The sequence below is a fragment of the Odontesthes bonariensis genome, chromosome 17 (assembly GCF_027942865.1).
Source record: "Odontesthes bonariensis isolate fOdoBon6 chromosome 17, fOdoBon6.hap1, whole genome shotgun sequence".
In the NCBI taxonomy this organism is placed as follows: Eukaryota; Metazoa; Chordata; class Actinopteri; order Atheriniformes; family Atherinopsidae; genus Odontesthes; species Odontesthes bonariensis.
Window position 1 is genome coordinate 18,794,487 of NC_134522.1, and position 144,179 is coordinate 18,938,665.

Below are 144,179 nucleotides of genomic sequence, written 5' to 3' on the forward strand. Positions count from 1 at the left end.
GGGGGAGGCGGGGGAGACAGACAGCTATTAAACACAACAGAGGAAGGCCCATCAGGATGTGTCTTTTATAGCTGGCTGGTACTTGAAGGCATCAAACGTCACTCTCATAGATGAGAGGCAGGCGGTCCAGTGAACAGATGAATCCTGTAAGGGTGGAAATGATGGGGTCAGGGTTTTTACAAGGTCAGAATGGAGTCAGTAAAGGGTCAGGGAATCTATCCTTTTCAGTTTATTTTTTTTCATTGGAATTGTTTTACCTGTTTAGCACCCTCAGAGTGGCTCTAACCGTGCGTCAGGAGCAGATGACACATTTAAGTCTCTCAAAAACATGTTTTCTTACTTTAAGAATAGTTCAATCCTCATGTAAACTTTGCCCAAAACATTTTTCAAGTTGACTTACGTTCATAAATAGGCATACATACTTACCCATCATTATACTCTCCAGATGACCCCCATATCTCCTACCCCATGTCCCCACCTCCTACCTTCTAACCCTTCCACCCTTCAGCTATCCAACCTCTCTTCTCTAACACTGTTTCATTTTCATTACAACCCTCCTGCTGGGACTTGAACTTGTTGCCCCATCTGAACTGGGGTGACAGCTCACTAAATCACGACTTTTTAGTGGAGCCACCCCCTTTTTTATTCACTTTAATCACCAGACTCCAGTAACCAGGAATATTGGGCCCAGAGTGTGGAATTCACCTCATAAACGAAAAGGCACTGGCCACTGATGTGCTTCTCATGGCAGAATTGCTGCTAGTATTCATCTTGTTCTTGCTGAGAAGGTAGTTGTTGAAGGTGGGGGGGTACGAGCGACAATCAATTGCTCAGGATCAACAGGTTTTAGGCCATAAACTTGAGGTCATCTCCTATTTATCTGACAGTTTTTCATGTGGGGATGGTGGTGGGAGGCCTTGGATTTTGTTTGTTATTTATGGTTAGTCACAGCTTTAAGAATGGTTCTGAATGATCGGAGGCTATCTTTTACACACAGCCTGTCACGGCTTTAAAGTGGTTAACCCCCTATGTACACTCTGTGGCTGTGAAGAGTAGAAAAACAGAAAAATATGGTAACATCTCAAGACATTTATTTTCACATTCATTCCTCTGTAAGATGACTCCACAATTCTTATGCCAAGTAGTACTTTTTCTCTCGTTCATCTCCTTCTCTTCTTGTCCTGTCCGTATATTTGTGGCTTGCTTTGATCAGTTCCTTTGTGCTCTTCCCTCCTGCTCTTCTCCTCTTATTTCATCTCCAACCAAACATTAATCCTTATCCTCCCCGAGGAAGCCCACTTCGTGCAGCAGTGAGGGTATTTAGAGCCAGTGTTGACATTGGACAGCCAGTTAGACAAATATCCCTGACTCAAAACCACGAGACAAATGGCAGACCTGAACTCGCAGTGTTCTGGCAGTGAATTTGCTGGTCTGGCTTAGCTTTGGCCAGCTATTCAGCACAGGTGACGTCTTACTGCAAGAAAAAAAAAAAAAAACTGACCACCGGAGAATCTGGATCAATGAAAAAGAATGTGGGGACAGAGTAAAAACATGGATGAGAATGGAAGGAAACAATACATTTGACTTAGTTGGAGAAACTTTTTAACAATAAGATGTGAGGGGAAACGGGAAAAAAATGTTTCAGGATGATAATGTCACATTATGAATTAAGAAAGTTATAAGAAGAGCAATGACACTTTGTGATAATGAAATTAAGAAAAATATCTAAATTGCTCGTCTTCAATGACTCTGCGAATTGGTTTGAAAAAAACAGCAACTCCCACTGACAACCAGGTGGTGGCTTTGATTAGGGGTGAGCATGACATCATCACAAGGTGGAAACAAACTCACATACCCACACGCAAACAGCCCTCACAGGCAGACAGGGCGTCAGAACCATGACAAGCTATCTACCCACTCTCAACACATAGCCACATGCATACACACGGGCAGCACACTGTGCTACACACACACACACACTCTTCAGAGATATGGGGCCCATTCTGACAACCGCCAACTTGACTTGGCATTGGTCGGACTGGAGAGATCCAAGAAAAGCAAAGCAGACCCACGAGAGGGCTGGGGCTTTTGTGTTTGTGGAGTGTCACACTTCATCACGAGGGAAACCCATAACAGGCCCAGGAAGACCTTTGAAGCTATGGGAGGGGTGTGTGGGAATCGCCTCTGTGGCTACCCCTGATGTCAACTTCAATATTCTGATTGCAGGCTATTTCCTGGATTAGGATTGTCTTTGTCGGCCGAGAGGGAAACCGTCCAAGGATTGTATATCAGAGCACAGACGAGCTAAATACAGCAACCCTACCAGACAATTACAGTTTCTAAAGTATTTAACTAACACTAGCCATTGTAATGCCTATGTCTGTATTTCCTAGTATAATCAATGCAAAGCCAGGCTTCATTCTTTCAGTACCATAACATGTAAGATGAGAAGAAAGAAAAACAATCAATCACCTCTGATATTTTTTTTTAAATTAACATTAAACATAATATTTTTTATTTTTATAGATCCTGTGCCTTCCTGATGGTTCAGTATGTTGGGGTTTGTAATAATGGACCCACCATAGAGACAGGCAGACATGGGTCTTTTTCTTTTAAGGATATATTTCTAGCTAATGGTGGATTTGGATAGCACAACAAAGTAGCTAGATGTCCAGTGGTTTGGATTTCAAAGAAGGTCCTGTCACTGTAAATCATTAGAGATTGCATACGTAGAACTGAGTCGGGCAGCTGGGCCAGGTGATAGCAGTGCGTGCAGTTTGCTTTGGCTGCCTCATAATTAACGGAATGGTGGCGCACTTTAATGGACCACATCCTTTTGGCTGGAGCTTCATAAGCCTCAACCACTGAAGCCATAATTTGATTCTACAGGATAGCCAACTAAGAGCAGGGCATGACAATTTAAAATCAAGGAGAAATATCCAGGAAATTGCATTTGTACTCAAGAGATGGTTGGCTGACTTGGCTGTTGGAAAGTTCCTGTTTCTGTGGCGCTGTGTGGGTCAGAGAGTAGTGTTTTTTTAATTTATTTTGAAAGTCTTGATTAGTGCCAACATCCTCGACCAACATTACTAAATTGTAATATATGTTTTTTATGCAGCTTATAGAGGAGCGATAGCTAAATGTGGAGGTTTATCTGAAAAAGCTGCGTTTTCAGGAGTCACTTCTAATTTTTCAAACATGTTAAAATTAGCTTAGCTCTCTGTTCAAAGCTGTACAAGTATGGTGAGCAAAGTGGCTTAACATTATACCAACTAATCATGGCTCTAGATGGTCTATAATGTCTTGTTTAATACTGTGACTGTTGGACTTTGGTTGAACTCTCTGCAGTTAGCTACAAAACCTAGTTTGTTGCTATAAAATCATACTAAATACAAGCAACAAAGGTCCTATAGAAAGTGCTACGATTAATTACCATATCACTTTACATTTGTTGTTAAAGATGTGAAAAATGTCAAGACAAAAAAGCTGCCAGATGCACTTAGGTTGGATAAAAAAAAAAAAAAAGTGAGATAAACAAAAGACACATTTATTCAGTTTCTGTTTAAAATTACTCTTGTCTAAGCTATCATAGCAAGCAGTTTGATTATCAAATAATAGTAAGGCCATCAGTTAAATTATCTCAGAGCTATAGGGCAGCAGCCTATAAAGGAAAACATTTTTCATCCATTTTAATGCTTCTCTGTTGTCTCAAAGCCAGTCAAAGCAAGGGTAAAAGCCAGATTTTCATTGGGGAGCTTTAGAGAGAGAAAAAAAAAACTCAATTACTGTTTGCAGACTGGGGCTGTTGTTAAGGACAATGTCATGATCAAACACAATTTGGATCAAACCACGTCTTTATTTCACATTCTCTCACATTTCCAATCAAGGACCGATTAGCCTCAGACATTAATGAGCCTACTAATCCATTTGGGCCCCTCATGATAACAGTTAATTGTCTGTAAAAATGTGTACAGATCCCCGTTTGGGTTGTTTACTAACTGATTTGGATGTGGTTGGGCCCTAAAGAGGTATCATTATGCTGATAGTTCTTTGGAAAATGAGCCCCTGATGGAGGCAACACCAGTGTAGAGTAGAGTTAAGAATACACAGAGCTGATTTCAACCATCACTCACTTGAGTGCAAATTTATCACTACTTCAACATAACATTTGGCTGTCATCAGGGCTCATTTAGCTTCATCTATGATTAACTCTACCCACTACGCTATAAAGAAGGAAGTTAAGGAAAGCATTTTTTTTTCTCTGTAAATCTCTGATAATTGGATAGTTGTTAATTCCCAATGAAAGGGTTGAGGAAATGCTAAGTAACTGGACAGTCAGAGGTTCCCTGCTTAATTTGGTCTCACAACTTCCTTGTCCCTTGCTCTGTATTTGTGACTGAGTTGAAACATAATTGTAAATTGCAGTAACATTCAAATCCAATTTGGGTTCTGCACTAAGTCATGATAGAACTGTTGCAGTAGCTTGACTTGTAGTAAAACATTCTCTGAGTCTGAGAATGTGTTATTAAATTAGACCAGTGGTGTCAAAAGTACACACATTTGTTACTTAAGTAGAAGTATAGATACTGCAGTTTAAAAACACTCTGGTAAAAGTTGAAGTATCAACTTGACCTCTTTACTCAAGTAAAAGTGAAAAAGTATGTGCTCCAAAACCTACTTAAAGTATAAAAGTATAAAGTAACTTTTAAATAAAAAATAAATAAAAAATAATTTTTTAAAAACCCACACAAAAAGGTAGATGCCACTATATGAATTGCAAGCTTAATTTGAAAACTGATTAGTTCTACACGTGGGTCTTGGGTGTGCAGAGTTTGCATTGCATTTTCCACGAGTCATTTTTGCACCCGACTATTTAGAAAAATTCTTTGAGATAGGGCCAAGGATGAGGAAGGTCTTGTTGGTCTCCGTCTCCATCTCCCGATACGCTCTCGCCTGTGTCCGACCTTTCAGACATTTAGCCATCTTTTTCTGAATCCCACATTGTGGCGTGGCACACACTTCGCGCAGCTTCGCGTTTGCAGTTTGTAGAACACCTGCTTGCTTCTGACGAATGACGATTTCCTTGTGTGTCAGCACAAATTTGACAAATAGCCTAACCGATGAGTGTTTGCGTTATATGATCCATCCAATTACACTCGTTCTCACTAGGTGTGGATGGTGCCACTGATCTGTATTGGATGGCGCACATGACGTGAAATACATAAACATTAAACTGAAGCCAAGAGTTAGAAAAAAAAAAAAACTGAAGCCAAGAGTAACGAGGCTGTTTGTTTTGAAAATGTAAGGAATAGAAAGTACAGATACTTGTGTGAAAATGTAATGAGTAGAAGTCAGAAGTAGGCAGAAAAACAAGTAATGGAGTAAAGTACAGATACCTAAAAACTGTACTTAAGTACAGTAACGAAGTATTTGTACTTCGTTACTTGACACCTCTGAATTAGACCCAGGTATTCAAAATGGTTTGGCTGCATTGAGGCCTAAATCTTGCAAGCTAGGCAAACTGCTCATCCCTGGTTTGATTCGAATGAGCTCTAAGAATTGGCCCAACTATGGCTCCTCCTAAGGGATTAAACTAAATCAGATCTGTGTTTTGTACATATTCAGTTCACCACACACCACACACTCAGACTGGACTAAATTCATATAGCCAAAACCTGACCAGCTCTGATGACCGTTACTTGGGCCAGGGCAACTTTGTAAAGTTACTGCCAGCAGACGGCTGAATGTCCTGACACCTGACCTCCGTTGGCCTAAATCGAATGGCCACATGTGAAGGAACTATATGACAGAGTTTGGCATTGCTAACAATCTTCTTTAGAATTTTATGTCTGGTAAGGACACTGACAGATTCCAATTTTGTTTAAATATTGTTTGAAACTTATTGGTATATGCTTCATCATTTGAATATTCTCTGTCCAAAAATATAGTAACAATCTACATTCCATTACTGTATATCGAACAGTAAAGTGTTGTCAACGATAAAGCTTCTGTAATATATTTATATGACAGGTAATCCATGGCATTTGTATACAACAAGAATGGATTTCTTTTGTACATACGTGGGTTCACAGGCAATAAATCTATTTTACATTAATTCCCAACATGAATGGCGTTTAAATGACATGAAATTGACAATATTTTTGTGTTACATTGGACTTGGACATATATATTCATCAAGCAATAAGAATAACAAGACAAAAAAGATTAATATCCACAGGCCAACTAAAACTTTGCCAACATTTATGATGTGCGTTTTGTTGTTCTTAAGGACATTTATTGCTGGGATAATTTTCTCCTCTATATTTCTTTTTATGATTTGTTATAGCGCATGCACACAATCACTTGTGTAATTAATGATGTAAAAAAATATATTTATTATTATGAACCTTGTTACTTTGCAGGATGTATTTGCTTTGTCATTTTGTTGAAGATACTGCAAGTGTGTATGTGTGTTTGTATATTCTGGCCACTCAGCCTGCAACCTTGGCTGGCCTGTTCTGACACTCAATTTATTGTCTTGTGATTTGAGGCCTTAGTTTCTCATTACCCCCAAAGTTTTTGTGTCCTTGTGCGGCAAAAATTAGCTTGTGTGTCCGTGTAAATCACCTGTCATATGCACATGCTCCTTTAAGAAAAGGCCAAGGGTGCCATTTGATTCCTTCTGCCTTGCTTTCATATTTATGCGTCTCATATTCACGTCCATTGGCTGTGTCTCGGTTGGGCTATCCATCAACACTTTTTATCCCCATCAAACCAACAATACGAACATAAAATGCTCTTTTACGTCGGCAAAGGGCTGTCACAAATAAACACACTTCTTTATTTGTTTAGGTAATAAACGACATAAATTAAAAGTGATAAGTGACTAAATTTGCATCAGTCATGTCCTATGGGCTTGGGCTTTAATGGAAATTAGCAGCAGGGAGAGAGGCTGTAATATAAAGTATAACCCACAAAATTGGAAAACATAGGTGATATATTAATGAGTTTACAAAACTGAAGGACAACCAGACCCAGGGGGATGTCTGCTGCTTTCTCCAGGGCAGGGCCATTTTTCAAACAAATATGTCAAAGGAACATTTTGAAAACTATATCACTCATCCTGTCACATGAAATTTCTAGCGGTGAAATGATAATTTCCCAAATTTATCTGCAGTTGTTTGTTATTGTAATGCAGAAGTAGCATTTTGGATCAACTGTCCAGGGAATGAGGGTGACTATTACCCTTCCAGCTCCAACTCTGTATCTCAATAAGCTAAATCAAGTTTCATAGAACCATAGAAGTTTTCTTTGTAACCACGCTATAAAATAGAGAAATGTTTCTATGAAGTCTTAGTGCATTAGTTTAGAAAATAAAAGAGGACAAAACTAAGGGAAAGGAAATAAAAGGTAGAGGTTTATGTAATAACATTTGGTATAAAACTGAGAAAATATCAATAAAAACACAGTTAAGTCAATGCATAATTGTATACTAGATCAACAGCATATTCATCCATTAGAAAAGGGATGCCAGTATTCAGACTGCACTGCTGTTATCCCAAATTATGTACATCTGCTGTGTAGATTTAGCCATTTATTCAGGATGAATAAAAGAGAAACAAAACAAAAACAAAAAAGGGAACCTAGTTAAAAGTGATGGGATGAAGAGACGTCTTTCTCAATTTTGTATTCACAGACAGAATCAGTTGCCTTTGGCCTGCTTAGGGGTAGAAGGTGAGAGAAGCACACAAAAGCAGTGCAATTATTCTACTCTGGCACAACAACAGAGAGCAAAAGGAGCATCAAAGGCTTTCCTCTGAGCAAAACAGGTCTCCCTCAGAGGAAAAGTACAACCGGTGTGTGAACACCAGTGTATGGACTTGTGGTCCTCTCTTGAGACAGAAGAGGCAAAGGATGAGTGTGTGTAGAGTTGGAGTGCCTATCCACTTTGATTACGTTATAATGGAACATTCACTGGTTTTGGTGTTGGAAAAAAAAATGTAAAGGACCGTAAATGTGTTACATATTAAAAATTTTTCCCCAATGTAAAATATGACAAAACATTTTACATGTGACTTCAAAGACTTTACCCCACACTCCCTTTTTTTTAATTACATGTAAAACAAGTGCCTATCTGATGATGTCTTACATTTTAGCAACAAATAGAATGCAAGAAATGTACTTCATTGGAGATAAATTTACTTCACTGTCCATCAGGCCAGCCCAGATAGTTAGTTCTATGCACTGTTATGGCTGTGAAAGAGACATGTTTTCATTTATCTGGCTCTATATTCATTTAAATTGACCATTATTACAGTTTGTTTATTTGCTGAAATTAATATGATATTGTTATTCTATTGTATTTTATTAATATTCAACACTGTATATATGTATATATTTAAAAAAAGGGATGATCAAAACTTGTAACTGAATCTGTAATTTGATAAAACAGAAACAGAAGAGGGACGAATTTTCTATCAGGCAATATCAAAGGGCACCTCCTTTTAAATGTTGGGTCTTTCTTCATCCCGGAAGAATTGCAGAGTTGCTCTCACATGTTGTTGTGTACGTTCATCGGTTGCTAAGCGCAGTTATCACATTGAGGACCATCATAGTCGATACTCGTGTTGTTATTTCACTCCTTGACAGAATATAACAAGATGAAAGTTGTTGCGTTGATAAGGTAATAGCGCCTCTTTTCTTGAGCCGACTCATACTGCTGTCACTGATGTTTTGTGCTAGCAGAGCAGCAACCAGAACACCAGTTTTTTCCACACTCATACTGTATGTAAAATAACGCACAATAGACAGAGGTACAGCTGCAAATCCGCTTTTCAACACTGTCGCAACCCATTCCCAGTTCACTGTTAACATGCACATCCATCCTCATGTCTACTTCTACATGTTAATGATTTAAACTGCCCTTACCCCTTTAAACTGCCATTACCCCTGTGCCTGTTTCTCATGTTCCGGTCCAGTGGGGGTAAAGACAGCTGCTACAACATGATGCAGTGTGTCGCTGCTGGGCATCGGATCGTGGCTCTGGCCAACCTACGCCCAGCTAACACAGGTGAGGAGAGTGCGCTGATGTAAGCTTAGCTATGATCCGCAGGGGCTGTGTTTTGTGGGTCAGCCAGCTGCACTTCTGTGGATGTACTGTACTGTGTCACAGATGTATAGGTTTTGGATGATTTTCACAGTAATTACATGAGCATGGATACTACTTTTTTTGATTGTTGGGAAAGTCTGACCTTGATTTTGGTCAGAAATTCAAATTTTACACATGTACTTTCATGCATCTCTGTAGTTTTTTGTTTCTGTTTTTTTTTGTAGTCTCTGATGATATAATATCAGCCAATGCTTTAATCCTTTATATAAGGCTTGACCCTTACATGTAATTAGTGACAATTTTAATCACATTCAGTGGAATTTTGCTCTTTACTGTACAATTCTGTAAGTTAACTGAGGTGAGTAAATGAGTAATTGTGCTTGCTGATCAATTCATTTCTGTTCTGCTGGTTAATTTTTTTTTCAATTCATGATTTTTAACTCAAGCCTGATATAGCCTTTCTGTGAGTCGTTTTCGGTCTGTGGACAGATGTATGTGTGAGGAACCAGCCCTCCTGTAAGCAGGCACGGCCACTGATACACTGTTAAACATATTCACACCTGGAGGCTGCGTATTACAATCCTGAACCAGTTGCTCAAGGTTATATATTTACATGACACTAGAAAAAAACAAATTATTGTCTCAGTCCAACCAATATCATACAAAATCAAGCTTCTGAAAGCCAGACCAACACATCCACATCATGCATTTGGGCATCGGATCACTCTGCTCCAATATGTTTAGCGAGAATCAAGCGGGCCTAGTTGCTCTGTTCTATCTGTTTGAATCTTTTTTTTTAAAAAACAGTAAAACATAAGCATATATAAATACATCCAAATTTCCAAGAAATCTGCTTTCTTTCACATATTTCTTTGTTTCTTTTGTCAGATGAAAAGATCGGCCCATTAAGACTGCTTGGTCCCAACTTTTGCTCACTTAAAGCATTCCTGCCTGCAGGTCCGCTTTAATGAAATCCTGATTCTATAACGGCAGCTTCATCAGACAGAATCATCATTTAAGTAACTGAAAGACAACGTCTCTGTGGTAAATTCAGCTGACTTGTACGATGATCTCCCACAGAGAAAGTTTGAAGTGGCAGAATGCCTCGAATGTTTTCTCACACAGTCCACAGTGTCACATACATCAGTCAGTAACTTGATTTCTCTCCCTTGCATGTATTGAGGGATAAGAAAGGGGGTCGAGTTAAATGGTCAAGTTGAGCTGTAACTAGCTTAAATCGACGTGCTGAGTGGCTGCTGAACAGCTCCACTCGGGCAGTTCAAGGGCCTTCTGTGGAATTTGTCCAAGTAGTGTTCATGAGAAAAGGCCACGTCTTTAACTTTAACCATGCAGATTTAATGTTTCTGCACGGTGGTGTGGTGGTTAGCACCGTCACTCCAGGATCCCTGGTTCGAATCCTGGTCAGGGCGTTTCTCTCTGGGTGCTCCGGCTTCCTCCGACCATCCATGCATATGTTAGGTTGATTGGTGATTCTTAATGGCCTTAGTGTGAGCGTGTGGGATTTGTCTCTGACCTAGGTTTGTACGTCGCTCCGGGGTGTGCCTTACTTCTTGCCCAGTGGCAGCTGGGATAGGCACCAGCCCTCACCCCCCCCCCACGACCCTACATTGGATTAAGCGGGTATAGAAAATGGATGGATGGACGTGTTTAAATCACCATTCTAAAATCATACCTGTGATTTAAAAAAACTTAACAACTGATTAAAACATTTAACTCCAGATGTGAGCCTTTTTAGGTTTTGATCAGTGATGCTTTCACAGTGACAGAGGGATGTCATTTTTTTTTTTTTAATGAATTATTTTTCCTGTATTTTTCCCATGATCTTGTTGTCATTTTATTTACAAATGCATGAATAATGTGTTGTTGTTAGACAGAGGTTTAACATATTTGCCTTCATGCCACAGATGAGTTGGACAGCTACATGTACCAAACAGTAGGCCACCAGGCAATAGAGCTGTATGCTGATGCCATGGACTTGCCTCTGTATAGACGCACCATTCAGGGTTCCAGCCTGGACACAAGCAGAAACTACAGGAAGACAGAGGGGGATGAGGTGGAGGACCTGTATCAGTTGCTGCACCTTGTCAAGGTAGGCCTGTCAATAAAAGGAAACTTTTTAAAACATTTTTACAGAGTTGCTGCCTGACTCGTGGGTGTCAAATCCATGTTCTCTGGCCAGAAGGCCTACCAAAGGATCGCTGGCCTGTAACTACTTTATTTATCCACATTCAACGGCAATGCTTCATGACTCATCAAAAACTGTAGGATGCAGCATCACTGTGGGAATCTGCAGCATTAATCCAATAAAAAACTAAAACAAGCAAAAACTGTTGTATATTTATCTAAAACTAGAACAAGAAAAAGTGTTGATAAACCTCCCTATACCCTCTAAAATGGAAGCAGATTTTACAACCTGTATGCTTTATAAAGATTGGGTTTGTGCTGTAAGACAGGCCTGCCTGGCTCTTTCATTGAGTTGTTGCAAAGATTTAAAACGAATACGTTTGCAACATTTCTTGTATAACACAGACATCCTTGCATGTTTTACCCACCTGTATCACCAAAGCAAGTTCTGCCATTCCTATCCCCGGGCTGAAATAGAACAAGATTAAATCAAATCCATGTGTTCTTCATGTGTGGTATAAAACTGGCTCAGTAAACGGCTAAACAGACTCCGTACGCTGGGGCCAGTGTGGCTTCATCTTGTCAAACCTCAGCACCTCCCGGTCACCCAAAAAAAATATTCTCTACCAGTGTCATCAGACGCATCAGGGTTTACTTTGTGACTGTTAAGGTTAAAGGATTATTTTTATATTCATGAAATTTGTGAGTCAGGTCCAGCAATGTGCAATAAAGTAGATTTATTGACAAACTATTAAAATCTAGAAAAAACTTGCAACCAATTGATTGAGTGTTAAGTTGAATAACTCCTGCATGCATGCTTTCTGATAGAGCCAAGCTGGCTCAGGAGCTCTGGGCTTGCTCCACGAGGAAGAAGCCGGGTAACAACAAAGAACGGCCACAGGGGACAGTGTGCATCTTTTTGTGAAAACAGTAATGTGTTGATGTATATTGAAATGGCAGAATACCTAATAAAGCTGCTCTCATTCACATTTTTTTCTGTCACTTTTGTCTGACGTCTAATCATGTCAGAAGTTGCTATGGAAAAGCAGTCTGTTAAAACCACGTATCAACTCGCGTTCACTTACGGCATTGTCAGACCGTCGCTCTGCTCAAAAAAAAATAATAAAAATCCCGATTTTATAACCGCCGCGTCTTCTGACTAAACCACCAGGCAGATAACTTAAAGACAACGTCTGTGCATTAAATTTGGCTACACTTACACGTGTCTGATAATCTGTCGCAGAGAAAATGACAAGCGGCAGAACGCGTTGACCCATGTTCTGAGACAGTTCACGGTGTCATGGCATTGGATGGAAATGAGTTAATAGGTACATTTTCCTCTTGTGCATATATACTGGGACGGAGAAACTGGCATTCTCAAAGAAGACCCCCACTTAGCAAGTAGCACTAGCTGACCTGCTTTACACTTCTTTGGCATCTATTGTGTCACGCAACCAAGTTGTTTGGGAGAGTAAAAAATCATGTTCGTGCTTTCAGTCTGTCTCATTTAGTACGTTTCAACTTTACTTCCGCAGTAAATTAGTGTAAGTTTTCTTTTTCACCCTCCCCTGTAACAATGGTGTGCTGGTTGTATTAGTTAAAGTTTTATGTGCCAAGTTGGAGAGAGGTGCCCTTCAACAGTAGGTTCACAGGAAAAATTCAATTTTTTCTTTCTTTTTTTTTTTTTTTTATCTCACTTGACAGAAGATCAGATGCAAAAATTAATCACTGAATTAATATTTCATCAAACACCGCTTTTCCAGGACACTGGGAAAATATTCATTTGATGCCAAATTATGTATGAGACCTCGGTGGTCCGATGTTGTACAGGTGGCTGACTGACAGGTTGGAGATAACTGTGTGTGTGTTCAACACACCGCTGGCACCGCCTGCCTATCTGACCGCCTGCAGCCGTGAGGAGGCTACCTGAACGGAAACTTCCAACAGCAGCCAGAACTCTCCCTGCTGTCAGCTCAAACGGGGGGCGGGGATTGATCCCATGAAACACTTTATCCCCTCTGCAACCCCTACACAAGCTCTTATTTTAGCTCGAAGCATCAAAATTTAGGAGCCTCTTATGGAATAGTGGACAGGAGTTTGTTGTTGAGATGGGAGCTGGCTCGATGTGGTGGAAAGAAGGGGAATCTGGGTTTGCATGGTCCTTTTTGATGGTCTGCGTGGAGACACGCTTGTCTGGAGTGTGGGACTGCTTCAGGGCTTCGGCATGTCCACACATACAGCCTCAGTGGCAAGGGCCAGTCAGCCTGCCTGAGGGTAATTCGCGCCCTCTGCCTGTCATATTTTGCCATCTTCTGTATAAAAATTGCCAGCTTTACACATTCAGCCACATGTGAAAGATCCTGATTTAATCCTTTTTTGCGAGTATACACACTCGGCCGGGTCGGCCCCCTTTTCTGTTTTTCTGGCCTCTCGTGATGATTCACAGTTGAACAGCAAACATGTCTGTTGTATGTGATGCAATACCGTCTCTGCCTGTGGTCATGGCTCTAATTGCAAAAGCCTGCTAATTTCCCATTTCCAGGGCTTCTCTGGTCTGACCTCACCCGTCAGACAGGCCATAGATCAGGGCAGTTGGACTCCCACGGGGCCCTCGCAGGCTTGCAGACCTCCAGTTGTGTCCCCGTTTACCCTTCTCACCGTCATCAACAATCCTGCACCATAAACAACAGGCTTCCTCTATTGCTTAATGAGTGATGGCAACCATAAGAATACAACTTGATATCTCAGATTTCAGTTCTCACAACCGCTCTCGAAGGCTGTTTTTTTTTTTTGTACTCTCACTCATCAGTAAGTTTGACTAACTCGCTCTACATATGCATAGGTGGTCACTTTTTTATTTGTTCATTATTTAAATGAGCTTAGTTTTTCAAAGCTTAGAATTATGTCATTGAATCTCAGATATTTGCTTAAAGTCATAGCTCATGGCCACTTTTAGTCAAGTTGAACCCTTTTCCCTGGTTTAGTATTTTGTTTGTAGAAGAATAGAACAAAAATGGAATTGCGTTCATAAAGTTTCCGGTGTTGTCAGGTTGTGAAGGAAGTGATGAGGAAGCGAGAAAAAAAAAACACTTTCTTTATTTAATTACGAGTTGTTAAATCACCATTGCTGGAAACGAAGAGTTTTAGCATGAAAAAGCGTGTTCTGTTTGGAAAGTGTGATGCTTTGAAAGATATTCACTAGCAGTTTGAATTAATTAGAAGTTACATGATTATATTTGGCGAATGACACTCGAGTGTAGATGAAACATTTTTTTTTTTCTCAGATCCAAAGTTGACGAGTTTTAAGTGGACTTTCTGCCCTCCTCCTCCTCCTCCTTTGCAACGCCGGCACCAAACTTGTAGCATGAGCCAACAGTGCCATCTATGGATCATTCCCGTTAGCTTCAAAACCAAACGTGTCTCTGAGAATGTTTGGAGCCATTCAGAAGATTCAAAGGAAGAGATCATATTCTTCAGAACCATTGTTAATAGAGATGGGGAAAAAAGCCTAATTATGATAGGAAAAAAAAAGGAGCTATCCTTTCCCTGGCAGTGGTTATAATGGCAGGATGACAATGTGGCTCTTTCCTTGGCCCCTTTGCTCTCATCGCTGGCTGTGCATGGCAGTGTTTCTTTGAAGTTTGTAACCTGATAGACACGCAAGCCTCACCGTACCCCGTCCCATCCCGCTAGGTGCTGGTCTTTGAATCAGCGCTTTGTGGGGGAGAAAGAACAGTTTTGGCGAGGCACTTTTTTTCAGTTAAGTCTGCATTTTCATAGAATAAATTGCATGTCGTGTCATCTGCTGGGCTTCGGAGCTAAATTAGGAATTTAACAATCACGTGCGAGAGTTTGAATGTTTCTTCTTTATAAATGATCGCATGGCGTTTTGAAAAGACATTTCGTGAGGTGTTTGTCCATACTTTGTTGTGCAGTTGGTTTTTTTGCTTTCTTCTGTATGATCAGCTCTCATGTGTGATACAGATCAACAGTGTCAGTCACCCCTGGCTGTAACTCCAGTCCCCTCCCCGCCGCTCCCCCCCCCGTCGCTGCCCAAAGCCTGCAAAACCCCTCATATTAGTCATATCACATCCCTCAAGTCCTTTATCCTTCTTTCTGTGCTCTGTGATCTGACACAGTGGCTCTTTATGCCCTGTGACCCTGCTTGTGTGTGTGTGTGTGTGTGTGTGTGTGTGTGCTTGCATGCAAGCTCCTGTGTTCAAGGTCAGGTCAAACTGGGCCTCTGTTACATGATAACAGGTCTATCTCTGTTCTCCTTACACACCTCTGTCTTTCTTCTTTCCTCCGGTTCACCTTCTTTCATCATTCCCGGTTGGACAGAGGTGCTCTTACTGCTCTCATCCATACGTGCGCGCTTCAAGCAGATGAATGTGAATTATTAGATTTGAGTTACATTTTTTTCAAGAAGTGCTTCTGTTTTTCGGTATTTGCTGTAGTAGAAAAAAGAACCCGACACGGCAGCGAGCTTTGGAAAAATGCATTCGCATCCTCAGTCGCTTGCTGGGATATTAAATAAGATATATGAAAAGAAAACAACTCCATCTCCTCAGCAACCTTTGAGCTGATGAATAAAGACAAAGACATTTAAGCTCATTAGAGTGATGAGGAACAATAGATGATATCCACGCACATGTTCTATTCCGCCAGCTCTAATTAGCAGTGCTGTAACATCTCTGTCATACTTAGGCCCAGCTTGGAGAACGATGGAAATGTTACTTTCAAATCTAATTTCCCATCCTGTAATGCATTTGACTTATCAGAAACACGCCGCTTTTTAAAAAGCTCTTTTATTTTGTCGCATAAGCAGTATCGCAGGTCAGTTAACATCTAACATCCCTTTATTTAGTTTGTCTTTTTCTCTCTTTGTTTTTTGAGACATATCTGGGAAAAGTCCTGGAGAGATGCACTGAGACCTTTGGCCTTTGTAGATGAAACGTTCCCCTCCTCTGGTGTGTTTTAAAACATCTTGTGCTTAGTGAGATAATCCTTCTCTTAAACTCGCACACACTCTTCCCCTTTTCCCTGTTTCTTCTGACCTTTATTAAATACAACCCCCTTTCTTCCTGAGCCACTACCACTGCTCCATTATCGACATCTGCACACAAGAGTGGAGCCCTCTGAGATCACAGAGGCAGTCTGTCCACAGGTCCAAACATTCTTTTTAATACTTCCCATCTCCTTTCTTTAACGCGCACCTCGTTCTCCGTTGTATTGTCGTCGCACTTTCATCCGGACCCTTCAGAAGAACAGTCTTGTTCTGATGGAGGTGCGTCCTGCTGTGAGGAAAGAAGGGAGAAGAACCGAAGGGAGAGGAGAAAGAAAAGAGCAGTGAGGAGAAGGAGGAGGAGGGCAGGCAGGCAGGCGGAGGAATCTCTAGTCGAACCAGGAGCTCTGTAGTATTGATTAGGCAGCTGAGGTGTTGTGAGACAAGATGTTAAGGAGGGGTGTGAACCATGAAAGGGGAGGTGCGCGGGGGGGGGGGTCAAAATCAAACACCCAGCCCTTCTCTGATTACCGGCATGGTGCCGCATTAGACGTACATTGGGGGCTCAACAGGAAAATGGATTTCTTTAAAAAGCTGCTTAATACATAAATCATGACCTCTGGGGTCACAGTGAAGGTTTAGAAGATCAGATCAATAACAAAGCTAATGCAGGCTTGTTGTAGCTGGTTTGTGGTGAAGACAGAGCTCTAAACGGTGTTTTACAAGCAGTTTAGGGCCAACCGAGAGTCATTTGTGTAAACTTTTTTTATTACAAACAATCGCCCTAACTTTAGATTGCTTTACTCGAGGATATATTACAGCAGAAGCAAGTATATATTCCTTCAAAGAGCGGCCTCCCTGTGTTGCCTCCCTGTGTGATAGCCGTTGTTATCTTTTCCTTTTGTCTGAGATTCTTGTATTTTTGTTGGTCGACACACTGGCAGTGGGGTTGAGATTGCAGGCTTGTTTTGCACATGAGGAAGGATAGCATTAGTGCTGAGATAATGGCACTGTGTATTGTTCGCTGGCCGTGTGGAAGTGGTGGGACAGGATCTATTAGATGCAGGCCCATTTCCCACCAACTGACGCTAGCAGTCCCCACAAACATTAGATAAAGAGTCAAGCCTCAAGCCTTTGTAATTTGTTTGTATTTTTCTGCTTAATGTACTTTGCTCAATCTTGTTTAGCGATGATGGAAGCTGATAGCCTTATCTTGCCTTGCCAAGGGCATGAGCCACTACAAACCGCTTGGTTGAACATTGTCCCCAAGAAGAACGTGTGTTTTCATGGTCTTTTCTTCTGGTTTTATTTTGATGCTGAATGAGTTTTAGCTATATTCAGAGGTTATTTACATTTGAGCGATTGGCTAATACTGTATCTTCTGATCTGATTTGGAGTTAATACAGGATTGAGGAAAATCTATTGTCATCATTACTCTGTTTTGATATATTGGTCTTTTTCAGGGAAATCTGTGATCATTTCGTATAACTAAACAAACTAGTTTTACAATTTGTTTTCCTTTTTCTGGTCACATGTTCGTCGTGTTTTATTCACAATGCCTTTGGAGGACTTTTTCAAAACAACTTTTGATCATCAAAGCTCTATTGTTTCATTTTCAATGCATTGTGCCATTCTTTAAAAAGTCCCTTTTCAGCTTCGTCTGAAGATAGAATAGATTTGCAAGCATTGCAAAGGGTAATGCACTGCTCATGCCAGCTAGGTTTTAGTCTTCAGCCATCAACAAATGTGGAGAGATAATCGGCCATTTAAGAAAGGCACTATAATGTAGGAAATTGGGCATCAAACCTTTTAGATTTAACTGGTATGAACAGCTGGCCGGGCCAGCTTAATATTGTCTGCCTCATAACAGGCAGCTAATGAACAGTGTTAAGTCTTTCAACTCCCTGCCATTTATCTACTCAGAATTAAGAGGACTTTTATGTTTTGTTTTGTGAACCATTCCCCTCAAGAAATATTTGTGGTAGGCCCCATCACCTCCCGCAGTTAAAGTCATAACCATCAGTAGAAAAACACTGTCTGGAGTCTGGAGAGTCGGTCAAACCAGCGTTACTGCTATATTTTCCTCTAGCCTCTCTCTGGGGAAATGGAGGGAGGGGGTGGACATGATGTCTGTTGGAGCTGTGGAGGATGGAGGACAGGAGAGCCACGATGCCAAGAGCCTGGAACCTGACCTCACCAGAAAAACATTTACATTTTTGGAGTGTGTGTTTGTGTGTGTGCATTGGCCAGTGCGTCTATGTGTGTAAACATGGGCATCAGTACATGTGCGTGCATGCACCCTGTGGACTAGGTGCTTGTTCTGGACCATAAAAAACAACTGACATGGTTTACTTCTCTGTGGCATGAGTCTTGCTTTTTGATTCTGTCCCTCTCGCTTTCTGGAGGCAGCTTCCTGTTTGAGATGCTCAAACAAAACTCTTACCCAAGCCAAGTGGGAACGTTGCTATATCAGAGTTGGGATTATGACTTAGTTTCACCCCCTTTAGAAGACTGTTGCTTGCACTTATTTGTAGGAACGTCTTATCCTTCTCTCGGTGAGAGGCGAGGCATTGAAGTTTGGAAGAAGTTACATGATTTCTTGTTTGATTTATGTAGAATATTGTGTTTTTAAGACCGAGTAACGACTGAGCTTATTTGCGTGAATCGAAAGTATTCATGAACATCAATAAACAACCTCATGTCTCTCCTCCACTTCCCTGCATTTAGTTTTCCATTCGTGTTGATATGGAAAGCCTCCTTGTCCTTGGCCTGCTGAAACTGGGGCTTTGTGCTTTCTTTGGCTTCGGCCCTCTCCCTCCCTGCCTGACAACTGGCTGGGCCTGTGTTTACGTAACCATATATATCTTAGAGGAAACCCGTGAAACGTTAATCTCTCTACGTTTTTAACCCTGATGAATTTCTACATTTTCCAGCTGTGCGGCATGGCATATTTATGCTCGGGCTCTATTGCTGAAAACAGTTCTGTCATTGTAAATGAATCACCATGGAGGACTGTGTATGTGTGCGTAAACTTCAGGCTAGGAAACTGGACAAACACAAACTCGGCCATGAATTGCTTGTGTAGCACCTCCACAGATAAAAATCTGCCTTTTCCCCTCCTTTGTCGGACGCCAATCACTGCACACTTGCCAGTCACTCGTCACATTTCTGTGGGTTGAGCTCGCGTCCCTCACTCATCGCCTTGTAGAGACTACGTGTCATGTCATATCCTCTGTTGTCTGGCCACACCTGCACAGTGGCCTCGGCAGAGGATAATGCTCTCCCCTTGTCTGCTTCCTCTCTCCCTTTCTTATGACTCGGACCTGCATCATCTCAGGAACCGTTTGAGGCATTTAGACTCACGAGCAGCTGGCTTAGAGAGAACTTTGTTTGTCTTGTTTCAGCGCTGTATGTGGCTGAGGACTGACATGTGTTGAGTCATCTTGCCAGCCTGTCCACGAGCACAAAGGAAGAGCCCATCTTTCAACGGCTGCTTCAAACACACGCCATCGCCAAATTACCAAAGAGAGTTTTTCTCAAAGACTTTAAGAACAAGAATTCTCCCGACGTTTGTTTTACAAAGACATTTGCCATGCCCACATGCCTATTTGTTATTTTGTCATGACGTATCGGACACACTTCATCGTGCTTTATCCTCATTAGATATTCTGTTGTCAAGCTACAGTGGCTGTAATTTATGCCATTATAAACAATATCCTGTGTATAATTTCTTTAGCAACTCTGGTTGTCAGCTTAGACCATACAGAATGGTAATGAGGAACAAATAAGCAGTCTCCTCCGACTTACCTCACACTAAGCTTCCTGTCAGTTTGGCATGTCTGAGCTGTTAGGACACCCCATCTCGCCCCGGGACTATGTCAGCATTACATTAAACACTCGCGCTTGACCCAAGCCGGCCCTATCCCCTGTACCGCATCTACTTTATCTGCGACAACAACCCCCTCTCGATGTTACCACCTTGTCTTTGAACAAGGGAGAACAATCCCATTACATTACTACAGGCCCAGAGCTGATCTGATGAGGAGAACATTAAAACCATGTCACATCCAGTCACTTACTTGATGGGTCCAGGAAGGGAGGGATGCAGAGGAGGAGAGAGTGAGAGCAATGCTGAAGAGAAGGAAGTGCAGGGTTGAAAGGCTGTGGGGTCGGACACCGTGATGTTGTGATTGCAGCAGCAGAGAGTATGGGATTGTACCCCGGTGCCCTTGAGCAAACTGTCATTCAACTCATTTTGATTGATTTCCTCACCTTGTCCACTTTCACACTCCCCTGTCATCCCAGACGAGCACACTACACACAGGAAGCAATGATATAATACAATGTACATGTCAACAACTTTGGAGTTGATAGGAAGAGGATTCTTTCACGGACATTTGTGTCTTTGTGTCTGTAATGGCTAAGACCTGGTTGCTCAAGGCTCCCAGTTGTCAGAGCAGACTGAAGCAGGCATTTTAGAAACCCACCATTTTGCAAATTGGAGCTTTGTATTGTTAGGGTGTATAATTAAGACCTCATTGTGACAGCCATTGAGAGCGAGTTAATGAGGGTTCTGCTGTATTCCATATGAATATGAATATTGAATTTTAAATATTTTATGGCTTTCTAATTGCCTTGGTTGCTGTTAATGGTTTCTACTGTGAATATGTGGCATGGGTAAGTATCTTTTAAGGCTCAGAGATGATAAAAATAGCTGCATTTTCAAGTTAAATTTTTTTCTTCGGGATCTGTCAGTACATCTTTAGGACAGATAGATTTCTTGACTGAAGGCATGTCTGTGACTGTGAATACATTGGAACCAGTCTTTTACTCCCTTACAAAGATGAATGTATATATAATTAGAAAGTATATCACGCACGCTACCTTGATATAGAGTTTAATGGCCGTATCGTTTCTTTGTGGAGCATGTCTGCTGGCCTTAATCTTCTCCACAGCTGACATCTTAATAACTCAGCCCTCTCCATCCATTTCCACAGGAGACATCCGGATGTGGGGGAAGGATTAGTTTAATGAATTTGACAATTAGTAACAGAAGTTAATGACTGCATGGGGCTAAGTGCCCTGATGGACATGGCTGGGGGGACTAAGGACTTCCATTGCTCTGGGCCATACATCCTCATTAATAGCTTCTCTGCCTGCTGGAGAGGACAGGGGAAAGCGGGGCATGCCTTTGTTTAGTCTGCCTCTGACAGAGCTGTGGAGGGGTTTTGCACTGTTGCACAATATCGTGCCAGAAGTAGTCCCTCTCAGGGCAAAAGGTGATGTAGGGCCTTGGGTTCTGGATCAGGTGATGTTTCCTTTAAAGAATAAGGCTAGGGGGGGGGGGGTTCATGTAAGGACAGCAAGCTCTCTCCTCAGATCTTATGCCAGCAGTCCAAAATGAATAGTGTTTTTTGAGGTCAAAGGCCTTGTGAAGACCTCTGCCTTGATTTAACGTCACGCTATCCAGATTTCACCTCCTACGCAGCCAAAACATAGTTTCGCCGGATAGTTCCCATAATGATTTTGTTGTTATTGGTGTTATGAGTAACCTTTTTGCTTTGTCAAATAAATCGTTTTAGCCGCTATAAAATCAAAGTCTGAAATTCCCAAATTATCTATCAGTGCAGATGTATATAAATACCTCTACTTTACAGTAATTCATCATACGTTCTCCCACAGAGGATGAGAAAGAATGGCTAGAATTTGTAACAACACATCCCAAGCAGCATTAACTGCCCCCTCATTTTTGCCTGTCTCCTGGTGATAGCTATAATAGCGACAAAAACATAGCCACATCCAAAAATAATCATTTCCCAAAGCATTTGCTAAACGGTCTAGTGGTGAGAGCCTCCATTGCAAACAGAAGGATTGTGAGAAATTTGTCTTGTGTTATCATTCGGTGCGAGTAGGCTGTGTGATGCGATGCAATGAGAGCCAGAAAAAAAGAGGATCCATTTAATTAGACAAGGCAGAGTTGAACCTCACAGGTCCAAGTACCCACAATAGTCTGCCTCCGGAGAGAAGGGCGGGAGAGGGAGACGGAGACGAAAATACACAAAGAAGCTGCTGTTTGTTGTTGCTCCGACGCTCTGATATTCTGTCAGGTCCTGCCAAGTTTAAAGCCAAGGGACTACATTAGTTTTGATGTTGCACACTCCTTCAACACTCCCATTTGTAAATTTTCTCTGCTTTCTCTCCGACTTTCCTTATTCCACTCCGTACCTCATCATTTGCCTCTTTAGGGAGTGACAGTTGCATTTAGGGAAAAGGTTATCATTGTATTTGAATAGAGTGTTGGCCTTGAGGCTTACCTAGAATTACATGACACTGCCTGCAGCCAACTCTCCCCCTGCGCTGGGTTGAAATGTTATCAGTCTGACTTAATTACTGTCATTGGGTAGTGGAATTGACTATAAGATACATTCCACTCTTGGACACATTGAAGAGATATGAAAACTTGAGTAAAATCCCTTCTTTAGATGGTGTTTAACTTAGGTCAAAGAGTTAATATCTAGCTTCATATTTGTCTATATGTGTTTGGCCTTATACCTAACATCCTCTGCTGCACAGTGAGCACCACACACAAATATATGGCCACACCCGCACAGAGCACATCCTTTATCTGATTAGCCGGCCCGCCTACGTGGAGTTGTTTGTGTGTGTGTGTTTGCGTGTGTGAAGAACGGTGCGTTTTAGCCCAGCATCAGGCCCCAGGCAGGGCATGGATTTCATTTAGGAAAGTATCAAAGGTTTACACGCTGTTCGCTTTAATCAGCATGTTTACCAGGCAGAGAAAAATTGCAGGAAGGGACCACAGGGAGAGGGAGGGGCAGGGGGTTATCTTAAGGACCAGTAGCCAGGAAAATTGATAATGGCTACAAGGTAATTTACTGTAGACTTGTGCATCCCTCCACTGCTTCTACCCTTGCCTCTTATTCTAATTACAGCCCATGAAATGTTCTAATGAATCTGCAGGTGTGTGCGGGTACTTCTATGTATTTATGTGTGTCAGCATGAAGCCCTTGCCGGCTCGCGTGTGCGGTTGTTTGTGTGTGTCACTCTAGATCAAGCCTGTTTTTGTCACAAGATTGAACGCTTCTCAAGGCTGTGCCAGTATCTCACGAGAACGCAGTTGTCCCGCTGTTTCTGAGAAATGAATATGATATGAAAAGCAATTAGATTAGCCTTTAGCAATATTAAAGATACGTGCCACTCACAGACACAAAGTTCAGTTGATACATCAAGTTGTCACTGGGGCTTCATCTTTCGGCTAGGTGTGCAGGGTATGGAAGCCGCGGCCAGACGCACTCATCTCCTGCTTACTCCAGACTGCTGATAAGGTCCAGAAAGTGCCTTTGGCGGTGCTCGTGCCTCCAGACACACACACGTGGACTCAGCAACACACACGATCTCTCTCGTAGCCATGTGCGCAAATCTCCAGGGAATATGTGCTGGACCGTAGGGGCCTTGAGTGTAAACATACCCACAGGATTTCGGTCCAATGAAAGGCATGAAGAAATTTTTTTTCTTTGTCTTCTTCATGATGTGTGAATGTTTTCACGAGTTTGTATGGTTTTGTTTCAAAGATGCTTTCGGATACCAGCGCAGGTTGAGAAAGACATTTCTCAAGGATGCTGTCCTTACCATATAATGGATTATTAATCCATTAAGTTTAGCTTAATCATTCAGTTTACTGTGTTTTATGTTCTTCCCCACAGGAAAAGGAGGGTGTCGATGCAGTATCGGTTGGGGCCATACTGTCCGATTACCAGAGGGTCCGTGTGGAGAATGTGTAAGTCGAAATTCTCAAGGTTCAGAACAAGTTTTCTGTCTGAAGTGAACACGCAGACAAACACACACATTCTGTGGTCCACTGAAGGGAAAGATCCTTTGCAGTCCTACCTCACTGTGTGTTCTAAGCTTTGACTGAGTTTTGTTTACACATACACACACGCACATATACACACATTTTGTTTTGTTTATGCCATTTTATTTAGGCTTGTTTTGATTTTATGGTGCGGGTGTTATTTTTTTTTTTTTTCATGTAGCAATTATTTAAAGAAGAGGAATTAAAGAGTTTTCAGGAGATTTGTTGGATTTGGAAAAAGGGCTTTCCCATTAGGAGTGAGTCCCAACTTTTTTTCTCAGAGAGACGGGATAGTTTCCTTGTGATGTGGATGCCCACTCGCTTGCCTCGTCCCTGTTCTTGTTTTATTCCCCCACTCTTGTTTCCATTTATTCTAAACAAGGTGAGGCTGCGTTTCAGTTTTATGCTCCTAAAATCTGGAACAGTCTTCCAGAAGATGTGAGACAGGCCTCAACTCTGACAATGTTTAAATCCAGGCTGAAAACAGTTCTATTTAGCTGTGCATATGACACCTGAAAGTATTTTATCTGCACTCTTCACTTTTAAATTAATTAATTAATGATTATTTTTAATGGGTTTTTTATTTCTTTTTTTTAATTTCTTTTTAATGATTTTATTGCCTTCTTGTGATTTTATGTAGCTGTAAAGCACTTTGAATTACCTTGTGTACGAATTGTGCTCTATAAATAAAATTGCCTTGCCTTGCCTTGCCTATTCTACTTAGTTTTGTGCTGAATTAAATTGAACGATCCAAAGCGAAATGATGTTGTTGCAGGATAAATTATTGAGGAAAAATGACTAATGAAGTAAACCATAAAATACAATGGAAAAAAAAAAGAAATTCGTTGACAAACTGACAGTTGTTCTAACCTTTTATAGAATTCACACAGTGCATTTCCTCTTATTAAAAAAAGTACTGCCGTCAGTAAACTGTCGTCTCCCCATACGTGCTCTGGAGACACTCATACACGTAAACATTTTTTGAACAGCAGACAGTTGCGCACAGTTTGGCTCCAGTTACCTGCTGTGATTATGTCTTTTTCACACAAGTTTACTCTATGTGACAAAGAAGCCACAGCTGAGGATGGAGTCTTTTTGGGCTCGTCTTCTTGAATGAAGCCGCCGGCTGCGGTGGCAGGCGGGAGCATGTGCTCTGGCCCTATCGGGGTGTCAGCCTTCCTGTAAATGGAGAAGGTGCCCAGCGAAGCTGGCTTTGAAGTTTTTTCTGAAGTTGCCAAATATTCACTATGAACCACTTTGCATCCCTTTCACCTCTTCCACAGATGTTTGCGGCTTGGTTTGCAGCCCTTGGCCTACCTGTGGCGCCGAGACCAAGAATCCCTGCTCTCCGAGATGATATCATCTGACCTACATGCTATCCTCATCAAAGTTGCCGCCTTCGGTGAATTTGTGTTTCTTCTTTTGTGTGTCTGAGCCAGCTGGTGAGCAGTCTGACGTCCCCTCACATGTTGTCAGCCTTTTCATTTTCTTCTTTACTTCCTCTCACGATGCCATGTTCGTTGAGTTGTATTTTGCATTGGAATAGAAGGGACAAATTTGGATAAGTGAAAGATAGCTGGGGAAATGGGGGTATGTAACTGGAGAGAAAAAGCGAGACAGGCAGAGTAATGCCCTAATCATTAATCTGTGGCTTAGCAGTGGTGTTAAGACTTGCGCCAGCGGCAAAGGTATTGAAGCAGAGAACAATATGAAAAGATAAGAAGCGCAGAGGGAGGAGGTTTGAGGAAAGTGTGCCGCGGTGTCGGGGGGGGGGGGTGTCAGCAGTTGAGAAATAATCACAGGTGATCGTGCCGCACATTAATGCAACCTGCCAATAAGCGATGCGCGTCCCCATTGTGTATGAGAAACACTGCTTTCTCTGCTTATGCATAGCTCCGACTACATGGTCCGTGAAGTGAAGATTAAAATCTGGTATCTCTCATTTACGATTTTCAACTGCTTCAGCGCAGAGGGAAGAGGTTAATGTGGTGTCACATGCTCTCTACTTGCCTGTTTTCGGAGCCCGAGGACAAGAATATCAGATTACTGAATGAAAAGAAGAGACACAAAGGGAAAAAAAAAAAAGTTTTCTTTTATTCTTATTTCAAGTACATGATGTTTAGATCCCTACCTGTATCTACCGGATAGTGCAGCTGGATCCTCCTTGAATGTGCCAGTGATAAATGATAATTATGGATACAAATGGTTCTTTTTACTCTCAAACTACTCATGGGGATAGATCATCACATAGACACTGTTTACGTGCTCTAAAGTGCTTGTTGTCACCTTTGGAAGCAATCAGTCAAAAAGGGGTCCACGGCTGACTGATGACCTGTGGAGCTGAGTAGCATGTGAGGGATATTCTACATATCTTTCAACACTGCTCAAATAACCTCTTATGAATGCACTAGCTAAGCCATTTATCTTTGGTACTTTGGTTGCTGGTGCCATTTCTCATTTTTAATGGCTTTGATGAAGGACATTTTAGTAGTAAATAATGTAACTTGTCATATGCCCATCAGAGGAGGGATGATATCAGTATTATTGTTCTCCAGATGTTTTAATTTCCATGAGAATATAGTTATTGTTTTAACTATTCTAACAAAAGTCAAAAGTCTTTGTGTTTTTTTTAAGGTCTCTGTTACGTATGTAAGTAAAGTAGATCAAAGGAGGTCAGCGTTTAACGTAAGTGAATCAATCATAATGCCCAATTATCCCTCTGGAAAAGTATGCTTCAAAAGAAAACACCCCAACTAAAACATCTCAGTCACCCTGTAACCCTGCTATCTCCACCAAGCTTTCTGATCTAAACACAACTTTGTCTAAAAGCGAATTCTCTGCATTTTTTGAAAGATTATAATTAGAAAGGAAAACCACCTCTGGTGCCTTTCAGTGTGTGTCTTGGCGTCCCCACTGTAGATGTTTGTGTGAGCATGTGTACATGTGTGTTTTGGCTACAGGTAAAAGGAGCAGATCGTATCAGCCGTGACTTCTCACCTGTCCCAGGGCAGTAGTAATTAGAAAGGAGAGAACTGAATAGGGGGGCGTGCGCCCAAGGCATTTTAGGCAGCACTCATATAATTGCAGCTTTGGTGGGAGCAGGTCTGAGCAGTGAGGTGTGCTGTTTAGGGGAGATTGGGTGACAGAAGGCGGGCGTACCTGCTGGGCTTTGGTGTTTTTCTGTGTGTGTGTGTTTGTGTGTGAGAGAGCAAGTGAAAGAGATTTGGAGGGGTTTACCTGTGCAGACCACACGAGCAGGAAAAAACTTTCACAGGGCAAAGGTTAAGTCTGCATATGAGCTGACAACCACAGCAGTTTGTGATATTCTGTGGCAGTTGGAAATGGAAAAAATTCTTTCTTTCTTTCTTTCTTTCTTTCTTTCTTACTTTCCTAGGTGACAATTCCCTGTGGTGAAAAGGCAGCTGTCCCAATGCTGGATGATCATCTAAGTCATTTTGCGAGCATTTATTTATGCGCTTATGGCAGGAAAAACCAAAAAAAAAAATTGGGGAAAGGGAGGGAGGAAAAAAAAAAAAGAAAGACGCCAAATCTCAAGGAAGGAAATAAATTTAGCTGTGTAAGTCTCCACTAATGAATGTCAAAAAAATGCTTGTAATTAAAGGAAAAAGCATTCTGTTGTTGGGGAAACTGTCTTTCCAAACGCAGCACCTCTTTAGCTAACGCTGCTAATTGGCATCTCCAAAAGCGAGTTTTAAATATTCATGTAATTAGATAATTGATTGATTAGTGCAGGTGTGTATCAGGGCACAGGTTCAGCAGTTAATTGGTTCTGAGCTCCAGAGATAATTGGCATATGTGAAATCAAGGTCCGTCTGCCTGAACTTTTACCCCTCACATGAACATAGCCTTTGAGCCTAAAATAATTAAATCTACATCACCTCAACTCTTAAGGCATACATTTTGTTTATACTCAAAGGACAATTTACAGAATTCTTTTTTCCTTCTGTTATACATACATATATATATATACTTATGATATGTTACATATTTTTAGCAGATTACTTACAATCAAGTTTAACTGTTGGTAAGTTCAGAAATTTGTCGAAGATAAAGTGGCAGTTGGATAATAAAAAAAGTACAGAGAATCTTTTCTTGTTACCCTCAAAATTACCTATAAAAAGCTAAAGGACATAAAGAATTCATGTCTTTGTCTCATGGAGCCTATCGCTTTGCGTTTGCCACGCAGAGAGAAAGGGAATTTGTCCAAATTTAGATTAAAATGACAGTTGCTAATTTCTGTGTTTTAATCATCTGACAAGTACATGAAGTCTTTCTGTTTGTTTTAACACTAATGTGAAATAAACAGTTAAGTTTTTTCACATCGTCAAGAGGTGACATAATTTTTTTTTTAAATCTCTTGCCACACATTAGTTTGCGACCCTTTTTAAAGCCGAAGAGTTTGCAATTCATATGAATTTAGTTCTGGAAAGTTAGTTCTGGCCTCTTCAGTGAGGTTGGAATTATCCCAGTTTCTTTTTCTTTTTTTTTTATGATTTGTTTTTCTGAAAAAAATGTAATCTTGACGCGATTGCTACACATCTTACGCTGCCTATTATTCTACTCATTGACGCTGAATTTCAGATAAGAGCTTGAGAAATTTCACATATAACCTTAATCTTATCGTCCTTTGTAGCATGACTCATCCCTCCCCTGCCTTCTTCCTTTCTGCTCTGTATTCATCTGCCTGTCTTGCAAAGATTAGGTGATAGTGAGCAGCTTTTGTTTTGGCTTGGATCTTTCAGAACGTTGTTTAAAGGCTGATGCAGCTCACCTACCAGGGACGAGATGCTTATTTCACCCATTTAAAGGCTAAAATGTTACACATCATGAATCCAATTTTCCCTGCCTTTTTCTCTCTGAAGGCATGGATTAAAGCTGTCAGCTGGCACGCCAGATCTTAAGGCAACCTGCGGATGTCTGCGATACTGCGCTCGGCTCAGCTCAGCTCAGCTCAGACAGTATCTAGAATCTCCCAGCTTTTAATTTGGCATTAGGCTTAGTAAGCAAAATCACAAGCAGTTTCAATTAAATAGGTAACTCGGGGCTGTCAGTTAACAAAATCATTCTCTTCAAGATGAGAAAGCTGATCATGGTTGTTAAAAGTGGAGCAAATTTATGCTCTGGAGACAATTGACTTTGACTTCTGGAAGGATAGAAAAGAGAGATGCACTTACTACCGAGGAAAGTTATGTTGATTACGACATTGAACGGTTTTTATTAGAAGAAATTTGAACGATTATAGAATTTTAGCAACAAAGAGTGGCTAAAATGTCACAGCATTTTATCTGTATGGATCATTTCTGTTGTGTGTTAAACACAGATCAGCCATAGCATCAAACCCACCTGCTTGATAATGTGAAGGTCATTTTGCTGCCTAAACAGGTCTTTACTGTTATGGTGTTCAGAATGGGGGTGTTTGAAGTGGATCTTTTTGGTCCTTAGAGTTGTAGGGTCAATGTGGATTGGACTTGTTCCGGGACATCCCACAATTGTGCATTTATATTTAGACATTGTAAATTTTAAGGCCCGGTTAGCTGCTCTGGGTTTTTTTTTTTCGTTAGCAGCTGAACAGTTTCTGAAGTGTGTCGGGGTGACGTTTTCCTGCTGGTGAACTCTCCCCGGCTGAGGGTACCAATCCCAAATGCTTAGTCTACAACAATATTTGGGCGGATAGCAGGTGCCGAAGTAATGTACACTTGAATGCCAGACCCCCAAATTTCTGAGGAGAATGTTTCATTTCAACAAAAGGATAAATGTTATTCACTTCACAGATATTTTTTTCCCCTTTTAGGTGTAAAAACTAGCTCTCTGGGTTTGCTGGTAAACATTGTCTTCCTCCTTAATTTCAACCCCCTAAATGCAAACGGTGCTTTTTAAGAAATGCACTCTCATTACTGGACTCCCCGGTTTTAAAGTTCACTGAATTTAATTGGAATTTTATGGGATAATACAAGGTAAAAAGCCCTTTTAAAGGATAACCATTCCTCTCAGTCTCTCCTAGGGAAGCTTCTCTCTCTCCAAAGTGCGGCCCTACTGTCTCTGGCGGCAGACTAATGGCATCTTCTAGTGGGCTTATTTGGGTTTAATGTGGCATAATGAGGTTAGGTAATTGGGTTTAGGTCAAGTTGTAAAACAGGTTCAGAGGAGACAGAAATGTGAAGATCATGTAAATGAGTGGTGCTAGATCGCCGAAGGCTCACACCAGTGGCTACTCGGACTTTGCAAAGCATGCATTGAACAAGTGCACACTCATCCCACCTACCTTTATGACCAAATGGTTTGAGTAACCTTCATTAAGACAGGAACATTAATTAAGAAAACACTCATACAAGTGCTAAGTGGTCTTTATAGATATATTTTCACATTAATGCCATCTTTGTATTATTTTATCACTCACTCCTGTCGTCCTAGGTTTCTGTCGTCCCCTTCCCCGCCTTGTAAATATCAAATCGTGTGTCATATATTATTTAAGAGCTGGGAAGTTAATGAACATATTAAAAAAGAAGGGTAAAAAAAACGCCGCATCCCCTCAGCAATTTGGAGCCAATTATTAAAATTAGTTAAAAGGCATGACTAATTAAAGAGGATATTTAAATTGGATTGAATTTTAATGCCTTTTTTTCACCCTTCTTATTACCGTTGTGGCAGGGTTAAGATGAGAGGATGTTGAGATTAGATATTCTCACACTAATTAAGACCACAGATCCCCTGGGAAGTGAATAAGGGCCTGCTCATTCTCTCTCTCCACACCCTGTCTACCCTCCTTCTCACCCTCCTTCCCACTGCTGTGGCCCTCCGTCTCTCCCCCGTAGAGCTGGACCATGGGGGCCCGGAGGATAGACTCTTCTGGGATTAAGATGAACCCGGGATGGGATGCGACATCCCTCCTTCACATCTCCTCTCCATTCTTTCTCATCTCCCATCCATTGCTCCCCATGGGGCCACAGATGACACATTAACCTTTGAGGTTGTCAGGCCATGAGAGAAGAGAGATTCTCACATTAGGATTAACTCTGTTCCTCTAATTAAACACATGAACATGCCGATGAACTGGACCACGTGATGTCTGGGAGTAGAAGAGCTATATTGGATTTTCAGAAAAATTATTAGGCCAATTCAGCAACTTTTTTTTTTTTTTTTTTTCATTGCGATGGCATCACTGTCACAACTACCCATCAGACCGTATAGGTCATCAGTTGCTCATTAAAGATTATGTCAGTCACTTAATAGGCAGTCACAGGAAAAGCAAATGGAAAATGTTGAAGAATTGAGGCTAGCCTTCACCAGTGACCAACAGGATACACTTGTTTGGTTCGAATAACTTTGCCCTCATACTTTAAGATAACAATCAGTTGTTTTATGCTAAACGTGGTGGTGAAAGCAAATAAGTACATGGTTTGGAATTTCCTCAGATTTAGCATTTTACATTCATGTCCTGTTATGTTTTGATTGTTCTATTCTTTCTAGAGAGCACCTGGTACTCGGGCTTTTTTCGGAATGGTGAAAAATGTGCAGTAGGAAGTTGTAGGCTGTACTTTCTCCGTGAAAGGGGTAACAGGGTGAGGTGGAGTTCAGTATGGTGGCCTGAAACATGGGCGTGGACAGGACACAATCAGGACTTAGCGTCAGAAAGGTGTAAAACCCCCTCAATGCTTAACAAACTTAGTAAAGTGGTTTTGTTCCTTATTAAAAGGCAGGGAGAGTGTGTTTTTTTTCTATTTTTTCTCTTTTTTCCAGACTTCTACTTGGTTAGTTTGCTTTTCTTGTTTTTGTTTTGTTTTTTTTTGTCTTGGGAGTGGGAACCAATGACGCTGTATTTTGGGAGTGTGGCACCACTGGGTAAGCATAGAAAACCTCACGCCACCCTTCTCTTCCCCTTCTTCTTTTCTCTTTTCTCTCCTATGAGTCACTTCCATGCACCATTTCAGGGGAAGGGGAGGAAAAAGACAAATAAACAAGATCTCTTTCCAGAGTTTATGTTCTCAAAGGGAACTAGATATGAGGCGGGGGGTTTGATGGTTAAGGGTGTGTAAGGGGGGTCTGTGGTCAGCAGTTGAAAACTGTTGCCCTTACCCAGAGAGATCTGTGTACACTACTTGCAGAGTCAAACAAATAGATCCAGGGTGCAGGTTTACATGTCTGTGCGACTGCCCGTAAACCTGCCTGCCTGTCATCTTCAATCACTTTTCTCGGTTGCTGATCAGACCTTTTTCTCTCTCTCTCTCTCTCTCTCTGTACATTTGTCTGTGTGCAATGGTGTTTGGTTCTGTGTTTTTTTTCTTTGTGGTGCGTTGTGTATGTCTGTATGTGTTTTCCACGCGGATGCCAGGCCTGGATCCCGAGAAGCACTTAGGAAAATCCCTGGCTGACGTGGAGCCCTATTTGAAACAGGTCATGGACTGGTAGATACTGTGTTTAACTCTTGACTTCAGCGCTTTGATAAATTTGATTTTGTACATTATGTTCATGTTCAAGGCTGTGAATGGTTGTAAAACAATTGTAGGTTATCTCAATTCAAGCTTTGACCCTTTGTATTTCAGTCATAGTTTTCTAACTGCCTTGTGTTCTATTGTAAGAAAATATCTCCGCCACCCAATTCAATTTATTATACATTGAATGATTTAATCTCTGTGTAGCAATTGGTTAAAGCTGTAAAGCTTTGTAGGATGTAATGACATCTGCCTGCACAAATTACAAATAGCAACCACCCTCGAACTCCAGGGGCTGTGAAAAATGCAAAAGGGCCACTATAGCCAGTATCTGGCTTGTTCCTTCTGGGCTACTTAATTAACTTGGCAGAGGGGTGAGAAGGGTTATTGGTCGTATTGTAAATTGATTTAGTTTAAGATGGATTGATTATATACACACCGATGATTTCTAAAAAAAAGCCCATCTCCTATTTCTTACATAACTTTTGTTCAGTAAACATTCTTTCATTTAGAGTAAGATAGACCGTAAGGCAGCATATGTGACCTTGTGATCGGCAAGTTTGGTTCTCAGTTCATTAGGCTGCTGTGTCCCTCGCTTGTATTGTCTGATTTAAAAAAAAAAAAAAAAAAAAAAAAAAAAAAAGAGATGGTCCAAATACTGTCAACCAGCTGACATCTTACCAGCCGTGCCCATCTTGTATTAGGGACACTGTGATTGAAAATATTGATAAAAATAAATCCTTTCAACGGACGTTTTAACTGAGTGACAGATTTTTAAAAATGCATTCTATTATTCTATAGTATGCTCTTAAAACGAGGTGTTTTCTTTTCCCTGCGTAGCTCTCCCAGAAGTACGGAGTCCATATCTGTGGCGAAGGAGGTGAATATGAGACCTCCACCCTGGATTGTCCTCTCTTCAAAAAGAAGATAGTCATGTGAGGAAAGCAGAATAACTTAGTTGCACTTCTTTTTCAGCATGGCTGCAAAAATGCTGAAAAAGTAATGTGTTTTTTTTCCCCCAAGAATTGATGGAATTTAGTTTTTTTTGTGCATTTCTACAGTGATTTAGCAGAGACGGTGATCCACTCAGCAGATGCCTTTGCTCCAGTTGGCTACCTGCGCTTCACCAACATGCACACAGAGAACAAAGACAGCGTGAGTCAAACTTCCATCAGTAACTCCTCACAAATTAGATCAATGCTATTCAATTCTCCATCAATAATTTCACAAGCAAAAGTTTGAGCTGCTTTGGGGTTGATTACTTTAAACCTGCTCTTGGGGCAAAACAAATATGAGAACAAAACCCTTTGGTGTCTGATAATTTTGTCGAAGAGAGGAGAAACGCAGCACTGCAGGGCAGGGTTCAGATCGACCTCCAGAGGGCCTTTGGAACTCACTCACACAGTCTTGCTCTTGGTCTTTCCCTTCATCCCTCTCTCATGCTCCTCTAGCCCCACATGGCCTACTTTGACGTTTGCAATATTCGCTGCAGCCTGAAACAAGGCCCAGCTTAATAAACATGTCTGCTCACATTAAGGCGCTTTGCATTCAGGTAGCTGGCTAAGCGGACACAAGCAATGGTTGCAGGGAGCGAGTAGGAATCGGCTTTTGGTAAATTGGAGGCTGAATTGAGCCTCGCAGACGAGAAGCCTGACAAACATTTTATTTTCCTTGTAAGAGCAGATGACTTGAGAATCTTTGAACTATTGTAAGAAAGCTTGCGTGGACACAATTGACTTTTTAAAGTTTGCTTTTAATTAGTCTCTAATTGTCTGGTTTAATAAGTATCGTACTTGCAGATCAGTGTGCCTGCTGACAGCAAGTGCTCCATGTATTAGTTTCTAGAAGTTGGGGGGGGTAAGGGTTACAATAGGGATCAACATGTCTCTAGGGCAGAGTGTGGGATTTGCACTTGTGTTTCTTTGCACATCACACAATAATATGCACATGTGCTTTTTTGTTTATGTGCAGAGAGCCTGATGTAAGTACTGTAGATCTTCATGTTAGATGGGGGATGGGTGTGTTATGGACAGTAAACATACCCCCATCCTCTGTGACCCTGCAGCCTCACTCCCTACAGCTATATATTTTTTTCTGCTCCCCATCATACAAACACACACACTCATGCAAACACACACACAAACTCCCTCTAGCCCCCCTTAGGTTGCTGGGGGAAGAGCAGGGAGAACCAGAGCCTGCAAGAGAAGGGAAGGGGAGGGGAGAGGGGGGGCAACCAGGGGAGAACCTGCCCTGGTTCAGCCTTCTGAAGCTCTTCTCGTCAGGGTGACAGATCCGCGGTGACACCAGCACTAGAGGAAACTGCATCGAGCTCAGGGGGTGGGGATGGACCACCATCATTTGCCCTCCGTTAATGCTAGTCAAGCTATTTTTCATGCTGGCCAGGAGAGAGGGGCTGAAGTATAATTAATTTGATTATCATATGGCCTAATGCGGCTGACAGCAGACGAGGGGGGTGACTGAGTGTTGGGCAGAGTGAGGCTTGCGTTGAGGAAATATGAAATATGCATTTAAATGCGTGACGGCCCAGCAAGATTTGGCAGGTAATATGTTTGCCTCGGAGAATGGTAATGATTTGTTATTTAAAGTAGTAGCAGTGTAAGTAAACACATGAGATGGGGGGGGGGGGGGAAGGTGAAATCCAAAACATGTCTCATACGTCTCGTCATGGGTTTTGACTGACAGCCAGCATGATTGAATCTACAGTATCAGAAAACACCACTCCCTGTTCGCCTGAACAACGAATATGTTAGCATGTTGTTTCATATTCATTCACCTTGAAGTTATGTGTGTCTGGGTCCTTGTCATGGAAGACTGACACACACACACACACACACACACACACACACACCCACACAGCCTGCTTGGTGGGTTATTTGGAAAGGTTGGCTAATTATACAGCGTTTTGTCTGTCTTTGCAAAAGGCTCTGTGCTCCTTGGTGGGCATTTGGCCTGATGTATTCCCTGTGGTGCTATATTGCAGGATGTGGCGGCGAGAGCTTTGCCCCATGGTAGTTGTCCTTGCCAGAGCGCCATTGACAAGATGACTGAGGAGGTGAAATATGCTGATCAAGTCGAAGACAACCAGCACAAATTTACATCAAATTGTGACCTTAGTTGTCAGTGGGGCCACGGTGAGATTCATTTGTTGTGATACACACACATACTGACATGCATGCATGAGTGTGTATTTATGTCTATGTGTGTCAGATGTTATCTTTGTTTGGCGTGTGCTCCTTGGATCTGTGTCATATGCATCCAGCATCATGATTCTAGTGTCTCTGAATGACTGTTTGACAAGAGCTGTCATTTTAAGCAGTCTCTGAATTAATCGTTCTGCTGACATAAATCACTTGTGCTTTACTTTTTAAACAGCATGTGATTATAAATGAAGTAAAATGCACACTTACATTCAACTGATTCATGATACTTAAGATGACCATTTCTGGTGCTACTCAAACTACTTTCCACATGTGGAAATTCAAACTTGTAAACACTTTTTTTCTCTTCACGGTATTGTGTCTCTTCCTGCAGACATCCCTCCATCCTGCTCCTCACGAAGCTCCAGAGGTTATCAGTGGATCTCCGGCATCAATGGGCTTCAGAGTCAAGACCCTGGGATTGAGAGCCAGACATTGGCAGCATTCACACTGCTGCAAAGTAAGAGAAGGTGTCTAAAAGAGTCTGTGTGAGAGAAGAGAGCGAAAACTTTCAAACCATGGTCTGCCAGATATGCTTAAACATCTTCATGCTAGAAACACAAGGGTTGGGTATTTGAAAAATGACTGAAACAAAAGGGACATAAAAAGGATATAAAAACTCACATAATTAGGTTAACCATTAAAAGTTTCTTTTTTTCTTGACTCAACAAAAAGTCACATCTTTGATATAATTTGAGCAGGTTCCTGCTCCTTTACTGTAAGGAAGAAAATGAAAGTAATGGTGAACACTCTGCCAGGTTTTCTGTCTCATGGGCGTCTTTCTTTCTCCTCGCTGTTTTAGCGAGGCACTCACGAGGATAAGCAGCAGAGCTTGAGAACTTGTTCCTCTCTCAGAAGTGCTTGTCAACTCAGCGGGCAAACCCTGTGTGCCAAAGACTGTCTGCCAAAAAGAATAGGATACCGAGCTGTCCACCAAACAAGGACAAGAATTTCAAATTAATCCGAAACCAAGACTTTTTGAGCACTTACACGCACGCGCACACAGCGCAGGCGCGTTGGGGCGAGTTATCGCTTTTGCCCCGCAGAAGTTTAAAAAAAAAAAAGTCTTTTTTTTTCTCTTTCTCTCTTTTTGATGGAGATGGAAGAGCAAAAGATGAAAAGCATCTTTAATGTTTATGGTGGTGCTTGGCTGAGCAGCTTTCACAGTGCAGAGACAATATTAAACAAGTTAATATTTAATGAACAGCCTCTTTGTATGAGGGCAAAGTAGTCTGAGACGCTGGTGTTGGCAAAGGAAAAACAAACTTGAAGCTCTCTCAGATGATTGTGGGGAGAGAGGCTTTGCTTTGAGCCCTTGTGCCTGCGTTTGCAACTAAAGCCTACGGTGTGCACACATACTGTGCTAGACTGCTCTTGATAGATGGGGGTCACAATTACCATGTTGAAACAATAGATTTCAATGTCAGGCAAAGGTTCTATGGCGTCCATCTTCTAAATAAAACAGTAACAGCACTCAAATGACTGCATAGTTGGGTGATTATTGTTTATAAACTAAAATAGGACATTGACACACTGCTGTTAAAAGTCGGTTATTTGTTCTCACTGTTTCAAAGAAATTTGCTCCCTGTCTCCAGATGAATTGGAAAGCAGGAGTTGGAAGATGAAGGACATCATCTTGGTTCATCTGTATGTAAGGAACATGGAGGACTTTGTGTCTCTCAATGCAGTCTACAAGAAACACTTTGACATAAACCCTCCGGCCAGGTAAAGTTGGAAACAGTCATGCAGGAATTTTCACTCTGATTTTTCTTCATAATGTTCCACACACACTTTTTGTGTCGCGTTTTCACGTAGGGTGTGTGTCCAAGCGCCTCTGCCAGCCGGTCAGCTGCTGCAGATGGACTGCCTGCTCCACGGCTGGACCGAGCCCCTGGAGGAAGGCTGCTTCAAGCAGAGAGAAGCCCTGCATGTCCAAAGCTTGTCCCACTGGGCCCCAGCTAACATCGGACCGTACAGCCAGGCCCTCAGGGTAAGGCTGAAAAACCTCCATCGGGGAAACTGGGATGCTGATGGGCAGCAGCGCTGACAGGTTAAATTTGGTGGCAGCTACAAGGAGAGTGGATGCAGAAGAAAGTCTAATATTTTAAGTAGGGCTTTAGTTAGATGTACCTTTCATTGTCACTGTCTTGAGGTTACGTATTTGGTTGTCAGTGGAGAAAAATTTATTTGATTTATAGTCATGAATAGACAAACCCATTTAGTGTTTTAAGATATTTACTAAAATACTAAATGTTATTCAGAAGATCACTTTATGTTTATGAATAACCCTGATGGGACACCTTCAGGACAGGATGGGACATCATTTTATTAATAATTTCTTTCCCCTCTCTCAGTTCTGTTTTTCTAGTAAATGATTTGTTTACTGGTCAAGAGCACTAAAAATAAGTTACATTTATGAGACTTGAGAAGTTTTAGTGGTGGCTTAGTGAGGGAGGGACGAGGATTTACCTTCTGAAATGTCAGACTCGCTTTGGATCTTTCTCTTGCTTTGTCATGGTTTGCTTTTACAAGGGAAATGCAGTGTCTCAGCTTACATGCAGCGCTTGGTTGTGGATTTCTTTTAGTCTCTTACAGATATCTTTTACACATGGATGAATGTGTGTGGAGGCATCTGATGGTTGTTTTGAGCCATACACTGTTTCCGTTAATGCTTTGACTATACATGTATATATGTATCACTTTCATAGTGGGCAGTGTGTATCTACTTTTGCACTTGTTTGTAAAGCTGCATTTCGAACATCTTTAGTATTGTTTCCGACCCAGAAAGAATGTAGAATTCAAAGGCAGAGCAGAGGAAGTGTGGGCCGCGGTTGCACGGTTGGCTTGGTGTTGTGTTTACCCAGTGTGTATTATATAGGATTACACTTGTCAAGGTACTGTCAACAAGGATAGTGTCCATCTCCTCCACACTGTCCTTGATCCTGCAGCCAAATCCGCCTATGAGTGAGAACATGTGTGGATTAGCCATTCGTTCAGAGCTCGACGGCATATCTCAGCAGTGTGTCACTGAAGTTCAGTTTGGATTCCTGAGATGTATCCTACGGAGTCAGGTTTGCTTTTAACATGCCAGCAGTGTTTGATTTCCTCAATGGAGTCTCATTGAGACATGAAATTGAAGTCAGCTGTGTGCATGCACTGTTGCCTCTGGAAAACAGTCTAATCTCTCATTCCTCTAATTATCATTCATATTCATAGCAATTTGAGAAAACAATGAGAGCAGTTTGCTTGCTCAGAGCTGTGCATGGCACTTTGTACGACCCCTGCATGGTCTCTCAATGTGTCTGCGCCTCCTCCACGCTACAATGACTTAATTTGATCAAAAATGTATTAACAACTCCTCAGTGCAGCTAGAGAGTTTTACATATTGATACAATTACCCCCTTGCTGTGAGCAAGCATGCATTCTTTGCTCATCTCTCACCAGTACCACGTCGTCTCCATCTAAACGACAGTTTTGCTTGGTGACTGTTGCCGTGTAACATCACAGCGACAGGGATCTGGCAAGCAGAAAGAGATGGAAAAAGAAAATGTCGTTTGAGACCAAATAGCACTGTAACGGTCCATATTCATTTTCTGTGGAATTAGTAAATACAAGATCAATACAGCTTAAGAATCAATCTGTGATCTTAAGAAAGTATAAAGAATGCACTCCATTGTATGTAACAGAAGTCCTTTCGTGATGAGGGCTATGACGATCCAGCAACTTAATCTCACTTGCCTTTGTTCAACAATTCTAGTTACTTCATTGTTTTTCGATCAGACACTGTTTAGTAATGCTCACCATTTGAATGCAGTTTAGTCAAATGGGGCTATAAACAAATCAATGTAATGCTCACAGTCCAGCTACATTGAAACCAGCTTATTCTTGTGTCTGCTGCTTTGAGAGGCAGCACATGGCAGGTGACAGAACATAGCCCTGCAGAACTTAATTGCAGTGGGGTCTCTACATCGAGATTTGCTCCTGTTGGAGGTAAGGAGAACTGGGTTACAGGCTGGCATGTGATGGATGCTGGACTTTCAAACTCCATCCATCTATTCATCTGTCTGCTTGGCTTGTCATGTCGCTCAGCGTCAGCTCTCGGAAATGGCAAGCTGACTGAATGTCGACTTGGCCTGGCAAGCTGACAGATTCAGATTTGATGTGATTTAAAGAATTAGTTAACCTTTATAATGTCAAAGCTGGGGGGCTCTTGGTGTATTGCATGTTGATATATAATACTGCCTCGGTTTAGTTTAAAGCCGCAGGCTACAGATACGAAAACTGTAATTTAATTTATGCTCTGTTTTTACACTGCTTCATATTGTTCTGTGCCTGACTGACACATGTTTAGAGGCTGCACCATATTATTTATTGTCGGGTAATTATATAACATTATTTGTGAGTGTGGAAGCTTTAAAGTTGTAGCTACGAGCTGATTGTTTTGTTGTCTTATGTATGAGGCGTATACAGCACTGTTGTCGGTTGTTTTTTGTAGCGGGAATATTTGTACACTTTTACTTAAATTATAAGCAATATCGCTCTTTTGTTACACCGCTCAATTTGTTAGAAAAAACAAAAGGGTTGTCTTTTTTTGGACATCCACTTTTGTAGCAAAGTATCAAAGTTAATTCTATCAGTGGAGCAAAAGCCAAGTAATGGCATGCTTTTAGAGGAAATAAAAGCTATTGCGGCAATTTCTGTCAGTAACGAGAGGGAGCATTCGAAACAATTCTTTTGCATTAACATAACAGGAAAAATCGTATGGGTCAGTTTTTTGGTTTTTTTTCAGCCATCAGTTTACTACATTTTTCAAAAGAAATGCATCTGCACTAATGACAGAGGATTATGCCAATAAGCTGGCAGACAAATTGAATTGGTCTATCATCTTGTAAGGTCGGTGTCAGCATCAGGGGTCTCAAACAGCGTGATTTATTAAATTTTTTTTCCACATCTATTTGAATTAATGCTGCCTATTTGGTTACATTCCCATTGGAGGCGCATTTATAGAGGTAAACACAAGAGCCAAAGCAGGTCTGAGCAGAAGGACCATCAGTTGAACGGTTGTTAAACATCTCCTCTTTCCTGTTAAGGTAAGTGGCTCACCCCTGGGATATTTACAGGGAAATTATACTCACTGATCAGATTCTGCGGGGTGTGTTTAGGGAGCTGACTGCACCAGCCTCGGGTGGCCATTGAGCACCAACCCCTTGCTTCAGCCCCCTAATTGTGAGTGACAGTCAATATTGTGGGAGATTGTCTTGCACAAGTCTGCGATAGGATTTGCAGTGGATTTTGAAAATTGCCAAAGTGGACGGTGAGGCATCAGGTGGGAAATGGATTTGACGCCGCCTGTTAACACGAAAGGGAGGAGCGTGTATCGGTGGATGGTAGAGTTTGGATAATCTTCTAACAGGAGTCGAGATATCTAAAAACAATGGGCTGAACATTGTCCGGCCCTTTAACGAGAAGTTGAGAGTTCAGGTGGAGTTGGAGTGAGGTGGGCCACCCGCGTTGTACAAAATAGAGAGTTTCTTTTCTAATATTATTGACACTTAAGAGCAACAGAAAGCAGAATATGAGAGAAATGGGGCCGAAATGTGATAACGGTCTAACTCTAACTTGGGCACAGACATTGTGGTAATACAACAACAGCTGAATCTGCAGGCTCACAAAAGCGTCTCATTGACAATACATACCAATCATTTTCCTTCTGTGTTTTATGTGCAGCGTGCTGATGCATTACATCATTTTTAGTTTGAAATGTAAGCAAAAAAAAGAGTGATGAATAGCAGAAATTAAGGTAAGTGCTTTAGTTTTACAGTTTGTTGTCACTTGCGCTGCTTCACTGCTGTAAAAAAGCCAGCAAGCAAGATTCAGCAACCTTTCATCCGCCACTAGAACAGATATCCCCCCCCCCCACCTGCCCAAACTTACTCAGCCTACATCTAGAAACTACATCTACTCCAATTACAATGGAAGAGCAATTAGCTAAAAAACAGTGTGTGCTCATGCATCCGCGTTCAGGGAGGTATTCATGCAGCACGGAGAGATTAATTAGGACATTTAACTTCATTTCAAATACAACAAAATTAATCCCATAAAATACGAGAGATCTCGGAGGAGGTGCCTGTCAGGATCTGACGCCTCTCCCCTGTTTGCCATAATCTATTAAAACCCTGCTTTTATCTCACCTCTCCCCTGTCATACTTTAAGGATTTTTTCATAAACATTGCCCATACTTCACAAATGTCTCAATTTTCTAGTCTATTAACATTACTTCAAAGGCGCTTGATAAAAGAGGAGGGCATGCGTGAAATAATGCACCAATAATATGAAATGCTGGAGGCTAGAACAGTAGGGGCGGTTCTCCAGCATGCACGCTCAGACAATGCAAGGGATGTTTTCAACTTTAATAAAAGAACAAATGATCACTTCCAACTAAGCACGGGGTGGGAGGGTGGGGGGGGGAGTAGGGCAAGGAGGGAGGGGTTGGGCCAGGAGGAGAACAGTTGTCGAGTAATTGAGCTGATGAAAAATGAGGTCTTGAAGGCTCAGCGGTTTGAGCAGTTGTGAGATGGAAGGCTACTCAAAGCGGCTGTTTTTTAGCACATGTAGTTGCTTGCTTCTTGTTTCTAGCAGAGGATGTTAACACAGATTTGTTTTTCCTTTTCATTTCACCGAAGGCACGAGCAGAATGGGCTCGTTGTTTCTTTTCCCGAATGCCCGAATTGTGTGCAATGAGTTGAACCTTTTGTCTGAGGATAGTCAGAGGTTTTGACTGACAGTCGAGCTTCACCTTAGAGCCTTTCCCCAGCGGTCACCGATTCAACTCCTATCTCTGCAAATCACCTGAGTCTATCTCCGTAGGCTTGTTCCCAAACACCAGGGTCAACTGTCTTCACTTGAATTGGACACATAGGGTACGCACTGATCAAACCCAGTAAGACCTGACCATAGAGGCGCTTCTGCTGTACGCCCTGAGGCCAAGTCTTACAGAGACACACATATACGTACACCTGTATGTTCTTTGTGATGGGCTCTGACTGTGTGACAAGGTGGGCTGGTTTTGTCGTTAAAAAGGGTCACGGGTGAGTCACTGTAATACACTCATGAATGACAGGAAGGCCATGAGTCATTCATTTGACAGTCGCGTGGAAATAAACAAAATAGGCAGCAAAATCTCATTTGTACCTAAATATTTGCTCGCGGCTGTTGTTAATTTTTCATTTTTTTTCCCCTTGTCTGCCTGCATCGTTTACACATGCCAGAGTGCAACAACAACAGGACTTCCTACCTCCTCTTCTAACACGGCTCCACATCCCAAGAAATAAATCTGCTTTGACACATGGTCCATGCTTCGTCTTGGGACAGTGCTGGAATTGCTGGATGGGGGATGGGAACTTGCGTCAAAATCACGCCACCTTTTTAATCTGATGAGGGGGCAGTTTTAGGGGAAGTGGTAGACAGCAACATGGGTAATTATGTTGCTTCCAGCCCATCCCTCCCAGGCCCTTGTCTTCACTCTCTCTCGGTTGCTGTGACGGCGTGGAGGCTGACCTGTCATGGCGGTACTCATTTTCAGAAGGGATAGCGTCCTTTGCTGTAGTAGCCTGTGCTGCAGCACCACGTGGGCAGAGGCTGGTATCAGCTTGTACCAGGCGAGGACAGGGGAAGGACTGGATCTGTCAGAGTCTATCGCCTCTAAGGCAGTCGCATTCGCCTGCACTGTGCCTCTGCCTTAGCTCCTGCCACACTCCCACTCATTAATGGGCGCAGCCCTGACAACTGATCCTAATTGTCTTTGAACAGCTCTTCATGTATTATTGGTGCCTGACTGCATTGGTTCATGTCAACAAACCATGGAGAGCCGGGACAGGATAGCCGCAGCCATCGTCCCCCTCTTTCATTCACGTACATGCACGCTGTTTACAATACACACAAAACAAACATGTGCAGATACACATCGAAGTATTTATACATAGTATGTGTGTGTACGCACAGGCAGTTTTACTACTACAGTCATCTTTGGGGGTCCTGAGGTCCCACAAAAAAGGGGGTCTGTGGTGAACAGATCCCCTACATAAGTCAGTAGCCTCTGCAGATTTAGAAATAAATAGACTTTGTGTAAAAAGCTTTATGTTGTTATGTAGGGAATGTTCCAGAACATTTAACGACATTTAAATTGATGTAATCAGTTATAGTTGTTGAACATCATTACATTTGATCGATCTCATGTACTGCTTTTTTAATTTGAGAGAGCCACAAGCTACGTTGGTGTGTATGTGTGTTTATATGAGAGCTTCCTTGTTTGCTTCTCACTTTGTCACAGCTGATGAGCAGTGGAGGGGTGAATGGTTCAGAGACATCAAGAAGGCATCTGAAAAGCGTCATGTAAAGATCCCACCACCGCAGACATCTGCCAAGACATTCGCGCTATTACAATTGCAATCACAAACACTCAGTCAAAACACATCAATTATTTGTTGTCCCATGTGTGAATTATTACCCCATATCCAACTATTTACTTCCCATTTCACCCCTCTATTTAAATAAAGAAAAGGGAGAGGTGGAATGCCTTGGCTTTTTGTTTGTGGAATGAAATTACTGAATACCAAATGCATAGATAAAAAGCATAGCGGCGTGTCCTGTCCACTCCCATCACTGTCTAAGAGAGAAAAGATGTATGACCATCCCATTACTATGGTAACTAGCCACTATATTCAGAGCTGCCCGGGTGTGTTTTTTTCCCCCTACAGTGACGAGGAGGCATAGCTGACAGGGCCAGCGCACACGGTTGACACACACACACAGCCAAACACATAGATAGGGAGGATCTACAAAAGGTTTCTTGTGAAATCTACACGTGTGGTAAAGATAGATGGAACAAAACAGGGCCACCACCCACACATAGCATTCTGCTGACATACAGACAATAATGAAGAGGAGCTTTTTTTTTTCTTTTTTTTAAATGTAACCCGCTACCTGAACGACATTTTATTTTTGGGTGATAAAGTGAATTGAAAATCTGGTATTTTTCGCAGAGTATAGAAATAAAGGGAAATCGTGACCGATCGTGCTGACAGACACAAGATTTCTAATATTCTAAAACCAACAGAAACTCACAGGTTAGAAATGGCCTGCGGTGCTGCAGGTGACTCTTCTGAACGGCACTTTGCTGCAGTCAGCGCATTTTAGAAAACTGTTGCTTCAAATGACTTTTGCAATTACTGTACCTTTGTTTCTACGATTCCACACATTAAAGTGGCAGTCATCGACTGGTCAGAAATTATTACCACCTCCACATGCAACAGGGCGGTAGCATCACCACTGTGTCTACATGTATTAAGGTATTTATTTAGCAGTACTACAGATGACTCGGGAGAGGGTTTGTGTTGATATTTCATTTAGTTCTGACCTAGTTTCATGTGGAACGACTCTTCAAAGTCTGAACTTCTAACCTTGGTCGTTCAGTTCTCAAACGCTATTGTCATCAAAGTGTGCTTTACTGCTTTAGTGAAAACTGCTGCAGATAAATAACATGCAGCCTCCTTTTTTTCTCTTTGGATATGTCAGCACGTTCAATGCTGATATGTATTTATTATTGATACTGTAGATTCGTAATGTAAGGGAATGTCTGCCCTGCAAGTATAGGCAATCTAATGAAGTGGAGATGTTCAGGGTAAGAGTACATTCAATATGATATGGACTACACAATATTTACTTCATGTCAAAATTGATTGACTTCGAAGTGATACACAGACACAAATGTTAATATTTACTATATTTCTCATCTAGGATTCAGCACATTTTATCAACACCATACATTATCAGTGCGCTGTATTGCAAATATTATTATCTCTGGGTATATATATATATATATATATATATATATATATATATATATATACAGTATTTTTTTTTTCTATAACAGGCTACTTGTAAACATGCATAATGACTAGTTTTTCTTTTCCGATTGAATTTTTTCCAGTCTTTATATTATTTCGAACACTTTTCTTCTTTGATGAAATTTTTTGTTTTTAGTGTATAAATCCATTTTTAAATAAAAAAACACTTCAGATATTGAGATAGAATCCTTAAATACTACATAATTTTTTCGACAATTTTGCCTTTAATTTCCCTTGTCACTTGTTGGGAATATTTTTGAAAAAGTAAAGATACTTCTCATGCCGCCAGGCAAGCCTTGTCCACGCTTTGAGTGGAGCTGTACACCATTGCTGATGATCCGTTAACCTTTTGTAATGCAGCCATACTGCCATCTCTTGAAAAGAAGCGGTACTGCGTTTCTTTTGCTCGTCTATCCTCCTGTGCCATATTTTGCCACTCTGCTACACATTTTTAGTTAGTGTGCTGTTTGTCTTTTATTTGTTGATACTAAAACTGCCCACTGTGTCAAGTGCAAGAGATAAAGGATCAACAAGGCAGGGATGAGAGTGTGTTGTCTCTGTCTCAGTGTCCTCTGGATGTGGACACAGGATCCATCCCATTCGACCAGGAGCTTAATGTTGCTGAATAGTTATGAACATTCACACTGTCTCATGCCGACTAGATATTTCACTCTGTGGTCTGATCTTGCATATAGACACACATAGACACACACACACACACACACATACATATATAAATATATATATATATATATACACAGACTGATTTGACTTCACCCCTGTTGGCATTTTAATGATCAGTCTATCTGTGTTTTTACTTTTGACATTATTCTTTTGTGCCCAGGTTAGGTCGGTGCTTCTCATAACAGCCAAACTAAGAGATGTCGCCTCACAAAAAGGATAAGAAAATATGAAAAGACAGAAGAGACGAGATGGTCACAGCTGGGAAGGGAGACGGAATGGGGGGATGAGGGTTGCAGTTTCAGCATCATTCAGTCAGACAACATGCCCCTCAGCTGAAACAGCGAGACCCTCCCCGATTCTCTCGAATTAGGGAGATTAACAGGAAAGCACATAATGCAGGATGATGGAATTTGTCATAATTTGCATTGTCCTGGAAAGATTCGGCTTGATAGAGCGATGCATGGAGGGTCTTGTCATGTCCCACGGGCAGGTCATAGAGGAAGCTTGGCAGAAATGATTTTTGCGATATGTGCATCAGTCGTAAAAGCCTCACAACCAATTTGTCAAAAAATGTGAGGTCGGGACGGTTGAAGGCAGCAGGGCATTTTGCCTAACGCAATGAACAACCATGCCCTTCCATCACTCTTCATCCACTGCCCGACTCTGGTGTGGCACAGTATTCCAGTGCAGCAGAGGATTTCATTACATCAGCTTTGGGTATTTGTTATGTTTTATTTGATCATATTTCTTGACTTTTAACGTCATTTTTGCAACTGTAAATTCACCCAAAAAAACACAAAACATATCAATTTGGATTTAAAGTACTTGTATTTTATTGCATTTCTTTATTATTAAGTTGGAAAGATTCATTCCTTTGCTTATGAATGCCTGTTGACTTTGATATACATTTCCCTTAGCATTCGGCAGTCAGGCTCCCCTGACCTTGGTTATAATACTGACGGGCAGCTCCGTAACGTAAAGATGACCAGAGCTGGAACGGCACTTTTACTGCTCCACACAGTTCAGCGTCTGTGGAGATAACATGTCCAGGACAGACATAACGGGCAGAGAAGAAAGATATTAACAAGCTTAGAAGAAGTTGGGGGTTGGGGAATCGTTGGTGTCTCCCAGACTGACCACACGTTGCCTCAAAATTAACTCATTTTAGTTTTGTGATTTTTATGGATTTATTTTTATTTTTTTATTCTTGTAAACTAATTAACATACACGTATGGTTTGTTTTCTGGATATACATCTATATATGTTCATATATCTATATGTATATATATATAGATGTATACAGTTTTAGAACTGAGATAATGCATTTGGAAATGCCTTATACTTGCCTTTTCCTCGTGCACTTCATATGGCTATTTATGTCGCAGTTTAAGTAACACTGATGTTGTGTGACAGTTGAGCATGCAGGGGTTAGGCTCAAACTGGAGCACAAAAAGAAAGAAAAAGAAAAGAGAGATTGTGGGGGGAAAAAGAAGGAGCGAATAAAGGAAAAAGGGAAATATCTCTCCCCATTCCTGTGAAGCCTTAAATGAGAGGGCAAACAAAGTGAAAGGTTCTGTAGGAGAGAGAGGGAGAAGGTTGTGGCTCTCCTGAAAGGTTTGCATTTGTAGAAATGAGGTGTCAGAAGAAGGCAGGATTTCCTCAGGGCGCAGCACAACATGAGCCCATTTCTTATCATTCCCATTCCCAGACGTGATCTGCTTTGAATTCACTAATGCTGAAAGAACCCCACAGACTTGCAGCCAGTTCGAGATGAAATCACAGCAACGTCCCTGACAAACTGCCATCGACCACACAAGGATTAAGCAGTCCTTGCATATCAAATCCCTGCCAAAAAAAAAGCTGGAGCAGTGTATGCACTTAAATACATACAACAAAACTTCCTCCTCTGTTTTTGATCCCAGCTCTTTGAATTGTTTTGAACTATTTGCCAACCCTAAAATATTCAAGAAGAGCGGAAAATTACTAAAATTTAAAAAAAAAATCACGTTAGAAATGTTTTCTGAGTAAAGAAAAATAAAATAAGAAAAACTTCAGATAGTATATAATATGTAAGTTTAAAACCCTCTGGATCGGCTTTAGTTCGCTGAAAACGACTCTCAAAACTTTTGGGAAATTTTAAATGCATTTTTAGGTCACAAGTATTTAATACATTTAATGCTTAATTACCCCTTTTCCTTTTTTCTTGCTGTCATTACGCCTCTAGCTTAGTTTCATGGCCCACTGCATAAGGGAAAAGTTACACCATATTAATCTAACCTGTTTTACACATTTTGCACGATCATTTTGCTGTTTAAATTATGTATGTGGTCCAAATGGGGGAGAAATGCGGCTATTAGCATATCCGCTAGGAGTGGTGCAGAAGTTTTCCACCTCTCTCCGTCCTTGGAACCAGGCAGAAAAACCTGACTGTTCGTCAATACCAGGTCATTTTATCCAGGCCAGCCTAGTTCATCTACACCATTCCAAAGCTCTGCTAATGATACTTGGAGACATCCTCAACATGATGGCGGACCCAGAGGGCTCCAACGCCAATGTGAATATAGTCTCGCACTGTCTGGTCTTCTCTGAAAGCCCTTTGACAAAAACTGCAATTAGAAACACCTCAGACACACCAATCTGAAATGAGACACTGTTAAGGGTTGAAAGTAGACACCCCCGGGCGCTCGCTGAGTACATTTACTTATGATACTGTCTACACCTCACAGAGATGGTAGGGGGGAGAACAAAATGTCTGTGAGGTTGGTGACCTTTGGACATGATACAAGGTTCAATAGAAAAAAATCATGGCATCTAAAGGTAGATAAAGTGCAAAAACAGAAATACGTCTCAGTCACTAATTTCAGAAAAGATGGAAAGAGATGTTGCTATCTGTTGCTCAGCTAATCAGAAGCTTGTTTTTCTTCACCACTGAAGAAAAGTGGTTGTGCAGTTTGCTTCAAAGTCGATATCAAATTTTTCCGGGCGTGAAAATGTCGTATTTTTGTTGGAGTTGCACGGTGACATCATTCCTTTGCATATTTCTGAGGATGAGACGATGTGTGTTCATGTTGGAACTTCTTTTTTTTTTCTGAAACATGGGGCAAAGAAAAAGTTAAACGTAGACTATTCTTAAATAATCGTTCAAGCACCTCTCGGAATTACGGCAGCAAACGTCAAATATCGTTAAGAAACCGAAAAAAACAGAAGTAAGCCGACATAAACATGTTGCATTAACTTACTGTACCCACTGGAAGACTGCACATTATCCCTTTTCTCTGTGGGCCATTTAGACGGCTAAGGCTAGCATTTGAAATATACTTACCTTGTTAAAGAAAGTTTAATGTCATATGCAATTGTTTGACCCTTATGAATATTAAAGGTTTCCATCTCTGGCCTATTAAAAATGCATGTGGCATTGTGGTTGTTGATCACATTTAGAACGCCCATGCAAATTGGACTGTCTTCCCTGTCAAGGCCTTAGATGAATAATGTAGTTGTGTTGTATATTCAGGGACACACCATTGACAGTCAATTAACAAGTTTGATTGGTGTGTGAACTCATTCTTTTGAACTGTTAATTTTATGTAAATAGTATTCGCTCTCCCTTCGCCTCCATTGCTCCCCCATCCAGGATCAACACGGAAACCAGAAAACCCCAGATCCCTGATTCCACCTCCCACTAAGAGTAACCAGAGTGGGATCCTTAATAATTGATCATCACACACCTGCCTGCTAGACGCTTTGGGAGTCTGCCTTTAACAGTCAAGGGGCCTCGTGCTTGCGCCTTTTGATATTCAAATTGACAAATGGTGTTTATGAATTCACAACACAGTGAGCTCATATCATGCGGACGAGCTTGTTAAAAGATTGCGGCCACCCGTCCAACCTGATGGAGCTCTTCTCCGTTGGAGTGGATCTGATGGCATTTGATGGCTCATAAATGGAATGCCAATGACAATTTGTTGTTGATACGTGGGAATCTGGCTTTTATTTTTTTCAGCAGTCACACTAATGCAGGCTCCTGGGCAGATCGTGCTAGCAGGTAAACGATCCGGTGATTGATCCAAATGGTTGAAAGCAGTGAGGGCCTTATCTCCCTCCTCTGCCCTCCATCACTCGCGCTCCTCTAACGCGTCTCTCCTCCATCTCTTGTCTCGCATACTGTCCCAGTAATTTGCAGCAGCAGAGATTGAAGCTGAAGCTTCATCAAAGCTGACAAGTGAACCCAGGAGCTCGGGATCACGGCAAACCCATTCGATTATGGAAATAGCAATGGCAATGTCTGCCCTCTAGCTAAATAGTTGTGTGGCTGACATCTTGTTCCGCGAGTCTTCAATGCAGAACAGATTAAACTGGGGAAACGGTAAATATTCTGTTATAAATTTTTCACCAAGTATGTAATGGCCTACCACCATATGTGGGGAACAAAAGAGTTGTTTGAAATGAGTAAGAGAAGATGTTTGGTTTAGGGGGTGCTAAGTCTTCAGTAAAAACCTTTTGTTCACGCTAACCCTGCTAATCTCACATGAAAAGCGATACCCCTGGCCATGTCTTTACTAATCAGTAAAGGACCATGTTCATGTATCAATTGATCCTCCCTGGAGATTTGCATATGCACATAGGTCTCTGCAATTCTTAACATGGCACAAGCATCTGTTCGCATTGACCAGCAGCTAGTGTCCAGCGGCGACACCGTCCAACCTCAAACACCGCTGAGGTGCTCGGTCTCTAAAGGCCTGACCTCCTTAATGCCACGTCTCATCCCTGCTCGTCTCTACGCATTAAGCAGATAGATTTTTTTTTACTGCTTTCATTATTCAAGGAGCTTATTTCTAACACGGGTATTTAACAGAGAATTTAGCTTATTATCACATGGTTAATTGTGCTTATGAATAACACTGGTGCCAGTAGGACATATTGGCAGGCATCTCACAGAATACCTGCTTCTTTTAAAAGTGTGAAACACGAGCTGTTGGTGATAAGATGCTGAAAATGGGAGAGATGGAACTTGTTAATTAATGTACTGCTAATCAAACAAAGGCTTACAGTTGATGTTAATTTGAACATAGCACCTCACTGAAGTGTGTACTTTTGTGTTTTTTTTTCTTTTTTTCTTCTGTACTTTTCTGTTTTTGTTTGTTTGCTTTCTAGTTAATTGATTAAATATCTAATATATATTTAAGTTTTTTCCTTATAACTTAATAGGTGCTTCGGTGTTAGCATGTATTTTACTAAAAACTGATGAGCAAAGTCATTCCCAATACATTGCATATATTTAATTAGAAAAAAATTGTTTATATTGATTCAGTATCCTTGATTCAAATTGACTTGTCTTTCACTTTAATTGTCAAAGCTTCCCTTACTTTCGTTTGGCATCACCGTCCAACACTACTCCCACAAACTAATCTTTTACAGTGTGCGATATGAATGAGTTTAAGCTTTGACTTTTGGTAATGGCAACACCCAGCTTGTAGAAATGTTCTTAGCCACACTTGTGGCTTGACTTAAGTGATAACAAGCGGTCAGGTCATTGCTTTGGTCCAAACTGAACGTTTCTAACACGTATTTTATCGATTGTCTGGATATTTTATAAGCGTTCTCGGTAAATACGGGTTATCCTCTCTCAAAATTATGCTCAGAAACTGCTCCCTTTAAGAAAATAACTTGGAATTGAATTTAAAATCCTGCTTGTCGCATAGAAAACTCTAAAAGGCCTAGCTTCATCATATCTAAAAGACCTTATCCCCTACAACCTCACAGGAAAGACTTTGCTCTTAGAGTCCAGCTTTACGTGGGGTTCCTAGCATTTTAAGAGCCAGAATAAGAGGAGCATTTACCCTCCCTCTGACACCATCTCCCAGTCTGGGTATGGAAGGCTCTGCCTTCAAAAGGAAGCTTTTTGGAAGAGCTTTTATTGAACTCAGATCTTTGTTTTGACATACTGGCTGTCTTTCTATAATGCAAGTCTTTTTGTTTCTGTTGCTGTTTTGTAAAATAAAGTTGTTGTTTTTTTTCTTTTAATCCATGTCATTTTGTTCGTAATTTGAACGTCACATGTAATCTTTCTTCTTATTTGTCCTCCTCTCTCAGGTAGACGAGGTGGTGTTCTGTGCTGGCCAAATTGCTTTGGTCCCCTGCACCATGGAGCTGGTGAAGGCTGGCACCTGCACACAGGCCCAGCTGTCCTTCAGCCACGTGCAGAAAGTTCTGGAGGCCGTGATCAGTGGCTTGACTTTGGCTCATGTTGTCCAAGCTCACTGTTACACGACAAGACGCCAGGACATCGGGATGATCAGAGCTGTCTGGGAGAGCATGCTGAGGGCCACAGGGGAAGAGAAGGTCAGCCACTGTGGAGGGGGATTTTTGTTTATGAAATGTATAACAGTGGTTAAGTAGAAGATTAACGTCTGGCATTTTTATTATAGATGCGGTGGAAATATTGATCATACTTCTACAGGCACATAGGATGAGCACATATTTAATGGATTATGAGACAGAGGGATCAATGAATAAGTAAAAGAATGGAAACTTGCCCTGGAATTCAGTTTTTTTTGTCAGAGGCATTTCAGAATTGTGTTTCATGGTTGTAAAATAAGAGAATGTTTCGCACCCCTCTGTGTCCCCCAGAGACCCAAGCCGCTGCTACTGATATTTACCAGTGAGTGAACTCATGAAAAGTTGATGATGTGGGAAACACTGGTGTCTTTGATAATGCGGAGCTTGGCACAGAAGCAGATGTCTTCCTCAGAGCCTCCCTAATCCTTTGCCCCCACACACCATTTTGGAGCGCCGTTCAACTCTCAGAGCAGCTTATCTCCCTCTTCACTCCTCTTCCCTGCCACCACCCTCCACCCTTCCCTCCATCCTGCCGCCCTGGCTTACAACCCCCGTTCCGTACATCTAATGGGGGCTGCAGTCTCCCTTAGCAGCCCCTCTCCTCCCACAGTAATCTGTCTAACCATGGGAATAGAGCCTCGGGGAGAATGCTGGAGCCCACCTCCAACATGTGGCTTGGTGTAAGTGGTGAACAGCGTTATAGACAGTGGAGAGAATGTCAACTCTATGTCAGTTTACAGCACAGTACTAGAAGTAAATGTAAAATTCTAATCATATCTAATATTCAGTAATCATATGTACGTACAGCTTTAATGTGTTTGATAGGATATTTTAAATTCCAAAACATATTCAATGCACATAAGAGCTGCTGTCTCTAGTTCATTTGACACATTTTGCCTTGCTGAAGCACACAGTGGAATAAAAATCTTGAAAGCCTTGGCAGTGCAGTGCCAATTTAGCATCATGACCGAGTCACTGGGATAACAAGGCTAACTCAGGGCTAAGCTTTGGGAGATGGGAGGACAAGGTTTATGTCTGAGGTTACTGAAGATGGACAACACTGTCCATCTGTTTTGCCTCCTTGCAGCCTGTCATGACTATCAAACATATTCATTTCACTGACCCAGGATTCCTACCAGGAGACCATGCTTTAAGATGATTTACAGGTTAAGCAGCTCTAATTGACAGCTCAGGATCTCACCTGTAAACAGGTTTTAGAACAGAGCTGGTTTAGGTGCCGGGTTGCTAACCTGATATCGCCTTATCTATGACAGATAATATTCCCAGCTTGGCTTAACACTTTGCCCTCCCTTCTAATTCAAGCGCAGATTTGGGAAGCACTGCAGAGGAAATCAAGGGAGAGCAGCTTTGGAGATAGCTAGTTTTTCACCAAACTTTGTAAAAAAAAAAAGAAAATTTAATTAAATTTTTTTTTTTTATTTAAAGTTCGGGATTTCTTTTAAGTACAGTAATACAACTTTTTAACTCAAAAATACTTGCGCAAATACTTGGTCAAACATACTTGCGCGCCTCTTTCAGACAACATAAACGAGGAGAGGCTTTATTTACATGAGGTGGAGTCTTAGCTCAAACATAAAGATGCTACATAATAAGCCTAATAAACTCATTTCTGTCAAAGCGAAGATATGTTCGCATAAAGACGATGAAAAACAGAAGAGACAGATAAGACAATATATAAATACACGGACTTGTATGCATAATAGGACCATCAGCACCGCATGCATTGGTCGCTCCATTATTATTACCAACTGAAATCCAGCTGTAAAATTCTGGGTGATGTCTTACACCATCATAGACAAAGATACATGGGGTCCACTTTACAGACAACAGCCCTGTGAAGTGCATATTTATGACAGAAATGCGTTGCGTTTCTGTGAACCCACAGGGCCCCGTAGTTGTTGTGCGTTGATAATTTCTCTAATCAGGTGGATGAAGAAGCTTGCAGGGTTAATTGGGAGCATACTGGAGTCGCTACATGTGTAAAATTGTATTTACGCTGCATTAAACCACAAAGAGCCTGTTTGTCTCTGTGCATGCAAGTGTGTACTCTTGGTTTGATGAACAGGGAGGTGGGGATGTGATAAGTCAATAAATGTTAAACAGACACCCTCGAGTGCAGCAACACATTCTGGGAACAAATCGGATTTAAAGTGTGTATTATTTATGAAGGCCCATATTTTAACACAAAAGATACCTTATTTTCACATTTTAGAGGCTGTTGTTTTTTTGTTTTGTTTTTTTTGCCTAAGTAAAACTTCTCACTTTGGACTTTTCATGTCGGCACGGCCACTGCTGTGATTTTAAAATGGCTTCATAATTATTAACTTTACGTCACCCCTGTGGCAATGCCCTGCGTGTTTCATTTCCACAAACAATCAGACGACCCTCGGAGTGGAATCTTTAGAGACGAAAAGCGAATTAAGAAGTGAATAGGACAGGATATTATAGCAGACTGACAGCACTACAGTAAGTGCTGAGACATAAGAACCACATGCTGAAGGCATCCTGCTGGGCAGGAAATGTTGGGGAACTGGCTAAGCGGTGCAGCCCCATCAGCTCCCTGCTGTTCGCCGCCTTTACACCACTTCCTTATTACCGTGTTTACCGTTCGGCTTTCACGCCTCTCGGCCCTCCAACCTACCACACACTCCAGGCACAGAGACGTGAGTTAGAGGGAGGGAAGTGGGGAGAGGGAAAACAAACATAAGGAGAAACAGGTCACACCCCATCAGTGTAGAGAGCTGAGCACAGCAGATCCAGACTATATGCTTTTACCTGCTGCCTACAGAGGGAGAGCGCACGGGGGGAATGGCTGCATGCCCTGGAACTGAAGTGGCATGAAATAATGAGATGGATTGTGTTAAGTGGCAGGTGAGGAGTGGAACACGGCCCTCTACACACACACACACATTCAGTCTGCCACTTGCCAGCCCTCCCAACTTGTCACTCCAGCCCTCAGCTTCACCATATATCAAACTTTACGTTTCATCGGATTAATTTAATTAATGACGTATGATCGGAGAGGAATAAAATTGTTCCCCCTCTCAATCTTCTGCAGGGGAGGCACACAGTAATAGGGCTGTGGCCACAGGTCCATGTGTGCATACAGGAACACGCACAACATTGCACTTTGTGTACATTTAGGGTCACAGAACCGCTGAACGAACTTCCCACCTAATGCAAAATTGTGGTTGATGCATTAAAAAAAAGAAGCAAATGTGGGCTGATGTAACCTCATCCGACAGCTCTTATAAAAAGACAGCAACTGTGCCACGGCAACAAAATCCTGCCAGAGGCTGGAGCACTGCGCTGAAGTCCTCAAATCTCCTCGTGGACTCTTGGTTGGGTTAAGTACCTCCGCACCGAAGGCCTGCAGGGTGGCCTTTAAGCCTGGCTGAGCAAGAACTCCCTGTCCTGTCACTGCTCTTCCCACTTTGCACTCTCTGTTCCATGTTCAATCACTATTGACAAGTGCAGGAGCAGTTCCCTCAAGGAGAATACCTAGTATGTGCCAGAAGTGCTAATATAACATTTATCAAAGCATTGGGCTTGTATATGTGCTGTCACTTTGTCAGACATGTGGACAGGTCCGCGCTGACATGGCTATTGTTGTCTGCCTCTTTGATTGTTATTGTTATTGTTATTGACCACTGCAAACAAGCCCTCTTCAAAATCAGTACAGTATAGAAATCTTAACCTAACCCCTTCACACATATCATTAAGGACTCCTACTTCCCCCCCCCCTACCCATCAACGCTGTTGATACACATTGACGCGTTTGCTTAAGTTTAATCTGAAGGTAAGTGGTGCTTCAGTGAGTCTGGCGGATTGGGTCATGACGGGTCTTTCTTTTGAAGGGACAAAGAGGCTGCCATCTGCTTTTGTCAATGATTTCTTCTTCTTTTTTTTTTTTGTGCGAGTGAATATCAAAATAAAATGTAAGTAACCTGTTATTATTCTGCACTTACAAAGAGGGGTGTAAGTGGATGAAAATTGATCCAGCAAATTGAAAAGGGGGTTAAGTGTTTTTGCCCTATCGACTCTGACTGAAATGACGGTTACATAAAACACTCATTTCTCTCCCATTAGCAGATGAAGCTACAGCCAAGTATTATGAGAGGGGCCACATTGTAGCACTGCTCCAAGACATTTCGCTGCCACTAATGGCCCTCAGTCCAGAGGAGAAGAAGAAAAAAAAATATATTTTGCCAAGATAAAATTGAGGCACTATAACGTGTTGTGAATGATCTTTTCAGCACGGTGAGAAGTCATCTTGGAAGCAACATGTCATGTTGGAAAATGCAGCTCAAAGGGAATTTGTTTGGGCGTTTTATTTGTGGGATTTGCAACCACTGGATTCTTTCTGATTTGTTTGTACGCTATCATTATCAAGGGTCATTTCACAGCTTCACGTAAATTGATAGCCTGTCAGTCTGTCAAGTAAAAAGCCTGTCTTAGTGCTGTGCGGTAGCATTTTTCTGATGGGTTTTACAATAATGTTGATGGGTCGGTGTTTGTGTTCAGAGCTCACAGCGTGCATCACAGCAGGAGGGCCATACATATGATTGCTTGTAGTGTATGGCAGGACAGTGTATATAATTTCCCACGCGTTTAATTTGATTACCCTCTTTTTTTTTTTACATTGCAGGATTTCTTGTGGGAATCTGAGATCGAATCTGTGCCGTTGTTGATCGTAGTGGTGCCCGCCTTACCCAAAGATGCGACCGTTGAGCTTCATGTGACTGCAACTAAAGACGAACGCACCAGAAGAACTTCTGCTCATGTGACCAAAAAGCTGGCATTTGGATCCATCGAGTGTCACACCGTGTTGTCTGCTGATGGTGATAGTGGTTCACTGTCACTTTCCCTGGAGGTGCCTGGTGACGGCCTGGAGGTCGTTGATGTGAAGCATGTAACAGAAGAACTTGGTACCACATTCATGAAAGCCATGAATGTGACGGATGCTGAGCTGGTGCCACTGTGTGCGAGGGTCTTCTACAAGTGTAGCCACTCACTGGCACAGCAGATTGTTCAAGGTATGTAACTGAAGACACTGGCATTGATCAGCCATAACATTAAAACTTCCTACCTAATTTTGTGTAAGCGCCCCCTTCTGCAGCTTAAAACAGCCCAGAGCCACCAGGGTGGGGTGAGAGGACTTCTTTGGATGCCCTGTGGAGTCTGACAATGGGGTGTTGGCAGTGTATGATTGCAGTCCTTTGGGCCATTGGGTCGAGACTCTATGGATTGGGTTTGCTTCCCTGTATCCCTACGGATGCTCTCTCAGATTTGGATTGTAGGGGCGGGAGTCCCCATTGAAGCTTTAGGGTCTTTTTTGTGGTCCTTTTAGCTGTTTGTTGCCAGCTTTGGGTGATCTGTTCTGTGAGCGGAAATCATTTCCACGAGGAATTGACTTATTCTGCGACTATTAACTTTAGTACCTCTGCATGAATGCCAAGACCCAAAGTGTCTCATTAGACCATTGAATTTGAATTACATTATCAGTGTTTACTTCACCGGTTGGTGGTTTAATGTTATGGCTGGCTGGTGTATCCACAAGACTCAGAGAGATGTCATGTTTTCACTCTAAAGAAGATCCCTCTCCAAGCTATCTCTTTGAATGCAACACTTCTGAGATGAACTATTCCTGCAAGTCGAGCTCTGCAACACCGCATTAATGACAACAATGTGACAGCCTGTCTCACTCCGCATGCTCTTTTTAAAGAAAGTTTGTGCTAACATTGGTTAAGTCAGCATAAAGTATTCAAGGAAACAGTCTCTCCAGAGAATCCCCTCTTCTTCCTGTGTTTAATTATTGTAAGCCATTTGTTGTGTCTTCAGTGTGTACAGTAACCCAAGCAGCTGGCACGCTCTTTTGTCATCATTACACTTTTATACGCCACCGTCTCCTGCTCCCAGGATTCTAGCTTCTTGTCAACGCAAACATGGAGCGGTATTTGTTTTATCCTGAGAGATGTTCTTTCCGAGAGAAAAGGGCAACGAGCGCATCGATCACACGGGCTCAGTTGTCGAACCATCGCTGAAGCAGTCAATTAACATTTTTGAATCTTTTCCAAGCCAGCCATCTTATTGTCATTTTTAGCTTTTCCATAACTTATCGTTCCAGAATCTAGATTACGGTAACCAGTAATGAATGGGAAAAGGTTGATCTGTTTTTATATGCAAAACAGAGAGATGATGAGATTAATGTTGTTATCTAATTATGATGTTGCCACTGTGCATTTATCACGCCATATGATGCATGTAAGTCAGGTGTTAGTTGTTTCAGCTGTCATATATTATTTCTAAAAATGAAACTCATGCGTGTTAACTATTTTCAAATGTTTAAAATCTTACTTGCTCATTGATAACTGGTCCAGAATCAACCCAGAACTTTTACCCTTGACATGGACGTGTCTTTGTTTTCAGACTGCACAGAATGCTTCCCTAAAACTATTTACTTGACTCATCGTTGAGGTGAAATCTGTTACCTTGCAATGCATGCACAGCCAAGGCCTGCAAGGTTCACCCATGGGCGTTTTTATGGGTCACAGCCTTTGCTCACTGAGTGATGAATCCAAAAAGTCAAAGGAGAAAAAGTAACACCTCTGGCGCTAGCAGTCACAGCCTTGCCACCGCCGCTGTCAGCGTGCAGACAGACAACATTGGAGCAAAATGTGACTGCACACCCCCCTTCCACATTTGCTTGCTTTAGGATTCACAGTTGATAGACGTGACATATGGTTTGGATGAAACCTTTAAACATCTTGTCTTGACTTGTTACTTCCGATAGAAAGATTCTCTCAGAGATAGGCCAACACACCTCAATAAGCACAATGAAGACTGTAATTAGACAATTGTTACACTGTAAAAAAAAAAATTAAAATTAAAATCCTTAAATAAGCTGATTTAATCACTTAAGGCACCTTTTGAATCAACGCACTTACATTGATGCAGTGTTTAAATGAACATAACAAAACACGAGATGGCTAAAAAAAAAATTATTCTCATTTGTCATCAGTAGAACCAGCAGATAGAAATCTCAAAGTTTTTTTTGCCCCTGTCCCAGCTTTTTTGAAAGTATAAGCTAGTATTTTTCACAAAATTGTGAAATGTTTCCCTCTCAACATTTGATTGCTTTTCTATGGTCTATTGTGAAAAGGAGATTTGCAAATCAATGCATATTTTTTTTTGTGCGATTTCTAATTTACATCATTTTCTGACTTTTTTTTTCGGAATTGAAGTTGTTAAACATGATTTTGTCACATCAGGCTGTCGCAAAGAAAGAAACTGGAGACACACGCAGACTCCCGTCTAAACGGATCAACAATTAGCTACGATAGAATATGATCATTTAAAGGGCTGATGGACACTGCAAAGGCATTCAATAATTCATGGTTACAAGCAACATCTTTGCGTGTACAAGAAGTCACGTGATTTGTGATTAATCGGTTGAATTTAGCTTATAGCTGCTGTAAAGAAAGTTAAGTCTTTATTTTTTCTCTGTGGCTTTGTCTGTTCTCCTTGGACTGAATTTTTCATTTTCAACACTTACTAATTACTATCTGCTATTTACTGGTTAATTTGACCAGTTTGGAAGTCAGTGGAGCACAACTAAAAAAAAACAGCGGCTCCGGGCCTGCTTAAAAAGCCCCATAAACCCAGCAGGCATCATTCACTCCACACAGGCACACCTTTATCTTTCTTTCTCCCCACATCCTTCTCCGACACTTGCATAAAAGCGCGTTGGAGTCGTTTGTTGGTATTGCATTGTTCAAAGGGCAGCCTTTTTTGGGTCTATATGTGTTTGCCAAGAAGCTAAATGATAGCTTGTCCTTTTGAATAGAAGGTTTGGTTTAAACAATGCAAATGTGATTGGCTTTTTCAATCTTACAGCCTCCTTGCACAAGGCCTCACAGTCCGGCTGTCTGTGTAGCCCAAAAGGGAGCTGAAGGACCAGTGGAGATCGGCTGGAAGTGAGATGTAAAGTGTACAGAGGGTTTTGAGTGTATTTTACTAAAGCATTTATAGGGGTTAAAGGAACGCGGGCTGCCTTTACTCATGTTTCACCTTAAAAGACAGATAAAACATAAAATTGCATTGTCATATATGTCACCTTCACCACCTTGTTGCCTCTCTTTTATCTATAAACGGATTTCTGTGGGTTTAGGTACTGAAAGAGACTCAAAGAGGGAGTGCAATTATTTCCCACCCGGTGGTAGAAAGATTAAAACATCCTGACATAAAACAGGCTTTGTGTGCAAGGTGTGATGAAGGGTGTGTTTCTTCTCTTAATAAAACCATCCCTGTCTGTGATCTCCATGGCACGCTCGGTTGTCAGCTAGCTATCTCCAGAGGATACTGCCTCCCATGGTGCTCTGATAACACATATTTAGGCTTTTAATGCCCTCCAAAAAGGCCTGTGTTCAGCAGGGGCATTTTAAGCTGTAGTGCATATTAGCTAATTAGGGTGCACGGGCTCTTTGTAAGGATGTTTGGCATGCTGCTTCAAATGAGAGCAGTTGAGCATTATTAAATTGTGCTGAACAGCTCTCGTAACCTCTATGCCCTGATTTTACTTTCTATAAATTTGTTAAATGTCACACAGTAGTAGTACAGTTTTCGCAGATGTTATTAAAAGAGTTGGTGTGTTAAGAGCCAGATAACCAAGGAGGGATTATATTTTGACGTGCATGATATTAGGCAGATGTCATTGTGAATGTAACCAGATCGACATTCCTAATAACGATAGTAGAACTGTGACACAGCATGCTCTCCAGGATACGTAGCTTTATTATGACCGTGTCCGATTGGTGACCACACCCAAGTCTAATTTAATGTGCTGTTAGAATAGAGGAAAGTAAGGCTGGACAGTCAACCGTGTAACACTTGTGACCAATTAGTGTACAGAGCACAAGAGTAAGGGGCAGCATCCCAGCTGGCTGCTGCTAAATAGACGGGCTGTCATCAGGCATGACTCTGAGACACTCAATGAATTCTCGCTAGTCCATATAGTCTGACCACACACACACACACACACACACATATATACTAGCATATGTCTGAGCTGGAAGTCTCAGCACAGCTTCCTAACGTCCCTACTCAATGGGAGCAGAGGATCCATTCCACTAGATACTCCAAACAAGCTTCTTGATTATTCCTTATATATTTGTTTGTGTGTGTGTGTGTGTGGGAGGGGGGTTGTATGTGGCTCTTTGTACATATTTGAGAGGGCTGGTCAAGCGTTCAGTCCTTGCTGACCATATATCTGTACTGCAGGGAGATGAATGAATGGGGTGGGTGTTAGAGGTTGCAATCTGCCAGCTATTTAAGAGTGCCAATCATTTGTAAACAAGCCTTCGGTCTCTGGTTAAATGGTTAAGTGTAGCCACACTGCTGGGACAAGTCCAGTGGGACAGCAATGTAAATCACTGATATCCAACACCAGCTTAAACTAACACCCACCCCCCACCCCCAAATCTCCCTTCTTATGTCTATCCTGCAGGACTTGAACACAGTTTGAGAAGCTCTTTAGCAGAATCGAGTCCGTCCGTGGCCTTGGTTCCGGTCCTGGACATGCCAGACTCCAAGATCCTCCACCTGTCCTGCTGGCTCAGTTTATAGAAACACATCCTAAGTCAACAGCTAGGCTCCAGCTATCGGCAGTACTGGAATTCAGAGAGGCTTTTCTGGAGAAACGACAGCCCAACACCTCGTGACGTACAGAAGGACATAAGCGACTGTGGAAAGCTGCCCGTGGATGTTGACTGTTTATCACAGTGGATTGTTGAATTCTAAAGCTGCATGTGTCTACAAGTTGTTTTATAGTGGGCACTTTCAAGGATGTTTATTCCACTTGAGAGAACAGAACTTTGACCAGTAATCCACTTTGTCCTCTTGTGGAGTTGAAGACTGCAGCAGCTGTTACTCTACCTCAGAGACAGGTCTAATGGACCTTATGCAACCTAAAGCTAAATACCAGAGGACTAGAGACCATGGTCTACAAAGAGAGACACCAGCAGAGTCTCATTCCATGAGGCGATAAACTGTATCCCCTGATATCCCACTGTTTCTGGTGGAATTTCTGTTAGCTCGCTAGCTGACACCCCTCATAAAGGCCTACCACCTCCTCTGACACCATCTGTTCAGTTGTAAACCTTCAGATTTACTGTGTGACTGGTTTAGGGCTGTGTGTAATGTGTTTGGATGAGGTGAGTGTGTTTCTTTCTCATGCTCCGTGAAGCTCTAGGTGGGTTATTATTGTGTAATAGGCAATCAGCGCCAAGCACCTGAAAAGATTAAGCCTCTTTATGTTTTCTATTGATTCTAAGGCAGCCTGGTTAATTGAAGAAGGACGCTACCACACGGGGCTGCAGGGCGAGTGTCTGTCAGTGGACAGACGCAGCGTGAGGATGTTGGCAGAAAATAACACTATTAACCATTGCTCCTGGAACATTTCTGTTCTCGAAGATCATGAACCGTATTGATAATCTGAGATGGAATGCATCTTCACTCCGGCTATTCTCGTCATGTGGAGTGGAGCGGGCTATCGATCTTCACCCACCACAATGTTGTTTTGATTGTTGTTATCAAAAATTGAACAATGGAGGCAGCCAATAGCCTGAAGAATTTGATTGAGGGGTGAAAAACACAAACAAGCAATTATTTATGAAAGCGAACCAGCCAATTCCTCATAAATACACTGTGTGTGTGTTAATGTTCTCCTGTTAAGCTTTAAAGGGCCTCACTAGAGGGAGATTCGGAATTGTTGATTGACGATTACCAAGATTTGCATGTTTATAGTAAAGTGTTTTTGTTGTATACTTTGACATGTCAGTCAACTAAACACCCATCATTCTCATCCGCCTGTGTCTTAATATGTAAAAGCTTTAATGAATGTAGCTTTGTGAAAGTTCACGTGTATAGACAAAGAGTGGGGTGTTTATTTTGTCACATTTCTTACATGTTTTTTTAAATCTCTGATTCTGAAACAGCCCGAATGTCCCGCAGCATCTCACGTGATGAGACCGTGTTGAGCAAACATGCAAGTTCAGAGGTCGTCCTTACTCTCCTACAAGGGTGAACCATAATGTTTTTGTTCCAATTAACGGATATAAAATAAAATAAAAATATACGCTTCATATATATTATTTTATATATATGAAAATAAACTTGTTTTTTTTTTTGATAAAGGAACATTCCAACAACTTTTCAAGCAACCAAACTCAAACTGGTCTTTTCATACAAAGAGGAGCACAACCGCTACAATTCCCTTCCCGGCAGCCACTTGTCCATCACACGCTCAGTATTATATTCTGTCTTTCAGCAGGCTTGTTTTCATGCACACTGACAAAGCCACAAGTATATCTTCACGACCTCATCCTAACCAATGTGATGGCCTATGGCAGACATGTTTCTTTGTGTCCTCGCCACTGGAATCCCTCACAAAATGAGTAAAGACAGGGTGACATTTATTTTTCTCATGTGTTTTGTCAAATGTACATTTTTTACCAAGCTGACCTGCAACCACTCCACTCAAAGAAACGGGCTGCCGTGGCTAATATTGTCCTTTGTGCGCAGTGCATCAGCCCGCGGCCCTTGTCATTGTGGCCTTGCACATGGACTTTAACTGTGTGTTTCTTCCTCCAGGCAAAGCCAGTTGATGTGTGTGACTCTCTTTCCCCATAGCACTGGGCTACAGTAGGGGAGCCTAGCTCAGGAGCGGCCTCGCCGCATGAGACGCCTCCTCACATTGTGGTTCGCTTGCCTCAGTAACTGTGGCTTTGTTTGTTTTCATGTTGGAATCCTTTTTGTTTCATAATGTATTGTTTTCTTCCCCTGACGGATTGTGAAAGCATGTATTTATGGTCACAGCACTGGCTTGATGAAACTTTCTCTATTTGCTGAGCAGCAAGCTGCTTGCTGTTCTCTGGTGTTTGCTCCCCTCTTGTGGACGTTTGAAGCACTGCAGTTTCAATGAGCAAGAGCTATCTGACCATTTTGTCCAGTGTTTCTCATCGTGTCCTCAGTGGAGTTGTAAATAAACCTGAGCAAATTTTTATTTAGAATGATTGAATAATTAATCTTTCATATATTTATTTGATATTCCATATGTAAAAAAAACCTGACAAATAGATACATTTTATTCCTAAACATTGCTGAATATCACACTTTCAATTTAAATTCAAATTAGAAGAGGGTTTTTTTTCCCCTCGATACAGTTATTTGTGCTTTATGCTCTAACTTTACCTCTTTGAACAAGTAGGAGAATTTATCAATTGTTGCTGCTCCTTGTTGATGATGCTCTAGCTCACTTATATTCTAATTCTGGGAGTTTGCCAAAGCAGCCAAAGTGCTGGTGTGACTAAACATTAACAAGTGCTCCACTCCAGACTTAGATTTTCCCATCAGTCATGATAATAAGCCAGTATGTACAAAACCAACATACCAGGGCCGTGGCATTGGTGCAACCTCAAGGCGATGCAGCTGTTAACACTGTTAGATACGGCCGTGTTCGACTAAAAGGCTGCAATGACTATGTTAACCGTTGGATCTTTTTTTTAAACTCATGTGATGTTCTTTTCTGCTACATTTTTTGATAAAGTATTTTAAATGATCACAGTTTTCCTGAAGCTGAGAGTGATTGAAAACAACTCTGCTGTGACACCAGATATTTTCAGTCTACAGTGTTAAAAAAACAGAGAAGTGAAAGTTGAAAGTTGCTGCAGTACATGAGAAAAGAATCGCATACAGCAACAGGGCAGATGGCAGTCTTGCAAAGTGTAGCTTCCTCAAAGAAACGACAAACTGAACGAACTGACTGTAACAACAGTTGAAATACGATAGAAAGTAGGTGAGTTATACACGGAGAATGACAACTGAATTTGAAATCCTTTGGTTATCTTGGCTAACTTGTCTATGTTTAAGACTGTGATTTATTTTTTTATGAAGTAATTCTTTGATGACATACATCGTATGGTTTTAGGATGAATAAAAAGATTAATGTTGTAAAAGACTTGGACTTGTCCTTATTTTTAAGTTGGAGTGGTGTGAAGATAACCACTGGAACACTAAAATCCTCATGATTGTATTCTATGATTAGTGAAAGATAAACATTACCTGATGATAGTGGCTGGAGCCTAATTATACAAGATTTTTTGGGGAAAAAATAAATTCAGATATCAATACACGATCCAAAGTTCTTTATACGTTCCGTTCAAATCATGTTGAAGAGAAATGGCGGAGTCGTTGTCTATTAACTTTACAGAAGTGTATTTAGCAACGTACAATGAGGACATCATTTGACTCTGCACCGCTCAGCTGGGATGCTAAATGCATTGCAGACTGTGATTAGTGTTGCAAATAGAGTCCTATGTCATAACATCATTTATAAAGTACCATGAGCCTCATAGCTGATACAAATTCACACTATATTGCCAAAAGTATTCGCTCACCTGCCTTTACACGCATATGAACTTAAGTGACATCCCGTTGTTAATCCATAGGGTTTAATATGAAGTCGGGCCACCCTTTGCAGTGATACCTGCTTCAACTCTTCTGGGCAAGCTTTCCACAAGCTAGGAGTGTGTTTATGTGAGCAGTCGCTGCTCTAATTCATCCCAAAGGTGTTCTATCGGGTTGAGGTCAGGACTCTGTGCAGGCAAGTCAAGTTCCTCCACACCAAACTCGCTCACCCACGTCTTTATGGACCTTCTTTTGTGCACCGGTACGCAGTCATGTTGGAACAGGAAGGGGCCATCCCCAAACTGTTTCCACAAAGTTGGGAGCATGAAATTGTCCAAAATCTCTTGGTATGCTGAAGCATTCAGAGTTCCTTTCACTGAAACTAAGGGCCCAAGCCCAGCTCCTGAAAAACAAGCCCACACCATAATCCCCACTTGGCACAATGCTATCAGAAAAGTACCGTTCTCCTGGCAACCACCAAACCCAGACTCATCCAGAGAACGCGTCTCCACTGCTCTGGAGTCCAGTGGCGGCGTGCTTTACACCACTGCATCCGACGCTTTGCATTGCACTTGGTAATGTATGGCTTGGATGCAGCAGCTCGGCCAGTTAAACCCATTCCATGAAGCTCTCTACACTGTTCTCGAGCTAATCTGAAGGCCACACAAAGTTTGGAGATCTGTAGCGATTGACTCTGCAGAAAGTTGCCGACCTCTGCGCACTATGCGCCTCAGCATCCTCTGACCTCATTCTGTCATTTTACGTGGCCTACCACTTTGTGGCTGACTTTCTGTCGTTCCCAATCTTTTCCACTTTGTTATAATACCACTGACAGTTGACTGTGGAATATTTAGTACTGAGGAAATTTCACAACTGGACTTGTTGCACAGGTGGCATCCTATCACGGTACCACGCTGGAATTCCCTGAGCACCTGAGAGCGACCCATTCTTTCACAAATTTTTGTAGAAGCAGTCTGCATGCCTAGGTGCTTGAATTTATACACATGTGGCCATGGAAGTGATTGGAACACCTAAATTCAGTTATTTGCATGGGTGAGTGAATACTTTTGGCTTTATAGTGTATGTACTGTATGTGTAATATATGTTGATATTAGCTGATTTTAATATCGGCTGGACTCTTTTAGTTTACTCAAATCAAATCAAATTTATTTGTATAGCACATTTCATGTACAAACAGTTCAAAGTGCTTTACATAAAATAAAAGCATTGCAGCGGGGAGTGTAAGAAGCATTAAAAATACATAAAAGAATATAAAGATAAACAAATAAAATAATTTAAATAAATTTAAAAACAAGCAACAGTCTAGATAAGTTAAAATATATTGTGCAGATTTCATGCATAGACAAATGAGAAAAGAAATGTTTTTAACCTGGATTTAAAAATGTCTACATTTGGTGAAAGTTTAATCTCCACTGGCAGTTTGTTCCACTTGTTGGCAGCATAACAGCTAAATGCTGCTTCTCCATGTTTAGTCTGGACTCTGGACTGGACCAGCTGGCCTGAGTCCTTGGATCTAAGAGCTCTGCTGGGTTTATATTCTCTGAACATATCACAGATGTATTTTGGGCCTAAACCATTCTGGGATTTGTAAACCATCAGCAGGCTGTGTAATTACTGTGTAATTATCATGACCAAAAACGTATTAATACAAAATCATTGTGATATCTACAAAAATAAATGACCCCAAATGTATCCCTGCAGATGGTCAAACTGCAATAGTTAACATTATGAGCATGTATGATACATATAGCTAAGCAAAGTTACGGCGTGATGGTGCTTAACTTTTCTGTGACAGACCGTGGATTAGGGTTAGATAGAGAGATAAACAAAACTTTTGTATTGCCTCTTTTAGAAAAAACAAACTCTCATTTTTTTCATTTATATTTGATAACTATAATATCAATATGTGAGTTGTTTACTGGATATAATCATATTAACCCTATATTTGGCATAGCCTCCATTTCAGCCATCTAAAAAAATAAATAAATAAAGGTTTGATGTCAGCTGTCCTCACTTCTGTAAGTCTGCCACGGATAGGAACAGATGATCTTCATTTTCCACCGTATATAGTGACAGATGCGCTCTTGTCTCACCAGGGTGACATCAAAGCGTAATCATCGGTGACAAAGCTCACAAGCTGCACTCATTTTTTTTTTTAAATACTGAAGTAAACAGATGAAGTTGAAGATCTCAATCTGCATCATCGTCCTATATGTTAAAAAAAAAATTATATTTCCATAAACGTCAGCGACAGTGTATGTTTCGTACCAGCATAACCAGAATAACCTAGTTGTTAACCTGTGTGCTGTAAGTCAATTTTCCTTGCTTTGCCTTACAGGATATTGTTTTAACTAACTAACAACCAAAGTATAATAAACAAGCTGTGACCGACACTTTGGCTCCAGCTTCTTCTGAGATAGATATTCAGACAAAAAATATGCCTCATCAAAATGATAGTGTATTGACTCAGAGAAGTATCTCAAATATGGGTCCAGTGCCTCAGGAATTAACTTGTCATTATCAACTAAAGCAATATGTGAGGGTGTTAGGGTCACACCTGAGATTGTTAGGGTCACAAGAATTGATTTCCTATAATATCCTATAATAGCTATAATATAATATTTTTCAAATACCATTGTCCCAAATGATTAAAAACCTTCTGTTCACCATCCAATTAATGGCATTTTCTCATTCATACAGGGCAGAAAGGTACCCTTGCAGGTGTGTGATCTGCAGCAGGTTGTTTCAGATGAAAATTTAAACTGACATCTCTACGTTCATTAGAGCCCAATACAGATAGAAGGTCACACTCCTGTGCAAAGCAATAATTGTGAAGTCATAAAAGACATATCTGAACCTGGTAATGCAAACCACGTTGCCGTGAACATCACCGGTATAGAAGAAATGGGAGTGGCTCTCTTCTTCTTTAGAGGGCAGGCATAGTTACTTTAGCAGAACAGCAGGGGGAGACTTGTTATATCTCCAGCAAGCAGCAGAGAGCAGCAATGTGCTCAAATTTTCCCTTGAGAGACACATAATGACTGACATGGGACAAAAACAATTTAGCTGTATCATTTGTGAAAATACCTCTAAACCTGACCCAGTCAGCTAGAAGACCCCAGATGTGTCAAACTTGAAGAGATATAATGCAAGAGACCTGCAGCTCTAATTGCTGCAAAAGAAGGCTATACAAAGTATTAACTTCATGATGAAGAGAGTGGTGAAAACATATGCACACATGTTGTTTTCTTCTTCTTTCTTTTTTTTCAACACCATCACCACCACTTTTTTTGTAAAAATCAATTACAAAAAATCCGTAAACACATCTATTTAAATTACAGGTTACAATGCTACAAAATCGGGGAAGATAACAAGGGGGTGAACACTTTTGCAAGGCATATGTCATGAATTTGTGTGTGATGTTTGTTTTAGATATAATGTGTGATACATTTTTATTTATCAAATTCAATTTAATAACATTAATTTTTATTAACTTTTTATCATTTTCTCGTTACATTGTAAACATTATATGGACATTTCCATGAACATTATTGTTTTGTTTTACTTCACTTGTCAATTTATTGTCACAAATAATCCCCCCCCCCCCCCTAATTTCCCAACATTTAGTGTCCTAAAAAAATAAAACATTTAATTTTTCCACTCACGCTTATTCATTACCTAAAACGTAGCGGAACGGAAGACATGGCTTTGTACACTGGGACGGTTATACTGACGTACCCATTCAGGAAGTTAGTCGTGTTCAGCGCGTTTTAGTTGTGTACATGCTTTACCAATCGCCCATCGGCAGTCACACTAATGCTGAATGAATAGTAAAGGTTAGTTGTCTTATTTTGGCTTTTATTAGCATGACGTTATGCCATAGTGGTAACAGCAATGTCACCATCCAAAATAATTTCATACAGCTGTATCTTAGTGATGCTAATTAGCTTAGCCAATCGCACTTCAGAAGCTATCGGTTAATGTTATGCTATCACTGAACGCATCGCAGTATTAAAGATTTGGACAAGCATTGACTTTATTGTTTCTGACTTCACACAATACCACTCTGTTTGTTTCTGTGTTGTTTTCCAAATCTTCTCCTTTTAAATCAGGCTTTTTTTTCACAGTTTCCTGCGTTTTTATAGCTTACTTCAGTAGCTCAGTTCAGATGTGTTTGTTTTAGGTGAACAGGTACAACAGCTTTCCATTGATAGATAATTTCGATTGTTTTTTTTTTTTTTTTTTTTTTTTTGTTGTGTCTTTGTTGCTCTCACAGTTTGAGATGGCCACCACGGAGAAAGAAACCCCAGCCAAAAAGGCTGCAGCGCCTTCGGTATCTCAGATAAACGCAGAATATGTCACGCAGGTAATCTTAGCACTTCATATGTTTTTAATATTACGCTTGTGTGGTGATTGAGGGGCAGGGCCAAATGGAAGGACTTTATCTCTTAAATTAATGATCTGTATTAATGAGAGTAAGTCCGAACATGTCTTTTCTTTGCCCCTCAGGATAGTTCCATGTTTGGTATATCATTAGATTTGATTAAGAGATCAGAACCAGAAACATACTAAAGTTAGCCTACTGTCTTGTATTACATCTAGATTTTACATTCTGACCTGAAACAAATTTGTATTGTAAACATTGATTATAGTTTTTTGTGTTCACAATGACATATACTTTTCTTATTCCTTTTTTTCAGTTGGCTAATAAATATTGGGCTCCTCATGCAAAGAATAAGCTGCCTTTTGACCCAAAGGTAAGGTGACACATGGCTGTGTCTTAGAGATGTATATATTGATTTTGTAGATGGCAAATGCACAATACACATCGGTGAGCTACAACGTGCAGTCAGAAACCACTTACATAATAGCGTGTGGGTTCAGCTAATTCCAGAAAATCAGCTCCTCAGGGCACCTGTTACGTTTTTTTTTCTTGTCTTGAAGCTGCTCTTTTTTTTTGTCCTGTGGGTTACAGAGTGGGAGCTCTTAGGTTCTGACTTTATCCAATGCATGCTTGATTAGATTTGGATCTGGAGAGTTTGGGCTTAATGCCTTGGGTGGACTACTGTGATCCTTGGGCTGATGCTGACCAGTTTTTGAGGTGGGAGGGGGGGTGTTGTTCTGGTTTCGGGCCTATGCTGGAATGGGGGTTTTCTTTGTCTGCATCAGTGTGCAGGTGGAGAGTAAATGTCAAAGAAACATCTCCATAAATGTTGGAACACGGACTACAGTCAGTAGTTGTAAAGTTGTGGCGGACTGAGTAGCAGTCATTGCACTCTGGCTTATAAAGAAACACATCTTTGTTTTTCTTTCTTCCTCTCCCCCCTTTTAACATTTGGCAATTTTGCCTCAATGTCTGATCATTTTTTTTATTCTCCAGGTCATGGAAGATATCTATGAAAAAGAGATCCTCATGTCTAAGTAAGTGGCTATATAGCCTCTTTCACTTAAACGTCTTTTCAAACCAGATTAACACATCTTATCATTGATAACCTTTTTGATAACCTTTTTTTTTTTTTTAGATTCGCCATCAGAAAAATCATGTTGCTTGAATTCAGGTGAGATATTTCACTTCCACCTCTTCACTCTTAATAGTAAGCAGCCACCAAGAAAGGAGACGCACACAAAAAAAGACGACTCTTAGCACCATTTGTAGGAATGACATTCATCTAATATTTTCCTCTCTTTCAGTCAATACCTTGAAAACTATCTTTGGGTGAACTACACGCCCGAGGTGTCCAGCAAAGCCTTTCTCATGTCCATATGTTGCATCGTCAATGAGAAGTTCAGAGAGAATGTTCCAGCTTGGGAGGTAAGAAAAAAAAAAGTTCTTTAAACATCGCTTTCACAGCCGTTCCAGTTGTCAATCAAGGGGGGATTCGCCTCATGCAACGTCATCAACTTTGCTGTTTGGTGTTGAACAGGTGTTTAAGAAGGAGCCCAGCCATTTCCCATTCTTCTTCAAATGTGTGATGGACGCTGTGCTGGCAGGCGAGGAGACCGGCCTCACTCTGAAGGAACAAACCGTGCTGCTGGTCTTCTTGGACCACTGCTTCAACAGTCTGGTGGGTAGTGCGACAATAACATCCAGTGCCTCGACTGACCTATTGGGGAAGCGAGTCTGATTCTGCTAGTGGCAGTGAGCAGTTTATCTTTCGGCAGTAGGGTTTACGTTAACGCGGGTCATTTACTAAGACCAGGCACCATGGGATTATATAAGAAATCGCTTATCACGTCATCATAAAGGTGAAGAGCAGCTTTGTTGATGGAGAGTTTTAAAATAGTTTATTATGTCGTAAAAATCTGACTTCGTAGACTTTTCAGAGGGAGTTGCTTCCAATTAATGAATTATTTCATTGTTAGTATGTTGTATCAATTGCACAAAAATTTGAAATGACCTGGGTCGATAGCAACTTTGTCCAGGTTGCACTGAATGAGGAGTTGGCTTTAATCTCATTGTACTGTGTATAGTGACAATAAAGACTTTTTATTCTATACTAATAAGCAATATGACGATACCTTGCAAAAGATATACTTCAAGTGAAATTAGTGGCAATTATTTGCACTGCCCACTAGATGGCAATAGTAGACAAGGCAGTGGAAGTTGAGGCGGCTCCTCTGTATCCCGTATAGCTGCATCAGACCACTGGGAGATACTGCAGATGTCTCACTTTGAAATCTGCTCTGATAGCCTGCTGCCCTTTGATTTTTATCCCATAAAGGCCTGTAAATATTTTAGTTGCAGACTTTTACGAAGGGCCTCGGTGCAATAAAAATCCATCATGCACAGTGGATTTTGACAACACCCTCACCTGCTCTCTCTCTTTTCTCCCTCTCCATGCGCCTTCCTCCCAGGAGGTCGATTTGATCAGAGAACAGGTGCAGCAGCTCATATCTCTGCCCATGTGGATGTGCCTCCTGCCAGTAAGATGTCAACCTATTACCTTATTTAAGCTTCTGTGATGACACGGTTCTCTAGTCTCGTAGATGAGAACTGTCTCCTTGGTATGACACTGATCCCTAATCAAAGTGACTCCTGGCTGATTTGCTGCTGTTATGTTTTGTTATGCAGTCCAGACTCCAACACGAGCTGAAGAAAGTTCCAAAGCTGCAGAAGTTCTGGAATCTAATCAAGAAGAAATTTGATAAGATGGATGCTGACGCAGTCGCACAGTAATGTCATTTTCTTTGCTGGCATGTTCAGAAGATCTATACAGACTGAGAATTCATGATTTGTGTTTCGTGAGTTTCGGAGGCTCGTTTATACTTACCCTCCTCGTCTCTTTTCCAGGGCCACCAAAGAGAGGACCTTCCTCTCAGCTCTTATTAAAAAGTTTCTCGGAGTTCTCACGTCAATTCCACCATCAGGTAATAAGGCGGGGAAAAAAAAGCTTTTATTTCCCGTAGGAAATACTGCTGGAAGAATAATAACCATGAGATCTTGAGAAATTGATCACTGCCTTCAAATAATAACAATCCTGAGACTTAAATCCCAAATGAGGTCTTTATATGTGCTCTCTACATCTTTCCTTATAGGATTGTTACATTTAGCTCTTTTTTTTTTTTTTTTTTTAAATTTCAGAACTCGCACAGTGCCTTACTTCAGATGGTGCCCATGTTTGAATGCAGTTATTTGTTTTTGAACACGGCTTCAGTTGTACTGCACTCTACTTTATTTCCTGGTCATACAGCTGTTGAAGGAGCATGTAGTCCAGCTGCCATACAGCCGCAGGCACTGGCCACTGTGCTGTAATGCAGGCCGACACACAGGCCCCCCACCTGAATGCTAAAAACAGAACGTGTGTTTAGATAGAATTCAAACCTGACAGACTAGATTACAGTCTAAAACCCAGCAGGATCTGCATCACTCTGATGTTTGCTGCATGCCTCAACTTTTAAGTGCACACACACTCACACGCACACACACACACACAAGCATGCCTAATGAGGGGTGAGGTCCCAGCATGCTGCTGGGCCGGCCATACAACGTCACATAGGGAGACTCAAACACTCAGCATGGCTCGTTGTTCGTGTCCATATGTGTTTCTCTGACATCCTTGGTGAAAACTACACATCCTCCTCTGCACTGTGAAATCCGCTTTGACAACACGCGTTGTTTGATCTTGGGTAAAGTTGTAACTTGCATCTTTCACAGGGCCCGCATCCATGGACAAAGTGCATTACTGCGAGAGATTCATTGAGCTCATGATTGATTTGGAGGTAAGACACAGCCTCCTGCGCCGTAGCCTCATTCACTAAACCTTCCCTGAACTTTCTCTCTGATGACCGGAATCGGCTTTATTTCAGATTCACAGTGAAACACGATGCGCTCATATCCACCGTAATGATGTGCAATATAAGTGTAGGTCTGCAGGGCTTTTTTTTTTTCTTTTTCTTGCTGATAAAGGAAGAGCTCGTTTCCATTTTGTCTTTCACATTTCTAGCTCACTCAGCTCAACAGACAGTGGATGGATGTCCAGTCCCAGCTCCTCTCTGCATGCTTCTGTCACTGCTGTCTGCAAAGCTGTGCACTATTTCAAATGGTCTGATGACTTTTGAAATGTGGTTAAAAAATTTCATTTGCAGGGCCTCTTTTGACATGATGGTTAGGCGTCGAGATCAAAGATCAAATTCTCTTAACTTGTAAAATTGTTGGTCTCTTTATTTATTTATTATTAACCTGCCAGCGGTTTTGAGTTAAAGTGGATCCATAAAGTATATGCTTTACCAGCTGCAGAGTTGGAGCTTTAAACTGTAAATGTGTGGTTTATAAAACCAGTCCAGTTGTCATATTATCTCCCACGTCTTGGCGTTCTGGATACCTGCCTCCGTTTGAGCAACAAAGCTTGTTTTGTTTTTCTGTAGATGAAGCGGTGACATGTGCTCGTTCACAGCGAAAGTATGAGAAAAATCTTGCAAGCATTCGAAGCATTTATGAAGTATCAACACCCCTTTGGCCTATAAATGAATTGAGGAAAACAGAACTGGGCAGAGTGTGTCAGAGAATCAAACTCGGCACTGGGATCGGTGTGAAGATGTGTTGTCACATTAGATTGTTGTTCCTGCTGCCTGGGCAGATCTTCTGTTAGTAGCGAGGAAGCTTAATAGATTTCATCTGGCGGTCTGCTGACAGGCCGGCCTTGCTGTTCCTGGCAACGGCCAGTAGCCGGCCAGCTGACTGTCTCCAGAGACATCTCCTGTCCCTCGGCACTATCCTTTTACAAAGCCTCAGTTGCCCTGAAATCCATACTTCCCTTTCTGATGATGACCTGAAAATGAATGTAGGGGGAAAAAGATCCCCGTTGTCACGCCCGTTATGCTGGCTCTTAGGAGCGTGTAGAGATCAAAGATGTGCTGTTGGATATCGAGCTTCTCACAGTGTTGGGGTGTCACTCTCTGCACCTGTCGTCTCAGTAGAGCAGTTTTAAATAAATGAGATATTTCTTTTGGTTGCGTTTCATGTCATGTCAGAAATGCATTTCATACTCTGTTTGACAGCGTTTTATTTGCTGGGCAGTTTTTCTTTCAGAAGTTATGATGTGATTCCGTGTGCTCCACTCACTCCATCAGTCAGACTGTTTTTTTTTGTTGTTGTAATTCCCACCATAAGAGCTCTGTTATTTATTTATTTTGGAAGGTTTCCTTTCTTCCTGCAACAACATGAAAGTAATTGATGACTATAGAAGTATCTGAGCCATTTTTCTCCTTCATGTCCTCTTCCTATCGTGTTGCCAGTGCGCCTTCTTTTTGCCTCTGTCACACGTGTCAAAACAACCTCGAGAAGATGCAGAACCTGTCGAAAAATGTGGTGCGCTGGTAATCGGGGTCCAGATGCAGATGCTTTTTTTCTTTTACCGCTGTCAGATCATACGATACCTGAGACGGTTTTCCTTCAAGTCTTTATGTTTGTCCTGAATACTCTTCAGTTCTGTTTTCTGAAATGGTACTTTTTCACCCCCTCTGCTTTCTTAATTGTGAAATTCCCCTTTTACATGTTGCTGTAATTTGAGGTTTCCTCAGCTTAAACATGGTGTCCCATGTGTCCAGGCACTGCTGCCCACCAGGCGCTGGTTCAACACGTTGATGGATGACGCTCATTTGGTGGTCAACTGCCACCTTTCTGGCCTCACCAAGCGAGAGCAGGAGGGACACCTTTTCCGCCAGGTACAGCAGCATCCTTGCACGCAGAATCGAGAGAGTTTTTCTCATCAACTTTGATTTTCATGTTTCGAACCCACCCGTGTTGCTTTTCTAATCTTCGTAGCTGCTCGACATGCTGAAGTTCTACGCTGGTTTTGAGATCAATGACCAGACAGGAAATGCCCTCACGCAGAAAGAGATGACCACTTTGCACTATGACAGAATCACCTCACTGCAGGTAAATAATATGCAAAAAAGAGGGACAGACAGACCTGTAGCAAGTGGGATATCCCAGCTAGCTTGTGCTTCCTTCGCTCTTGTTGTTTTTCAGTGGCCGTGTCCAGGATACTTCATAGTTGTGAAAGACCCATAAATCTTAGATAAAAAAAAAAATAAAAAATGTATGTGGTCATATGTTCTCCATTAGTTCTGTTGTATTTTTGCTGTACATTTTATTAGTCGCTTCTCCCGGTGAGCTGAATATAAAATTTTCTTTCTCTGTTCATCTTTTCCGTCTCGCAGAGGGCAGCATTTGCTCATTTCCCGGAGTTACAAGATTTTGCTTTGTCCAATGTGGCAGCGGTGGACACTCGAGATTCCTTGACTAAACTCTTTGGCCATCTCAGGTAAATAAAAAAAAAAAAGGGCAATTCTCAGTTTTTACAGTACAAAGATGTGGTGGAAGGGGCATGCATGACTGGTTGATTACTGCTGACCTCGCTAACAAACAGAGTGTTGTTTTTAGCAAAGAGGACTATTTCTTGCGCATAAATGTTAATCATTTGTTTAAATGGCCTTAACTGTTTTTTTTTTTTTCTTTTCTTTTTCACTTGCAAACCTTAAAACGTTCTCCACTTGTGTCTTTGCGCTAGATGCTAAGGTGGTCCTCATCCCACTAAAACAGTTGAAATACTGGCACACGTGTACTTAACTTGCTGCTGTGTTGCAATCTAGCAGTGCTGCCATTAATGCCTGATTTCCTTGCTAAAAGGCAGCAAGTGAACCCTTGAATGGGCAGCTGGTACCAGCCAGAGAGGCACGCCTCATTAATTTAATCGATTTTCAGTGGCTTGAGAATAAACTCTTTGAACAGCTGTGTTTGTCAGATCATATTAGCTTACCAAAGAGCCAAAAACCACCCTTATGTTGATGAACTGGCTTGTGTGTGTGTGTGTGCGCGTGTGTGTGTGTGTGCTATGCTTATGTGAATGGAAGTAAAAAACATTGATTCACTGTTAATAAGTAAATTCTCCATATGCTGGGACATTTTTAATTTTTAAATCACATATTTGTGTTTTTCGCGTCTTTGTTTTGAGGCGTTTTAACATCTTTAACATCGTTTTTTTTGTGTGTGTGGTGGATGAAAAATGCTTTTGTTGAGTGTAACGAGTGAAACTCAGCTGAATTAGGTAAAGTCTCAGCTGAACTATTTCATATATCTGTAGAAGCTCTGCTCCTTCTCCCAGAATTATTATTATTTATTTTTTTTTAGAATATAGCAGGAAGTGCTTTGTTCCCGGCTCCACAACTGTCCCCACAGCAGCTCGCGGGTAACTCCAAACATGCCAATCAGATTTAACGAGGCATTTTTCATCCAAACGACTCGCACTAATGCCAGTTTATTCCAGCTGTGCTAAGCTCCCAGTCAACCGCCGCTCGGAATATATCCGCTAAGTCCCTCAAACACAAACGCAGCATTATTTTATAGCCCGCTTACACTTATACACAGCCCTACTCTCACATATACACAGACACACACTGACACTTGTCATGTAAAACATGGTAAGTGCATTTCAGGCCAAAAATTGAGATAAAGACTTTGTCAAAGAGAGTTTTATCAGCGAGTTTTCAGAGAGGAACATGTCCACATTGCTGGTCAAACTAGTTTTGTGGATTATATTTTCGCTATGGTTGAATCACTTGGAAAAGATGTCTGTATTTCTGTCTTTTTTTTTTTTTTTATATATTCTTAGTACCTATCCTGGATATATTAGGTACTCGCATTGTAGATTTTAGAAAAGGGAGCATGAAAAATCTATAACGAGGCTAATAACTGTCAGATGAGAAACGGTTGATGTAAATGGCAAAATTTCCACAACCGTCCTCGTTTTATAGAAAAAGAACAAGCATTTGACACTTTTTTTTTTCCGATTTTGAAAAGTGAGTTAATGCACATAAACTAGAATAGAAACATCTGTAAATATTTAACTAGCATAATGAATGATTCATGTCTTCTCCTCCTAAAGGTGGCCAGTGCCGTGTCAGAATAAGTCCCCAAAGAAAGACAACTTTAAGGCATATATAATGTTTTTCTCTCGCATGTGAGCGAACCTTTCAAAAGAAGCACACGCAATCCACGTGCTCTGTTTTGGGATGTCTTTAATGGTTTCCTTCCAACTTGTTTGTCGGTGAAATGGAAACACCACGCGTGCTTAATGAAGCAACAGTTTAGTGGCTCACACAAATCTTCAGGCTATGGAGTAACTTGCTGGGGACCGATTTCCGCTGCGGCCCCATCCTTACCTCATCCTGCCACTGGCTGTCGCCCATGACCTGGTCCAGTCATCTCCTATACTCAGAATGAGTTGTTATTTTGTTGCTAAGGCAAGGTATGTCCGCATGACTCATGCCAGGTCATCCACTGGGCCACCAAAGTACAACATAGGCAGAATTGCCACCTCACTGCTGATGTGCGGCATCATAAGTAGCAGGATGGATGCACGTACATGGTCACAGTTGGTCAGTGCCACGTGTGGCTGTCCAGGCCCGCCACGGTGTGTCCTTCGCTCTGCACCAGACCTCGCGTGTGTCACAGTGTGTCAGCTCGATTTAAACGGCTCTGTATGCAGAGAGCCACGCCTCAGCTTTCCAAGACGGAGATGGGCTTTGATTTTCATAATCCTGTCTCATCAGTGCACCCTCGGCCCTCAGCGCGCACGCTGACTGAGCAGAAGTGCAGCGTCAGAGCAAACAGTGGAATTGCTTACTGCTGCGGCCCTAATAAGCATAAAGAATTTAACAAGGATGTGCATCCTCGCAAACACCATTGTTGCCCGCCCGCCCTCCCCCCCCATCAAAAACTTGATCTACACCATTTTATTGGTTGGCATTTTTATAAAAAAAAAATACTCTGTATTATTCACTCATTAACAAGCTATTTTCTCCATACTACATTTGTTATTATCTACTTTTTGCCATCCCCGCTCCGGATAAGAGTGCCAGCTAAATTTGCCATTTGCAAATGCAAATGTTTTTTCTTGCCGACTAACCACTCGTTGATTTCTTGATTCTCTGCAGTCCAAACATGCTCCACCAGGTGGCCTCATATCTTTGTCTACTGCCGGAGCTTCCTGAAGGGCAAGACACCACCATTGAGAAGGAGGTTCTCCTTGAGTTGCTGGTAAGTGCAACGTTGGCTTTTGGTGTTTTGTCCATGTGAGGATTAGAGCCTTTGATCTTGAACTATGTGATGATTTATCTGTGTTGCTTTTTAATTTGGTCTTTTTTTGTCTGTAAATCAAATATTAAATCACTTTGCCGTGGTATTTTTAATGCCCCAGACCTTTGACTTGATGAAGCAATACATCATGTATTTGATAGCTTTCATACTGGCTATATATATATATATATATATATATATATATATATATGTATATATATATATATATAGAACATTGACTGGTCACTCAGCTCTATTACTCTGGCATAATAGGTTTTGTGTTTCACATTAGTGGGTAATTAATTTAAGCTTGCGACCTTAGCTTGTATACACAGACATATACACGCCCCCTCTTGACCACCTCTCCCTCTTCATTTTGCCTTTTTTCTTTTTCAAATTGGTGCGTTATGCAGGATATCTCTGTTATGGTGGGTGAATTGCAATGATAGCTGATGAAATAAAGAGCGATGTCGTTTTTTTTTTTAAATTGTTTTTCTTGTATCTTTCGACTAAAACTTGAATTAATTGGACTGTTTTCTGGTTGTCCTTCCCTTGCTCACCTAATTACCTTTCAGTAAACCTTTCCATGAGTCTTGTCCTGGTAGTCTGTCATAGTTATTCATAATAACCAATGGGGAACGGGTGTTGATTTGAAATATGAAATATGGGCCATATACAGACCCAAATCCTTTTGGGTTGATCAGCATCTACAGGAAAATGGTGTCCACAGACGTGTTGTACAGGCAAGTCAGTGCGGAGCCCTTAAGCCCTTAAGGACTTGCACAATCATAATGTTCATGATGCAGTGCTATAAGAGACGTTCCAAGTTTCTGCTACATGGTAGCTTCAAAAACATCTTCAGAAAATCAAGAACAAATGAGATGGCAGTAGCCAAGAACAAAAAAAAAAAAAAGAGACATTTTTGACAGACAATATCATTGTAGTGATAGGGGAGATAGAGGCCAGTCAGCGTGTATTCTGTATACTAAATTAAGGATTAGTATACAGAATGTTTATATATATGTATTTACAGAAATGTCCAAAAAGTTGGAAATTTGTTGCTGCAGTGAAGGAGGTTGGGCAGAAAGGCAGTACTGTTGTTACAAATGAATGGTTCAACCCTAAACTGGATGTGGAAAATGAGATTAGCCACATGTCTCACCCTCTGTCTCATTATCAGTCCCCTAATTGATCAGTCCTCTCACATTGTTCTTAAAAGCTCAAGCAAAGGTCACCACAGGCCCGCAGTACCACGATGTAACCAGCAAGAGAAAGTCTTATGTTTGAAGTCTCGGCTTTGCATAGAAATAAGATCATTTTCTAAGTCCAACTCGAGACAGAAAGTGATTGTAGGTCAGCTTTATACACGAGCATTTAGCAGCAAATGTAACTGCTTCACGTTGTGAATAATTCATGTGATCTGTGTTTTTTTTTTTTTTTTTTTTTTTTTTTTTAAAAGTAGAATGCAAACCCTGGCAAAAATTCTGGAGCCTCCACACTTTGAGGACATTCATTCAGCCTTTTCTTTTTTTTTTTTTTGTAAATCAATAAGCAAAACACAGATGTGACATGAATCAATTTTATGCAGCAGCTGAACATTCTGGCTTTGTGAAACATGCCGACAACAATAATAATCTTGTTGTAATTCTTTACTATTCTCAAATAATACTTTAATATACTATACTGTACTCATTTTCTTCTGTTTAGGTGTTGCCTACATCAGCCTTTTCTGTGTATATGTATATATATATAAATCCCATTTCCTTCATCTGTTTGGTCACAAACGTTGGCTGTCATTCTTTTGCCCATTTGCTTTTCACTTGTTTGTTGTGCATTTTCCATTTTCACCGCATATTGCTTTGAGTTTTCCATCCTGACTCCCATCTGATGTCCTCCTTGGATAGCCTCAATATTTCCCTTTTACAGCCTTCCCATTTTGGGAGGATGGAGTCCTGAAAAAGTTCCCAGTGGGTTATAATACGATGCAATCTTTTCACAACTAAAAGTCTTTAGTATGTAAAGAATAATGCAAAAACAGGGCTTGTCATACTAGAATCATGGATTTCTTATTACCAAACCATGTTTGCCAAGCTTTCTTTCTTCATGAAATATGCACAGAAAGGTTGAATACGTAAAGCAACCTTTATTTTGCCTTGTGCATTTCTGTTAAACAACAGCGTCAAAAGTAAATCAGTTACTGTCACGACTGGACAAACAGACCGAGATCCCGTCGCTATGCTTAATAGAATGCTGTTGCTTTTGACTTAAGATGTGAAATTGAATTGAATTGAATTGAATTGAATGTGAGCATATCCTGTAACAATCGCTCCTCATTCTGCCAGACAACACTGAGAACAGTTCTCTTTCATGGTGACCCCAAGGTTCACGTCTTAAGCCTTTTAAGTAGATTCCCCACATCGTAACAGACTGGTTAGTGACCTAATTCTTTTTTCCTTTTTTTTCTTTTCTCCCTGGTTTGTCTTCTAGTAAGAGTAAACACTGAGCCAAGGGGACGGGTATTTTTTTTCATTAACCCACTTTCTCTCTGTACGTGTTCCTCGTGTCACTCATACATGCACAGGTGTCCCGCCACGAGCGCAGAATCTCTCAGATTGAGCAGTTGAACCAGATGCCCCTTTATCCAACAGAGAAGATAATCTGGGATGAAAACATTGTCCCAACTGAGTACTACTCAGGCGAAGGTACGTCGTGAATAAATGCGTGAATCGTGATTGTGTTTGTCGCTGTATAAAAGTATAACCTTTTTCTTGAGCACACATGTCCGTTTCAATGTATATTCAGTGCCTTTCATGGGATTTGCACTGACCCGTGTCTGTTCATTTTTCTGTTTATTCTTCTTGTTAGGTTGCCTCGCCCTTCCAAAGCTCAATCTCCAGTTCCTGACCCTCCACGACTACCTTTTGAGGAACTTTAACCTCTTTCGTCTGGAGTCCACTTACGAGATCAGACAAGACATAGAGGATGTGGTTTGGAGAATGAAACCATGGTGAGAAGTCCTCAGTTTTTTTTTTTATTAGCATTGAAATAATCCTGGTGCATAACATGGACCGATGAATTGTTCCCTCAGCATCAGCAACAGCATCAGCTGTCAGCACCGGTTCTCCTTTTTTCTGCCTTCACACGACGAATAAGGGGTGTAAAGGTAGCTGTATGCAGCACATCGGTAATCTAGTTTTTATAAATGAGGACAGTTTGGGACCGCACATTTGGAAACCCATTTCTTAACATAAAGAGTGCTCCTATTCTGTCACTTTGAGTTGCAATTTGCTTGTTGACCTTGCAAAAGTAAACAAGAAAGCTTTGGTGCCGTGCGCTTTCCTGAAGCCAGCTGACTTCTGATCTTGACAACAGCCCACGGCACTCGCCTTGACTTCTTGTCGTGTCCGTCTCTGCACGCAGGCAGTCGGAGTACGGTGGAGTGGTGTTTGGGGGCTGGGCCAGGATGGCTCAGACCATCACCTCTTTTTCCATAGTCGAGGTTGCCAAGCCCAACATTGGAGAGAGCTGGCCCGCTCGAGTGCGAGCCGACATCACCATTAACCTCAATGTACAAGAACATATCAAGCACGAGTGGGAAGGTAAAAGTCAACCACGATGCATTCTCACCCTGCCTTCACATAAATCCTTCCTGCAGCCTCTATCACTGACCCTCTGAGTCTTATTTCTGTATCTCTGGGATATAGATAAGGGCTTTAGAGATAACAGGAGTTGGACAGCTTTTGAGTCTCTGGGAAGTTAGAAAACATTTTATCATAGTCATAGTCTCAGACTTGCTGTCTGCTTTGTGTAAATGACACAAGTTTTGTTTATTTACCCCAGTTAATGCATTATAATGTGCTAATTGAATAATGTTAAAAAAAAAACATAAATGTTGAGTGTGCATGGATCAAAGAAAGGGATCCATGTATTTTAAAAGAATTCCCTCCATACAATTATTTTCACTCTTTCCAGCCACTATGTTTTTCTAAAATACAATTGAGTCTGTAATTCAGTATGAAGTATTACTTCCTTGTACATGTTTCAATCCCCCATTTTTTTTAATATATTTTTTTCTCCCGCTCTTGTGTCTCATTTTCCCACCGCTCTCTATTCTCATGTCTCTCGCACTCCAACCCTTCTCTCCGTCCTGTCTTCCTCCAGGTCTGCGGAAGCATGACGTTTGCTTTTTGGTCACAGTGCGCCCTATGCTGCTTTACGGCACGCGCTTTGACCGGCGCCAGTCCTTCGTGGATCAGACTGGCCTGGCGTATGTGAGAGGCTGCGAGGTGCAGGGCATGCTGGATGACAAAGGGCGCGTCATCGAGGAAGGTATACTTGTATTTTCCTCTGCCTGCATGATTAACACACACACACCAGTAACACGGGAGGTCAGATTGGTGTTTTCATGGCAGCACTGTTCGACCTGGCCTATTCACTCATAAACTTGAGGTCAACAAAACCACCTGAAACTCCTGCCCTGTCCTTTTATTTATTAGATTTAAATGATGACTTAAATTGTCTTTATTTGCACAAAGTTGTTTCATTAACAGTGGAAGTGCTTGTCCTGCAGAATACAGTATTGTGAGCTCCACTTCCTCTGAAACACATTCTAGTAATCAAGATAAAACAATTGGTTAGTTTTAGATTAATGGCAACAGTTCGGTTGACTTTTGCTTAAAATCCAATTAATGTGCGTCCTACCACTTGCATTTGATCTTGTATAAGTTAGCTTCCATTTTTTGGGGGTGAATTGCTCCCTTGTGCTAGAAGTAAGAACAGGGCCAGTGTCGTCTGCTGGCAGGTGGAGATATGGGTGGTACCAGAGTAGCAGATTCATAGATTCCCATTTACTGAATCAGGAATAAAGATTTAGACTCGTATCCCCAAGCCGTTTAAAGCCCAGAGAGGATTTTCATGGCAAAAATGTAAAATGAGAAATGCGGAGGAGTTTGTAGGGGATTAACAAGTGCTGTAGTAGCACTTTAAGAGAAAGGCTTTTAGCAAAATAATTCCAATGAGCTTAAATACTTCTGATCATGCAATGATGTAAGAATTGTGGCAGGCCTTAAAGAGTCTGGTGTGTGTGTCCACACAGGATAAATATCCTTAGATCATGCTCAAATTTCTAATCTTTTGTGAAAAGTAAGATATTTTCATACTACAACATTGTCCCACTCTCGCTCGCAGACCAAAGCAGCTGCTCTGAGCGCTAGGTTCACCCAAGTTAGCCTGCAAGCATTGTGTCTTTTTCTTCCATCTGGACATGTGTCCATGCGCTAAAGCACCCTTTTCCCTATCTGGTCTCATCTGCTCAGATTAAATATGTAGACGGGAGGGCTTTTTGAATCGACAGAAAACCAGAGAACGTGCTCTGCTAGTGTCAGCTTGGTTAAACTTTTAGCTCTCCAACAGGGATAAGTGGTACTTAAGTTAACTGTGTGGAGGAGTAAGGTCACATAACTCACATGGTATTTGGTGTAAGTACGACTACGCAAAGTGAGAGATGTGTATTTTCAGAAAATAAAAAAAATGACATTCATACTTTGGTAAAAAACCACTCAGCTCAAATGCAGAGTAATTGTATTAAATAGGTTTTGATAGATGTGCACATTTTTGTGTCTGATATGAACAACAATTGTCCCTTAAAGCATTGATTTTTGCATCACTTTTGCATCATTTTTTAATCCAGGTTAAAAACATTTCTTTTCTCATGTGTCTAGGCATGAAATCTGCATGGTATCTTTTAACTTATCTTGACTGTTGCTTGTTTTTAAATTCATTTAAATGATTTTATTTGTTTCTCTTTATATTATTTATTTGATGATCCCCTCACGACCACATAACTGTGCTTGTGAGCACGCACGACAGAAGCAGACAAGATTAGCCCCATTTTCCTGCTCTTTCCCTGCAGCTACACACAGAATTTGTTGATGTCTGTTAAAGCTGCACTTTGTGCACCACATAGGGTCCCTGTGGGAATAGGCCCCAAGCCTGTGGTCGGTCAGTCAAGCATCAACATGTAATCTTTGTTCACAAGGAGCCTGTCTTTTTAACAGAGGAAACCAAGCTTTTAGTAATGCACGTTTGGGCTTTACATCTGAGAGTAACCTTATTTAGAATCACTTTGCTGTCCTAATCTGCATCTTGTTCTATTTTGAGATTGTAACACTTTGTAACAGCATTTTTGAAATTGCCGTGAGGAAAAATGACAAATGGCTTCTGTATTTACTGCTGCAGGTTATAATAGCTTCGTTGGTGTGATAAATATTCTCCCTGCCTGTGTGGTCTAGGACCTGAACCGAAGCCTAAGCTCCGAGGGGACGCCAGAACGTTCCGTGTGTGGCTCGACCCAAACCAGTATCAGCAGGACATGACCAGCAGCATTCAGAGTAGCACTGAAGACCCATATGAGACTTTCAACATCATCATGAGGCGCAAACCCAAGGAGAATAATTTCAAGGTTTGGACTAGACATTGGGGCTAATTTTGTATTTGAGTGCATTATTTTGAGATGTTAAGTGCTTGTCCTACCAGCACCATCCTGCATGATGTATCCTGCAAGGCTGGGTTAAAACAGTTATTTTATCTTCTGGACAAAGACATGTCCATGTCCCAACTTGTCATTTTGTTTCCACCCACGAGTCCCCCCCCTGTGAGTGGATGCATGTTCTCACACGGTGCTCGATGAACCTGTTATTAGACCTTTTTTTTTTGTTTCAGTTCTTCGTCTGATATCGGTAACAAGTTTTTTTTTCTTTCCGTTTCAGGCGGTGCTGGAGACCATCAGGCACCTGATGAACACTGAGTGTGTTGTCCCAGATTGGCTTCATGACATTATCCTTGGCTACGGTGACCCAGGCAGTGCCCACTATTCCAAGATGCCAAATCAAATCTCCACTTTGGACTTCAATGACACCTTTCTGTCGCTGGACCACTTGCGGTCATGTTTCCCTGGCAACACCATAAAGGTCATGGAAGAGAACCGTGAGCTGCAAGTCCCTCCTTTCAGGTGAACATTTAAGATCCAGTGTTGGAATGATACAAAGAACGTTTTTGTTAGGATCTTTACCTTCTGGGCATTTTTTCATTCATTTTTAATAAAATAAACCCTGTTATTTTTATTTATTTTTTCTCCCTTGGATTTATCAGAATCACATTTCCCATCTCAAACAAACCTGACAAAGGGAAGAAGAGAAAGGCTGATGAAGAAATGGAGGACAAAGAGGCAGACAAGACCTTGCTTGTTGAGCCCTATGTCACCCTGAACCGTGGACCGTATCCCTACAACCAGCCCAAACGGTGAGGAGTCGAGACCTTTTTCCTTCCATCTTAATGAGAGCGTTTCTCATGCAGGTTTAAAGGGTTTTATCAAACCTTATGAAGCTGGTGCACTGACCTCCTTTCACAGGGAGTTTCAAATTAGCTGGTGAACTTTTCTAGAGTTTCAGGCCCAGCTATGTATCATAATGTAGCATACAAGTCTGCGCCCTCGATTCCAAAAGTATCGTAATTAAACTGTGTTGAGGTGACTTTTTTAATGAGTCTGTGCTTATCTCCATAACATCTGACTTGTTTGCCATGTAACCTCGTGGTGCTATGTTGGTTGCTGTTATGCCTCCAGTGTTAGATAGAAACTTTTATGTAATTTAAGGTGAAAGGAAGCAGGCTTTGATATTCTTGAACTAATTATAACGTCACAAAAACAACAACGCCAGATGAAAAGTCAAGAGTCACCTAGTTGTATCTGAAACTCTGTGCCGCCACAAGTATAATCTCATCCCGTGGGAAACATTGTCCAGTGCTGTCAGAGCTGCTCAGTATCTCGAACAAATTTGAAACATCTGCAATGCAAATTTCTTTCAGGAATACGATTCAGTTCACGCCGACTCAAATCGAAGCCATTCGAGCCGGGATGCAGCCAGGACTGACCATGGTAAGGACGTTATAATTACAGTACAAGCTGCTCACGCAGGTTTAGGGATTAGATTGAAGTTGAAGTTGAAGTTAATCTTGGATATGGATATCACCAATGTAGTGTTTTGTTGTTTGCAACAAAATACATATAAAAAGACAAAGCAGTTGAGCTACAGATGCACCAACTTTCATCTGTGCCTCCACTTATGTGCAATCCCTGCCTGCAATGCTTTTTTTTATATCAGTAGTGTCACTTGCTGTTTTGACAGAGGTGCCCATCGCATGTGGTGATTGGAAGCTAGCATGAGGACCTGAGTTATTTATTGGGCAGCCAGCTGGGTTAGATATGGCACTAACTTGTGGAGCCATCATCTGGGTCATAAAACAACTCTGCGTGCATGCTTTCATCCGTCCTGCTCGCCACTGCCTGTAACCCCTCTTTCTTGGCATATGTCACCCTCATTAGCAGCCACAACAAGCGCATACTACCTTCTGCTTTGAATAACTTTCATGTGGGGAAACCAAGGAGCTGATTATGTACTAATTTATGCAGAATTATATAATTATGCTCCCTATTTTTAGAAGATATTACTCACCTGAGAGACCCACAATAAGACCAACCTGTTTCATGAATATTCATTGAGTAAATTAGATGTAACTACTCTACACCCATCCACCCCCCCCCCCCCCCCCCCTCTTTAGTTGAGTAAATGAAGCTTGGTATCATTATAATGGTGACCTGTGCACAGTGGTGAGGTAGCACAAATATTTACATAGTAAGAACAAAAGGGAGGCTTGGAATATACTTTATCTCTCTTCCCAATGACTCTATCCATTCCTATATGTGCAGGCAAAATGACCATTTGAATGAAGCATGAACAAGGTGTCACAGTCACTAGATTATCTACCAGGAAATACCGTTGCAACCTAATTGTTCCCAGTGTACTTCTTGTTCCCTACTGTTCCATTTTGTTTTATTTTTAAATTTCTTCCTAACTCTTTCTTCCTAATCGGTCACCAGGTTGTAGGGCCGCCAGGCACTGGAAAGACGGACGTTGCTGTTCAGATCATCTCAAATCTCTATCACAACTTTCCTGAGCAGAGGACTCTCATAGTCACACACTCTAACCAGGTCAACACACACACACACATCCGTTCTACACAAAAACAGAAGCCCAGTAAAAAAAGTTTCTCTTAACACTTTGGTGAAATAACATTGAGGTTGTCTGGAGAATTTACAGCTTGTGCTTAGAACTCCCCATTAATCAGGCAGTAGTCACATTTATACCACAGGGGAAAATTCAAATCTAAGCTCCCCTGTGTCCCAGTCCTCCCCCTTAGTACTTAATCATAAAGTAATCTGCTGTTGTTTAACACCAATGGATGGTTGCCAGAGGGAACCATATCCACATGAAGCATAGCTCGATAATTATTATTCTCCCGCAACCCCCCCCCCCAACAACTTTCTAGCTACATATTTAACTCTCAGAAAACATACAAATATGCATATCAGGGGAAAGACCTTTCATGTCTGACTTTATTTCCTTGTTGTTTGTTAATTCCATACCAGGCTCTGAACCAGCTGTTTGAAAAGATCATGGCTCTAGACATAGACGAGCGCCACCTTCTGCGTCTGGGCCACGGAGAGGAGGAGCTGGAGACCGAGAAGGACTTTAGCAGGTGAGGACGGGAGACGGCAGGTGGAAAGAGCGCACACCCACACACCTGTGTGTCTAAATAAACAGAAAAGCACATGTGAAAACTTAAAAGGCATGAACTCACACAGTCATGTGGGAAAGTGCATTCAGTGGATAAGTGGACTTACTAGGATTCACGAACACACCACACACACACACACACACACACACACACACACACACAGAAAAGCAGCTGCCCGTGTACATAATGAGTCTGATTCAACGCAGTGACAGGGCTACTCGATACCTTCATATGCCAGACCATGGACCTTGTTTGTCTTCATTAGGCATCGCTGGATTCTCAGACCTATCCACCAGTGAAAGGGATACGTCCCCGCAGCATTAATAGATTAACCCTTCCGTTGCTGTTGTGCACTGGAGGAAACGATCTGGTTGTGCTAGCAACTTAAAGAATCCTTTTTGATGGTGAATGATGGATGACAAAAACAAATCTAGAGAGACTAATGCAGATTTACCGCAGGGCTGGAAAGCCCGATTACATCGCAACTACCAAAAGAGTGCACGTTTCATTAAACAATTTAGAAATCCTCAAAAGTCAATTATGCTGCACGATTTGATTTGTAGATATATTTTAGAATAATACATCGATCCTGATTGTTTTACTTCCAAGATTGGTTTCGGTCATACCGTGTGGAATATGTCCAGGCTGTGGTAGTTGATTGTGAAAGCGGAAAAAAAACTAGCAGGCCACTTGACACGCAACATGTTCAAATTTTAAACAAAACGATTCAGTTAATTTGTCATAACATGAGCAGGAAAGAAAGGGAAACAATGTTATCTGTTTCCTATCTCAGGGACACACGGTCTTAGTAATTGATTAGCAGCAGTCTTATTGGATAATTTAATTAATTCATAATTAAATAATTACATGACTAAAAACACTTTTTAGGCCTATTAGAACAATTGTGAGCTCGGATGAGGAGGGAGTCCCTGTTAAATCAGTGGTGGGTGACATCTCATTTGCCTCATATTTTGATCAAATTAGTTTCACACTGTCTTTTATTTATTTATTTATTTTTTAAATGATTTTTTCTTTATATTTTTGAAGGCAACGCCTAGAGCTGCTGTTCTTTATAGGCTGCCGAACCACTCGAGTCTTGTTTTAAAGAAAACAGTTTGCAGTCCTCTTAAATATTCTCTTTAAATGTGTGTGTGTTTGTATCTTTGCGTGTGCCCGTGTATTAAATGCCTTGCAGGATAGTGACTCAGTCTTTACTCTTTACTACTGAGACACGGTTAGACGGGGAAAGATCGGGCGGTGCATCATAAGCGCACATGACAGAATTGAGGGCGACTCAACTCTCTAAAGATACCCAAAACATTTACAGCTCTACATGACTGCTGCTATTTTTAACACCCTCTGTGAATGTATCAGTCAGAACCATCTTTTTTTTTTTTTTTTTCCTTTTCTTTTCTTTTCTTTTCTTTTCTTTTCTTTCCTTTTTTTTTTTTTTTTTTTTTTACTAGACAGGTTTCTTAGCTAGCTCGGACTATAAATGGCTCGGTGTCAGTGAATATTAATAAAGTTTTTCTGCCGTTGCTATTTAAAGTTTTCCTTATAGGCCACATTGTTAATTACTGAGCAAATTGCACCCCGAAGCATCTCGGCATCACTTGTAAATGAGGATGTGAAGGTTTCTCCATGTTTCTCATTAGCTGTACCCTTTGTGTTACTGCTGCACAGCATGACTGTTGCATGAGCAGCGTTGTGTAAAAACTTTAGTCTGCACATGAAAGAAGTCTCTTGGTTTCTTAAATTATGCAGCAACACAGACATAAAAGAAAGGGCTTTAGCTAGCAGCATTTAATACGTTCCTCCCCTGCCCGCTGCCTCTCGACAACATGCAGACTCCACACTTCTTCCATCCCACTGACACCAGCAAGAGAGGAGAGCCGGAGTTTTAATTAACACTTTATACAAGGTAAAAAAAAAAAAAGATAAATAAATAAAAGGATGGTGCCTCACTGAATTGTTTAACAAATGGTAAGCTTAGCATTAATTAACAATTCTGCTTTTCTTTTTATAATAAACCTACCTGTTTTAATATGTGATTATGAAAGGAAATCTATCTGAAAGCATAGCAGAGGCCGTGTTTAGTTCCATATTAAAAACTATGAGAAGAACACACCGGTTTTCAGTTTTAGACTGTGAATGAATGCACAGCTGATGTGTCACTCAGTGAAGCAAGGTCAATGCCCATTTAAAATTTTATTACGATCAAACAGGAAGCGCAGCGAGATCCTCTTTGAGTCATCTGCTGACTGAGAGTCTTTGAAGAGGGTCTAAAAATAGTGTTCACCTCCAGTATTACCCTGTGACCCCGCCTACTTCCTACTTCTGTGTTTGTTGTGTGTGTGTGTGTGTGAGAGAGAGAGTTGTTTAGCTGCACAACAAGGACGAGACAGAATCCTATGTGCTCCTTAACCACTGTACTTCACAACATTTGTACACATTTTATCATATAATGAACCGCGCATCCAAAATCAAGCCGAAAACCAGGCGTTTGTTAGAAGCAATAGAACCGTCTGTTTCGGTTGCTCACCAAGCTTGTAGGTCAGTGATGCTTTTTGATGGTATGGGTCCTAATTCCAGGTGTGTTGGCGTGACGTTGTGTTAAAGGCACACGTGCCGACAGAAGTCAGTCCGATCAGTCTGTGTTCTAGAAAAAGGAACGATGTTGGTAATGGTATCAACACAAACCGCACCGATCCGATTCTGAAAACGTGTTAAAATGTTGAATTATATTATTATATTATTATATTACATTGGCAAATAAACAGCTCTAAATAATAGTTTAGTTTATTTTGTCATGTCACAGTTATTTCATCTATGTAACCCAACTCATGGTGCTTTGGTTTGTGCAGAGAGTTTGTCCTTTGAGAAAACGGTTCACGGTTGACTGTTGTTCTTTCCAGATATGGCAGAGTGAACTATGTCCTCGCTAGAAGACTGGAGCTTCTTAAAGAGGTGGGAAGATTACAGGAAAGCTTGGACGTCCCAGGAGATGTGTCTTACACCTGCGAGACTGCTGGACACTTCAACCTCTATCAGGTAAGAATATAACTAGGTGTATGTGCGCGCGCCAACATTTTCTGGTGGTTTGCTGTGGTTTCTGATGTTGGTTTTTTTTGCTCATCTTGCAAGCACAGAGTGGGTTAAATTCCAGAATGAAAATTTTGATTGCATATAGGTTTTAGCAAACCATTGAAAAGTCAAGATATGTTTTTTTTTTTAATTTTCAGTCAATAATTTCTCTGCGTTTCACAACAAAATATCTTTGAAAACTTGCGTTTGAACTTTGATATTGAGCCAGAGAGCCGAGAGGACGAGGGAGACGCTTTGCAGAATTTATCAGAATGCTTTTCCGTAACGTCCGTCCTTTATCCTCACACCTTTCATGCCAATCAAAAGCTAACATTACTGACCTCTCATTTCTCCGGACTCGCGGTGTAGTTTGCCCGCAGTGTGAATACTTTGAAACGCTCTCATGTTGCTTTATTATTGCTGTACCCTCGGACTTAAAGAGAAATGCCGCTGCAAGCAGTTATTTTCTCGCTCTCGCTTGCTTCATGAGAAGTTCTGAAAAAAGCAACTTTTCTAAAGTGATGCAAGGTGTTGCATTTTAATTGAGAGCCTTGACCTTTTTTTTTTGCAATGTGAAAAGCAGTTCCTGTCTGTTAAATCATCGACTGTGTAATTTCACAACAGTAATATTAGACTTTTGGAATAAGGCTTAAGATGCCAGAGGATTAGTCTCGGCTGTGGTTGTAGATCAAGCCGCATCTTGTAGAAGATGATTATCCAGCGACTTAAGGCTGATTTATGCTTCAGACGCAAAGCCTCTGACGCTCGGGCGCAGAGCCTCTGCGAGCGTCAAAATCTTGACCACTCCCCCATGCAGAGGCTCTGCGCGCGTTGTCGTGCACCTCAGAAAAATCCTGACTACGCGACAGACGCACGCAGACCACCAACGGAAGTGCGCAGACAAAAGCGGCTGTGATTGGTCCTCGGTGTGCCTTTCCGGTTGTCTGTGTGGCTTCCTCCTTTGCATTTTCGCCAACTCCAATAAAAGAAGCTGTTCTTCTTCGATGCCTTTTTTATTTTTTTTTTGAAAAATAAACACTTCCGCCGGCGCCCCCGAAGTTCTCGTCACCGCCCACCGAAATTCTCGCGAGGGGAAACTGCTGTGCGTCCCGAGAAATTCCAGACCGAGGTTGCAGAAGAACCATAACATGAAAAGTGGTTCGCGACCAGAGCAAAGCAACACGTCAAGACGATAGACGCAGAACTATAATCCGCCCTTTAGTTGTTTTTGAAAATGTTTAAGTGTGACGGCGATTACCTGAGCTCAAGTCCTGTATGTCTGATACTGTTCAGGTTTTTTTTTTTTGCTCTTTGCCAGTGTTTTCCTTTCCCGCTATATTAATGTGGTGCTTCAGAGGGACTGTATGTACTGCGCTGGTGTTTATTGTAGCTCTGAAAACAAGCCAGCGGAACCAATATGTGACATTTAAAAAGGTTGTTGGAATGGTGGAGCCTTGATCATGGGAAGATCACTCTGTCCGAGGTCCATGAGAATGCTGTTTTATACATGTGCTCAAGGTTTCCACGGCAGTCATAATAGCCGTTACAGGCAGATAATTAACATCCTATAAGCTGAATCCTCAAGCAGTCTCATTAATGCTTCCCTTAAAGTTCTCTTTTACCGGAATATTTTTAGAAGACGCTGCCCTGCTGTTTGGTTGAAGCTGGTTTATTAGCTTCTCAGCAGGGGAACCTTTTGTAGGAGTGAGGCTATCTTGTCTCATTTGTTCAGCTGTGTGTAAAGGGTGCTTTTTAATATTCAAATTATTATAGGACAGAATATACAATGGCCCAGTTTGGCTAGGCAGAGCCGTGCAAAACCCCGTTCCTGCTCAGACAGTCTTTTCGTAGACAGCAGATGGATATTGACTAAGTGAGTCTCGTGCACGGTGCTTTGCAATTAGAAATCGCCATAAAAAACTGTTACTATGTAAGATAGGGCACAAAAACACACACGACTCAGAAAATGCACAAGTTAAAGGGAGACTGTCCCTTTTTTTTTTTTTTTTTTTCCATTTTCCCTCTGTAGGTGATATCTCGCTGGGAGGAGTACATGAGTAAAGTCAAGCCTAAACAGGGCAAGCAAGTGGAAGTGGAGGTCGTTGCTGCACACTTTCCCTTTCACAAGTACTTTTCCAACGCGCCCCAGCCTGTGTTCAAGGGCCGATCCTACGAGGAGGACATGGACATAGCGGAGGGCTGCTACCGCCACATCAAGAAAATTTTCACCCAGTTGGAGGTAAGAAGGTCACCCATATACGGAGTTCACTAGTTTCCTCACTGCTCAGTGGGATATAAAGAGGTTACTTGAGTGCAGTAAGGCAAAGCGAATTCATTCACTTGCACTTGTTACATCTAAAGTCTATTTCTTGCTTCTTGATGAAGCTTCACCTCTCATTCAAAAGGCTTTTTCAGTTCAACTTAACTAGTGAGGGGTTTCAGGCTTATATTAGGAGGCTGAATAAGCCCCGAACTTCCCATCAGCTAGTTAGAACTATTGTAATGAGGTGAAACATCCCTAACCCTAAAGGAAAAACTTATTTCCCTATTATTCGTATTTCTCAAATGCGCCGAGGCTCGGCCAGCTGTCGTTAATCCTTTTCTTTAACCGTCAGCTAGCTTTGTGTCCAGATGTTGCACGGGTCACTCTTCCTGGCCACCAGACTAAAAGAGTGATGCAGTGACTGTTGAGACGCTGTCTCTTTGTGAATGTGTCAGCGTTGTCTGAGTTCTAGTCATCGCTTCAATCGTTGTGCAAGTATTGTATACAAATCTTCAATTAAGTAGGACCCCTGTGGATATGCTTGATCACCTGTATGGTTAAAAAAGTGCTGCAAAACAATTATCAAGAGACACCTTTGATTTATTTAGTCGTCGTCCCCCCCCTCACTCGCAAACACACAGCTGAATATGTGTTAACATTCTCCTCAGTTCATCAACGATCTCTATAGGGATGATAAAAACATTTCAGATTTATGGGAACACCAAGATGGTCTCCAAAAAGCAATAAAGAAGTTATTGGCTGGAGGTAATATCCCGACACATGTGGTGACCTTGATTTATCTGGCTGGCCTCTGTATCACTGCATCACCGCACCTCCTCCCTCCTCCCTCAGCCTCACCCATGCTGCAGTGAAATCTGCACACCCATTAAGAGGTGCTGCTGAACGTGGTGCAAGGTAGAGAAAAAAAAAAAGAAAAAGGCATCGACTTGCTGCTGTTGCTTATCTGTCTACATTTCGAATGTGAAAGCAGCCTCGAATAAGCTGTCACATGAATAATCTTAGAATCTATTGCTCGTCAGACGGACTGAGACACAATGTGCCTCCTGGGTTTGTGTATAGACTCTAACTCCTCTGCAGCTCCCCTGTATCTTTCCAGCACTGCTTCATTTTTTTTCTCTTCTCCCTTCTCTTGTCAGTCTCTGCAGCCCTCACCATCTTGATTTGACACTTCAATCACTCTAGAGCCATGGGGGTTAAAAATAGACCTCATCAATATTGTATGTTTTGATTAGTTTAATATTAATGCTAAAATAGGAACTCGTCAAATATTTATACCCGAGTGCTGTCCGAGTTTACCTCTCCCATCCTCCCTCCATCCCTGCCTCTGCACGGCTTGTGTGGCAGCCTGAAAATAGCCTGTTTACCCACGTCCCCCCCTTCAGTCCCTCCCTCAAAGCATTCACTAATGCGGTGATAGCTGCATTCATTGATATCTGCAAGTGAGCTGATTTGTCTCTGGCATTACCATTGCAGTAGAAGCCATAGAAGAGCACCTGTGCCAAAGTGTTCCTCGTGCTGCAGGTATTGTACAGAGAGCTGCACCCAGTATAGCCTTCCACAGATCAGCTGGTTGGCCACTTAATGACTGCACCACAGCAGTGAGGGGACTAATGAAAGTAAAATGAGGGAATGAAGTTGATAACAGCTTGATTAAAAGGTGGTTTATTCTGTGTCTGTTTCCCCTGGAATTGTTTTTAGGCCTAGTTGTATCCATTAGGGGTAGAAAAGAAAGAAGTAATCAGACAAGGTGCCAGGATGACACACTGTGGTGCGATCAGAAAGCAGTCTGCAAGTTATTTGCATTCCAGCATTTGCTCTTTCAGTTTGCTCTTCAGTTTTGTGCTCAGCAGTAGTTAAATAGACTCTGATGGTGGTGCTCACATCATATTAACGGTTCCCAGGTACACAGACATAGCTGCTGGTCATTTGTCTATCGCAGCATTGTTGAAGTTCAGAGTAGTAGTTCTTGTCCCTCCTAGCACTTTGAATTTTTCAACAGTCACAAAAACAATTTTATTTGAGCTATTCATCTATTATTTGATCTATTTTTTTTTTCTCCATTCGAGTGCTTCAGCTAATAATAAGCCACAAGCACTTGTTTAAGGCTAGTTCTAGAACCAGTTCTTAGTTTGTTCTGTAATGAACCGGCAAAGAAATTATCTGATTTTTTTTTTATTTTTTATTTTTATTTTTTATTATTATTTAATATCCATAGAGCCAACACAGAGCCACATCGTGATTTAATTTTAAACATTTCCTCCAGTACGTGTTTAAACTTGCCTCTATTGTATTCTGAGTTTCTGTGGTGTACCGCAGTGCAGGGAGATTTCATCTTCACAGAGCCACGTTTGTCTTGTTTTCCCCACACTGCGGGTGTTTTTTTTTCTTTTGTAGATAGACAGACGTGAATATGATGCTGAAGGTTGATTGGGTGCAAGTTAGCTTGAGCCAGGAGAGGGTGACATCTGTCTATTTCATAAGAATGATGACTAGGTGCCAAAAACAAGAAATGTTCAAGCGGCACAGTTGAAAAGCTCAGTTGCACTTGACAATTTTCATTATTTTACAACACTTAGTTTCACTCCATTACAAAGCAGATCTTTGTCCACTTCCTTGTTTTTCGCAGCAGAGCAAAGCTAAAGGACCAACAACCGCACCAACACAACAAGAGCAGCCTACAGCCTAAATTGTTCCACACGTTTATTAAACTGCCTCCTAGTGGAAGACAAATATTATAATATATAGACGTGCAACACACATGATCAGTCGAGCTCATAGCCCAACATCAGTTGGTGTTTGTGAATGCTCTTTATACAGACAGCCGACAGTTGTGGTTCTGGTTTCAAACTAGCACTAGAACCACTTTAGTGGGAAAACCCAAAAACGTTTTGGTCATTTCATTGAGGTCTTTCTAAAAAATATTTTTTATTATAATTATTATCATATCCTCTCATGTCATCTTGCAAAAAAATACAATTAACAACTAAATTCGCAAATACAGGAATAAATGGTAGGAATAGTATCCTTCAGCATTATCTCTCGCTATTCATACCTATTTACTAAATGTTACTGTTCTTTACTGTGCGTTCACTCCTGACTCTCCTCCTCTGGTATAGGAGTTCAGGGCCTTTGAGCTGCTGAGGAGTGGACTGGACCGCTCCAAGTATCTGCTCGTGAAAGAAGCCAAAATCATCGCCATGACCTGCACACATGCTGCACTCAAGCGCCATGACCTGGTGGAGCTCGGATTCAAGGTAGACTTTTTCTCATTTGACACAACGGCTGGACGGCCCCGGCTGAATTGTGTTTACTGCAATTCATTTCGATGTTTAAACCAACTTTCCTAATTGTCCCTTAAAGTATGACAACATCCTGATGGAAGAAGCTGCACAGATCCTTGAGATCGAGACGTTCATCCCTCTGCTGTTACAGGTAACCCTTCCCAGACCCCCTAAATATCATTATGTGCTCACGAATACAACAGATTTTTAAGTCCTTAAGAAAAACCTAATCGGGTAACATATGCCCATGTCAGATGTTGAATCAGACAGTGTATAAAATGTTATTGGAAACGAGTGTTCTCACCTCATATCTTACCTTGTCTCTAGAACCCAGAGGATGGCTACAGTCGGCTAAAACGTTGGATCATGATTGGAGACCACCACCAACTTCCCCCGGTCATCAAGAACATGGCCTTTCAGAAGTACTCCAACATGGAACAGTCTCTGTTCACTCGATTTGTGCGCCTGGGGGTGCCCACCATAGACTTGGACGCGCAGGGCCGTGCTCGGGCAAGGTGAGTCTGTGGCAGGAGTCTGTCGCTTATGACAGACCTTGCTTTACGAGGCCTCGTGCTGCTCGCTCGCCGAAAAAGGCTGAAAGTAAGAGCGACGTAGCTTGACTTGTTTCCGTCTCTGTTTCGCAGCCTTTGTAACCTTTACAACTGGCGCTACAAACACCTTGGGAACCTGCCTCATGTCCAGCAGCTTCCTGAGTTCCAGGTGCCCAACCCCGGCATCACCTTCGACTTTCAACTAATTAATGTTGAAGACTTTAACGGGGTGGGAGAATCCGAGCCCAACCCTTACTTTTACCAGGTCAGTAATACAGCGGCTCAAGTGCCCAAAACCAAACGTGTGTGTTCCATAGATAATGTATGATCTAAGCATTTTTATTACTTTAAGCCATTTGTAGCCATCATGATAAATTATGCCTCAAGTGGTTGCAAATAAGATGACACACCATTAGGAAATCATCAAATTTTAAAAGTGAAGTTGAAGTCTTTAGTGAACATTTTACATAGAAAACCATCTTAAATAAATTGTTAGCTACAGCAGAGTAACTGGACAGAACATTTTTCTCATCATGGCTTTCCATGACTCTTGCTGCGACTAAACTAATCAGGACGACACATGTTTGAGTTACCCACCGGTCCTTTTCTGTGACATTTTTCTTTTTTGATGGCAATGTGACGAGGCTGGGTCTAGTAAGACGAATATTACCGTCACCATGGCACAAGCGTGAACTGCTGCGGACACATTATTGGACAAACTCATGCAGCAGAAGGGTTTTAATTTGTTCTCTGTTCAGAAGAATCAGACAGATTGTGTTATTAAATAAATAACAGTGCTGTCAAAACGCTGTGTTTCTCCATGGTTACACTTATTACAGTCAGCTTCAGCACCGACATTGTTTGTTCATCTTTTTCAATTCATTTGAACTTTTTTTGAGCCTAACGAGGAGGAGACAGGTTTTTGAGCTGTAGCTGAAAGCTTCTCAGTCAGATCATATATAGTTTTGACTGCATCCATCTGTCAGTGCTTTGTTTAACACAATATTCTGTTTTTGTTTAGTTTATTATCAGTTTTATGGCAAAAAACAACACGATGCAGCAGTTAAGCAATACATGCTGTCCAGTTTTGGGCGAGCGGCAAATTCTGTGCTTGCTCCACGGCTGTTTCTATCACGTCAACGGGTATTTCTCACTTGTGTTAGAAGAACATGTTTGTATAGATTCTCAGTCTTCCAGGTCAGGGTAATCGTAGGAGCTTGAATAAATGCAGCCAGACTTGGTTTCTTACTTCTTGAAGATGTTTCACCTCATTACAATAGTTCTAACTAGCTGATGGGGAGTTCGGGGCTTATTCAGCCTCCTAATATAAGCCTGAAACCCCTCACTAGTTAAGTTGAACTGAAAAAGCCTTTTGAATGAGAGGTGAAGCTTCATCAAGAAGCAAGAAATAGACATTTCTATAAAAACTCTGCTACTTGCATGCACCCATAGAGCTACATTGCTATATATCCAAAAATTGATAGGATGGACATCAGTATCCTTTGTTTCTGAAGCTCAGGTACAATGTTTGATCAGCTAAAATGGGTTATGTTACACAATATGCAGGACTTGCCCTTCTCCTTCTACAATCCTTTACACAGAGGAACACTCATGCTCACTTGAATGTGCCACAGCAGAGAACCGTATTCCTTCCGAGCCTCCGTTTCCTCCAAATTGGTTACTGCACAACAGTTCATTAATGTTTAAATTTCAGCGGTTTAGCAACCAGTCCATATGATAAATTCATCGCTGTGCTTAGTCTGCAGCTAACGCTGGCTGCCGAGCTCAGACCAGTGGGTTTGTCCTTCACACCAGGAGCCAGATTGTGTTTCATCATGACATTGCTGAGACTCTAAGACAGTGTGTGGGCGGGGGGGAGGGTTGGGTTGAAAAGGTTGTTTGCTTTTGCACCAGACCAGCACAGGAGAGTAAATGTAAGTCAAATGTTACAGCCAAAATAGCTTTATGTTATTATGTTGGAATCTACACATGGAAACAGTGTTTTAATTAAAAAAAAACATGTTTATTTGAATCAATCAAGATCAGAAATGTGAAACTGGAATTTATTATAAAGCTATAATACAGATTATGTGATGAGCACATTTCCTAAAAATACATATTTCGTTGCAATTAAAGAATCAGTTGCACTTGATCAAAACAATCTCATTTAATGATTAAAATACCAAACGGAAGGTATCAGTTTTAGGATTTTAACCTGCCTGAGCATATAACATTGCTTTTTCTGAGCAGTACAGCCGCAAACCCATGTCCCTGAAGCTCCCTATTGTTCCTAAATCCAGACCATGTGCGCTTCTCAAGGCATCAGGTCACATGAACCTCAACTCCATTTGCTTGTTGCCATTTTCAGGCTCCTCGAGGGAATCACCAGGCTCACTCTCTCAGCCTGACACACACACACACGCACACACACATTAACTTTCCAAGGAAACGGAGGAGTTGCATTTGACACGAGAAGCAATTGTATCCATTGCATGCTGAATACATCTCACAGCTGAACAAACACTTGCCTCAGCCACTGCTGTGCACTTCCAATGCAACTGTGAAGAAATCATACGCAAAAAAGCATATGTGCGCAAAGAGAATCCATAGTGTTGTTAATTCTTTGCCTCATTTACTAAAGCACTTTCCATATTAAGTCTCAGTCCATTGATAACACTCCAGTGTTGTCAAACGCCTCATGAACAGTAAGATACTTATCTAAATCCACTTCTGCTGTTTGAAAATTGCCTCTCTCATCTACGTGGCTTGGACATTTGTTTCACAAGCTTTCATGTGAAACGGCTCGTATACCATTGGCGTAGGGGACTTGCAGGTTGTCTAGATTTGTCTCTTATTGCTTGTAGTGAGCTTGTATATCGTGTAACATCGCCTCTTTTAACCCCCCTCCGTGTCATTCTTCCATCCTTTCCAGTTCTGTTGTTGCCTCAGGCCGCTGGCTCAAACTCCAGCGGGTTAGGTTTGATCTCGTTGTTATGGTTACCAACTTCTCTCGAGTATGAGGACATTGGATCTTATTCAGTTAAACATCCAACCAGAGTTGAGCTTATGTTATCGTGGTGTATGTGCGACATGTTCATGTTTGTGTCTTTTGTGATAAATGTAAAGCATTTTCACAGGGTTTGCCATTATTATTTTTGTCACGGAGAAATATTGGAAGCGTACATTTTGGATGAGGCGGGATACTTATTTCCTTGACCGAGTCCAGCCAAAGTGAGCACGGCAAGGCCACAGAGTGTTACTAATGATTTCTAAGATTGCTTGTCAGGCTCTTCACTGATGAGTAGGTAATGTTGATGTATGATTGCACTTTTTTCAAATACAGCAGCCCTTGGCTCGCATTTACTGTCTTGGTTACATTTTATTTGCATAAAAGTGGAGAAATGTATTAATTAGATGTATTCATGCCCTTTAGAAGCTGGTAACAGGCGAAGTGAAACAAAGGCTGTGATTGTTTTTGATGTGTTGATTCCAGGTTTGCTTGATCAGAAACGGTTGATAAGCTGGATAAATTACTAGCAGCAATGTGAGACTACAGTTCACATGTAATTGAAACCGAATGAATAATGCATACTGCAGGCTTGTTTCATTTCGTGTTTTTATTTTATTTTTTATAGTCCCATATGAAGGGCAGCGGGTAGTCTTGAGCAGGGATGCACAAAGCTGAAAAATCTGCTGTTTGGAGAGTTGGTGAATAATATTTACTCACGCTGAGAGAAAATCTCAGATGTACACCCAGGCCCTGGAGATTTGGTATTGGGAATGAGCTGGGGAAAAAAAATATTATTTCAAGTGGATGCGTTTACATGTCATGGTACTATATTAGTTATTTGAATTTGAAAGAACTCAGGGTTCCTGTTTTCCAGACCGCTATGCTGAAGAAATATATCTTTTCTGATTTTCATTTCGTGTGACTAAAAGCACAATTATCTGTTCCTCTCTTGACCGCAGGAACAGCACAAATGTGCCAGTCACCCTTACTTCTGCCACTGGGCTCCTATAATGAGACATTTTGTCCCATCTGTCGAGTTGCACTATCAGCTAGTTCCAACCCAAATTAGAGGACTGTTGATGCATGACTGGGCTTTTATCTGGCTGACCAGATAAACACTTGACAGGTGACAAAGGGGTATTGCAAGATGAGCACACGGAGAAGAAAACAGCAGGCAGCTTTGGTTTCCACTGAAAGCGAGACACTTATGTTTGGGCAATTCAGCCTGCTTATTCTCTACAATAACATCAGTTGCATGCAATTCAGGTTCACTTTGCTTTTGAAGGCATAAATTACACATTGTCATATGTCTTTGTACTCAATTAGGACAATCTTGTGTTATTCTCACTGCGTCCTTTTCTTTTCTCTGTGAAGAACCTGGGGGAGGCAGAGTACTCTGTGGCTCTCTTCATGTACATGCGTCTGTTGGGCTACCCCGCCGACCGCATCAGCATTCTTACCACCTACAATGGTCAAAAACACCTGATCAGAGATGTCATCAACCAACGCTGCTCTGGAAATCCGTTCTTTGGACAGCCTAACAAGGTAAGCGCAAATGGGAATAGACGAGTACAAACACTACTTGACAGTGCCAACAGCTGCACACAGTACAGTATATATATATATATCTATATATATATATATATATATATCTTATCTTTTATAAAGAAAGTATAAGTGTGGGTCTGCAAACTGCAATTTACTAATGAATTAATTTAAGTAAAGTGGCTGGTTAATGTGTAAAAGTCATATGACTTAAATGTCACATAACCTCATTGTCATTGTACATTGCGCGTTTAGCAGTTCATCAAGTTATTCATTCTGTTTGTACCATTTTGTTTAATGTGTCTAAAGCAGATTTTTGGATGGTTTTCATCAGCGAACGCACAGCATGCTTTGTACCAGTGTTGCAACGTTTTAACACACCAGACTCCACATGTAATATCACTTGAAGGGAGCATATTTCTTCCTCGCTGTCGAGAAGGAATCCAGTCCCAACAGACGTTTTTAACTCATGTATATGCGTAGGACTCTCGTCTACTTAAGTTGAAACTCACACGGCACACAAGATATGCTCATAAACAGTTTCTTCACACCCCCTGATGTCAGCTGCAGTCAGTGCACAAGCCGCTCATCCTCCAGAAAGAAATTCACAGCTCCTGATTCTCACTAGACCTTTGGTGTTTCTGCCTCCCATTACCACAAACACACACACATTTCTCTCTCCCCCTGTGCAGCTTAAGTACGTGTGTACATGCATTCTAACTACGCCTATTCACTTGCGGTGTTACTTGTATCAAAATATAAATCAAAGTGAATTTTTAAGGACTCCGTGTGGTGGTAGAGGATGTGAGTCATAAAGAGACTTAATTCAATTTATACAGTTGCAGGGACATTTTTAAAAGTCCATTTTTTAAACCATGGTTCCATTGTCCAGCTGCAGCAGATCATGAGACAGTTGGAACAGCTACAGGTCATAAGACCAAATGGAGCAGGACACTTTTCTACTTACCAGCCAGCTGCATACCTCACTAAATCCAACTCTGTGTGTGTGTGTGTGTGTGTGTGTGTGTGTGTGTGTGTGTTTGAAGAAGGATTTAAAATTGGTGTGATGCAGCGACCATGTCAATTCTGTTCCTTTCAGCCCTCAAAGATGCTGTTGGGATATCTTCATTTGTTCCACATTATTTCCTTAAACTCCTCGTCTCCTTTTTTTTTTCTCTCCCTCTTTACATCATGTTAAGTCAGCAACATCGTGGCAGTTTCCCACCCACTTTCAGTTTGTACTGCTAAATGATTTTAGTCTCTTGCCTCAGTTTATGCTTTTTCCTCTTTCTTCATTTTTTTTTTTTCTAAGTACCCACACCCAACAGGAAGTTGCATGATTGGAGTGAAAATGGTATTATTACCCATTATTGTAATAGTCTTTTGTGTTTTAGAAGCAGAAGGTCACCGTGCTGTAAATAGCCCAGTTTGAACATGTTGCTTTGTATCCAGTTATTTCTCCAGTTTGGATAGCAAAACAAAGCAGAAAAAGCTGCTGTTATCCTCTTTTTCCAAACCCTGTTGAGCCCAGTCTTTGTCTGTGACAGTTCAGTCAGCCATTTACAGAGATAGTGTGACCACATTTTATAACTACTAGTATCACCACAACTTAAAAGTGTAGCATCTTTCACATATACACTGAATAAAAAAGTGTATTTGTTAACTGGTCGCTGTTCCTTCTTGTAATTAACACATGCCAAACTGAGGCGACTCAGCCCCATATCACAGTGTCCTTGCACACATCAAGTCAGAGTTGCGGAAACATTCCGCCACTGTACTTTCACACATTGTGTGGCGTGCAGCAACGGCGCAGCATTCCCATCTTGAAAAGACAAATGTGAAAGAGGCATATGTCCCTCGTATCCTCATTCATCACATGAAACACTAGAAGAGAGAACTAATTTGTGAATGTCTGTGTGCATGTGCCAATGTGTGTGTGGGAGTAAAATTTAAACACAGTTTATGGTGATGTATAGGCAAGAAGGTTCACTGTAGGTCCTATTTTGTAGCTACAAGAAACAAGCTGTGGCTTTGTCACTGGTAAATTACCGGCTCCTGATTTTCAGCAGTCCAAGCTGCTCCTGGTGGACTGACTGCTTGCTCAATATGAAAGAAGCTGATTGTGCAGACACTCCTATGGGCACCTTTTCTTATTTGCAAACTCAATTATATATCTGATTGAATAAATATACTGATACGTGGAGAATGTGAGGCTCTTTTTAACAGTGGGATGGGAACAATCTGGGAACAGAACTTCATTCAGAACCCTCCTGCCCCTGTACAGTCAGAAATTTCTGATAGGACCAAAAAAAACGTACAGCAGGACTACTACATTGTGAAGGAAGAGCTGCCATTTAATGAATTCAGGGGTCTCATCGAATTATTAAAGAGAAAAAACGAAAGAAACATAGTTTAAGGGATTTCGCCCGAGAGATATCTTAAGTATTTCACTTGATATGAAAAGGGAGAACTGTAAATCATTTGGGTATTATGATTTGAGTGCTTCTGCATTTTCTTGCCATCAAAAATCATAAAAAGACCAAAACTGGCAACAAACTGTTTTTTTTTCTCAGTATTATGCAAACTTGAATAACCCATCTTAGTCTCAGCCCCAAGCAGCGCGTTTGGTACTTTAGAAGAGTTCAAAATGTGTCACACATAATTGGAGGTCATCGTCCAAAAAACAAGCTGGCAGGAAGTGGATCCCACTGAGTCATTTATTACTGCAGTGAGGAGTGCAGTTTAATGGTTTGTTGTACCAGCTGCATGGTTTAAGTGTTTGCTGATTCTCTCTAGTTGTACCTCCTTGTTTTGTCTTGAAGTATTTTCCTCGTTCTGACAGCAGGACCGTAAATGTGCTTGGCCATGTAAAATGTCCTGCAGTGTAAAGACAAAAAGCGTCACTCATTGTGCTCAGTCAGTATGCTTGCCCAGTGATGAAGTGACAGGAGTGACAGGCTGCTAGATTTGCTGAAATGAAAGATGGGCAGAGTGGAACCGCGATGAGAAAGAAACAGGGACTCTTGTGGGAAAATGCTGAGCAGCTGAAAGGTCACATGCTGAGCACTGGGTCCAGTGTGTCTGACAATGTGTCACAATAGCTAAAACCAAGCAAATGTCAACAGACAGCCTACTTTACTCCGATGGCTTTAATTAGACACAAAAGGAGAGGAAGGCCAGTTAGCACCAGTCGCAGTCTCAAAATAAAAGAAGCTCGCTTGAGCTTCATCTGAATTTAAGAATCTGTAATTCCCATCCACACAGCATGGGAGCCGTTATGTATTTTTAAGCACGTTGGAGCTCTGCTCTGCTCTGGTGCGCTATGTTAACCTTTAAAATGGTTTCCATGTCACAAAACGGAAATTCATCCCAATAAAGGAGAGATAGATTTTGACTGCCGTTGTTTAGGATGCACATTAAATCCAAAAGTGGGATGAATGCGAATCCAAAGCGTCTTCTATGTGGTCCCAAACAAAAAACTCTTTAATTAATAACTTGAAAGCTGTGGGGCTGGAACCAGGATATCTTAACAGGATTTGTCTTTTTTTTTTAATGAAGTCATGAGAGACATGTAGACATGAAGCCACACGCAATAATACATTACACATTTTATGCTGTGATCCCTGGGCATGTCTCGTGAAAAATGAGATAAACCAGCTGAATTCTGCACATTCCAGGCAGTAATTGCCAAGAATACGACATTGCATGATGGATAGAATAGTTAGTAGAGAGAGAGAGAGGAGCAATCAATGGTTGTCCATCAGTTAAAAGAATGCATGTCATTGTCTTCACATCGATGAGGACGGGCACGATGGAAGACAATGCATCCCTGTAAAATAGCCCTCTGTGTAAGGAGCTCACAATATATTCTGTGTGTGTGTGCGCTTCCTTACTTCCACAGACGTGTGTGTGTATGTGTGTGTCACATTGATGTGACCTCTGTAATTCTCTCCCAAGAAGATTTCTCATAAATAACTAAACACCATGCAAAATGCTGCCCCTTGGGGAAATTGTCGATATGGGCTTCCATGACTGTGGGCCAAGAATAACTCCCTGTCAAAAGCTCCTCCTGTCTGCACATTTACCGTTTCATGTGTGTGGACACGTGCACACGTACAGTCCGCGTTTCACTTGAACATACGGCCCACAATTCCGCATGCTAAAGTGAAATCAGCATACGTTTGGCTGTGGTGTTGCACCTTTTCTGCAGGGCAACAGAGAACCCGAAATAAACACCTCATTAGCCCCGTAGCTCACTCTTTAACATTTCCACACACACATTTCCCACGTATATCTCTTTTCATGCATAAGGGGGTTTTGAGGGGCTCCAGGTTCACTGAGAGTTGCGATAGGAGTTAAAGACATCAACATCCGGAGGATGATTTATACAGACTGCCCGGTTCTTATGTTGGTTACTGTAGTCCCGGGTCTGTGTGGTTTCTCCATGGTAGCTGATGTCCTATTGATCCTTTCTAGTGCGTGGATCTATAGAGGACACAACCTATTTCTGCTGAGCTTTGAGTTCATCTCTATGTGGCCTGGCAGTGTTTTGTGTACAGTAGCAAATCAGGAGGACTTATGCCTTGTTATGTTTATGCAGCATCTATTTTCAGCTGCTCTGTGTTGGTTCAGGCACCCAGTGTTCCATACTTTGTTGCTGTAACCATAAATTGGGGAAACTAAACTTCCAGGAGTGTTTTTTTTTTTTCTTCTTTTCTGCTTGTGTGGTCATATTCGAATGTTTTTCCAAATATTAATGCAAGTTTTAAGTTGGCTCGTTATTGCAAAGATAACAGTCAGATGTGACTTAGAAACGATTCACTTTTTGTGCATTGCCTTGTTTTTGAAGTTGTAAACGAGGTAATCCACAAAATCATCAAAAAATGACCCAGAATCCAAAGGAAAATTGACACGTAGTACAGATTCCACTATTAATTTTCAGAACAAGGTCACCTTGATGCTTGCTTTTAGCGGCATACAGCAAAACCTTGAAGATTTTAATGTGCGCAGCCTTGTTTTTCTTTTTCTTAGCAAGGCAGAACATCTCACTTGGATATTTCAGAGACCGCACTCCCATTTTTTCATCCCATCCTTTTCTTGCCTTTGACTCGAGATGATGTAATGCTTGACAGCACAGCCACAGTTCTGTTTTTCATATGTTAAAAAACTTTGCAAGCTCATTGCAATAAAAAAAATAAAATAAGCAAACTTGCAGACAATAGTTTTCTTTTGATTTGAAATAAAATATCACAGAGAAGCGCTTCTCATCCTTTCTCTTCATCCCTAAAATAACCTCTGAATGAGACAAACAGCCCCTCCAGTACCTTGGACCTGATTCTCAGGGGTACTGGTAAGAGGCCAGTGGTGGCAAATGCCCTCTAAGCCGTATTAACGCTCCTGTGTGCCCATGTGGCCCTCAGCGATAACGGCAACAACAAGAAGACGAAGGCACCGTTGCTTATCGTCCCCCTCTCAAAAATGAATGAAAAAAAAAACGCAGAAAGAAAAAGAATTGAAAGCGGAAAGTGTTCTCGCTCAAAACATTTCAGCTAAATCCTTCCGCCTGCCAAAAAAAAAAAGCAAACACTCATTTACTCTTCAGAGTATTTGAGCTGCTGAAGCTTAGTTAGCATATCTTTGATATTTCCATTATTTGTGAGTTGGCTTGGCGAATAATAAATCTGTTTGTGCCTTTACAGATTACAACGGTGGACAGATTCCAGGGTCAGCAGAACGACTACATCATCCTCTCACTGGTCCGCACCAAAGCTGTGGGACATCTAAGGTAATTATTTCAGTGCATGCCAAGCAGAAAAATGTACCTGATACAAAATAGCCCTCAGCTCCCAGCACCCATTCTACTATAAAATTACATGTAAAAGCAGCTATATCTCAGATAAACATCCTGGAGGGAAGCAACACAGCAGAAATGCCGGCACTTAACTCTACCGAGACAGCTGCTCTCAAGAGACTTTCTCTTTTTGTTATGTGTAACAGCAGAATGAGGTTTGACAGTGATAACAACATGTTGAAGTATGTGTGAGCTTAATGTTGACACACGGTGGATGAAGCTGCTGCAGGACGGGAGCCTGTCTGGTGCTCACTGTAGTTCTGTCCTGGTTAAGGGAAACCATTGTGCTCTAATTGCTGGTTAAAAACAAACAAATAGATCTGTTTTTTTTTTTCAAAGGCAAACTATATAAGGCATTCTAGGAAAAAGTAGGCAGTACGCTATATGTCTTGACATTATACAGTATCTACCATTGCTCCCTGCTGAACTATTGTCCCTTGCACACTTCAGCTCTGTCTCCTTATTTTCCCCCCCTCCCCCCTCCCCCCCTTCTTCTAAAGACTCCCACCTCCTTTCTCATTCCACTGAATTGATTTGTGGTCCAATAGCCTTTCCCTTTTCAGCTGCCTTGAGATCCCAACGAGCTCTTTACACTTAATACACCACATGCTTTATTATCAGAAAGCTGAAGCAGAGCTCATCCACAGTGCTTCTGTATGCAATGCTGGCTGCTGGCTGTGATGTACATTAGCTGCTGTTGGAATTGCACTGCGCACAGCTTCATCTTATTATTGGACAGCCTGCAAATTGAAACTCCAGTGTGTATAAGGGGCCATTCCTTTTGTCCCTAAATGCCTCTCACCCCGCCCCCTTTACACACCACCATTCAGAACTGTCACTTTAAGGGGCAGAAAAAAGAACTATTTTGTTCCTTCCTTATCTCGCTGATAAAAGAAATGACTTCATGTAGCTGAGACAACAGAGTAGGCCACAGAAAGCGGTAGTTTATCTTGCTGGCAACGCCTCCTCTCCTCTCTATCGTTCATCTGATCTCGTCTCACTCAGGATATTTCAGCCGGTCTACTGCAAGCTCAGTGTTGCAGCTGCTCAATGCACAGGCATTCAGGAGCACTGCAGCTTCTATTCTCCTGGAGTAAAAGTTCTGATGGCGCCGAACATCAAAGCCCCGAAAGCCCATTTTCTTCAGCTTCAAACCATGGACATTAATACACAATTTTCTGGTGAAATTGGAGCAGTTGTGGTTATTTCACTTTTTGTAAATATCAGATTCAAACTTGAATAAATTAAATTTGTGTCGTTTGATAAGCCTCCCAGACTTCATCACTTCTAATCAGCGAGTGTGTTTGTATGAAACTGCTAATGAATTATACATTTGTCAACCTAATTCCAGATTTTTCCCACATAGCTATTATTATTTATTCCCAATCTTTGGCCAATCTGAGATGCAAACTTTGTGCAAATTCACTTGGATAATACACCCCAAAACCTGTGAAAATACATGTATGTTAAAACATGTGGTGCACCTAGAAACATTTTGGAATGGTCAGGTTCATAGAGCAATGGCTAATGGGAAATTCTTGTGCTGTCAGTAGTATTTTCCCCATACTGGCATCACTGCGGCGCCCAATCGACTGCAGCCTCACAATCCTCCTCATCCACCCTCCCGTGGTACAGCATCTCTCCTCATGGCAATCCGCTGCCGTGACAACCACGGGGGGACACAGCTGACCATATGATGAGCCGACCCTTGCTTTGACAGTAGGAGCATTCCTGCTGATACGCACAGGCACGCTCGCACACAGGATCCCGCTCTTTGACAGGGAAACACAGATCCAGACATGCTCTGACATGCACACACTGATCAGGGAACACACTCGCACACAGAAATAGTATTCGTCCACTTTTCCCCCGTCATGTCACCGTACAGTCCAGGTGGACATCTCTCGGTCGTGCCGTGTCCACAGGCTATCGTGCTTCATGATTGGTTTGTGTCTTCTACAGCACTATGTTCATCGGTGTAGGCTGTTGTAGTTTGTCACTGTGGAAAGGTTTTGCTTTCAATTTTGGCTGAAAATATGCAGTCGTTTCCCCAACATTCTCTACGGTAGCTGCTGCTCATGTAAACTTACTTAGGCTCTGCATAGTGGCTCCAATAAGCCCTCTTTTTCTGTGTTGCATATTCATGAAACTCATCATGCATATGGCAAGGATTAATCCTCTTAATCTCTGAGATGCTCAGGTGGACTCCATATTCCATATTTTGGCTGCATTTTAGTATGTGCAGTTTATGTTTTCATAGGTATTTAGAGATGCACGCAAACATGATTGTGTGCCGTATTAGTCTTCATCAGACCGTTTTCAGTGCGTTTTCCTGCTACTCGAGTAAACAAAGTGTGTAGGTGTGTATTGTGTGAAGCATTAACATAACATGCAAAACAATAGGTAGATATATACAGTGCAAATAGTTTATTGTGCAGCTAAACATTCGGCTTTGCATGCGATCCCATTCAGAGTTACTATTTTTTGTTTTAGAGCTTTTTGACCTAAGTATAGATGATACTGTATGAATAGAGGAATAGACCCTCAGTGGCATTCCTCGACAGTGGGGTGATATACAACCATTTTTATGCTGTGCAAGAAGCCAAGCAGGATGCTGCCTCTTCTTAGAGAAAGTACTCCGCTGTCTCTAATCTCTTAATTCTCCAAGATGGCAAAAAAAACTAGCCTAAGTCTACGCTTTCCTCTACCCTCCCACTCCCTCTTCTCTTTGTCTGCTCTGCTGATCCATGCCCTTTGCCTTCCTTTCTTTTATTTCTCTGTGAGCTTCTAAATTTGTCCCACTCACCTAGTCCTGCTTATCCTTCACTAAACCTCCCACCTCCTACACTTCTCTGCCTGTTTTCTCCTTTCTCCATGATTCCAGTTTTTGTTTTATCCCCTTTTACAATTTCACAGTTTCCCTCTCCTCCCACTCACGTCTCTTTCAACTTTTTTTTTTTTTTTCTTCTTTCTTCTCTCTTCAATCCTTCCACAGGGATGTGAGGCGTCTGGTGGTAGCCATGTCAAGAGCCAGGTTGGGCCTGTACATCTTTGCCCGAGTGTCACTGTTCCAGAACTGCTTCGAGCTGACCCCCGTCTTCAACCAGCTCACTGCCAGACCACTGCAGCTGCACATCAGACCACATGAGTATTACAACCAGGAGCAGCCAGTAAGCAGAGCCGCACACTTACATGTGCAGCGCTAGTCTTTTTAAGCATTATATTTCCTATTCCATTAAATCTGGCTAATGGTGAGGTCCTGAAGAACCACGTCTTCTAGGTTTCAAGTCAGCGCCTACTTCTTTACTTCTTCAATTTTCTACCACATCATTGCTGCCACACCTTCTGACTCTGTCTAATCCTGCCTGTATATTCTTGATGGAATCTTCCCCTTGGCCCCCATTAATCCTAATGCTTAATACAGCTATATGCATAGACCCTGGTCTGTTTACAGCAATATGCAGGGGGTAATCTTCAAGCATGGGAACATGGGCTAGGCTATAAGTAAACGCCAATGGTGAAAATACAAAACCACCCTCCTAAATGCAGCCTGACTAGCATGACACGGCTGTTGTCTGATCACTGAGTCTCACTGACTGGCGTATGTAGCAACAGGGGTGTCTAAATTACCCCACAGCCTCTGACACTTTCTCTGACTCCAGAGTGTTCCTCCCCACGAGGGACGGGTCTTTTGGGCACACACATGCGGCCCCTGCTAAGCCCATCTATCTGGAGTGAGTAACCCCCGCTGCTAACACTCAGATGTAGAGTCAGATTTTTTTTTGCATTGCAACAGAATTGTCAGGGGCTACTTAAACGTGCTAATTTGGAAGCTGTCTTAAAAACACTATCGCTCCATATGAGTATATATTTACAGTACTGTTAGCTTATAGGGAAAATGGTAAAACAAGATATGTATTATCACACACAAGAAATGGATCAGTGCCCCAAAGATTCGACCGAAGCTTGAACTGCAGTAAAACCAAGAACAGTTAAGTTGTACAATAGTAACGCTCTCGGTCTCATTGACTCTGACATGATGCCCACAGGGCTTCTGTGAGCATCACCGTTGTGTTTACAAGGCAGCAGCCCAGTTGATACAATATTCAGCCTGCCTCAGCTGAGTTTAGACTCCAAGACTCTGTCTGCATACTGATGTGAAATTACTGACTGTGCACCCTGAACTCCGTTTGATTAGTGCGTGAGCAGCGATGGCTGGAGGGAAACGTTTGCTCACAAATGACAAGCAGGTAGCAGTGGGCAAGGAAATTGGGGTTTCCTGACACATTTAGCCTTGGATCAATACTTCCCCAGGTGGTGCCTGAAAGAATGATCTCTAACAAGACTCATGGAATTCTTCATTATGATTTCTTTCACACCACGTCTTGGATCAAAACAATGGTTCTCTTTACATTTTTATGATTTGTTTTTTTGTTTGTTTGTTTGTTTTTTTTTTCCTTCTCCCCTTCAGAGAGATGCATCTGGGCAGCCTGACCAAGTTGTGAAGGACATGCCAGAGATGGCAAACCTTGTGTATAACATGTACATGCACATGATGCAGAATTCCCAGAAGTACAGACAGGTAAAAACTTTCAGAAACCTCTCTTCTATTGTACAGATGCCAGTTGACCAAGATGTAAAAAATAAAGTTGTACATGAGAAGAATGAACTGGCCACAAGCCGAGTATTAATGAAACTTGACTGGTTGTTCAAGTGTATCTTTGGTGATTTAAAAAAAAATTAAATTTAAAAAAAAAAGAAGCAATATACTGTATGAGGGCTGTAAGAGAAAGTACAAAATGGAGAGAAAATATCACTCCAAGGCTATCTTTGTTGAACACACCTAAGATGAGTTATGTTCACATGGAATGCCCCCATATTTAATGCATTCATTTGCCACTTTTTCCAGTACGCCTAACTGACGAATGTAGTCTGTTACAATAATCCTTCAGTAAATCCATGAAAGTCTCCATCATTTTTCTCCACCACGTTCACATCTTTGAGACCGGCCTGAGTGACAGAGACATATGTGTCCAACACAAAAACTACAGCTCAGACTGAAGCCTCAAACTATCATAAAGTGGAAAGAACATTGCACCAAAAGGCAGATTTATTGCTTCTTGTGCTATTAATAATCAGTTATCACTGAATATATTTTACCGTACATTGTCAAAAATAAGTTGTTTACTCTATGTGTTGAAATACCCTTGTTTCTTTTGGCTTCTCAGCAGCAACAGCAGAAACTGGCTCTTCCTCCAGAACAAAGCACGGTTGAGGTCGAGGAAGCACCAGGTAGCTCCCAGGAACAACAGGAAGAGAGCCCCATGGAACAGGAAGTCCCGCAAAGCGAGATGAGCTCTGAGCCAAGCAAGGAGAAAAGCAGTGAGAAGGAAGGAGACCAGAATTCAGAAGGCCACGCAAAGATGCCAGAGCATCCAGGCAGAGACAGCGACAGTGATGGCGAGGACAGCGCAGCGGAACAGGAACAATAGAACATCCTTTAATGGACTACTACTGAGGGACCAAGTGGATTCCCTTTAGAAAGAAAGTTTGTGCGATGTCATTGATTCTGAATCTGTTTTCTACCTAAAGGAGCTCCTAATGACAATGTTTCATTATTTTTCTAAAACATCTGATCGTTACTGTTATTTCTTTATTAAAAAAAAATAAAATCCACATCATTTCCTTGGCATGTTTACTTATGCACAGCAACCAGAGCTGATAATACTTAGTGTCTCCAGTTGTCACACGCTCACACCAACAAATAGCCTACAGTCAACATGTTTAGGCTTTGTAACAATCTCTTTGTTATGATACTTCCATCCATTCATCTACTCCCCTCCTGTGTTAAGCACAACTCAAAATCTGATTGGCTCAACCTATACCAGCAAGACGACCTGATACTAAGCTGCATTTGTTGGTCAGTCATTTCACCTATGAGCCAGTTTACATGCTGGGGGATTTCAACTTGCCCTCTGGATGTACAGTCACTGCACCAGCAACATTAAATCCTCAGCCATTCATATATTTGTGTGCAGTACTAACAGTATAGTGCGCTGCAGGGCAGCCGACACCAGCCAGATCGATGTTAGGAATGAGATTTGCTAACCGAATTTTATGAAAAATATTTGTGTTGAAAAGGAACAAGAAAAGAAAAGTCAACTTTAGAGCTGGACTGGAAAACAAATTGATTAAACTTTTGAGGTTAACACAATCCACAACCCTGCGAGCAAAAACAGAGTGGAAATATTTACATTGTCATGCACCAGGGGTTAGTTGAAGCTGCATCATTTCTCAGACTGGCTAATGGAGCAGGTCAGCAGCACAGCTGCTTGTGCCTGGGCCAGTTGTGAACCTGGTGGAGAACCATGGGTTGATGGATGTAGAGAGACACATTTTTTGCATTCAGTCAAGTGTGGAGTCATGCAATGTCTGTTTTGTTTCCCTTGTATTGTCTTAAGTACAGGGCACTCCGGGTAAAGGTTCACAGAAGTGTTTTGGAGTAGCAGGTTATGCCTTTCGGTCAGCTGAGGAAAGGATTAGAATGACAGGTCAGATAAAACGGATTATCTTTGTCGGCTGAGGCTGCATCTATGAATTACTGAAATATTTGTCAATGATGACAAACTGTAGGATGTTATGAAAGTAGGAATTATTTCAATTTTACAAATGAAAATTGAAACAAATGCAGAGGCGATTAAATGCAGTCACAACACAAAAGTTCCTCTATATCACCAAGTAGCCTTAAATCTCATGACACCAAGCATACTTTTTCTTGAGTCACATGAATGTCTGCATTGTGTAACCCACTCCCTCTGTTAAGCCTTCCTGTTAACTTTCTGTTTTTCTCCCAGCTGGCCCTATGACAATTCAGTAGCCTGTGGTACCTTGTTGTTGTAAATTAGAACTAACTGGTGGGAAGTGGCTACTGCTCACACACATCATCTCTGGAAACCTCAAGCAGGATCTAGGAGACTTGCTACTCGCGAGAAGGAAATCAGCCGCTCGCTTCCTCCAGAAACCCTTTTTCTCTGCTGAAGGTGAACATGTCTTTTATACTCACAGGACAGGTATTCACTAGGTTAATAGCTACTTTGCAAAGCTCTCACTTCTAACCGTTGCTAAGGGTTAATATATCACAGAGACTAACAGCATGCAGTAAAACTGGGTACATAGAGTAGACCGTGTTACAGTATGCGATCTGTACACTGACTTGTAATTGAAAATTTCTCCTTTGTTAAGTTGTTTTCTAATCTAAGGAAGAGTGAAAAATGACGAATGTATATTGTTCAGTCTTAAAGGTTCCAGGAAGAAATTTAACGGCATAAAACCAAAAAAGAAAATTCAAGGACAGATTTTGGATTTTAAGTCGGAATCCTCTTGCCTTTGGTTACACACTGGCATTCTAGCTTTAAAATAACTGTTTGGGTTTTTTTTCTATGCGAGGGCGTTTACCAAGAACACGGGATCCACCATGAGACACTTTCGTGTAGAATGTGTAATTTATTGCCCAACCCTACGTGACAGTAGTGTCACAACAGGAAATTACACATTACACAGAGTCAAGGCAGCAGAGCCTGGAGGGGAGGAGAAACTGACCATGATGTCTTAGAGCTGCAACAAGCTTAGGGGAATCAGGCTGACAGCACACAACACTTTCACACTCATAAAACCATCAGTTCTACTATCTTATCTTCAAGGCTGGGCCTGGGGTCACATTTTTCTGGTAGATTTTATCACACAAAAAGATATACAGCCTCACTCCCTCTGTTAACGTTGCATTTTGTGGGGAAATTAAGCTTCACTGTAGCAGGAAGAAAAATACACGCACTGGATGGTAGTGGAAGCTTTTTTTTTATTATTATTGGTGGATAATGCAACAGGCTCAAAAAAGCAGCACATTATATTCCTGGCTGCTACTTATCAGTGTTGACAGTTATGCTTATTACTAAAGTTCTGCACAATCTTTGCTGAGCTACTATTAGTGGGTGACTAATGTGCCAGCGCCAGTCTTCAACACCATGTCACTTGGCGGCCAGTTGACCTCAACAGGCAGAAGGGCCTGGTGGTTATTGCTTCAAGTTGCCAGCCTGTCATGCTTTTTAAAGGCTGCTGCCTAATCGTGACAAGCACTTCTAGATCATCAACAGTGCACGTCTCAATCTGATAATCTCCTATCATCACTGAAGAAGCACTGCTGCTCCCAGGAGACACTTATCGTAAAATCTAAAGTGCCCTGTTGTGGGTTTTTTTGTTCGTTTTTTTTTTGGCTCAACTAAAGCGAAAAGCATTTGGCTTTGCAAATACATGCCAGTCTCCATTTTCAGTTCATTATCAGTTATTCTAAACTTTGTCTCTCTCCTCCAGACTAGAATGGCCAGTTGTGGGTCGTGTTTCTGGTGCATCATATGGCTGGTGGTACTGCTGTCCATTGGATGGCCAATTAGCATCACTTTAGGGGCTCTCTATGGCCTCATTAGCCCCCTCACCACCTGCCTCGGCTTGGACCGACTCTCTGATTTGCTTCTGGAGGGGGCCAATGTGGGTCGAACCTGCGCCAACAACATGAGGCACTGCAAGCCTTTGTGTTGAGAACCATCCAGGGTGATCGGGACCAGTTAACAACGGGGTCAGCGCCGACATAGTTCCCTTTGTGTGGAGAAATGGATTTACTTTTAAGGAGGACTTTTATCGTCTGCTTTATGTGGAAATAACTCAAGATGACTCATTCAATATCCTGGAAACAACTCCCTCAACCTAAGTTACGAAAAGGTCTTGAAGGTCCGGAAAATCAATTCCACTCTTATTGTTAACATGTAATTAACCTGAGATTTCTCATTTCTATGGGTTTTTCAAGAAGGAAAATGGCTTTAATTCACGATAACCCTGCATGCAGAAGATAAGAAAGAAAATGGCAGTTTAACAATGGAAATGTTTAGACTCATAAATGACTGTATGGAAACTAATAATGCGATTAAAACTGCTTTGAACTTGCCCTCTGTTTATTACTTGACTTGTTGTAGACTGTATTTGGTTGGAAAATCTATGTTATTAAGTCTCTCTGAAGAGGGAAGGCGAACAAAGCTGCAGCTATAAAGAGATTCTAGTTTTATTTAGTTTAATTTATTCAAGCTTTTTCACATTTAGGGTCCCCGGGGATTGGAATTACTCTGAATCCAAGGTGAGAGTTGTGTGACAGGTTGCAACTGTAAATCAAGCCAAGTCAAACAACGATGGATATACAACTGTACACATGAATTTGACTTAAAGAGCTTTTATTGTGCTCATTTATTTGCTTATTATTCTTTGTTTTGCTTTACGGGTCTATGAAAATTTGAGATTGAAGTACTTTAATGTTAAAAAAAAGTGATATTTGTCCTATATTCCTGCAGTGACTCATGATATCTGTTTGTGAAGCTTTGTTTTTGGTCCTGTCTCTTTAAGGCCCTCCTACTGAAAAAGCCCAGACTGCTCCAGTTGGTCAACTTTTTAACCCCAAAATGGTGAAGTCCAAGGCAGTTGGTCATCCTTGGTTTGGGGCTTGCCAAAATTTGCCACAGAGGAAGCATTAGGCTCATGTGTGTCATTGTGATGTCATTAAGTGGAGGGGGGGGGGAAGCCTGGATCACAAATAGCCAGCTCTGAAGTGTTTCCTATTCAGAAAGTAACTCCATTAGGTTTTGCCTGTGGCTTTTGTGGCTTTACAGACCTTTTATGTGGTAATAAAGCTATTAAGGACTCTGAAGGAATGTGGTAACTAAACCATGTGATCTTTTTAAAGCAGCATCACGTTTTTTTAAGCCACTCGAAGGCAGTAAAACAAGCTGTAAACACATAATCGCCTGTTTAAGTGTCGAAATATTGACTGTCCATTTCAGCCTAGTTTTAATTCCCACTGATTCATGGGGAAATTAACTGGGTCCTAAGCTGATGGAAGTGCAACTATTTTCACCATTTGGTGCTCTATCTGTCTGCTTTGTGTGTTACCAGGACATTGGTTTTGCTGCTTTTCACCAGAACTAAAAAAGGAAAAAAACAAACAAACTGGTAAATTTCATCAACGAATAAAGAATCATCAACCAGTCATAGGTTAGTTTCTAAATTTTGGCAAAGAATCAAAGAGCAAGTTTAGATTGTTCTGAGATTGCCTGAAAGTGCAGGACAGTGCTAACTGGAAAGTAGACTAGAGACTTCTCCACCGAAAACTGATAAGAGATGCAGTATAAAGTGCCGTGACCAAGAACCAAAAGATCCTCAGAGCATTCCTGTTTTTATATAATTGTCCGTATGGGAATATTGTTACATACTCTCCTAGCATTAGAAGTAAACTTATGAAAGTTTCAAAGTTCTGACTGAAGGTTTAGAGTAGATATCCCAGTAGATATTCCAGCCTAAAACATCTTACGAAGAGACTGAAGAGTTCTGACAAAAATGAATGCTTTAAGTGTGGTTAAAAGTCCTGGAAGTTTGCACTAAAACCTTGACACAGTGGGCTCTAGCCTTGATTAGTTATTGAGATTTAAAAGCAGACATTAAGGGGAAACGCTGAATAGCTCTCAGCTTAGAACTTTGACTTGAAGGGGAACTGCTTTTATGTTTTAAGTCTAATAGTTCTGAGACCCCTTCTGAAAATTAGATGATGTTCCTTCTATTGTTTCTCTTTGCACTTTCATATTTGTATAATTTATTTCATATTATTCAATTAATTTTTAGCACCCCCCTTTATTACTTGCTCCCTTCTCTTCATTCCAAAGTGTTAGAGATATTTCCATTTCACATCATTTGATCACTCATTTGATCTTTTAGAAGACTAAGGTTTTCTCTCAGTCACACCCCTCTAACAGTTTCATGGGGTGTCAGAAAGTACGATTAAAGTCAATGTTTGGTCAACTTGACGGCTAGTGTGCTTACAAAGGGCTTGTCTGTGTCTTTTGTTCTTGCTGAGCAGAACTCTGCCAGCTGTTTTTGTGTTTCCAGTCATCATGCTAAGTTAAGGCGACAGTCTCTCATCTGTATAGTCAATTATCATAATGATTTTAGCGTGGGTGCATATTTTAGTGCCCCCGATGTCTTCTTTTTCTCTTCTGTAAATATTTAAATATGACCTACAGTCAAGTTAGATTCTTGCTATTATACCATGTGTTGTCTCAAAAGGACATTAGACTATGTTTTAATTCCATTTTCTTGATTGACTAATTGTTAGTTTATACTCCTGGGACTTAGTCGCATGTGCACTGAGCTATCTTGACAAACAGCGCAGGGAGCCCTTGTGCATGAGTAAATGTTTCAGAGGAATATCATGCTTAATTACCATTTGCATTTAGCACATACTAATTCATTGACCTTACGTCACCTTCTGCTGCAGTGCTGCACTTGGGTTTATCTTGGCGCTTTCATAGTGCAATGTGGAGCTTTGAGACTGACAGTAATGTTGTTCATTAGTTTCTCAAAAGGAAAAAGATTTACATAAAACCCTGTTTTCTGCACGTGTTTGATTGCTAGAATAAACCTTACTGTGCAGTTACCGACACAGTGGCAATGAAAATAAGCTTAAGGTCAAAAGGTAATATAACTCCAGAGGTTAAGTGGAACACTCCACTGCAGCCTCACTGTACAGGGAAAACTGCTGGGATTCAATAATAGTGGACTGCAACACTTTCGATCTAGTACAGTACTGTTAAAAATAGGTTTATGTGAAATGTAGCCTTTGTGCTCCATGTGAGCACATGCAGATGTCCATTTGTATTAAAAAAATGAAGTAAATTTCTTCATTCATCTATTAATTTCATCATATCAATGAGTGCTTAAAGTTGAAGTTCCTTTCGGCAGGATAATGGTGATGATCTGAATACCATTTGTGATTGTATTCAAATATGCCACCTTTATCTGAGCATTTCTTCAAATAGGATCAAATATATACAGGTTGAAAATAATGTAAAAAATGTTGTTTTGTTTTTTAAAAAAGGTTAAATTGAAACATATTCTGACTGGACCATGAAACTGCATTTTACACTGTAGGTTTACATAAACAGTAAGATCTCTTCAAAATTTGGAGACATTACTGTTTAAAATAACAAGTGTCTTTCTACTTTCTGACAGTTTTAAGCTTTTATTGTAGTTTCATTCTATTCAGGGTGAGCATTTCCTCATACTGTCGACATTTTGATTAGAAAGAAATCATTAGCCTGTGTTGACAGAAAAAAAAAATCAGTGAAATGTGGAAGTAATCTGTGGCCATCAGATTACATTTGAACCTTTCAAAATATCAAAGACATTAGAAAACTTAACCCACTTTTTCGAAGTGAACTGGTAAGTGCACAGCTAACTTGACTGGGAGTTCACTTTAAAACACGGGGGGGGGGGCTTCAGGTGAAAAGCATCAACTAAAGCACCTCTCTTTTGATCTTGGAATATGATAAGAGTTAACAATATGTTTCAGCTGGAGCTCAATCTAAGACTTTGACTGTGTGCACTATCTGAAAGCATAAACTTATTTTCAAGGAAATTGGTGAGGTTACTTTGCTTTAAAACTCAGAAGCTGTCCTATTCATTTTGAATGTCATCATACACTCTCAGTCACCAAAATAGCTCAGGATTCAATCCTTCGGAACCCCCTTAAATACTAAGTCAAATAATCTTGCTTAGCAGCATACCTAAAAATCTGTCTATGTTGTAGCTTATTCAAATTTGACTCATGAATATTCCATTTTCCATCCAAACTGCATTTTATCCTCATTTTCTACTTCTCACTGTTGACAAAGACACTGTGACAAAACCTCACTTATTCTTTTAAATGCAGGCCATAATCTGAGATAAATTTCTTTAAAAAAACGAGGTAGCTAATTCCCAAATGCACAATGCAATATTTATGTGAGTGCCATATGAGACCTAGTTAGATTTCTTTTTTGTCTGCCCAGCTCTGCTCCCAAATATCCTAAGGAGAGAAGCCAAAAAAATAGCCCGGTTGTAACTCTACTTTGTCTGTTTTTCCACCCGAAGGCCTTGGCAGAGGATACAGGAGGCAGTAGGCCTTGATGCCAAACCGACGATACTGTACTGAGACTCAGAGAGAGGCAAGCTGGTGAATTTTTCATTGGGGTCTGAGACTGGCTATGGAAAAAGCATCATCCTGCACTAGCCGCCAGGAGACCTGGGAGGCAGAGAGAGAGAAGTGTAGGTCTCCCCGTTCAATTAACCACATACTGCTCTGCAGTTTCACTCCCAATACATGCACGTACACACACATACCAGGTGAAGTGAGTACACTATTACTGCCCTCAAAGTGGGCCACGACATCTCCTGGTTCATAATTTCCTATTAGAAATCATCCAATTTTTTTCTTTTTTTTCTTTTGCTGTTTTCTTTGTGAGTTGACGCGGGAAGGAGCACCACTGAGATGTTTCCAAGTATCTGAAAGTGTAACGATGTGAGCAATGTGGCTGTAGGAGCTACTACTGAGTAAACTCGAATTTTGGTAAACTTTTTAGTTTTAAGAAAACTAGTCCAATTTTTTTTTTTAAATTTAAGGTAAAATGAGGATGAATAATGATAACAATAATAACGGACTTCATAATATCATAAGTGTCTCGGTTTGAGGCTTTACCTTGTCACTCTATGCTACATTATAAAATGAATTGTCCTTGTGCTTCCTGTTTTGCTCCCTTTGCTTTCCTTTTTGCACGACCTTGGTTCTATTAAACTGATTAAAGATGGACATAATCACTGCGACTAAAAAGTAAAGCTTCATTATACTCCCCTTTGAAAGAAATGCCAGTCTGTTGGTGTTTCATTTGAAAATGATTCCATAAAGAAAGGGACTATGTCCACCCCTACGGTCTATTTTTTCAACTAACCTGTCGGTGTCCTGTGTTTTGGGTCCTCCTTCTTTAGTTATAGCCATGTTTGGACTTATTTTCTTATTTATTAAAACATATAGAAATGATCGTCTCTTCAGACTAAAGGAAAAAGGAAAAAATAGAGATTTGAAAGTGTCTTGATTCGATTGATTTATTGATTGATTGGGAAACAGCTGATGTACATGTAGAATATATAATTCTTTAAAACTTTACTCTGACTTTCATTCTGTGAAATTTAATGAACAGAAAAACTTCTTAAAAGAAGAACTGTGTAAATGTTCCAGGAAAAATAAAAAATAATTACACTGATGTTAAATTAAGTTTAATTTGTGTGGCGATAGTGAAATGTTCATTGGCCTTTTAGGTCCTTATAAGATGCCTATCAACATTATTATCTGTTATTAAGACCATAGAAGTGTAAATGAAGCATTCATATTTATCTTTGAAATATAAGACACGTACACGTGATGAAGTAAAGTATTCTTCATGACCTATTGACTAAATTAGATACTTTCAAATATGGAGAATATAAAGACAAATAAAAAAAAAAAATATGGGGACCAGAAGCTTTTAGTTTATCATTTGATTAATGTTGCCCAATCACGTTTGAGTTTCCTTTGGTGGACCACAGGGGTGGAAATTGCAAAATACAACATTGGCCTTGGTGAGAGATGCACTCTGAAGAGAAAGTCTTTCAGTTTGATATTTCCCAGCTTAATTTGTGCAACTCTTTTAGATAAAATTGGAACTTTGGTGTAGTTTCGGTGTAACACTAGTTACATATATATATTTATTCTTTATTTTATTCTATTTTTTGCATAAGCCACAAGTTTTTCACAGTATTCAGTGTTTCAGCCAGAAAAAGGAAACCCACTTGCACTAGCTATCACCTTTATATGGCCCAAACAAATTTAAAGTCCTTTCGGACCATTTGTACAATGGGGAACATTGTACAAATGTACCCCATTGTTTTGATGAACAGTTCAAATGCAGCTATTCTGTGTAGGTACATTCTAATATATCTGCACATTATTGAAAAAAAAGCACAAAACCTCACAAATTCCACCCCTTCAGGGTTGTTGAAAGGGGCTTATATATTGTTTAGGATGTGAAATTTCCATAGAAAATCAATATGCTTTTTGCTCTGTACAGTCTTCTTCTAATTATCTAATCATTTGCTGAATAATGAAGCTGATCTCCTGAGGGCTTGAGAGTAGTAGAATTATTGTGGCACGATGATAAAATCTCAGTAGCAGCAGTGTCTCTTTGACTGATTTGGCAACAATTATAAGACACAACAAATGTAATAAATATTTTACACAACACAGTTCCTGAGCCCTTGACCTGGCTGTGACTGTACCTGTGCATACAATGACAAAGGAGAGAAGGAAACACTCAAATGCCATTTTAAACCTTTTAATATTTTAGCAAGAGGGCAAACTCAGGTTGAAATGAGTCATCCACCTTTTCATCTTGATCTTTACAATGCCGTTCTCCACAGATGAACCTAACTAGGCTACGGTCAAAAAATATTAGCACTGTCTGAATACTGGGTCAAAAGGATGCTTAAAGCAGACCACTGCCTACAATTCATTACATAAGACCCAAACAAAGAGTCACACAGTGAAGGGTTATGGCTCGGGGTCGGGTGACAGCAGCATATGATTCATGGCTTGCTGTGCCCTTTTGTCTTGTCCTCCTTGTGGCGGGACCATCCACTGCTCTTAGCCAGTGTATTTTACAGCCTTCAGAGCTTGCTCTCTGTCTGTTTTAAGTAAACTGGCAATGTCATTTCCTATGTCTTGTTCTTTTCTCAGTAGGAATTAAGACGACATACAGACATATGTCACAACAAAAGATGTTCCTTTTCCTTGTTGGTTTGATGTTGGAAACAACAAATAATATCAGCACTACTTTTCATTGATCTGCAAAGGTTTGTCACATGACATTACATTACTTTGACTTTCATTCATTTTGTTTTAGACAACTTGTTGTTTAAGGTACTAGTGTGCATTCAGACAGTGACAGTTACTAAAAAGGGCATAAATCTCTCATAGTAGGCAAACCCTCTATTTTCTGCTGAATACTTTTATAAACTCTGGGAAGGTGACGAAAACATGAATCACAATAATTCTAATGAAAAATGTTTCATATTTGGATAATGAGCATGTTACATGGCTCCCACATCGATATTTTCCAAGCAACCCATTAAAAATAGAAAAATTTGTTGACTTTATGCAAAAATAATCCAAATAAACGTAAGATTTGACGGAAAAGAATGCTTTTCTAAATGCGTCGTGGTGAGTCCGGCAGCATGTTGATCATATGCACACCCTAACCTTTGTATTGAATGAAAATGCTACGAGTAGGAGACACAATCTCACTGTTATGAGCAAAATGAGGACATTTTAAATGTTAGATAGCTTATCAACACTCTTTGTTAAAAGAGAAAGTTGAAAGGTGGGCTGAATAAGTCAAACAGCTGCTGACTCCAAGTGTGAGGAACAAGTGCTCTCTCCATTTGTGCTGTCAATCTGCATGAGTCTGCATATATATATACACATATATATGTATATATATATATACATATATATATAAGACTGAATAACTAAAGTGCATATCAGCTTCAGATCCACTGATTGTGCTGGTTACAGCATGTATGCCTATGGTTCTGCTGCACAATGTTATTTACTTTGCTCTTGTTGAAAGAAAAGAGAGGATATTACATTGCTTTTATGTAAAAATGTGAAAGTGTGACTAGAGTAGACCCATAACAGACACGGTGAGTTTTTTTTTCAATAATAATACAGTGATTCATCAGTTGGTAACAGATCAAAGGGAAGCCTGTCATTGTCTCTGTGTCCTCTGTGCATGCATGGGCAGATGTCCGCTCGGGAGTTCCCTCTCCTTGTCAAGCCATTCATGGAGCGGCTGTTGTCAATGGCGCAATAGGCTACCAAATATGGAGAAGGGGTTGCATGCTTGGCCTCATCCCACAGACACTTGTTGGAGTATAAAATGGCTAGACGTGACATTTCGCCACCCCTGGTTTCCACCCTCAAGATCAGGCCCCCGGTGCAGATCTGGTAAGTACACACACGGCTGACCAGCTCTGAGTAAGACCAAACATTGTGGGTTGATTTAAAAAAACTGTACAAAAGACTTTCACACAAACGACATTACCTTCCATGTTTGACTAACTACTTTTTATTTTTCAACCAAAGGATTCCTACGTTGGCGACGAGGCCCAGAGCAAAAGAGGCATCTTGACCCTGAAGTATCCCATCGAGCATGCCATCATCACCAACTGGGACGACATGGAAAAGATCTGGCACCACACATTTTACAACAAATTGCACGTGGCCCCGGAGGAGCATCCCACCCTGCTGACAGAAGCCCCCCTCAACCCAAAGGCCAACAGAGAGAAGATGACTCAGATCATGTTCGAGACTTTCAATGTCCCCGCAATGTATGTTGCCATCCAGGCCGTGCTGTCCTTGTACGCCTCTGGTCGTAACACAGGTATGACTGAGTCCAGAGATGTGTATGAGATTTCCCCCCCCTCAGGAAATACATGAATAAAATGGACAAAAATGTATGATTGACTACAAGTATCGTCTTGGACTCTGGTGATGGTGTGACCCAGAACGTGCCCATCTACGAAGGTTACGCTCTTCCCCACGCCATCATGCGCCTGGACTTGGCTGGACGTGACCTCACAGATTACCTCATGAAGATCCTAACAGAACATGGATATTCCTTTGTCACAACTGGAGTGTAAACTGACAAACTTTGGAGAGTTATGCAGGACTAATTGGTAAATATCTTCATACATGGCACGCTCTCAAACAAGAGGAGGGACAACAATCCACAATAGGCTATATGATAAAGCATAATTTGAAAGTTTCAGACATTTTACTGGGTTTATAGCATCCAGGTCTGTTTCTCTGCAGCTGAGCGGGAGATTGTACGTGACATCAAACAGAAGCTTTGCTACATCGCTCTGGACTTTGAGAACGAGATGGCCACCGCCGCATCCTCATTCTCCCTGGAGAAGAGCTACGAGTTGCCCGATGGCCAGGTCATCACTATCGGCAATGAGCGTTTCCGCTGCCCAGAGACTCTCTTCCAGCCGTCATTCATTGGTGCGTAAAGGCAAACTCAGATATACTAACACATATTTAGTTGCAGGGACTCCGTCATTCACTAAAGACAGTGAATCAACTATAAGACTGAACAATAATCATTCATGAACAGGTTCATATTGATAAAGGTGCTCAAAATGGGTTAGCAACCCTTTATAGATCTTAATCTTTCTTTGAAAAAACCTGATCCTTTTGGAAATACTTTACTATCACTTGTCAGCGGACGTAAAGGCTGTTCTGAGCTCACCTAAAATCAGAGTCGGTGGGATTAGTAAAAACACATAATTTTTAGAGCTGAAAGCTAATTGAATAAGCACCTTATACAAACCAAGGTGTGATTGCCAGGAAGTCTTAGCAGAAAGAATCAATGAACTTCCAATGAGGGTACTTTGTTTAAAGTACAAAACCATAGTAAATCTTTGAATAAATGATTTGTCTGAACCGTTTTTGTTCTTGTTGTCGACTAATTATGATTACACACTGGAGGTCACAGGTCATACACCTCAGGTTTACTTCTCCAGGATGGAAAACCAGGCATGAGTAATCTTAAACAAGGGCTAATAGTTGACGTTTGCTCCACAGAGCAAGCAGCTTTTGTCTGAGCTGTCCATTTCAGCACCTGTTATTATGGCAGCTGACGGCGGTGTCAGATGTGTTCTTTGCTGCTGGGGCAAAACTCACTCAACTGTCCACTGTATTTGCACAGGCATGGAATCCGCTGGCATTCACGAAACCACCTACAACAGCATCATGAAGTGCGACATTGACATCCGTAAGGACCTTTACGCCAACAATGTCCTCTCGGGAGGCACAACTATGTATCCTGGTATCGCTGACCGCATGCAGAAGGAGATCACCGCTCTGGCCCCCAGCACCATGAAGATTAAGGTGACTTGACTTACTTTAAAAAGTTACAGTGATGTTTCTGTCCACAGGTTTTCTACTGCCACACAATGTCTTATTTCGTTTAGCTTATTGCCCCTCCTGAGAGGAAGTACTCTGTATGGATTGGCGGCTCCATCCTCGCCTCTCTGTCCACTTTCCAGCAGATGTGGATCAGCAAACAGGAGTATGATGAGGCTGAGCCACCGGAAGTGTTTCTAAGTTCCAAACCGGTCCCTTCCCCACTCTCTGTTACCTCTTCTTGTCAGTACCAATCACCAATGATATAGCTCAAAAGCAGCAATTAATGTTTTGTTAAAGTCTTTGTTTACACAAGTGCAATTTGTATGTGGTTATGTATAGATTTATAAATAAACAAGTGTTCACCCCATGTATTTCTTTCTTACATACTTTCTTTCCTTCGCCCCTCTCTGTCTCTAGAGCTCTGTCCTTTCCTCCTCACGTGATGGACGAGTAAAGGTTATTGAAGATTTAAATTAGAAAAGATTACAGCGAGAGGAGAGGATCAGTCGCCTCATGAGAAATTAACCTTGCAAAGTTTCATTTAGAGGCAACACCGCTGTCACGTGATCAGTAAGCCTGGGCTGAACAAAACTAATAGTAAGAATGAGAATAAAAGTGATCGATCCTCCAGCCAACTTGCGTGGACATACATGCTAGCTGATGAGACGTTATTAAAGAAGAAATAACGAGTAAGAATCAATTCTGAGACAAAATGCAGCGACTATCAGAGAAGCAAATTGCAAGTAAATTCACAAGTCCATATATTTGTGTTTAAAAGGGCAATCGCATTCATCACCACGCTTCATTAGTGTACACACAATGCAGCGCGATAAGTTGAAATCTCAGAGAGATATACAGGGCGGGGTCACATATTTTGCTTCTATTTTTAAACTTCACCGAGAGAAGCAGACAGGCAGGGCAGGCTGCTTTGTAAAGCGATTAGCAACTCGGATGGCACTTTCACTCTGTCACTGTATCCACAGCGTCATCTTTGCCCGGGGTGGAAACAACAGCTTTTCCATCTGAGCCAGCAGCCTGCGACAACGAGAGGGATACCTCTGGGTGCGCGAGGCTGGTGTCTTCCAGTAAGGAAGACTGGCTCCATTTAGCCTGTAGCCAACACCATGGGTTCCAGATGTAGATCAGATACAACAAAAGGCTTGGTTAGAATCGTACAATATACGGTATATATGTTGCATGTACGTGTCAATAGATCACCGACTTAATAAAAAAAATAAAAATAAAAAAATAAAAAAACAGAAGTCACCTTGTTCCGAGGACATGGTGCATCCACAAGCCCGGCCCCGGAACGAAACATCTAAGTGGCACATGTATGGAACAGCACATTATTATAAGGGATTTATTCCTATCTGAAAACATCGATATGAAAAGAAGCTAAATAAAATATAACATGCATGCTGTAGCGCTCTGGACACAAAAGTTCTCTGAAAGTGCATATTATATCCCAAACTAAAATATTGTAAATCAGAAGCCTTGGCAGTCCTGGCTGCGCTCCACCGACCTGTCCGCGCGTACGTGACGCATGGGAGGGGGGAGACTACTTAAAGGCGGATTAACGCTGGCAAGACATAAAATCCAACCTGCCTCCATCCAGACGCAGCGCGCAGCACATCAACCTGATCTGAAGATCGAAAATAGGAGGGCTTACAGTAATCAGCCCTCAGACTCTCATGACAAGGAACAGTGTGGCAACGTTGGGGGAGCGCTCGGCAGGCACAGCAGGACGCTTACTGGCGCTGCGCTTTCAGCACATAACCAACCAGATAACGCGCAGCAAGACAGGGGGAAACGGGGACGGTAAAAGCATCCCGTGACGGATGCGTTTTTTAGCAAATTTCGGACGTCTTGGAGCCCGACAACAACCAAATACAGAGTGAAGTCGGACAGGAAATAAAGCGCTTTTTTTGAAGGGATTTGAACAGAGTACCGTTGTTTCCTCGTCTTCTCCGGATGATCAGAAATGGGGGAATGGACTATACTAGAGAGGCTCCTGGAGGCTGCTGTCCAGCAGCACTCTACTATGATAGGAAGGTAAGATGATCAACAAAAACCAAGAACAACCGAAGAAACGCAGCAGCCTCCAGGATCGTCTTTAGCATGGTTCCCAGCCCCCCGTTTCTGTGTTGTGCCTCCAGGATCTTCTGTAGCATGGTGCCCAGTCCTTCGTGTCTGTGTTGTGGATTTTTCGCTGTCTTGTATCCCAGATTGTATTTTTTGTCCTCCTCCTGAACGAGACGGCTAAGTAGATCAGAACACAGCTGTCTTTTAGGAACCTGGGATGGTGCTGCAAAGTCAACAAAACCTAAATGAAAATTCATGTGTCGTTTCATGTATTCATTCTTCCATTTTCCATTTGATAAATATTGGTGAGTGTGAGTGGTGGTTGTGCACTCGGAGGGTGGCAGGAAGGAGATTGAGCGAGAGTCGGCGTTATCGCCTCATTCCATTAACATGCTCAAACAGGTATAAAGCAACGCCGATTGTCGACGTGTCATAATCATTAACTCACAAAACACAACCTTCACAGGTAGACCGACATACACATAAAAGAGGTGCAGTGTGAGAAGCACCATCTAAAGGAGCGCTCTGTTTCAGCACTGGACAGCTCCCTAAATTAACACGCCAGATTTGGACTCTACGCGCTCCGGCCACCGAGGAGGCGCACAACTCAACCACACCTACAGTACACACATATATACTTACATATATTTTCACATTGTTTGTTTGTTTGCTTGCTTTTTAGGATCCTACTAACAGTGGTGGTCATCTTCCGGATTCTAATCGTAGCAATAGTTGGAGAGACTGTCTATGATGACGAACAAACCATGTTTGTTTGTAACACCTTACAACCGGGCTGCAACCAGGCGTGCTACGACAAGGCATTTCCCATTTCACACATTAGATATTGGGTTTTTCAAATCATCATGGTGTGCACCCCGAGTCTTTGTTTCATCACATACTCGGTGCATCAGTCGGCCAAGCAGAAGGAGCGGCGATTCTCAACAGTCTATCTGACACTAGATAAGGATCAAGATTCTCTGAAGCGAGACGAGAGCAAAAAGATAAAGAACACCATCATCAATGGAGTACTTCAAAACACAGAAAACTCAACCAAAGAAGCCGAGCCAGACTGCTTAGAGGTGAAAGAGATCCCTAATTCGGCCATGAGAACTACAAAGTCCAAAATGAGGCGACAAGAGGGCATCTCCAGGTTTTACATCATCCAGGTGGTTTTCAGAAACGCGCTGGAAATAGGCTTTTTGGTGGGTCAGTATTTCTTGTATGGATTCAACGTCCCGTCCGTGTACGAATGTGATCGCTACCCCTGCATAAAAGATGTCGAGTGCTACGTCTCCAGACCCACTGAGAAGACAGTGTTCCTGGTGTTCATGTTCGCGGTCAGTGGGTTTTGTGTGGTGTTGAACCTGGCAGAACTCAATCATTTGGGCTGGAGGAAAATCAAAACGGCTGTGCGAGGTGTGCAAGCTCGGCGAAAGTCCATTTACGAAATCAGAAATAAGGACTTGCCAAGGATGAGTGTTCCTAATTTCGGCCGCACTCAGTCCAGTGACTCTGCGTATGTGTAACACATGGTGAGGAAGCAGTGAAAACGTGTAAAAATCAGGATGGACATGACGGACAGCTCCGCACGCCTAATTCGTCTCATGACTAAAAGAGTGGGCAGATTTTGTTGATTTCTTTTTGATTTCTTTTATGGACTTCATGGCAAGCGTGGGTTACACGTTTGCTTACTTATTTATTATTGCACTGATGCAACTTTTTAGTAACGTTTATACTCTGTAAGATGCTAAATGGAGACCATGATAACGTGTTCACAGATTTACTCTTTGTGGGCTGTTCTGCTGTACTTGAAGAGAGTAAATGCAAAACGAATTGCACTATGAGGTGAACACTGGAGAGCCTGATCTTATCCAAATGTGCTACTGACCTGACGGTGTTTTTAAAAGACATTTTTCTTTCCACCTATTTTTCTGGCACCAACTTCATTAAATGGCACAATTCAAAGGAAAAAAAAAATCTACCATCTAGATTTATATATGCATAGATATATAAATCACTATGGTTCGGTAGTTGAAATACATCAGCTTGATTCATGTTTTTTCTAATTTTATTCTTTTTTTTTTGTTGCCTGTGTTGCACCACTGACCTTAACGTATGTAACCATTCCATTGCTTATTAGCTAACTCGCAAAACAGTAACTGGTGAATTTGCTGCAAACGCTAACGTCTGTGACTTCCTTAATTTATGACACACCAAAGCGCCCACTGCTTTTATTTGTGAAGTGTTTTCTTGCTTTTGTGTAATCAAGTGCCATACTTGTACATAAACATAAAATATATATAAATATGTATACATATGAATATATAAATATATGATAATAATAATCATGAAAGCTGATTCCCTGCTTGGATTATGCTTAATACCGATCGATTTTTTTATTTGCTCTAAATGTATTTGTTGTGATTTAAATTAAGAAATTAAGATATACAGTTTTCTCTGCTTTATTTTGCAACTGACTGGAAAAAGAAATGAAATGCAAGTCTTTTTTCTTTTTATATACAAAACTCTACCCAATCAAAGCTGATCCAAACTGAAAAAAATAGCACAAATTGACATTTTTAATCAAGGAATGGGCAATAGAAATCTGCTCTGGTGCTACAGTTTTTCATAGAATGGTTTTAAATGTAACCTTAACAAACCAGAAAAAAAGGAAACATCTTTTTTTTTTCTGTGGAAAATAAAAGTGGGATTCATGTACACCAGAAACGTGTGAGTTGCGGTACTTTGTGTGCTTTACTGGAGCTTCTTTTCTCACACAGACATCCAGTGGAAGTTTTGCTTTGCTGCAGTGAAGATGTTAGCCACACCCACTACTGCAGGACACACCTTGTACAGGATCTCACCACTCTGCAATGTGTTGCAATACTGATGCTGCTTTCATGAGGCACATCAATACCTATCCTCCATAACAGGCCTAAGGGAACTTTTAGTCTATATGGCATGCATCAAATCAGACACTGGCCCAAGCCTATATAGCTGTACATTCAGAGGGCTTTGGGATGAACTTTATGTGTGACTGTAGCTGGACTCTGCAGGGAAGGCAGAAAGTTGATCATGATTCTGAGCATAGAAGGAGCTGCCCTTTCTGGCGCTCCGCTCATTCCTTCTTCTCTTATTTAAGAAAGGAAGCAGCCTGAACGGAGGAGAAGGTTGTGTTCCCCTCCGTGAAGGTCAGAGTGAAAACAACACATGGGGAGAGGAAATGTTTAACTAAATGACAACAATAGGGAGCGAAAGTGTGAAGGAAATATAGACACATAGGGATGAGATGAAAAATGTGAGTCTGACCATTGTAGGTGATCTGGGAAGGGCTGCTCTCCTCTTTCAAGGATGAGTCTGCAAAGTTGGGAGAAATCGAAGAGCAACAGCACCTGCGCATCCGTCTCCAACTCTGTGGGGACTTGAGATTTTGTTGTGAACTTGAAAAAAGAAAATCAGAAGAAAGGAGAGCTATTTATCAACTTCACTCTGATACAGTGATCTTCACAGCATTTTTCTCCCTCCTTTTTTCTGCATTCTGTTACTCATTAAGTACCCTTCCACAGAATAGTGTTTTTATCCGCACATAGAAATGTTGCATTATGAAGCAAACGCCACCAAATAACAGGAACATATTTGACAAAATTATGTTGTTTCTGCCTAACTTTCACGGTAGGGTGTTTAAAAAAGGTTTTTATGATACAACATATTTTTCTGTTTTCTTGCAGCATTCAACCTGGTTGCAAAAATCATCAAAGTAGTAAAATTATTGGGGTATGATAGAATGCAATTATGCATGCTGTCATGCATTTCTATCATGTGCGTGCTGCAGGACTAAGCAGAGACAACACTATACATGTATGTTGAGAGCTTATGGCGAGCAGTGTGACAAATAACCATGATAGTTTTGGCAATACAGTGTAGGTGTACCGTATAGCAATCCAGTAATCTCAAGCACTTGTGCTTTAACTTTATCTGTTGGCCTTGGCCAGCTTCATAACTGCAGAATAACCCAACAGAGTTGAAAGTAAGATATTTCTACAGTACAAGGCAAAAAACTGCAATAGCGCCTCCCAGTTTGTGTCACTTCAGGTGAAGGAGGGGGTGTTTAGAGGAATATCATGTGAGTCACAAAGAAACACCAGAACATTAAAGGAGAGGTCTTCCCTGACTGTGTGCTGTGGGAGAGAAATTCACATAGCTGATAAACACATAGCTTTATCATGAGCAATGTGGGCCTCCATAGTGTAACACTCTACAATGTCCACTCTGATTAAAGGCTGGAGGAAAAAATATGTGCACATGCTCAGACCTCATGGAAATCAGATAATATAAATATCTAAAAAAAAAGGATTGTCATATCACACTTTAAGATTGAATCTAGAGAAGAATAGGTTTGAATGTATATATATTTCATAGAATGTATCTGAGTTTAAATGCAGAAAAGCAGAGAGATAATCATACTCAAGACACAGAGGCTCTTAAAGGAGCACAAACATATCAGTAAGTAAATCTTACTTAGATATTCAGGACACAAAGGCACTAATAATAAAGGTTTCATGTCAAATTTCATACAGGTTATTTTCTGGTCACCAGGTATGCTGCTCCAGATGCTGAGAGAACTAAAACCAAAAGTAGGATTAGTAGCATTGAAATCTAAAGATGTGTAGCTGAAGCTGAAGGTGGCTGAAGCAGCAAAATGTGCTGCATTTTACTTGCACTGAAAAAGACCAGTAAAAAATGTGAAATGAAAATGGATTACATCTGCATTCTTGCTTTATTTGTAAATGTTTTCTGAATTTCACATTTACCATTGCAATATTCTATGTTTGAAGCAACGACTACAACATTTTCCTTTTGCTCCAATGTGGCTCCAGGCATAGGCGCCGATCCTGTGGTTGCTCAGGTGCTCGAGAACCCACTGAAAAGGTTGAGCACCCACTGGGGGATAACCATAAAAAAAAAAAAAAAATCTTTAAAATGAATTGCACCTATCTGAATCACATTATCCAATGAAAAGTATTACAGCTCTTTTTGTGAGCATAGTCACGTTGCTTAGTAACAGCCAATAGCCGATATCATTGGCTAACGGTTAGCCAATGATAAGCAACGGTCCATCGCTTGAAGTATGGTCGCTTATCAAAGGATAAAAATGGATAAATTTGTTTTTAAAAAACCAAAAGAAATCACGTCTACCACCAATTTTTCACCAGCGACATTCAGTGGGGTCACATGGCACTGTAAAAATCGGATTAAGGGCTAAATTACAATAAAACTGAGTTATTAAATTCATGTATACACCTTAATCTGACAAGAAACTGAATCAAACCGGGTTACTAGCGGTCGGATTAAGACCCCGAGATAACTCGGTTGAAAGTCACACAAAACATGCTTGTAGACGGTGAAGCAGGTGTTGAATCGAACTTTGCATTCTGCGCATACTCAAGATTTTCCCCCGGGATCGTGAACCGAAAGTCAAAGGAGACGATATTACTGTTGTTGTCGCCGCCGTCGGAAAGAAACAAAGAACGCGATGGAGAATGGGCCGTTGTGCATCGCGTTTTTGAGCAATAAGCATGCTCATCACTAACAAAAATGTAGAGGGACACAGCTTCATCTTGCTGTTCGTTCGCCATCTTTCTCAAATGCCTGAGTTTGTTGTTGTTGTTGGTGGTGAAGCGGTCAACCGGAAGTGGCTCTATTAGCAATAGTTGAAATGGGTACAGCGCCACCTATTGTACATGACATGCTTTGTGCCAATGATTCGATTCATTCACCGCAATATATATAAGGATAATTACCCTTGTTCAAATAAGGAGCATAATCCAACTACAGCTATGATCGAATTAATCTCATAATGTAACCCCACTGACTGACAGCAGCAAGGGTCAGCAGGGAAGAAAGTACCAGGCTGGCTGGAAAGCTAAATTCCCGTGTACTCTCTATGATACTCAGTTTAATCTTAGAAATATAACTTTTGGCCTGAATTCAGTTTTCCCTCTATTGATGTAAACGAGGTGAAGTGAGGAGAGAGAGACGGGCGGCGGCTCCTTCCCGACCCAGGACCTTCTCTCTCCCTCTGACCCGCCGTAATAGAACAGCACCCTCTCGGTGTTCCGAGTCCATGGGCACCCATGGGCAAAAATATAAATCGGCGCCTATGTACGAGACTGTCTGTTAAAATTCACTGGTGAATGAATGTCAGTAGGTGGGAAATGTAGTGTATATCATTCATATTGCATGTAGGCACACACTAATGTGTAAAACGACATTTTTAACTGAATTTGTAAAAACATTTTTACATTTCCCCTCTTCTTATCAGGGAGGGCGGTGCCCCAGCGCCCCCTGTGGGTGGCCGCTACTGGTAGGCTGCGGGAGGGGGAGGGGGTCTATGTCCACATCCCTACATTTCCATTTCCATTGTAATGTGGAGTGTGGTCAGAGTGAGCAGCCACATCCAAGAAATATTCAGTCAGATGTGAGTTGTAGCAGATCAGCAGGAACAGCTAAGAACAGGATGAGAGGAAGAAGCTCTCAGCACCATCCCCTCATTAAATTACTTTCAGTAAATTTCCAAACTGATCTGCATCGAATGTGAAGTTACAGTCCTGGGGCCAGAGCCGTCTCTTTTTACTGAGACGGCTTCAATGTCTGTAGTGAAATGATATGCATGTTTTATCACACTACCATTGAAAGTGCACTGTTCTATGCTGTTGTTTGCTGGGGGAGTTGCACGACAGACAAAAACTGTAGGTGCCTGGACAAACTGGTTAAAAAGGCTGGTTCTGTTGTAGGCAGAAGGCTAGACTGTCTCAGTGCTGTGGTGGAGCAACGGATGAGGAGGAAATTGTATTCTGTTTTGGAGAATAATAAACATCCTCTCCACAGCGTTTGAATTTCCCCCATTGGGGGATGAATAAAGTGTTTATCTATTCTATTCTATTCTATTCTATTCTATTCTATGATCGAGCAACAGAGGTAACATGATCTTTAAAGGTTAGTTGGTCATCAATCATGACACCCAAGTTTCTAGCTACCTTTGTTGGAGCAAGAGATAGGGATTCAGTTTGGATGCAGATGCTGCGGTTTATGGTTGGTTTGGCTGGAAAGACAAGCAGTTAAGTTTTAGAGAGGTTTAGTTGGAGGTGATGGGCTTTCATCCATTTCGATATGTCAGAGAGACAGTTTGAGATTCGTGCTGGGTATCGTCAGGATAACATTGGTATGAGAAGCCATTTGATTGGATGATCTGGTCCAGTGAGGTGGTGTATATGGCAAAGAGAAGAGGTCCCAGTACTGAGCCTTGGGGGACCCCTGTGGCAAGATGGTGTGCTGCAGAGGTGTGACCAAGCCAGGAAACTTTGAATGACTGACCAGTGAGGTATGATTCAAACCAGGAGTGTGCTCTCCCTGTGATGCCCATGCTAGAGAGTATGGACAAAAGGATAGAATGGCTGACAGTGTCAAACGCAGGATAAGTACTGATGATTTAGCTGTCGCTCTTGCTTCTTTTAAGGCTTCTGTCACAGTCAACAGAGCCGTTTCAGTGGAGTGTCCACTTTTAAACCCAGATTGTTTTGGATCAAGGAGGTTGTGTTGTGCGAGGTAATCAGTGACCTGCTTAAAGACTGCCCTTTCAATGGTCTTAGACAGAAACGGTAGAGACCGGCCGATCGTGCTCCACATGAGTTAGAGGGAGGGAAGGTTTCTTGAGCAGCGGTGTAACCCGAGCTTGTTTGAATGTGGTAGGAAATGTGCCTGATGTCAGTGAAGCATTAATCACATGTGTGACCACTGCAGTTACAGTAGGAGCGATGGATTGGAATAGATCAGTGGGAACAGGGTCCAGCGGGCATGTAGTAGGAACGCTACATGTGAGAAGTTTAGACACGCAGCCCTCAGTGAGAGGGGTGAATGAAGAAAATGATGCAGTAGGACTTCTCCATGCCGATTTTGATTTTGGAAAATCTTTGTATGTGATTCTTTTGTAACCCCCCCGTGGACAAAAATATAAATCGGCGCCTTTGGCTCCAGGTGCGACTCTGTGTCTCACACTCACACACACACTTACACAAAATATCTTTAATCATTTGGAGTTGGAGTTATGATAGAATCCTAAGCAAAGAGTGCATTCTTTTTTGTGGTAAACCAAGACTGTCATGAAAGATGAAGCTACAACACTGAAACCTTTATTATCAACCTGATAGTAATCATTTGTATTTATTTGAAAATTCATCTTGAAACATGATCAGATATTGAATTATTCCACCTTAATAAAGAAAACATTATCCGGAAATATATAGATGTCTCCTAATACCATTCTTACATGCTGTTAATACATCCCAGTGTTGGGCAAAACCTTGTGAACTCCATATGAAGAGAGACATAAGCACACACAGGTTTGAGTTTGCTATTTTAATTGAGCATCTGCTAATGGGAATCGTTACAAAAACAATTACTGTAAACATTGCTGATTTCTGACAATCTGTCTTTATATTAAGCTGATTTAGTCAGGTGGTGGCCCACTATGATGACTCAAAAAGCACACTGCAGAATGCTCAAAGGGGTAAGGGAGGAAAAAAAAGGATCAGACAGTTTGCTTGCTGCTAAAAACATCACTGCTTACCTGAAGTTTACCGAGAGAAACCTTGAGACTTTGCTTCGCTCCATAGAAAATGTTTTGTGGACTGATTCAGCTGAGGTTATGAAATATAATCTCACTGGTGAGGAATGGTGGAGCGTGCATAATGATTTACAGTTGCTACGCTGCCTCTGGACCTGGACTGCTTGCCATCATCATGGGGGATATAAATTCCAAAGTTTCTCAACAGGATATCGTTGGGTTGGCTGTCTCACGGAAGTTGGGTGATGCAGCAGGGCAAGGGCCATAAGCATGAAAATAAATCTTCCACAAAAAGGCTTCGAAGTCCAGACCTTACTCTCACAGAGATGGGTTGGAGTGACCTCAGAGAGTTGTTCACATCAGACATCTGATAATATGGGTAAGTAGTGAGGGAAAGAAACCAGTGATATTTGTAAGTTGCTTTTGATAAAAGCATCTACCAAATGTATTAACATAAACATTTATAGAAACCGCTTTTCTGGTGGAAGATGCAGTAGTTGAAAATAGTCTAATTTACAACCAAATCCGTCTGTATACTAGTATCTGTTCATCTCTTTCTTTGTATTTTTGTAGAATGGCAATTACTCCTCAGCCACAATACCTTTTAAAAACTTTTTTGGTCCCCGTTATGCCTCAAACATATCTAACGACTCAGGTCATGGTACCCTGGGCGTGCTCTCATGTGTAGCACTGAGATGTTGGCAGTGCATCATTTCGGTATCATGTTTTGCATGTTGGGCTCATGCTTGGTCCATAGCATACTGTGAGGGCATGATCAGAATACTAGTTTGAGGAGTTTGAAGGCCCAGTCAACATCACAAGCTCTGTCTTGTTGTCCTTGAGCAGTTTTTGTGGGGTCCAAGCAAAATATGCTATTGGGAGAGATTCATTCGCAACAAAGTTCAGGTGGATAACGTCCATATGGATACAAGCACTATGTTTCCCACAGAAAATTGACCCACAAGTAGATTGGTGTTATTCACTTCACTTGTTAGTGGTTTTAATGTTACGTCTGTCATGGTGTATGTCCTCTTTGAAACCCCCTTTTTAAATTTATATCCAATTTAAACAATGCACTTCTGCGTAATAGTAATAGAAATTCACATCTTTCGTGAGAAGAACCTCTATACCAGAGTTTTTCTTGCACTAGTCTCTAAAAATTGTGAGAGATTAATCGAGAACTTTCACCTGAGAGTGTTTCCAGCAATCCCTTTGACCCCGAACAAGCATGTCCTCCCAATTTCTCCTACTTTACCTCCTCTTTAATCTGAAAAAAGAAGGCTGGCTCTGGGGGAGCGCTGCTTTAATTCTGCCTTTTTGCGCAGATTACTGCATGAAAAGGGGAAATCAAACAGAAGGAAAACAGTGAATGTGGGTCTTTTTGATCCACTCAGCCAGAAGAAATGAAATTATCCTGGTTATGGCAGCACGTATGCACACCATAGCATGGCATAGGCAGATATGGCAAACACTGAAACAAAACACACTTGATGTTTGTGTCTTTGTGGGGGAGGAAGCAGTAACGCATTTGCACAGTGTGAACAAGTTTTGTAACACTCAATCTGCCAAAGGAGCAAATGTTTCCACACTGTTCTGGATGTAAAGTGGGTTTCTGTTTTTGAACTCACAATAGTTTCTCTTCCTCCTCACCATTATGGTAGCAGTTCAAAGACACAGAGGGGCTAACTTTTTGTATGGTTATCTGTGCTTTGGGTACTTTGTCTTTCCATTCACCACTGTAATGAAATCTCCACAATCCAAGGACAAAAGAACGGAGAGCATTTGACAAAGTGTGTAGTGAGGGATTTGGCTGGCTGGCTGGTTTGGTTGATGGTTAGGTCGTACCAGCCCATACAGAAGGATTTGGTTGAAAATAAGCACTGGCACAGACAAAATATACCTGACAGACTTGACAGCAGATTAATTTCTCATCTATTTTTTTTAATGTGGCCACAGGATTAAGAACATTAGCGGATTATACTTAGATTTGTCAACCAGAGGTTCACAGCGGGACAACCACCACCTGGATTAGGACACAATGCACCTGTACCCAAAAACTGATGAATTCTTCCCTTTTTTTGCCAGAAGGGCAGGTTAGGTATATTCAGACAGTGTGAAGATGTTATCCCTTTGAAAAAGATGTGAGGCAACCTTCCTCAATTACATCTTACTAACTATTTTCTTTTTTAGCAGCAGTTTTTCTTGTGAGGTACCAGCATTCATGAGCTGCAATCTAAGGAATATTTCACTCTTTGCTGTAATGCACCAACTTCTTCAAGAAAAGTACTTTGCCATTAATGCAAATCAAACAGAGCCAGAGCACACTACAGCAGAAACAAACCCTAAATAACTTTTTCCTTGTGACATTTTTAATTTCCCTCCAGAGGTGACAGTTCATTCTGATATCTACGGTTTGTTCGAACTTTCTACACCCACTTGCCTCCTCTGCATTCCCTAATAGCTTGTAGCTGCTACACACAGCCCATCGACCCTGATAAATGTTTAAGTTCTGCACCATTACACAGCCAATAAAAATCAGTGGCTGGCAAGTCTTAATCAGACACAGAGCTGTTCGCCGGCCAATTGGGCTTGTACTGATACGGGAGGTACAGAATAGTAGACTGCAAGATGGAAGAGACAGAGGTATACTATAAAAGATGTTAATTTACAGCTACCCACGCTGAAATGCTATCAGGCATAAAGAAGCTTATGAATCACTACTGCACATTACAGAGGCGCACAGAGACAGAAGATAAGACCCATCTGGTAAAATTTGTGGGTGCAGAATAAAAGGACCACCTTTTAACTTGACTGGCTGACTTAATCTGACTGGCAGCCAGATGAGTGGGGAGGCTGCTGCTATAAAAGAAGAAAAAAAAGAGAAGAAGAAGCAGCTACGGAATGAAACAATGAGAAAGAGTAACAAAGAAAATATACAAATATCTTTAATTTGACGGCAAATTCAGTTTTAATTCTCAGGGGAAGTGAAATATTACACATTGTAGGCTGGACTCACTGACTGAGCTAATTAATGATGCTTGGTTTTTTCACTATTTATCTCCCTGTGGTTTACCTTTGAACTCTATAGGACTCTACTAATTCCTTCCCTTTTTCTCCTCTCCTGCTAAAGAATCCATACTGTACCTCCCTTTCAATCCTTGTCATTTCACTGTTTCTATCTCTCTCTCCTTCCTTAGTGTTTCTCAGCTCTCTCCTGCCCCCACTTCTCTCTGACCCCTACCACCCCCACCACCATCACCCCCCCCCCTCCCCACACACACACACACACAGCTTTGATGTAATGCCAGTTTGCTGTGAATCACGTGACTGTCGTTTTACAGAGCCCTAAAATGGTATGAGATCACACTTTGCAGTGTAGCTATCGGATTTTAATGCAGCATTATGTGGAAACGGCAGATTCAGAGCAAATCTGATTACAGTGAAACGGCTATTTGTTCACCACTTACAAAAATACTTTGATGTCAGATGAGACAAAGACGTTTTTAACATCTACTAGAGTGACAATAACATAGATTACAATGCTGATGGTGCTGGCTAAATTGTTTGTAATTATACTCCAATACTTAAATAATTTGATTGTGACTTTCAGATATTCATTATACGAAATAAAATTACACGTACAGAAACTGCCTCGGACCATGGTCAAGAAGACCACACTTTCGAACCACAGTCAAAGAAAAAGAGAATTCCAGCAGGCTGCTGGAAGAAATGAAAGGACAATGAGCTATGGCAGCATATTTTTGAGGTATTTTTAGAAAGGATGTGAGAGGACGTGAGAGAAAGTGAGTACTGCACTTGACAAGTGAATGCTGGTAGTAATACCATGGCAACTATAAAGTTATTATAATAGCAAAAAAATCAATGTTTTCTCTCTTTTTTCCACCAATTAAAACAAGTGATAAGCCAGCTGCTGAATTAACAACAATGTCAGACCAAGCAGTGAGCCTTGAAAAGTTAAGCCGACAGAACAGGTTGCGGTTCCCGTAATGGTGATTTGTTTGGGCTTTTTGTTAAAATGCCTGGCAGAAATAAACACGCAAACAACACGGTACAAAATTTGGATTTAGTCCTTAGATTGTTACTAATATCTCCATTCATAACAATTGAGAATGCTTGTATAAATATCCCAATCAATCTTTTATATAACATCCTTAGTGTCAAACCAATCATTGCCATAAAGGTGATGTTGACAGGATACAGATTTTATCATGTAAACACAATCTTCACCAAAACAAAACTGAATCTTTTTATGAACAAATCTTTTGTCTATGTTACTTATGTGAGTCTTGTTAAATGATTGCAAAGAGATCTAAATGATGCATCAAGAGAAAAGCTTTTAAAACCTTTAGTAGCAACCTAATTTAAACTTAGTACAGCTCATCCATTTAAAGGATAAGACCGGTTTTTTGACATTGGGCCCTTGATTTCACATTATAACATGATGTTCTACTCACCCCTGCTTGTTGTTGAACATTTGGAGCTGTTCCGAAGATATTCGAGAGGCGTCTGGCTGCTCTCTTGAGATATTCGGCCATGAAACGGTTTCCTATGGGCAAGCTTATACAGGCACAAACTATGCTGTTTATAATTTATTAATTACTGTACATTAGCACTGATAACGTGGAGGTGCGTCGCTTACTTAAAAAAATCCGGGTTACTGTAATTTTGATTTTTTTGTCGTAAAGTGGGTGTTACTGACGTCCTCGTCGTGCTACTACCACAGACAGCCCACAGACCTGCTGCCTATTTATTCATTCGGCTAAAATTCAAAATTACAGTAACCCGGATTTTTTTAAGTAAGCGACGCACCTCCACGTTATCAGTGCTAGTGTACAGTAATTAATAAATTATAAACAGCATAGTTTGTGCCTGTATAAGCTTGCCCATAGGAAACCGTTTCATGGCCGAATATCTCAAGAGAGCAGCCAGACGCCTCGCGAATATCTTCGGAACAGCTCCAAATGACCAACAACAAGCAGGGGTGAGTAGAACATCATGTTATAATGTGAAATCAAGGGCCCAATGTCAAAAAACCGGTCTTATCCTTTAAGTGTTGATTACTTAACAGACCTAAACTCAAAGCATTAATGTTATGCAAGCATATTTCTAAGTCAATACAATATGTGCCTTTGTTGACTTTTTTGAGCATACTCAAAGCATCTGTAAGTTTGTAAAACACAGCAAATGGGATAACCCCTGGTCAAATTGGAGCCTGAAGCGAAATTTTGGCGTGGGGTCCCCCTGGTATACATAAATCCTCAACATGACCATACAAAAAAAAGTCAGAGCCTGACAAAATGTCTTTGACATAACCATTTTTGTTTGTAACAAAAAAAACAAACAACATATAAAAAAAAGATTAAGTCAAGGAATAAAATCAATTAAAAAGTATTTTAACAAATATGTTTTTCTTAAAAAAGTAATTTCAAGCTCAAATTTGAAAAAAAAAAAGAAATTGTAGCTGCAAGATTCCTGTGGGAGCTGCTGTGTTAGTACCTTA

At 41.3% G+C, this 144,179-nt stretch overlaps 4 protein-coding genes and 1 long non-coding RNA gene across 7 annotated transcripts; all 5 read left to right on the forward strand.

Moving 5' to 3' along the window:
* The first annotated feature begins 8,523 nt into the window (after window positions 1-8,523).
* On the forward strand, window positions 8,524-65,727 carry dph6 (diphthamine biosynthesis 6). Of its 3 annotated transcripts, XR_012766698.1 has the most exons (16): window positions 8,524-8,683; window positions 8,979-9,070; window positions 11,035-11,219; window positions 23,981-24,054; window positions 25,413-25,531; window positions 32,480-32,541; window positions 33,420-33,514; window positions 33,641-33,734; window positions 35,581-35,731; window positions 36,132-36,257; window positions 37,393-37,522; window positions 37,613-37,787; window positions 52,477-52,725; window positions 57,392-57,779; window positions 62,249-62,954; window positions 63,075-65,727. XR_012766698.1 is itself a non-coding variant. In XM_075447791.1 (15 exons), the coding sequence occupies exons 1-15, from the start codon at window positions 8,661-8,663 to the stop codon at window positions 62,365-62,367; spliced, it is 2,082 nt and encodes a 693-aa protein (XP_075303906.1). In that variant the 5' UTR covers window positions 8,524-8,660; the 3' UTR covers window positions 62,368-65,727. The 3 variants fall into 3 exon arrangements, 2 of the variants coding, with proteins under 2 accessions (XP_075303906.1, XP_075303907.1); XM_075447791.1 differs by having other exon boundaries at window positions 62,249-65,727; XM_075447792.1 differs by lacking the exons at window positions 57,392-57,779; window positions 62,249-62,954; window positions 63,075-65,727 and adding an exon at window positions 52,812-52,885.
* A 4,243-nt stretch (window positions 65,728-69,970) lies between these two features.
* Window positions 69,971-114,718, forward strand: aqr (aquarius intron-binding spliceosomal factor). The gene is made up of 36 exons (XM_075447670.1): window positions 69,971-70,064; window positions 70,505-70,594; window positions 70,929-70,985; window positions 71,609-71,649; window positions 71,751-71,786; window positions 71,920-72,040; window positions 72,153-72,293; window positions 73,084-73,152; window positions 73,301-73,401; window positions 73,520-73,596; window positions 74,384-74,448; window positions 76,276-76,392; window positions 76,493-76,606; window positions 76,891-76,994; window positions 79,666-79,768; window positions 82,389-82,509; window positions 82,673-82,814; window positions 83,228-83,406; window positions 83,969-84,136; window positions 86,098-86,267; window positions 86,575-86,816; window positions 86,957-87,106; window positions 87,671-87,740; window positions 88,743-88,853; window positions 89,292-89,401; window positions 92,356-92,491; window positions 94,554-94,763; window positions 97,925-98,062; window positions 98,169-98,240; window positions 98,417-98,604; window positions 98,734-98,905; window positions 103,025-103,195; window positions 108,895-108,980; window positions 112,042-112,216; window positions 113,518-113,628; window positions 114,275-114,718. The coding sequence occupies exons 2-36, from the start codon at window positions 70,511-70,513 to the stop codon at window positions 114,536-114,538; spliced, it is 4,416 nt and encodes a 1,471-aa protein (XP_075303785.1). The 5' UTR covers window positions 69,971-70,064; window positions 70,505-70,510; the 3' UTR covers window positions 114,539-114,718.
* A 1,047-nt stretch (window positions 114,719-115,765) lies between these two features.
* On the forward strand, window positions 115,766-118,040 carry LOC142366327 (uncharacterized). The gene is made up of 2 exons (XR_012766786.1): window positions 115,766-116,116; window positions 117,414-118,040. It is a non-coding gene; the product is annotated as an uncharacterized LOC142366327 (long non-coding RNA).
* An 8,086-nt stretch (window positions 118,041-126,126) lies between these two features.
* LOC142366701 (actin, alpha cardiac muscle 1-like) lies at window positions 126,127-128,219 on the forward strand. The gene is made up of 5 exons (XM_075448656.1): window positions 126,127-126,434; window positions 126,515-126,677; window positions 126,840-127,047; window positions 127,754-127,935; window positions 128,019-128,219. The coding sequence occupies exons 1-5, from the start codon at window positions 126,220-126,222 to the stop codon at window positions 128,217-128,219; spliced, it is 969 nt and encodes a 322-aa protein (XP_075304771.1). The 5' UTR covers window positions 126,127-126,219.
* A 1,319-nt stretch (window positions 128,220-129,538) lies between these two features.
* Window positions 129,539-132,739, forward strand: LOC142365903 (gap junction delta-2 protein). The gene is made up of 2 exons (XM_075447655.1): window positions 129,539-130,005; window positions 130,718-132,739. Exons 1-2 carry the CDS (start codon window positions 129,935-129,937, stop codon window positions 131,559-131,561), a joined length of 915 nt encoding a protein of 304 aa, XP_075303770.1. The 5' UTR covers window positions 129,539-129,934; the 3' UTR covers window positions 131,562-132,739.
* Window positions 132,740-144,179: the final 11,440 nt, after the last annotated feature.

Excerpts from the sequence above, each read along its gene's own strand:
- dph6 (XM_075447791.1), top strand. The coding sequence starts at position 8,661 with ATGAAAGTTGTTGCGTTGATAAG. Across the intron at positions 9,071-11,034 it reads CCTACGCCCAGCTAACACAG|ATGAGTTGGACAGCTACATG; the intron begins GTGAGGAGAGTG and ends TTCATGCCACAG. Across the intron at positions 37,788-52,476 it reads CGTACAGCCAGGCCCTCAGG|GTAGACGAGGTGGTGTTCTG; the intron begins GTAAGGCTGAAA and ends CTCCTCTCTCAG.
- LOC142365903 (XM_075447655.1), top strand. The coding sequence starts at position 129,935 with ATGGGGGAATGGACTATACTAGAGAGGCTCCTGGAGGCTGCTGTCCAG. Across the intron at positions 130,006-130,717 it reads CACTCTACTATGATAGGAAG|GATCCTACTAACAGTGGTGG; the intron begins GTAAGATGATCA and ends CTTGCTTTTTAG.
- LOC142366701 (XM_075448656.1), top strand. The coding sequence starts at position 126,220 with ATGGAAAAGATCTGGCACCACACATTTTACAACAAATTGCACGTGGCC. Across the intron at positions 126,435-126,514 it reads CGTAACACAGGTATGACTGA|TATCGTCTTGGACTCTGGTG; the intron begins GTCCAGAGATGT and ends ATTGACTACAAG. Across the intron at positions 127,048-127,753 it reads CTTCCAGCCGTCATTCATTG|GCATGGAATCCGCTGGCATT; the intron begins GTGCGTAAAGGC and ends GTATTTGCACAG.
- aqr (XM_075447670.1), top strand. The coding sequence starts at position 70,511 with ATGGCCACCACGGAGAAAGAAACCCCAGCCAAAAAGGCTGCAGCGCCT. Across the intron at positions 86,268-86,574 it reads CCAAGGAGAATAATTTCAAG|GCGGTGCTGGAGACCATCAG; the intron begins GTTTGGACTAGA and ends TTTCCGTTTCAG. Across the intron at positions 98,241-98,416 it reads TCATCCCTCTGCTGTTACAG|AACCCAGAGGATGGCTACAG; the intron begins GTAACCCTTCCC and ends CCTTGTCTCTAG.